This window comes from Perca flavescens, chromosome 11 (genome assembly GCF_004354835.1).
Source record: "Perca flavescens isolate YP-PL-M2 chromosome 11, PFLA_1.0, whole genome shotgun sequence".
NCBI lineage: Eukaryota > Metazoa > Chordata > Actinopteri > Perciformes > Percidae > Perca > Perca flavescens.
Window position 1 is genome coordinate 6,393,892 of NC_041341.1, and position 126,537 is coordinate 6,520,428.

Consider the following 126,537-nt stretch of genomic DNA (forward strand, 5'->3'; position numbering starts at 1 on the left):
CGGGTGAAACGTGACCCGTTTGTATATCAGAAATCTGGGTTTCTTTCCATGTAATTTTCCAAAAATAACGATATAAGACAGCATCATTTATACTTTCTGCTTTACAAACAGGCAAACAAGAGCAGGACAACATGTGAGTACATAGGAGTGTCAAAGAAAGCCTCCAAAGCGTTAAAAACCGTCCAAAAAAAGGTCCCAAAAAACCCCCCAAATTCTCAAAGAAAAGCATCAAAAGAAACCCGTTCTCACTCCGAACTGGTAAAGTACGGACTAAAATACAGACGTTTGGACAGTGGCTGTCAGCGTCTGAAGGCCTTCAGCGTGTTTGTAGAATGTACCGGGAAGAGCAGCAGCTACACGGGGTTTAGCGATTAGTATGTAAGGGGGAAATTCTGTGTAGGGAGGTTGGTCGGAGGGGTGGATGGGTCAAACACAGGACTTACACCCAGGAGACCGGGGATCGTGTCCCGCGTGTGTCTTTAACCGTCCCGTTATTGCCGCGTGTCACGGAAACGTAAGCCCACTCACAACCTTTTAGGAGACTTTTAGCTTCAACAACAACCACAAAGGCACCTGGCCAAGCGTCAGTATGCTACGAGATGGGAGCGAGAACCTGTTGAGAAAGCATTAAAACTGTCCCCCAAAAAAAGAAAAAATAGACAAAATAGCGTAAATAAAATATCGATAATTGTCAAAATATGGCCGACGGAAAGACAATACGAGGGTTAATTAAAATTCATCATCATCATCATCATCATCATCAAGAGGATGAATTTTGGGGGACACAATGCAGCACAAGAGAGCCAGACTATGTCATGGAGCTGTCTATGGACGTAACATGATGCCTGTGACTCTTGTCAGCGTGAAACACAGACACCGCCGACGGCGACTTTTTTTCAACTCACTGGGTCGGTTCCTTGCTACGCTGTTGCCATAGCAACGGGCAGTGCCGAGATGACAAGGGGCTTGCTCTGTTTTTCTTCTTCTTCTTTCCGTTGGGGAAGCCTTTCAGTTATTTTGGAGCCGGAATGCTGTCTTTAAAATTCTTTTAAAAAAAACGAAAAAAAGCATGAAACATGTAGCGAGATGCTTGTGTTGTCCTCCCGGCTAAAGAAATGTCAGCACTTTATTCAAAAAACACATTTATTTTTTCCGCTTTCAACTTTTTGTTTAATTTTTTTTTTTTTTTTCTCGCTTTTTTCAAAAAGATTTTGTTTGTGTCTATACCATAACTTTTCATTTTTTTCCCACTACTACCAACTTATACTACGAGTTTTACACTTCATCTTGGAATTCACAGTCTATCAACCTAATTTTTGAGTTTAAAAAGCCGAAATACGCTATAAAATTGAATAAAACGCCCAGAATTCAATGAAAGTAGCGAACTGATCCTTCATTTTACTTGAGAAGAGCTTTCTATAGTACCATCCATGTTCATTTTAGGCAGTCTGGTTGAAAGAAACCCACATTTCTTATATAGACAACAGGAGGGTTAATGGGAGAGGAAGAAAGGAAGACTAAGTTCACATGTATCTTTTTTTTTTATTTATTTTTCTCCAATCCTTGTTTTTTCTTTGTTAAATATTGGATAATTGTCACATACACGGGCCTCAAACTTTTATTGAAACTAAATATGTAAAGTTCAACAACTCAGAGGAGGATTATTATATTAGCCCTTATTTCATCTGTGATTTTATGTGTTTTTATTTTGATTCTTCATCTGAAAAGTAACTACAGCTGTAACCTAAATGTAGTGGATGTAGAATGATTGATGTAGCATGAAAATAGGAAATACTTAAGTATATTGTGAGGTACTTCAACAGGACTTGGTTTAATGTACTTAGCCTGGAAGAAACAGTGTATATACACTACTGGTCAAAAGTTTGGGGTCACTTAGAAATTTCCATTCCACTCCATTATAGACCGAATACAGGTGAGATCAGTTGCATTGTTTTTTTTTGATCAGAGCAGCATTTTTCAGATTACATTATATGCTTAAATAATTGCCAAAGCTTTCTCCAATAATAATAATGGGCAAAATAATAAAGATCAGCCACTTCTTTCTACAACAGTCGAGAACCCCAGTCCAGTATTCTAAGGAGGTCGACCTTTCTGTTAAAGAGTAAGATCCTTTTTTTTTTAAAAACACATTAAAACACACCAGACTCCATGTAAATAAACAGTAATTTTAGCATCGTAAAACACACTTCATTCAAAGTCGACAGAAACAAAATAAAACTATGAAAAGCAGTTTTTGGGTCGTCTTTCCACTTTTCCAACCTTCACAACTCTAGTTTTGGTTGAAATAAACACATAGTTTACCGATTTCCATGTGAAAATATGTTGGCTCTATGCACGCTAAAAGTATTGCTTTTTTAAATGCAGTCTGGTGGGTTTAGTGCAAGCAACTTCAGAGCTGTTTCTGGTTAAACAGAAAGGTCTCAAAGAGGTTTTAAAGGTCTAACTCTGAAGGGATCCTTTCCATAATGTTGTCAGACACTTATAATATTAATCTGAATCTGTCAGTGGCAAAACGAGAACTTTTGTGAAGGTAAATACAAGCTGGACAATCGTCCTATTAACTTAGATTGTAGCTTGTTTCTTGGCTGCCGACTGCAGCGATCTTGCTTAACCCACCTGTTGTCCTTTTTTTATATCAGAAATATGGGTTTCTTAACAACCAAATTGCCCCAAAATAACATGGATGCATGCATGTAGGCTACGTTGTATGGAACCCATACAACATATACCTCCATTCGCAGGTAACATTATTGATTACTTCCATTGAATTTTGGTTGTTTTATTTAATTTCATGGCTGTTTCAAAACAGCAACCTGACCAAACATTGACATAGACCAGTTTATGATTCACTCAACATAATCTGATCTCAACTATTCTATTAGACAAAATAATTCATAGTATCAGCTTTTTTTCAAATTCAAAAATTAGGTATAATGTCATTTTATTAGGTTTATTGACCATGGATTGAAAAAAAAATGTTGAAAAGAGGGACAAAAATGTTTTAAAAAGCACCAAAAGCATAAAAAAAGCGTAAAAAAAAAAAGTCTGAAAAAGTTCCAAACAAAGAGCATTTTTCAATTTTCAAGTTCATGGACGATGGTGGAGACAACACAAAGGTTAATACTGGACCAATGTCAAAGATTGTTGTTCCCATCAGTCACTTAGACACAAAAACACAGGAAAATAGGGTTACCCTTTAACTTCTGTTATGATTTGACACTTGTTAACGACATGTAAATAAAGACCAAAATCATGGATTTTTTTTTTTTTAAATCTTTTAATATTCAAAAAATACTTCAATTTTGGCTTCTTAGTACATAAAGCACCTGGATCTTCTCTTCTATTAATACAGTGTACTTCTCTACTGGTTGTTAGGAAATAAAAAGTGCAAAGTAGTGGACAGTCTGTCCAGTCAGTCCAGCACACAGAGGAAAGGCTACCGACTGAGACTACACATTTGTCTGTTGAGCCGGGGGTGCGCCAGGGACCCGAGGCCACGTGCAAAATCAAAACGTGTGTTTACACAGCAGAAACCCGTGGGTGGAAATGAAAACTATTACGCTGTAAAAAAGTCTTCTTCAGAGTCCAAACGGTGTCCAAAGTCCTGGATGAAGCAGCAGATAAACAGGCCCGCCTGTTTCCATGTTCTCTTTCCCTCCGTGCTGCAGAGTCCTTTCAAGTTCCTTAATTTGTCACTTTTTTGGTTATAAATGTATTTTTTTATCTTGCAGTCACTGAGGCAGCTTCCTGTGCGCGAGGAGCGTCATCCAGCAGAGCTTCACAGCGTCACCGTACGGGAGACGATTAGGGCCACATGTGGAAAAATGTCGTTTTTGGAGTTTAAAGTTTAAAGACAGAATTATGACTTTAAACAATAGGCGTAATTTACAGAAGTGTTTGTGTCGCTTTTATTTTTTCAAACTTTTCTGTAGCTTTTTTTCAGATCTTTTTTCGCCTTTTTCAAAGTTCTTTTTGACAGTGTTTTTACACTTTTTTTAAAAGTTTTTGGTGCTTTTTCTAAAGTTTTTATTCCTTTTTTTAAATATTTAGTTTTTTTTTGCTTTTTTAGATTTTATTTTTTGACAATTTGGTTACAACCTGGGCTTCTTTTAAAGTTTTTGTTGATTTTTCAGACATTTTTGTTGCTTTTTTCAACGTTTCTGTAGCTTTTTTCAGATCTTTTTTTGCCTTTTTCAAAGTTCTTTTTGACAGTTTTTTTGTCAATATTTGTCGCTGTTTGACATTTTTGTCGTTTTTTTAGATTTTATATTTTGACAATTTCGGGACCTCCCGAGATAGTACGAGAGTTTGAATCCCCCCCCCCCCAAAGTTGAACACAAACATCAAGTCAAAATTCCGAGAATGAAGTCAGAATTCCTACTTTAAAGTTTAGAGTCAGATGAATCGATTAGTTGTCAACTGTTTAATTAATCTCCAACTATTTTGATAATCGATTAATCGTTTTGAGTCATTTTTTATGAAAAAAAGAGTCAAACTTCTCTGATTCCAGCTTGTTAAATGTGAATAATGTTCTAGTTTCTTCTCTCCTCTGTGACAGGGAACTGAATATCTTTTGAGTTTTGGACAAAATGAGACATTTGAGGATGTCATCTCGGGCTTTTTTGGGAAACACTGACTTTTTTTCACCATTTTCTGACCAACTTTGAAGTCAGAATTCTCAGAAGTTTAAAGACAGAAATCAGATTCTGACTTGAAACTCAGAAGTCAAATACATTTTCACACGTGGCGCTAATCATCTTCCGTATCGAACAATGTTAATCCAAACCAGAGGATCATTTTTCTTTTCTTTTTAAAATCACTGCAAAGTAAAGCTGTGCAGGGCAACACTGGCAGAACCCGGAGAATTCCTTAAAAAATAAAATAAAAATAAAACCACTGTCCACAGAATCCAGCAGCCGTTACCGCTTCTTCTTCTGCTTCAGGGACTTTCTCCTCTTCAGGATCATCTCGTACAGTTTGTCCATGCCCTCGTGAAGCCCCTCGCCTATGATGGCGCACGCCGGCTGGATGTGGTACGCGGTGGCGGGGGCGAGCTCGTGCAGAGCCAGCTGCTTCTCGATGTCCGCCACCGCCAGCGACTTGGGCAGGTCCTGCTTGTTGGCGATGACCAGCAGCGGCGTGCCCTGGTTCTCCGCGAACTTGGTGACTTTGTGCAGCTCCGTCTTGGCCTCCTCCAGCCTGTCCACGTCCACGGAGTCCACCACGTAGATGATGCCGTCGGTGCACCGGCTGTAGGACTTCCACAGGGGCCGCAGCTTCTCCTGGCCCCCAACGTCCCAGAAGTGACAGCTGATGCCCTTCGCCGTGCCGTTGCTCAGCTTGATCTTCTCCGTGTTGAATCCGATCGTGGGAACCGTGTTCACAAACTCGTTGAATTTGAGCCGGTACAGGACCGTGGTCTTCCCCGCGGAGTCCAGGCCCAGCATGACGATGTGAAGAGACTGGAAGGCAGCGATGTTGGAGAAGCTGTTGCCCATGTTGGCCTTTCTTTTTTTTGGGGGAGGGTTTTTTTTTTATCCAGGAAGTGAAAAAAAGCAACACTGGCGCTCAGATCCCACTCATTTAGTCTCTGTGTGGAGGCTGGTTTGGTGCTAAAGGTTTTTTGGGGGGCGCAGGCCCCTGTGATCTCTGTGAGACTGATCGGCTCTGCTGTGACCCTCAGCAGCAGCAGCAGCAGCAGGGGACGCGGTGCGCCTCGGCAGGACGCAGCGCGCCGTTCGTTAGTATTCCCCGCACGCACTCGCATCCATTTGGCCGCGAAGAAGCTCCACGGTTACAATTCCTCTGCAGGACAACGCCGGGAAGGGACAGCGATGATCACAAACCAACCCCCCCCCCCCCACCCTCCCGTCCCCTTCAACCTGAAGGACTCCCCGTCTCGTGTCCTCTGATTTAGTCCTCTGCAGGATATCAAACACTTCTCCTCTGGAAGCTGCGCACAAAAATATTCCCCTCTCAAGCGTTCGACTGAGCCCCGCTCCTCTGCTCGATCCGGGGTGGTGGTGGTGGTGGTGGTGGTGGTGGTGGTGGTGGTGGGGGGGGAATCTGGGAATAACATCCACGGATTCGTTCACCGGTTGGTGTCGTCGGGCTGCAGCTCTCCTGTCCGTCGCTGCAGCTGCTCTCCCTTTTTCTCTCTCTCTCTCTCTCTCTCTCTCTCTCTCTCTATCTCTCTGTCTGTCTATCTGTTGTGAGGCCGACAAAACAAGACCGCAAAGCGAGAGGCGGCCCCGCTACGCTCCACCCCGCAGGGACATGTGCCAAATGTGCGCAGCAGCGCCGCGCGCATCCTGCTGCTGTGGTGATCCCGTTCCTCTGGATCATAGGCGTAGATTTCGGGGTGCGGGGAGATGCAGGGGACCTGCAAGACCCCCCACCCAATATTTAGAAGAGGTAGGTTTAAAAAATATGAAAGACAACCCCCCAAAAGAAGTAAACAAACTAACAGTTTGGAAGGCTCAAAACATGCAGCCTATATACAGTGTATATCCTTCTGACCTGTACATGTTTCCCAACGATTTCAGACCCCCCCCCCTATAGTGGACCATACCACCTTAACCTTGCAGCGCACGCCTCCCTGTGATGTTTTAATATGCAGAAAGTTTTGACCAGTTTGAATACAGGAGCATTATTTATAAATAATAATAATTCAAGACATTGTTGCAAAAAACATGCACCGGAATGCTTAAAGTTTTTCTGGGGGAATACACCCCACAACCCCAAGTTAAAATGAATAAAATGATAAAATTTCATTTTCTCTCCATCACAAAAATAATACAAAAGAGAGAAAATGTATGGACATGGGATGTAACGTGAAGGAGTTACACCCTGTGTGTTCATGGTGATGGTCGAGGGTAAAATCCCAGGCTGCTGCGCCACCTTCTGGTCCAAACCGGACAGGACCGAACACTCTGGCTCTGGAAACACAACTGCTGACAATGACTTCAAAGAGAAAAACTTGTTTAAAATGTGTGCTGAGACGCATTTTGGAAACAACCTTTAAAACGAAAAAAGTTGTTCGGAGTGAGAACGGGGTGGGGCGGGTTGATTAAAGGCGGATATGCCCAAAAAAGTTATCTTTAAAGAAAGAAGACGAGATCGGACAAAGGCAGTCGACATATGGAGAGTATTCTCTCCTATTGTATTGTATGCTGATATGGACATTCAAAAATCACCCATAGGAATAAATCGGGGAAGAATGTTAAAACCTGTGGAAAAAACTCATTGTTAAGCAACAGGTAGACCTGTACCAAGTATATCTATATCTGTATCTGACCAGATTGGCACAGAAAGCAGACGAGGTCTGCATGGGTACAACCCACCCACTTTTCAGTGGAGTTCAAGCCACTCCCTTGTAGATATAGATACAAGCAAAAACCTCATTCATTCCCATGGCAATAACCCAATTAAATAAGATGTGGGGAGGGGGTATGACTGGAGGAGGAATATATGTGAAGTATACTGTGCAGTGGTTTAATTTATTTATGACATTAGGCCTTTTAGGGAAGTGCATCATACTCCTTTTTACTGTAGTCTATTTATTGAGGTGTGTATGTTATGTGTTAGATATAATAGCGCTGTAGATGTCTGCTTCAGTGTTTGTGTCGTGGATTATGTGTCAGTATGCCTGGACTGTACAACAAATTGCCTCTCGGGGGGGGACAAGTCGAAGTCTAAGAGCCGACGAGCCATAAAATCAAACTAAAGACAGCTAAACTAGAACCACCTCCCGCTGTAGTAGCAGCCACGATCAGCTGTGGCTCCCTCTGTGTTGTTGTTGGAAACGTCTTTATGGGATGTTTTTATCGGGAAGTGCCAAATGTACTTTCATCAGCACATGAGCTGTATCAGATCTCAGGCTTTCGCCAACGCCGTAAACATGGAACCTATGCGCCACCTTGTGAGCAACATGAGATCACGCGCTGGATCAGATCCGACACCCAGGGCCCTATTTTAACGCATGGCGTGAAGCGCCCGGTGCAGGTGTGTTTAGGGCGTGTACGAATCCACTTTTGCTAGTTTGATGGTGGGAAAAAAGGGGCTGTGCGTTTAGGGCGCCTGGTCCTAAAGGGTTGTACTTAGTGTCTTCATTAATCAGAGGTGTGTTTTGGGCGTAACATGCAATCAACCAATCAGAGATCATCTCCCATTCCCTTTAAAAGCCAGGCGCGTTTGGACCTTGGAGCATTGCTGTTATGATGGAGGATTTACACCGTAATATTTTTATTTGTAATCTTCTGCATGTGTCACCCATAGGTGTGTGCTAGCCTAGGAGCATTTCACTAACGCTCTGTTAAAATAACAATGAAATGCTGCGTTACTGACTTTAGACCAGGTTTTTGTTGGTCAATGGAGCGATCACTTCCCCGCTGCCTCAAGATAGCAATACGCCCAGAATGCACCTGAACACACCTCCCTGTAAGACCAGCACGCCCAGAATGCACCTGAACACACCTCCCTGTAAGACCAGCACGCCCAGAATGCACCTGAACACACCTCCCTGTAAGACCAGCATGCCCAGAATGCACCTGAACACACCTCCATGTAAGACCAGCACGCCCAGAATGCACCTGAACACACCTCCCTGTAAGACCAGCACGCCAAGAATGCACCTGAACACACCTCCCTGTAAGACCAGCACGCCAAGAATGCACCTGAACACACCTCCCTGTAAGACCAGCACGCCAAGAATGCACCTGAACACACCTGAAGGCCCCTCTGTGTTCTACAGGAGAGCTCCATGAATTTAGGTTGTAAAGTTTACACAACACCATTTAAAAACCCTGCACAGCCACTGGTGATCCTCCAGACTTTTCCTCCAGCGCCATCATGGCGGTCACATTTGTGGTTTGGAGTGAAATGTCCCGACGGGATCATCCTTATGTTCCCGGGCCATGTGCTGTGTGTCTCTTGATACAAATGCATATTGTAAGTGATTGGAAAGCATATGTTCGCAATTGCAAAAGAAAGGAAAGGTGGGATAAAAAAAAAACATGACGCACTCTTCAGAAGAGGTTATTATCAGAAAAATCCCAAGGGCTTCGAGAAAAGACGTGGAAAGGGAAGGCAACAGTGGTTCCAGTAATAATTGGAGCGCTCGGGGGACAGTGGCTCCGGCAAATTCCTGGAACTAAATTGGAGATCTCTGTCCGGAAGAGACGTCCTGGCAACGGCTGAGATACTCCCAGAATCCTCAGGGTGCCAGGCCGCTGGGAGAGCACGCAGGCTTGAAGGAAGAAAAAGTACCATCCTGTATGGGGGGGGATTATCCACGTATGTTTTTTAATATATATCTTTGTGAAGGTGAGGTTAAATGTTTGTCTGGTATGGAAAATGCACCCACACACTCACACACACACACACACACACACACACACACACACACACACACACACACACACACACACACACACACACAGTAAAATGGGCCCTCCTCTGACTGCATCCATTCCCTGAAGCCTGATTTCTTTGGGGGTGTCATTACCAGAGGCCTGTACTACGAAGCCAGATTTGGGGATACCGAGGTAACTTCAGGTTTTGTGTATCACGTCGGTGGATCACTTGTTACCGGGTTCAATCGCCGTGGTAACTTATGCTGAACACCTAACCTGGTCGGGGAGCAGGTTATGTTGGAGATTAGAGATCAACCGGTATAAAAGCACCGCCTACTGACCAATCAATACTCGGTTGATAACGGTGAGAGAGAGATATATATATATATATATATATATAAATAATATTCTTTTCAATAAAATGGATATCTATGTGAAGGTGAGGCTAAATGTTTGTCCGGTCTGGAAAATAAACTTTCTGCCTGTAAAATATCTTTAAAAAATGTCTTCATCAAAAGAAAAAGCATCAGTAAAATATCCAACAACAAAATAAAATAAATTGTCCATAAAAAAATATCAGGAAAAGCTCGTCCAGTGAGAGCGTGCGCCCCACGTGGGCTGAGGCCTCTGCAGCGGCGCGGGTCCGATTCCCACCTGCTGCCCTTTGTCATCCCCCATCTCTTTCTCTCTCTCTCTCTTTCCTGTCTTTCCACTGTCACTATTTAATAAAGGGGAAAATAAGCCCCCCCAAAAAAATCTTTAAAAAAATAATCTCCAGCAAAACCAAGTCTGACTGATTTATAATGCTGAAATAGTCATTAGATAGTTGCATGCCTGTTGGAAAGCTACTCAAGATGGTCTTCTCTCATTGGTCAATCCGTGGTTGATCACATGATGAATAAGTGTGGCCCTGATCCCATCAGAGATGGCTCTCCTTCTTCCTCTTCTTCCCTCCTCCTCCTCCTCCTCCTCCTCTTCCTCCTCCTCCCCTTGCTCTCTGTCTATTGTCTACGACAGGTGATCTGACCTTTGACCTACGTATAGGCCTACACTAAAGCAGTGATTGGTTAGTGTTCAGCATAAGCATAATGTGGTTGCACATGTGAGGAGTGTGTGTGTGTGTGTGTGTGTGTGTGTGTGTGTGTGTGTGTGTGTGTGTGTGTGTGTGTGTGTGTGTGTGTGTGTGTGTGTGTGTGTGCCCTGGTAAATAAGTATAGCATTTTGATTGGTTGTGTTCGGAAAAGGAAATCAAGTCACTTCCTGATAGATTTTTTTTTTTTTTGTCTTAGGTACAGACTTGTGTGTAGGGTTATGAAAAAAAAAAAGTGTTGTATGCATTTAAAAACTGAGTGAAAGGCTGAGAAATAGCTCATGGTTTTGGAGATTTGGTGTGTAGTTTTGCACTTTGAGTGAGAAGTTTATAAAAATGATGTGACACGAACAAAGTCCCGATGTCGAGGTACTTTACTTGAGTCTTTTCTTTTTCATGCCACTCTCTACTTCTACTCCGCTACATTTCAGAGAGAAATATTGGACTTTTTACTCCACTACATTCATCTGTTCCAGCTTTAGTTACTAGTTACTTTAGTTACTCCGCTACATTCATCTGTTCCAGCTTTAGTTACTAGTTACTTTAGTTACTCCGCTACATTCATCTGTTCCAGCTTTAGTTACTAGTTACTTTAGTTACTCCTCTACATTCATCTGTTCCAGCTTTAGTTACTAGTTACTTTAGTTACTCCGCTACATTCATCTGTTCCAGCTTTAGTTACTAGTTACTTTAGTTACTCAGCTATATTCATCTGTTCCAGCTTTAGTTACTAGTTACTTTAGTTACTCCGCTACATTCATCTGTTCCAGCTTTAGTTACTAGTTACTTTAGTTACTCCACTACATTCTTCTGTTCCAGCTTTAGTTACTAGTTACTTTAGTTACTCCGCTACATTCATCTGTTCCAGCTTTAGTTACTAGTTACTTTAGGTACTCCGCTACATTCATCTGTTCCAGCTTTAGTTACTAGTTACTTTAGTTACTCCGCTAAATTCATCTGTTCCAGCTTTAGTTACTAGTTACTTTAGTTACTCCACTACATTCATCTGTTCCAGCTTTAGTTACTAGTTACTTTAGTTACTCGGCTACATTCATCTGTTCCAGCTTTAGTTACTAGTTACTTTAGTTACTCGGCTACATTCATCTGTTCCAGCTTTAGTTACTAGTTACTTTAGTTACTCCGCTACATTCGTCTGTTCCAGCTTTGGTTACTAGTTACTTTAGTTACTCCGCTACATTCATCTGTTCCAGCTTTAGTTACTTTAGTTACTCCGCTACATTCATCTGTTCCAGCTTTAGTTACTTTAGTTATCTTACTACATTCATCTGTTCCAGCTTTAGTTACTAGTTAATTTAGTTACTCTGCTACATTCATCTGTTCCAGCTTTAGTTACTAGTTACTTTAGTTACTCCGCTACATTCGTCTGTTCCAGCTTTAGTTACTAGTTACTTTAGTTACTCCACTACATTCGTCTGTTCCAGCTTTAGTTACTAGTTACTTTAGTTACTCCGCTACATTCATCTGTTCCAGCTTTAATTACTAGTTAATTCAGTTACTCTGCTACATTCATCTGTTCTAGCTTTAGTTACTAGTTACTTTAGTTACTCCACTACATTCATCTGTTCCAGCTTTAGTTACTAGTTACTTTAGTTACTCCGCTACATTCATCTGTTCCAGCTTTAGTTACTAGTTACTTTAGTTACTCCGCTACATTCATCTGTTACAGCTTTAGTTACTAGTTACTTTAGTTACTCCTCTACATTCATCTGTTACAGCTTTAGTTACTAGTTACTTTAGTCACTCCGCTACATTAATCTGTTCCAGCTGTAGTTACTAGTTACTTTAGTTACACTGTTACATTCATCTGTTCCAGCTTTAGTTACTAGTTACTTTAGTTACTCCGCTACATTCATCTGTTCCAGCTTTAGTTACTAGTTACTTTAGTTACTCCACTACATTCATCTGTTCCAGCTTTAGTTACTAGTTACTTTAGTTACTAGCTACATTAATCTGTTCCAGCTGTAGTTACTAGTTACTTTAGTTACACTGTTACATTCATCTGTTCCAGCTTTAGTTACTAGTTACTTTAGTTACTCCGCTACATTCATCTGTTCCAGCTTTAGTTACTAGTTACTTTAGTTACTAGCTACATTAATCTGTTCCAGCTGTAGTTACTAGTTACTTTAGTTACACTGTTACATTCATCTGTTCCAGCTTTAGTTACTAGTTACTTTAGTTACTCCGCTACATTCATCTGTTCCAGCTTTAGTTACTAGTTACTTTAGTTACTCCACTACATTCATCTGTTCCAGCTTTAGTTACTAGTTACTTTAGTTACTCCGCTACATTCATCTGTTCCAGCTTTAGTTACTAGTTACTTTAGTTACTCCACTACATTCATCTGTTCCAGCTTTAGTTACTAGTTACTTTAGTTACTAGCTACATGTAGTTTATCAAATCTGATGTTTTATCATAAAGGAAACTAGTCAACAATATAACAGACTACAAGTCCAGCTGAGATGATGAGACCATTAAACACACAACTGGTTGGATCCTTTACACTTTTTAAAATGGGAGGATTTTCCTGCATGGAGTACTTTTACTTTTAATACTTTAAGCATTATTTATATTTTTTTAATTTTATAATTTTCCTGATGATACTTACAGACTTTTACTTAACCCTTGTGTTGTCTTCACCGTCGCCCATGAACTCGTCATTCCGGGTTTTTGATAACTCTGCAAACCCTTGGTGTTCTCTCAATGAGCTTCATGAGGTAGTCACCTGAAATGGTTTTACCTTCACAGGTGTGCCTTGTCAGGGTTAATTAGTGAAATTATTTCCCTTATTAATAAAAAAGCAAAGGGTGGCTACTTTGAAGAATCTAAAATATAAGACATGTTTTCAGTTATTTCACACTTTTTTGTTAAGTACATAATTCCATATGTGTTCATTCATAGTTTTGATGCCTTCAGTGAGAATCTACAATGTAAATAGTCATGAAAATAAAAAGGAAACACATTGAATGAGAAGGTGTGTCCAAACTTTTGGCCTGTACTGTATGTCACATGATGCAGTTTAAGGCGCTGACATGCTGTTCTCACTTTCCTCCACTAGATGGCAAACTGTGCTTTCGTCCCACATTCAGCTCTCAGATGCTTTCACTTCATCGCAACAGTGTGACGTGACACGAATATATGAGCCCTGACATGAAATGTGATTTTTTTAATCTTCAAAATTCTGCACGTTTGCTCCTCCATATAAACCAAAACAAAGCCGGAGCAGAGAGCAGGGAGTGCAGAGCCGTGAGGAAGGTGTGGTGATGAATAATGAAGAGAGCGGTCTGAACATGCTCGTAACACACACACACGCACGCACGCACGCACACACACGCGCACACACACACGCAGGGCTCCAAGAAAAGCTGTTCCGTGTTATAACAAACAGCCGGTGAACATGTGCACACACGTCTTCAGCCTCTTCAGTTCCTCCTTCATCACTATTCCTGAGAGGATACCTGCACTTCACCCACCTCCTCTTCCCTCGCAATAAATGCGCGCGTGCACACACACACACACACACACACACACACACAAAACACAAGCACACACACTGTCACACGCACATAAATCTCTTTCTTCCGCACGCATGCATGCACACACACACACACACACACACACAAACACACTCTCTCTCTCTCTCTCACACACACACACACACACACACACACACACACACACACACAAACACACTCTCACACACCCAAACACAGCCTCTCTCTCTCTCTTTCTCTCTCTCACACACACACACACACACACACACACACACACACACATACATACATACACACACACACACACACACACACACACACACACACACACTCTCTCACTCTCACACACACACACACACACACACATACAAACACACACACACACACATACTCTCACACACACACACACAAGCACACACACACATATATACACACACACAAGCACACACACACACACACACACACACACACACACACACACACACACATACAAACACACACACACACACACACACACACATACTCTCACACACACACACACACACACAAGCACACACATACACACACACACAAACACTCTCTCACACACACACACACACACACACAAACACACACATACTCTCACACAAGCACACACACATACACACACACACACACACACACACACAGTAAAATGGGCCCTCCTCTGACTGCATATCCATTCCCTGGAGCCTGATTTCTTTGGGGATGTCATTACCAGGGGTGTACTGGAGGGGAAACATAAATAAACTCCTTTTACCCTCATCTCAAGAGCTGAAATAGCATTCAGGATTTCTCTTCTCCTGTATTGTTATCTTCAGGAGAGCACAGAGGAGCCATTAGCCCTCCGCCCACACCAGAGAGGTGGAGAACAGACAGATTACCTCTATAAATAATATTCTTTTCAATAAAATACTTTGGAGGTAAATGCATATCTATGTGAAAGTGAGGCCAAATGTTTGTCTGGTCTGGAAAATGAACTTTCTGCCTGTAAAATATCTTTGAAAAATGTCTTCATCAACAGAAAAACATCAGTAAAATATCCAACAACAAAAAATAATAAAATATGCCCCCCAAAAAAAATTATAAATTGTCCTTAACAAATATCAGTCAAATGTCCTAAAAATACTTGCAAAATCTCCAACAAATCATGTGTTTAATATCCGATAATATATTTTTGAAAACATCGGACAAAATGTGAATATCCTAAAGCAAAACATCAGGAAAACATTCCCTCTGTCCCTCTGTACCTTCAAACCTTTGTTTTGTCTGCAACCAGACTGCCGGGGTCAGCCCTATGGTCCCACAGCCCAATGGTCCCACAGCCCAATGGTCCCACAGCCCAATGTTCCCACAGCCCAATGTTCCCACAGCCCTATGTTCCAACAGCCCTATGTTCCCACAGCCCTATGGTCCCACAGCCCTATGTTCCCACAGCCCTATGATCCCACAGCCCTATGTTCCCACAGCCCTATGATCCCACAGCCCTATGTTCCCACAGCCCTATGATCCCACAGCCCAATGGTCCCACAGCCCTATGATCCCACAGCCCTATGTTCCCACAACCCTATGTTCCCACAGCCCAATGGTCCCACAGCCCTATGATCCCACAGCCCTATGTTCCCACAACCCTATGTTCCCACAGCCCTATGGTCCCACAGCCCTATGTTCCCACAACCCTATGTTCCCACAGCCCTATGATCCCACAGCCCTATGTTCCCACAGCCCTATGATCCCACAGCCCAATGGTCCCACAGCCCTATGTTCCCACAGCCCTATGTTCCCACAGCCCAATGGTCCCACAGCACTATGTTCCCACAGCCCTATGATCCCACAGCCCAATGGTCCCACAGCCCTATGATCCCACAGCCCTATGTTCCCACAACCCTATGGTCCCACAGCCCTATGTTCCCACAGCCCAATGGTCCCACAGCCCAATGTTCCCACAGCCCAATGTTCCCACAGCCCTATGTTCCAACAGCCCTATGTTCCCACAGCCCTATGGTCCCACAGCCCTATGTTCCCACAGCCCTATGATCCCACAGCCCTATGTTCCCACAGCCCTATGATCCCACAGCCCTATGTTCCCACAGCCCTATGATCCCACAGCCCAATGGTCCCACAGCCCTATGGTCCCACAGCCCTATGTTCCCACAGCCCAATGGTCCCACAGCCCAATGTTCCCACAGCCCAATGTTCCCACAGCCCTATGTTCCAACAGCCCTATGTTCCCACAGCCCTATGGTCCCACAGCCCTATGTTCCCACAGCCCTATGATCCCACAGCCCTATGATCCCACAGCCCTATGATCCCACAGCCCAATGGTCCCACAGCCCTATGATCCCACAGCCCTATGGTCCCACAGCCCTATGGTCCCACAGCCCTATGATCCCACAGCCCTATGGTCCCACAGCCCTATGTTCCCACAGCCCTATGATCCCACAGCCCTATGATCCCACAGCCCTATGTTCCCACAACCCTATGTTCCCACAGCCCTATGGTCCCACAGCCCTATGTTCCCACAACCCTATGTTCCCACAGCCCTATGATCCCACAGCCCTATGTTCCCACAGCCCTATGATCCCACAGCCCAATGGTCCCACAGCCCTATGTTCCCACAGCCCTATGTTCCCACAGCCCAATGGTCCCACAGCACTATGTTCCCACAGCCCTATGTTCCCACAGCCCTATGATCCCACAGCCCAATGGTCCCACAGCCCTATGATCCCACAGCCCTATGTTCCCACAACCCTATGGTCCCACAGCCCTATGTTCCCACAGCCCAATGGTCCCACAGCCCAATGTTCCCACAGCCCAATGTTCCCACAGCCCTATGTTCCAACAGCCCTATGTTCCCACAGCCCTATGGTCCCACAGCCCTATGTTCCCACAGCCCTATGATCCCACAGCCCTATGTTCCCACAGCCCTATGATCCCACAGCCCTATGTTCCCACAGCCCTATGATCCCACAGCCCAATGGTCCCACAGCCCTATGGTCCCACAGCCCTATGTTCCCACAGCCCAATGGTCCCACAGCCCAATGTTCCCACAGCCCAATGTTCCCACAGCCCTATGTTCCAACAGCCCTATGTTCCCACAGCCCTATGGTCCCACAGCCCTATGTTCCCACAGCCCTATGATCCCACAGCCCTATGTTCCCACAGCCCTATGATCCCACAGCCCAATGGTCCCACAGCCCTATGATCCCACAGCCCTATGGTCCCACAGCCCTATGGTCCCACAGCCCTATGATCCCACAGCCCTATGGTCCCACAGCCCTATGTTCCCACAGCCCTATGATCCCACAGCCCTATGTTCCCACAGCCCTATAGTCAGGGGTGCACATAACTTTTTCAGTGAGTTACTCAGGTGAGTACCAGCAGATGGTGTCTGGTACTCACCCCATATGTAGCGTGGTCTTAATAAGTGCAGTCGTCCTCACTGTCCTCCTCAGTGTCGCCCCCACAGTCCTCTGCGTCAGCTTCCTGCATGGTAGATGATGAAGATGCACCTCTCTGTCCTTGATTGAGCCTTCGATTGGCTGTCTCCATCCACATGTCAACAGCAGGCTTTGGGTCAAATGTCTCTGTGGTCTGCTTTGACAGGTGAATGTGCATCAGGGCTGAGAGACGAGCATGTGACAGACGAGATCTGTACTTGGTTTTTATTATGTTGAGATGTGAGAATCCCCTCTCACAAGCTGCACTGCTTAAAGGCAGTGTAAGAGACAGCTTAACCACTGTTGATGTTGGAGTAAGCATCTGGGTTACTGGTATTTACTATTTGGACCAAGTCATACACAGAAGAGGCTCCCAGGCGTTTTCCTGCCTGCTTTAAGCGCATCCATTCTGTCACAGTTGTATCTTTGTCAAGTTGCAGGGTGGCCTCATATTTCTTCAAAATGCTGCAAACTGTTGTGTTTCCAAAACTGTGGAGGTCTTGCATTTCCTGAGGCCATGTTGAAGGATCAAATACTAAGAAATGATCACATGACTTGAGGGAGTCATATCTGATTTCAAACTCTTCAATTAACCCCCTGAGTAAGTGTGTCTTGTCCAACCCGGTCTCACGCCAGGTCGTTATATAGTCACGTTATTGTAATCTATTAAGTCGTGGACAGGTTACGTAAATGCCGTTTTTTTCGTGTATATGCAACGACTTTTGAACGTGTACAGGTCACGCTTTTCGAACCTGCTGCTCTGGGGGACGCAACAACGGGGAAATGAGGCGCCACACGCCGACCAAAACAACGGGACGGGCCGCCACTCGCGACCCACGCAGGGGCACACAACAACGGGGAAATGAAAAACCACAATGGGGAAATGGAACGCCACAATAACAAGACGGTTGGGGTTAGGAAAAAAAAAGGAATTGCTCTAAGCTGGTTTAAGTCCTATTTCTCTGATCGATCTCAATTTGTTAATGTTAATGATAAATCCTCCAAGTACGCTAAAGTTAGCCATGGGGTTCCTCAAGGCTCAGTGCTTGGACCAATTCTATTCTCCTTATATATGCTTCCTCTAGGCAATATTATTAGGAAACACTCAATTAACTTTCACTGTTATGCGGATGACACCCAATTATACTTGTCAATCAAACCAGACGAAACCAGTCAGCTAGCTAAATTTCAAACGTGCATTAAAGATATAAAATCCTGGATGACCTATAATTTTCTGATGTTAAACCCTAACAAAACTGACGTTATTGTACTGGGACCTAAACACCTCAGAACCTCAATATCTAAAGACATAGCTACTCTAGATGGTATTGCCCTGGCCCCCAGCACTACTGTCAGAAATCTAGGAGTTATTTTTGATCAGGATATATCCTTTAATGCCAATCTAAAACAAACCTAAAACCTAAAACAGCTTTTTTTCATCTTCGTAACATTGCCAAAATTAGGAATATCCTGTCTCAAAACGATGCTGAAAAACTAGTCCATGCATTTGTTACATCCAGGCTGGACTATTGTAATTCCCTACTGTCAGGTTGCTCAAATAAGTCCCTTAAGACTCTCCAGCTGATCCAGAATGCTGCAGCACGTGTTCTCACAAGAACTAAGAAAAGAGATCATATTTCTCCTGTATTAGCTTCTCTGCACTGGCTTCCTGTTGAATCCAGGATTGAGTTTAAAATCCTTCTCTTGACCTACATAGCTCTAAATGGTCTAGCACCATCATATCTAGAAGAGCTCCTAATACCCTATTGTCCCACTAGAGCACTGCGCTCCCAGAATGCAGAGTTACTGGTGGTACCTAGAGTCTCTAAAAGTAGAATGGGAGCAAGAGCCTTCAGTTATCAAGCTCCTCTCCTATGGAACCAGCTCCCGATCTGGGTTCGGGGGGCAGACACGCTGTTATAGTTACGCTGTTATAGTTCTAGACTGCCGGGGGACTTCCTTCTTTCCTTTGACACACTGAGCTGCTCTCTCCTCTCCCTTTCTATTACTATTACTATTACTATTTGTGTGTATCCCGTCCCAGAAATGCTTGTTACTAATCCTAACTTCTGGGGAGTTTACTCCCCGGAGTCCTTATGTTTTTTCCCCCAGCGTATTTCCTTGGAGAACGTTGGCACCAAGATCCTGGTTCCAGCTGTCGCCGTGGTCCTGCTGCACTCCCTGCTGAGCTCAGCGGTGCCCTGCAATGTCATGCTGCTTCCTGCTGAACCCTGCAGCTTCCCGCTACATCCAGTCACTGTTCCATTATTAATTTGACTATTATCGCCACTGTTCATCACACCCCCAACCGGCCCGTCAGGTACCGCCTACCAAGAGCCTGGGTCTGTCCGAGGTTTCTTCCCAAGAGGGAGTTTTTCCTCGCCACTGTCACACTGCTTGCTCTTGAGGGAATTACTGTAAATGTTGGAATTGTTGGGGCTTTGTAAATTATAGAGTGTGGTCTAGACCTACTCTATCTGTAAAGTGTCTCGAGATAACCTATGTTATGATTTGATACTATAAATAAAATTGAATTGAAATGAGATGTCTCTTACATCCTAAAACCAGCCTCTGGAGACTCCACCAGCTGACTTCTCTATTGGCTGTTGTAACAGGAGACGTCTCTTACGTTCTAAAACCACCATCAGCTGGTTTGAGTCGAGCTGATACGGACCAGACGGGTTCAACTCCGCTTCCTGGCTTGTAACAGGCATTTTCCATTGGGCTGCACTCTGCTGCGTTCCGGAGGCGCCGCGGGCCCCGCGAGCAATCACGACCATTCAAGTTTCTTGATGTTCCACCAGCAGCGCAACGGCACGTCCCAGAAGCACGCATGAAACGGCTTTCCTCTCCGTTAAAAGGCAGGAAGTGAAACAACAAGAGCATCCAGTCAGTTTACCAAAACACAACCCCAAGTATCGTACACGTCTCCTCTACAACACCATGGACAACGAGCAGTGGCGGCGCCAGAGATGTTCTTTTGCTGGTGCTTTGGGGTTGCTGGACGTTTCAGTGAGGGTGCTCTGAAATTTTGAGTTTCCCTTTGACACAAATAGCTAACGTTACACACACTCGCGCAGATGCCCCCCCACCTCTGCCGCGGTTTACTAAACTACCAAACAAGAGAGATTGATTTAAAGTTGCCAATACAACAGCACCATAGAACTCTGATTAGCCCACCAAACATATTTCAAATACCAGCCAACAAGCCGGGTTCAAACAATCATTACTGCAGCTCTCATACAGTGGCTCAGAAGAGTAACGCAGCAGGCGCATGTATCCTCACACAGTTTTCACACTTGCACGTATGGTCAAAATACTGTAGTCATATCTTAATAGATCTAAATAAGCCACGGAGGGCGAACACGTTTTCTGGGCTAAAAATAAACCGATGTCCAGTGCGCTGTATAACTTTAGATTCGGTGATCCATTTATTAACATTTCTGTAAAACACATGTTTATTACTGTAATGTTCTTCTACGAGACAGAGATAAGAGTCAAGTTCTTATATGGACCCCTAACAGCTGACTCACCCACTGTGGCCTGGCTGTGCGATCCCCTGGTCTGATGTCATGTACAGCAGGGTGATGTTAAGCATCCTCAGCAGTAGCCTAATCACGGCCGCGGTCAGCTCATCTTCCTCGGGCCGCTTTTCTTTGTCCCGGTTGGTGACAGGCTCACCATATCTCTCAGTCTCATTTACAGGTTTTGATAAAGTCTCCACACCTTGACGTTGAGGGAGTAAAAATGTATCCATTGCTAGCGTTAGACTCACTTCTCTAATCCTAACGGCTCCAAATATTGAGCTCTTCTTCTTCTGTGTGAAAACGTTACTGCGGAAGTAAGTTCAAAAGTTCAGTGTGCTGCGGTGCTGCACCCTTTGGCCGAATACGATCACCTCTGTTTTTTTAGCCTAAAAATAATCGGTTTGTTTTATTAATGTATTTATTCATTTTTCAAATATAAATTATACTATTTATACATTAAGATTTTTTTTGTATTTATAAATCAACCACAGCAATTTTTTGGGGGTGCTAAGGGGGTGCTATGGCAATCCTAGGGGTAGCTACAGCAACCCCTAGCCCCTCCCTGGCGCCGCCGCTGACAACGAGAGATTCATCTTGGAGGTGGAAAACATAATACAACATCAAATATCCTTTTTTATCAGGGTTAGGGTCCTAATGACTCGGACGTGTTTTCTGAAGATTGTTCTCTCTAATTTTGACAGAGAGGCCATAGGAAATTGGACTGCAGCAGCAAAGTGATGCAACTGGGGTCTTTGCCTATGAAATCCTGTTCAATTCCTGCCGGGCCTGTGGTTCTCAGGGCAGAGCTCACACTTCAAACAGGTAGTCAGATTTCATTCAAAACTCTGCCAAGGAAAAGTAAAGGAAAATGTCGTTGTCCCTAACCCCTATCCATTTCCCCCCAGAACAGTCAGGGGATGGGAGCCTATCCCAGCATGCACTGGGGGACAGCAAAGCAAGGCCACAGGCACGTTACCTGTCTATGTCCAACAAGTTCTCACTCCCAACTTGTACTGCAGCTAGGTCAATTCAATTAAATTCAATTTTCTTTATTCAGATCATAACAGACGCAATCTCATGACACTTTACGGATAGAGTAGGTCTAGACCAGTGTTTTTCAAATGGGGGTACCCCTAGGGTTTTTTTGGAGTACTGTAGGGGGTAAAAACTTCCTTAACAGGCAGAAACCTCGGACAGAACCTGACTCTTGGTGGGCAGCCATCTGACGTGGCCGGTTGGGGGAGAGAGGGAGAGAGAGGGAGAGAGAGAGAGATCACAGAACCACTGCAGCAGCTGCAACCCTGATCCAGGTGCCACCACAATCCAAGGAATCTGCCAGGTGAGAAAGCTGAAGGAAGAAGTTAAATTAGTATTACATTACATGTCATTTTTTTTTAGTAACATGCATTAATGGGACATTAATGAACACAGGAGGTGTAGAGCCCCTGGTGATACTTGGAGCAAAGTTTCATGTTGTGTCGAGCCTTCTTAGTGTTTTAAAAATAACTATTTTGATGACATCATGGTAGTGCCCCTAGCACTCCCATTCAAAAGGCCATTTGACCGAAAACGAAAATACGGTCAATCTTAAAGGTGCCCTGCCATACACAACCATTTATACTTGTATGTTTTTAAATCTGTCAGGTCCATATGTGTTTGTGTTATGTTGTGAATGTGAAAATGAACTGCTACCTCCTCTGTCAGTTCTAGTCCCTGAAAATAAATAAGCTGTTCAGTCTGACATCATACTGCCTGAGCTCATTACTATTCATGAGCTCCCCCAGTTGGGCTGGGTAAACGATTCTGACAGCCAGGCTCTCATTGGCTTGCTGTTAGCCAGTTATCAGTTTCAAACAGCTTACCTTGTTGAATATTAATGAGAACTGGCACAAATCGAGCTGAGTCTTCCTGCAGGCTTTCTATACCACGCTAGAATGGCTTGAAACAAGGTAACCAAGGCATTTTTTCCGCAAAAAATGTTACAGAGTCCATGGTAGAACTTCAGACATTACCACAAAGTCATGAAATACGTATGGCAGGGCACCTTTAAAAGTGGTGCTTCCATCCTAATTATGCTTTTTAACGGAAGTTTGACTAGGGTACATTCACAAAAAGACCCTAGGTTGCATTTTGGCGAGAGTTCCGCTTTAATTTAATTTCCACAGTAATTCCATAAATTACTAGAGACAAAATACTATATTGAAGCACAATGCTGATTTTCATTCCTTCTTGTTTATCTTACATAAAAATTGGAATATTACATAAAATCTATATCTTTTCTTTAAAGGAACTATTGAGTAGTGTGAAGTCACTGCACTTGTGCATAGTATTTGGCTGCACTGAGCCTGTTTTGAAACGTGTGTTAAGAGTTGTGTTGCTGTGAATGGGTTTTGCAGGTGATGTGAACTGTGTAGCTCAGGGGACTGTTGGTAGTGCAGACTGTGGTTTGAGAATGTGGCTCCAGTTGTGCCCACTGCTGTTTAGCAATCGAACAAAACTAACTTCATTTAAAAGGTGCAGTAGGTAAGCCTTCTCAAACTAACTTTCTGTCATATTTCCTGAAACTGAGTTGTCGATGTCAAATTTTTTGGCTAAGTCCTGGATCTTCACAATCCTACCTACCGCAACTTTAATATTGGATGTGGTGGTTTTTTTTGCGAGGTGCAAATGTTCCACCATTTCGTCCGGAGCTTAGCAAAATGCAAGAAATGCAACCAACCCAGAGTTTTTTTTTCTTCTTTATCCCAGAATGCATCTGTGGTGTAGCCAGACCTTACTCCACAACGCTGTGGAGATAGAGCTGGCGATGCGAGACTACATCCAATCTGATAGAGCACTGAGCTCCGTCTTAATGGCTCCTTCAGCCTGCTTTTGGGTGATAATAAAAGCACTGTGTGTGTGTGTGTGTGTGTGTGTGTGTGTGTGTGTGTGTGTGTGTGTGTGTGTGTGTTTTGAGGTATAATGGAAGCTGCCAGGACTGGTTCACCTCCCTGTAGAAAGCATCTGGCCTCAGAAGCCCTTCAGATAGATAGAGATAGATAGATAGAGAGAGAGAGAGAGATGTGGCAGTATCAAAGAGATGACCAGAATTCTGCTTTCATGCCTCACATCTCAGCTCGAGTGCCTTTGATGGAAGTGGAGTGTTACTTTTATGTTTCCAGGTGGCCAAACCTAAACAAGCAACCTGTCATACAATGTTTAATGTATCACTCCGTGATCAGAGATAAATCGAGACTCCTGGGAACTCGTTTTGAGCTTTCTTAGATTCGGTCGATTGGAGTACTTTTTGAAACTCAAGAGGCAAAAGGATCTACTATTTCATAACAACCACATAATGTGAGTGCCAATGTGGCAGGACCTGGAGCTCACCGCCCGCTTCCTGGGAGCCGACACCACGCTGGTGAAAGGCCGACAACCAGAACCAGGACTGAGCGGGGCAGACTGTCAGACCCTGCTGCAGTAAAATGAGGTTTTCTAAAGGGAGTCTGGATCAACAGAACTACATTTCCAGGATAACAACCTTTAAGCTAGCTGTCACGCACGCAAGGAGCAGGAGTCAGATTTCCTCTCTAACTGGGATGTTTTGGAACTGATTGGTGGGATTGCTGTGGACCAAGTACACACGGAGATACACTGGTAAGAGCTAATGAGGTTTAACCATGTATCAGCTCATTTAAATAGCATTTTTTCAAATACGCCGCACTTTCGCCGCATAAATTGCAGATTTCCGCGCAAAATATGCGAGGCTTGCATGATTTCATAATCCCCGCATTTTCGTTGCAAAAAAATCCCATAATATAACTTGAAAAATGTTGCGTTTACTTCACACAAGAACAGCCATTTTCCCCTGTTGCCATGGGAACGTTATGAAGTGATGTAATTGCGCGACGTGAACATTTTCGTCAAACCACAGTTTTTGCAAGTTCCCGCAATTTCATCGCATAAAATAACATAAATATCCCGCCTATTCCATCACATTCTTTTAAGAAAATGTACCGCATAATCAAGGATTTTTCTCCGCAACAATCCCCAAAAAAACACTGCATCTTTCGGGAAGGATGGTGTGTTGTGTCAACAGTTCACTTCTTTTAATATTGGCTGTGGCTGTAGCGGGACTCGCTGCCACCGTGGGTACAAATCACCGCCAAGTCAGACAATATCCAAGCAACAGTATTTATTTTGACTGTTCACTAGGGTTGGGTACCGAAACTCGGTGCCAATAGGGAACCGGTGCCGACGTAAACGGTAGTAACGAGACCGAATAAGAACGAAAGTTTCGGTGCCTCATTTCGGTGCTCGACTTTACACTACACCTGACAGCATGTAACGTTAGCCTACCTTTAGCTAGCAGCTGGATTAATCACGGTTAAAATGCTGACAGCTAACGTTAAACAGTGTAAAGTCTGACTGTATTTCACTGTGGAGGACTTCAACAGCGGGATGTAACCGTCTGCTCTGCAGCGCAGCAGCTGCCGTTGTCGCAATTCATAGATATACAGTATGTTTATATGGTCGGAATTAAACAACACAGACGGTGCGTTCACTCGCAGCTGCCGTTGTCGGAATTAAACAACACAGACGGTGCGTTCACTTGCAGCTGCCATTGTCGGAATTAAACAACACAGACGGTGCGTTCACTTGCAGCTGCCATTGTCGGAATTAAACAACACAGATTCACTTAAAACAGGTAGCCTTGTGGTGCATTCACAGTAATTGTAAAATACCCTTTTCCCATCTGGGGTTCAACAGCAATTTACTGGTGAAATAAGTTATTGTTATTGTTATAATTATTACGTTATTATTAAATCTTTAATTTTGACCATGGCCTTAGCAATAAACAAGTCACTGACGGTTGTTTACTACCCTTATTTTTTAATTTTTTTTTAATTTTTTTAACTTGAAAAGTACCGGTTCAGGCACCGTTTAGGCACCGGCACCGTTTTAAAAGTATCGATTTAGCACCGGAATTGAAAAAAAACCAAACGCTACCCAACCCTACTGTTCACACACTTTTAACGTAACTTTCCAACCACAAACCGTGCGCCTCTGTCTGCCCCGGCTACCGTTATACCCCGTTTACATGTACATGGTTATTTTGAAAAACATGGCGCTTCCCAGAAAGCGTGCGCCAGGTCTGTTTTTCGCGCGAGTCTCGAGGAGGACATGAAGGCCTTTTTTTTTTTTTTAAAAGAGGGAGCCGTTTAGTTATGGTTGTTTCCCTCAGCTCTCACATTCTCCATCTCCATGAAGAGCGATCTGACCGACTCTGAACGTATTCTCTGTCTGCTGCACTTCTCACAGCCATTTGTCTTGGATGTCTTTCAATCATTACCTTTCTTTTCTCCCCCTTACTGTCTCTCGCACATACAAAGGTTGCTATGGAGATTTGCACGCTGCGCTCTGGAAGTTGCCATGGCACCAGTGTTTTTTTTTTTTTAAACTCAGAGCAGAGGGTTTTGTTGTCGCCGGTGGTCGCTCTGCATCCTGCAGATGCTCAAATGAAAAAGAGAAGAGTGGCTTGTTGAACGCAACTGGATGTTTACTGAGTCCCGAAAAAACGGGATCGTTAACGACTGAGACGGAGGTCGGGGAGGACGTGGGCGCGACGGAGAGCGATGATCTATGATCTGATGATTGAAAAACAACCCTGAAGAGGCTGCGAGAGCCGAGCGCCAGAGAGAAAACGAGGCGTGCTGACTTAACGGCCTCAGCTACAGCTGCAAACAGGAAGAAAAATACCACTTATTATAATTCAGTCATGCTGTTTTTACCGTAAACTTTTTCCAATCCGTCTCCAGCTGTCCATGCATTAAACATGTAAAACCTCCCTCTGTGTGTGTGTGTTGGGTGTGCATTAAAAGAGAGTCAGGGGAGCCCGCAGAGGAGACACAGCAACAGATTAATCGTCTGAATCCTGTGAAATGTAGCACCCAGGCGAGACATTCCTCCATATTTTTTTAGATAAGAGCAGGAAGGAGTGATATTTTATTCTGTTTGTTACTTAGTTCAGCACGGAGTGAGCCTCGCCGCTGCTCATTCTGAAGGAAAAGATACTAAAAATACACTTCAGTCAGTTCCTACGTAGAGCAAACAGCATTTGGATTTCTAAATTCTAATAAAATAAGACTGCGGGGGGAGAGAAAAAGTAGGATATAAGAAAAGCAAGAACCAAGCTTGATGATGAAATGTGTGAGTTCTGTTGGTGATAAAAGGTGGTTTTCTTAAGCTGGTCTCCGGTGTAACGCTGATGAAATCTTCTTATCTCCGGCGAACCTGTCCTCCTTAGAAACCGAGAAGGTTTCCTAGGAGACAAACGTCTGTTGTCGACAACAGAGAAATAAGGCGGGAAAAGAACCAAAAAAAAAAAAGAGTAGAATATCTTTAATGTCATTGTAAATATATATAATGTAGCAGTATAGAAATAAGGTTGTCTTGTTGCAGTTAATTGCGCCTGCTGACCACTAGGGCGGCAGTATATGAGTGCAGCCTTCCTTCTCGCGCGCCCACTGCTGCATCATTTCCGGGTCAGGTGTCTGTCTGTGCAGGTAATGCTCCGCGCCACCGCTGCGGCTATTGCTTTGTTTCGGCCTATTTTTGTATTTATGTTTCGGACTATCATTATGTCCTCATGCTTAAAGCCTGCGTGTTTTCACTGCAGAGCAGCGACTGAGTGCGGCGTGCTCCGTTTTTATTTCCTGGTTCTCTCGAGCGGTGGTAAGTGTTCAATCTCTCTTTCTGTGTTAAACCGAGTGCTATCCTGTAGCTAACACTAGCGTGTTCACCGGTAGGTGTCTGCTGTCGTGTGGGTCTTTCTCTCCCTCCCTCTCGCGGTGCAGGTTTGACTATGAAAACAGGTATGCTGCCTTAAATCTAGCCCCCAAAAAACCTTTATTAATGTAGCGTAGCCATGCTAATTTTATGTTTATTGACCGGGAATGCTCATCAGCCGGCCGAAGTCTACAGGTGGGGATTGATGTGACTCTACCACCAGCTGATTGGGGCCGCTGCTGTTTTGTCTCCACTGCTGAATGCTGCTAATGGTGCAGCTTTCTCTGCTGCTAACTACAGTCTACTCTCTGCTGCTGGATGTACAGCTTTGCTAACAAAGCCTGGTTTTATTATTGTTTTGGTTTACTTGATTTTCTGAATTATTTCCTGTTTTGTTGTACATTTTTGAGATTCATTTTGTTGTAACCTCCATTTTGTTGGTCCTTCCCAGTGGCTGCAGGCTGGTGGTGGTGCTGGTGAAGTGGGTGGTGGTGGTCTTCCTACTTGTGTGCCGTGTTTCCTTGGATTTGGTGATCTCACTGTGTCTGGGTGAACCCTTTTTCTTTTATTTAGTTTTATTAGTTCTCCTTCCCCTTCACCTGCCCTTACCACCAGTAGGCCTCAGCCCCTGATTAGGTTCCCTTTTTTTTCTTATTTGTGACAAATGCTACATTTTATATCTATATATATTTTATTGAATGAAATATTTTTGTAAACTGGGAACCACGTGTTTTGGCCTATTGAGTGGAACGAACCTGTGTGCTTTAAAGGTCTTGGGCCTATCCCAAGTGGCGTCAATCCCATTCGCATTGCCAAAATAATATATAATATGAATATTGATTCAATCTCTTTATCAAGGCTATAGGTGACGGATAATGTGGTTTATATCCACGACCTTCCATTTCTGGGATTAATCCGTTGCCAACGGAAAATTCGCGGGATTTCACTCACCTTCCTCTTTCTTTGTGTTGGAGTTCTAACCTCTGATGGATTTATGAGCACCATGGTTAAAGGTCCCATGACATGGTGTTTGTTGGATGCTTTTATATAGACCTTAGTGGTCCCCTAATACTGTATCTGAAGTCTCTTTTATATAGACCTTAATGGTCCCCTAATACTGTATCTGAAGTCTTTTTTATATAGACCTTAGTGGTCCCCTAATACTGTATCTGAAGTCTCTTTTATATAGACCTTAGTGGTCCCCTAATACTGTATCTGAAGTCTCTTTTATATAGACCTTAGTGGTCCCCTAATACTGTGTCTGAAGTCTCTTTTATATAGACCTTAGTGGTCCCCTAATACTGTATCTGAAGTCTCTTTTATATAGACCTTAGTGGTCCCCTAATACTGTATCTGAAGTCTCTTTTATATACACCTTAGTGGTCCCCTAACACTGTATCTGAAGTCTCTTTTATATAGACCTTAGTGGTCCCCTAATACTGTATCTGAAGTCTCTTTTATATAGACCTTAGTGGTCCCCTAATACTGTATCTGAAGTCTCTTTTATATAGACCTTAGTGGTCCCCTAATACTGTATCTGAAGTTTATTTTATATAGACCTTAGTGGTCCCCTAATACTGTGTCTGAAGTCTCTTTTATATAGACCTTAGTGGTCCCCTAATACTGTATCTGAAGTCTCTTTTATATACACCTTAGTGGTCCCCTAACACTGTATCTGAAGTCTCTTTTATATAGACCTTAGTGGTCCCCTAATACTGTATCTGAAGTCTCTTTTATATACACCTTAGTGGTCCCCTAACACTGTATCTGAAGTCTCTTTTATATAGACCTTAGTGGTCCCCTAATACTGTATCTGAAGTCTCTTTTATATAGACCTTAGTGGTCCCCTAATACTGTATCTGAAGTCTCTTTTATATAGACCTTAGTGGTCCCCTAATACTGTGTCTGAAGTCTCTTTTATATAGACCTTAGTGGTCCCCTAATACTGTATCTGAAGTCTCTTTCCCGAAATTCAGCCTTGGTGCAGAATTGGTGCAGAGAAAGGGGAGGTAACCTTCCTCCTTATGACCTCATAAGGAGAAGATTCCTGATTGGTCCATCTGATCTTTCATTTTCTCAAAGGCAGAGCAGGATACCCAGGGCTCGGTTTACACCTATCACCATTTCTAGCCACTGGGGGACCATAGGCAGGCTGGGGGGACGCATATTAATGTTAAAAAACCTCATAAAGTGAAATTTTCATGTCATGGGACCTTTTAAGTGCTTTAAATCCAGACAGCTAGCTAGACTATCTGTCCAATCGGAGTTTTCTGTCGCACAACTAAAACTACTTTTAAACGTTCACACGTTCCACCAAAACAAGTTTCTTTTCCGAGGCTATTTAGCAGAGGCACCGTGGCTCCGTCGGGCGCTTAGCGCCACCCAAGACAAATGTGATTGGTTTAAAGAAATGCCAATAAACCAGCTACACGCTGAAAATGTCAAGTTTTGAAGTAAACGTGGATGTTTCAACAAGCCAGGTCTGCTTGGTTCTTTCGGGGGAATGATTGTTAAGATTTACAAAGAATATGTTTAGGGCCTTTACACTCTAACTGGGACGTTTTTGGGACAGACAAATAATGTATATTGCCTGTAGTGTCTATTCTTAATAAAACCTAATTGGGAAAAAAAAAGATAATCCACGTTGAGTTCAGAGACAAATCAGCCATTTGTGTTTCACCTGTGTGTCAGGTAAACACGGAGCCTCCTGTGGCCTCCTGCCTCCATCCATCCATCAGTGTCTCCTCTCTGGCTCCTGTTTGCTATCGCCCAACAGACCCTTGTACCCGAATGTGTTCACCGCACACACACACACGTACACAAAGGGTTAAGCAGGTGGGCTGTGGTTACACACACACACACACACACACACACACACACACACACACACACACACACACACACACACACACACACACACACACACACGCATATACCGTACACAAAGGGTTAGGCAGGTGGGCTGGTGTTACACACAAACACACACACAGACAGTTTGGTTTGGGGGCTGACGGTGCTGAGTACACAGAGAGAGTCAGCTTCTCTGCCAGGTTTCGATCGCGCTCACCTTTCTCGTCAACAGGGTGCAGCTCGGAGAACAAACACACTCCTGTTCTGCTCATGTCAGCAGACACACACACACACACACACACACGCTGCAGGATGAATATTACACCCTATTCACCTGCTTTTTATTATACGTATATCACGTATATATCCCTCAAATCAGCCAGAAAAGAAAGGCCAGTTAATGCAAATTACATTTCCGCTTACATGTAAATAATGCACCGATAAATGAATGTAACGAACTGACTTTTATGCTCAGATATTTCCAAGGAGTAGAGAAGGGTTGAAACTGTTTTTTTTTTATTGATTTGATGGTGGTAAAATGGATTTTCAGCTGGATTTGAGACACCAGAGAGTTTCAGTGAGTTTGCTGACTGCGTTATCCTCTGGTGGGGAAGACAGATCAGAGTCTTCTTTGACTGATAGGAAGTTAAAAAATTAAAAATAAAAAAATGAAAGAAACATGGAGCGAAAACATCAAAGAGCTGCAGAGTGTCTCCCAAGTTATCATAAAGCAAACGCTGAAATGTTTGGACTTGGAATCCTGTTTCTAAAAAAATCTTGGTTTTTCCATCTCACAACCTTTTAAAATAACCAAAGTTAAGTTACATTTTAAATCCCTGATTGGATTATTCCTGAAGGTGCCCTGCCACACGTATTTCATGACTTTGTGGTAATGTCTGAAGTTCTACCATGGACTCTGTAACATTTTTTGTGGAAAACATGCCTTGGTTACCTTGTTTCAAGCCATTCTAGCGTGGTATAGAAAGCCTGCAGGAAGACTCCGCTCGATTTGTGCCAGTTCTCATTAATATTCAATGAGCTAAGCTGTTTGACTCTGATTGGCTAACAGCTAGCCAATGAGAGCCTGGCTGTCAGAATCCTTTACGCAGCCCAACTGGGCGAGCTCATGAATAGTAATGAGCTCAGGCAGTATGATGTCAGACTGACCAGCTGTTGTGATTGGCCTGATTTCTCAGCTTATTTCTGTTCAGTGTCTAGAGCTGACAGAGGAGGTAGAAGTTTATTTTCACATTCACCACATAACACAAACACAATATGGACCTGACATATTTCAAAAAATACAAGTGAAAACGGTTTTGTGTGGCACCTTTTAAAGTGAAAAGAAGAACTTCTTGCAGGGGCTAAAAATCAGTCAGAAAAAGGTTTATCCTCTGAGGAGCAACAATATGCTCCGTCAACATAACCAAAATCTTTTTAGAATTTCATATTTCTTGTGCACAAATGGACATTTGTTTTACCCCGATGGCAGTCTCGCTTTGCCAGACAATCCTACTTTTGCAGAGGCACCGTGGCTCTTTGCGGCTCTTAGCACCGTCCCAGAATGCTGTGTGGACTCGCCAGACCTTCCTCCGCGGCGCTGCGGAGGAAGGTCTTGGCAAAGCGAGACTAAACTACACAGCTCCAGCTGATAACCGATTCCATTTTAAATGACAGCTTGAACATTAATCAAAGTGACATTACCAGAAGTTGTCTTGGTCATGACAACTTGACATAACTTTTCTTTGGAGTTTCCTTATTAAGACAACTTGACATTAACCAGGATGACATTACCAGAGGATGTCTTTGTCAGGACAACTTGACATAACGTCATCCTGTTTAATGTCAAGTTGTCTTAATAAGGACACTCCAAAGAAATATAATGTCAAGTTGTCATGACAAAGACATCTTCTGGTAATGTCATCCTGGTTAATGTCAACTTGTCATTACAAAGACGTCCCAAACTAATTTAATGTCAACTTTTCATGACCAAGACAACTTCTGGTAATGTCACTTATGTCAAGTTGTCATAATCAAGACAACCCAAACAATGTCAACATGTCATGACAAAAAACCAAATGACACGTTCATGATAGTGTCATGTCATAGTTATGACAGTGTCATACAGTGTTACCAAATAAAGTAACCTGAACCTATAGATCGTCATCACCTGGAGATCTCAGGGTCAAATTATTGAAACATCCATATGCGTGATTTACCGGGGAGACCTTTTTTTGTAGTTTTTTTCAAGGTTTTTTTGGACATTGTTTTTGTTTCTTCTTTCTGAGTTTTTCTCGCCTTTGTTTTTTTCGCCTTTACGTTTTTTGGCACTTTTTTTCCTACAATTTTTCCGATGTTTCTGGCGCTTTTCTCAGTACACGCAGACATATCCCAGGACCTTCCTACATTATTTGAGATCTCAAACCCCTCCCCCCCAGTGTTGAACCCAAAGTTACACCCTTGGAACATCAATATGAAAATGGAAATCCATCCTTAGCGCGGCTACACGCTGCCTGCGTGGCGTGGGCGTGGCGTTTTTCCGTTGCGTGGCGTTTTCTATGTCTTTCCCATAAACATAAGTACAGTATATACTGATTTGATTACAGCAAAGACAACGTCGGCTCCAGAATATTTGGTTCTGTATTGACAGGTGCAATATTAGAAAATGGATTTTTCTTTTTTAATTACATTTATATCAAAACCTCGAGACTTTCAAACATACAAATGTCATTTATTAAAATGTATTTGTGTCAAAATGACATATTAACATCTTTTCCTATTCTATTTTGCTTGGAAACGCTTCCAACATGCTTGCGTGTCACATGAAAAATAGGCGTCGGTCCCTATTTCTAGCGTGCACGCGTTTCCGGCGCGACCTGAGACGTGCGTGTCACACAGGCAGTGTGCAAGCTCTAACATGGGAGCCGAAAAACAGCCCGGTGTGTAGCCGGCCTTAAAGGTGCTCTAAGTGATGTGACGCGTTTTTTAGGCTACAACATTTTTTTCTCTGATGACAGCTAAGGCTCCACAAATGGCAACAAAAACAAACTGCGCCAACCTGCACCACGAACCATAACAAACAGTGTTCCAGCCAATAACCGACAAGAAGGAGCTGGTTGAGTCATGAATACGCATTGTGGAAGTAGCCTACGTGCTAACGCTGCTGCAGTGATGACTCAACCAGCTCCTTCTTGTCTTGATTAAGATAACTTACGCCTTGAGCCAAATGAGCCCAAGAGATAAATCTGAATGGAAGAAACAGCCCGGACATGTCGGACACGACGGGGGGAAAGTCAACGTGTGGAATGAGCCGCCCCGGAGTCCCCGTCTTTGTTCAGATTATCTCTACGTTTTGAAGCCGAGAACAGAGAACTGGCGTGCTGTTCTGTGAGCCGCGGCGCCCTCGGGGAGCTCATTACCGGCACTCCAGGCTGGGATTTGAAGCATGGCAGGCTCTACTCGGCTGTGTTTAATTCCACTCCTTTTGGCTCGTTTTTTTTTTTTTTTTTAAAACAGAAATTCTCCTCACACAGCAGACGGCAGCCAGACGCAGGAACAACCTGACAAATGCTGTGTACAAATATTTACATTTTTTTTTTATTTAAATGTCTTTTCCACAAAAAAAGTATGCAGTCACAAAAAAAAAAAAAAAGATGGTTTTCAAACTCGGCAACGTGATAAAGTATATGCAGCCGTGAGACCAAACCTAACCAGACGCTTTGACAGACTGTCGTCACGACAGTAGAGATGGGTTCAGTTGGGTTTTTTTGGCAAGCTTTGGTATGAAAGAAATAGAGGCGAGAGACAGCCAAGAGTTGAGAAATGAGTGGTGAGCTGGAGGGTGAGGCTGGACGTGGTTAACCCTCGTGCTGTCTTCCCGGGGACCATGAACTCGTCGTCCATCCAGGTCAAAAGTCAGTTAGAATTTTTGGTGCTTTTTCCAGCGTTTTTGGCTTTTTTTTCTTCTTTTTTTAATGCTTTTGACACTTTTTAAAACATTTTTGTCACTTTTTTCAACGTTTTATTTTTAAATTCATGGTTGATAAACCTAATTTATATGACATTATACTGGATTTTTCAGTCAAAAAAGCAGAAATTATGAATTATTTTGACTATTAGTTAAGGCGCTGACACACCAACCTGATTCTCGGCCGTCGGACAGTCTGGCGAGGTCGGTGACTCGAGTTCGGTGTGTCCCGTGCCGTCGTCGGTTGTTCATTTTGGCCTGTTGAAGTGGCCAGTCGGACTCCATGGCCAATCTGATTGGTGGAGTGCTAGCTCTTGACTAGCAAATCAGTGCACTTATGTAAAAACACTTGTCGGAAATGATGAGCGGGAATCGAAAATCTTTCAAATTGACCTTTGTCGATCTGAAATGAAGACAGATTCAGCAACTGCACGGCCCATTTCTCATTTAAATTGTTTCCAGAGACACGTTTTGGCGAACTATTTCGTAAAATACGAGATCGTATTGCGAACGAGCTGCCATTATGGTAGGTTTTAAAATTCGGGAGAAGAGAGACCCATTTCCGGTTTTCATTTTCTGTGCAACAATACAGATTAGCGTCGCCTGCTGTTATGCAGAACGTACGCTCAAGTCGGCGTCTCTTCGGTATGTTCCGAGGCACATTTTGGACCTCGGGGAGCCGACTGATTGGTCCGACGGTCGGCCGTCAGGTTGGTGTGTCCGAGCCTCTAAGATCAGAGCAGTAAATCACAGACTGGTTCATGTCAAAGTTTAGTCCCAAGACCATCTAGACATGTTTATAAAATTGAATAAAACACCCAAAATTCAATAAAAGTAATCATTCAGTTTACGTGCAAAGATCGTTGAATGGGTTCCATACAATGTACATCCATGCATCCAGGTTATTTGGGGTCATTTTGGTTGAAAGAAACCCATATTTCTGATATTAAAAACTTTGAAGACGGGACGACACAAGGGTTAATCCATTATTTGAAAAGGTAATAATCATTAGATTGATCCCAACTCACAGTCTACTCACTCACTTGTTCTGGTCGGCCACAAGGCCTTTTTTTTTAGGGTTAGGGGTGGGAAGGAAAATCAAAAGTCGGACGTATCGTGATTTTTAAAATCGTTTCTTTTCCCCAGAATTGATTTTTTATTTATTTGTTTACCAATGACCGACCTAAATGTTTCCTGTTTATACGGTACCGCCGACGGCGACTACATCTTATCTGTTTCCAGGGAAACAGAGCGGGAAAAAAAAGCTGAAGATCCATCTTATGTTCTTCTTTACAGACAAAATGAATGTCAGACTGACTGACTGACAGTTCTTAGAAAACAATCAGTGTTTTTAGAACTGTCTACCGATGTTTTGTCTCTAGAAGTGTATTATTCAACTTTTGTTGTTAAGGAAAAGAATACTCCAAAACTCAATTTGATCGTATCACAAAACATAAAAATCCCAACGTTTAACCCAGGACTAGGTGAAGGGACCTCCAGCTGGGAGGAGGTCTCGGGGGAAGACCCAGGACTAGGTGAAGGGACCTCCAGCTGGGAGGAGGCCTAGGGGAAGACCCAGGACTAGGTGAAGGGACCTCCAGCTGGGAGGAGGCCTAGGGGAAGACCCAGGACTAGGTGAAGGGACCTCCAGCTGGGAGGAGGCCTAGGGGAAGACCCAGGACTAGGTGAAGGGACCTCCAGCTGGGAGGAGGCCTCGGGGAAGACCCAGGACTAGGTGAAGGGACCTCCAGCTGGGAGGAGGCCTCGGGGAAGACCCAGGACTAGGTGAAGGGACCTCCAGCTGGGAGGAGGCCTAGGGGAAGACCCAGGACTAGGTGGAGGGATTATATCTCCAACCTGGCCTGGGAATGCCTCGGTATCCCCCAGTCAGAGCTGGTTAACGTGACTCGGGAAAGGGAAGTTTGGGGTCCCCTGCTGGAGCTGCTGCCCCCGGGACCCGACACCGGATAAATTGGCGAAGATGGATGGACATAACAGAAAACAGCTTCTGAACATTTTCACCCTGGAAGGAGTTTTCCAAAAGATCGGTTTTCAGTGACCTAAAACCCAGTTTTGTGCGGACGAAAGGCCAACGCAGAGAAAAAGCTTCTTTTATAAAAAAATACTGAGCGCGTGTGGCCTCAGTTTCCTCCGCTGACTGAGCATCTCCAGGACTTCTCATCCACCCATTCGACTTAAGCTGACAACCACAGAGAGAGAGTGAACCTCTACAGCATCCGATGAAGACCCTGACGAACAAGTAAGTGAGTGGACTTTGAGCCGAGGTTGTTTTCGTCCACGGATGTTTACACACATGATGCAATAATAGTTCAGTCAGAAAAAACGGTGAACAACGTCCACCGTCATTTTCAAATGCCTTGTTGTTGTCCGGCCGACAGTTCAAACATTCAATTAACAAGAAAATAAAAGCAGCGAAAAAAAAAAGAAAAAAAAAAAAAACAGACAGTGTTTGAAATTCAATCAATTTAGACCACGTCACCTGCTGTGACTCATTTCCTGTAAAATGATGACTCAATTATGTGACTAAACGTTTTGGCACCGGTGGAGAGCTTGATTCAAAGTCGGGGTACAAGATTAATAAATTATTCTGCCGGGTGTTAAAGAAAAAAAAAAAAAAAAAAAAAGAGTCCAGACTGAATATCTGGACGTGTGAGATGAGCAGGACACACAGGGAGAGAGAACCTGAACATGTGACTCGTCACGTTGACGTACAAATAAATAGAAGAGATTCGACACGCGTGACAAAAGGCTACGACATCTAAAAGTGTCTTTTCTTGGCGATCAATCCACAGTTTGTTTTTTTTTATCCAAAGGGTTCAAAGTGTAGCTTTAAAAAAACGCTGTGCCATAACAAGAGTACAAAAATACATAACTATGCAAGACGGGGAACTATTAAAAGAGTCTCTGTGAATACTGTCGGGAGAGAATACGTCGGGAGACGTGGCGGCGGTCCAGAGATGTCCGCGGGGACAAAGCGACAGAAGACAGCAGCGGTGGCGTTCGGGGTGAGGAGTTAGGATTGGGCATCGTGGAAATGTTTAAAAAAACAATTCCAATGGAATCGTTTTCCTTCTTTTATTGGAGTTGTTAACAATCTAATCATCGGTTCCACATTTAAAGGTGCAGTAGGTAAGACTTATAAAACTAAACTTTCTGTCATATTTGCTGAAACTGACCCTATGTTCCAGTAGAACTACATCAAGTAGGTCATTAAAATAAAAAATCCAGCTCCTCTGGCTCCACCTACAGCCTGTAGTGAAATTTGCAAAAATCCACCGCTCCCAGTTCAGATGCACCAATCAGGGCCGGGGGTGTCTAACTGACAAAACTGTAAGTCACGATTGACCATTCAATACTTTTTAAGGCGCTGACCGAACTGCCTCTAAAGTGTTAAGTGTCAAAAAAAAGGCCTCGTCATTCAATACCCAATTTCAATCCCTAAGGGGTAAATCTCATCAGCATCAGAGAGCCAATCAGCACGCAGCATGCTTCTACCTAGATCTAATAATGTCTGTAATTGGCTGTTTAGCGTTACACGCCGTAGAGACACGCATGAAAAACTCACGTAGTAGGAGCTGGAACAGGAATTAAAAGAGCTGTCCTGTAATGTGTAATGTTATTTCTTTTGGTTTTATAAAATTGGTTCAGAATAGTTTAGGAACCGATATGTAAGTCACGGTATTGGTGTCGAAAAACGTTGGACTGATGCCCAGCCCTGGTGAAATAAGCACGTGACCCGTTTCAACTCCACCCCTCAAAGAATCGACAATCGATTAGAAACCGGCCTTGAAAGGAAGAATCGGAATTGGAATAAGAAATGTCAAAACGATGCCCAACCCTAGTAAGCCGATGTGCAGCATTTCAAACTGTGAAACTTTTTCGAATGCTCCGGCGGAGCGAAGTGGTGCGCCGGCTGTGCGAGCAGCGCTGGCGAGGAGTGAGTTCAGATGGCGTAGTCGTCCTGAGCGGCGGGGCTGAAGGCGGAGCTCCGCAGGGCGTCCAGGCAGTTGACCAGGATGAGCGTGCCCGTCAGGTGCTTCCAGCGCTTGGTGATGGGGCTCTTCATCTTGTCCAGGCCCATGTGCAACTCCTGGATCACGTCTCGGTAGCTGTCGCCGATCTGAGCCGCCCACGTGACCAGGAAGTCATACGCCGGCTTCCACATGGCCTGCAGACGGAGGGGGAGAGAGAGAGAGAGAGAGAGAGAGAGAGAGAGAGAGAGAGAGAGAGAGAGAGAGAGAGAACAAGCATCCCATCATCTGCTGATACACTGACACGTGTCAACACTCGTGCCGACAGAGCCAATTGGTTCTTGAGTGCAGGATAAAGTGCCGTCAACGCCAACAACTATGATGATAACTTTAAATTAGGCCTGTCAATCGATTGAAAACTTTAATCGTGATTATTCCGATGAGTGTCGTCGTTAACTCGCGATTAATCGCAAATTAATCGCATATTTTTTTATCTGTTCTAAATATACTATAGGGATACTTTCCAATTTGTTTTAATGCTCAAGTTGTATATGAGACTGGATTTACTCTGGTGATAACTTTAGTCTATAGGAGAGAACCGTCTGGAAGGCCTTTGAAACTCAACTTGCAGTTCGAAAGAGCCTTTTCTTTATCAATTTCTGCTCAAGGAGCTTTGGTTCTGCTAGCCATCTACTATTGTCATGGATATATTTTAAGACTCGTCCTGCGCAAGAAGACAGAGGGAGAGAGAAGCACTGTTTAGTATTTTACAATAGAAGTACCGTATTTTCCGGACTATAAGTTGCTCCGGAGTATGAGTCGCATCAGTCAAAAAATGCGTCATGAAGAGGAAAAAAACATAAGTCGCACCGGACTATAAGTCGCATTTATTTAGAATTATTATTTTTTTTCCATCTGTCAAATACACAATAGCACAATATCCCGACTCGTTCCTCCAGCTCTGGCCATCTAGCTTTCAGCCCGCGATTAGCCGATTAGCTTTCTTTGATTTCTTCATTGCAGTAAGAGTCACCTTTTCGCCAGTCTCTCACAAGTTTCTCTCATTTCAAACTTATATTATTATATTATATTACTTATATATTTTGATATATAAGTCGCACCTGACTATAAGTCGCAGGACCAGCCAAAGTAGGAAAAAAAGTGCGACTTGTAGTCCGGAAAATACAGTAATATATTAATAAGGCGCTGCTAGGGTTAGGATTATTGTTAGTGGCTAAATCTAGCTAGAAAGTTGCCAACTTGGCAACACTGAAAACGATGAAAACGCTCACATCTCCGACAACCTCCTGTTAAACAGACGTACCTCGCTGTCTACCACCCCGTTCTTGTCGCGATGCGGCGCCTCGTACGCGTCCATCTGCTGGCGGGAGACCTTGATGAGCTTCTCGGCCAGCTCCCTCCAGCGCCCGGCCACCTCCACGGCCGTCGTCAGCAGCACAAAGTCCATGACCAGTCTGGCCACGAGACCCTGACAGTCCATCTTCAACAGAGCCTGCACAGAGAGGACACAGCAGGACTTTAGGGGAATATCAGGGGTTTCCCTACCATTAAAAAGCTTGAAGCAACACCAAAGACTCTTTTGTACCTTAAAATAATTTTTCCAGAATATCGTTTCAGTGGTTCATCAACTCGTAACAGGGTGAACGGTATTTCTGCATTCGCTTTGCGGCCCTCTATCAGCTATAACCGCACAATGCAAGTTTGCCAGATCAGGTAGCGGATCTGTAGTTCGAATGAGACATAATGGACACAATTCCGCTTCCCAACCTGTAGGTGGACCGAAGAGGAAAAGTGCTTTGGTGTTGCTTTAAGAGCCGGCGAGTTGGGCCATTTTCATTACTCAATGCCAGACCCTTAATCTTTCAGATTTGGGTCTGGATTTCCAGGCCAGGAAAACCCTGCATTAATTAAAAATTAGAGAAAAGTATACGTTGAAATGGCGGAAGTGGATTGTAGAGACGTGTGGTGGCTAAATTGTAAAATAAATAAAAATAAATATGTATGAGATGTAGTTCTGACTGGGAATCAATGGAACAGAGAAGACAACAGTGAATTGTTGAAGATGGGAAGATAGAAACTGAGCAGAAGTCAGTGAAGTTTGTCCACGTAGGGACTTATTATGAATGTACATCTACAGGTTTCATTCCACTAACTTGGCCCTCTGTTATTTTCCACAGCCTGCCTTCCTAAATCCCCCGGAAAATCTCAGCTTTGTGCATTTTTCAGATGCTTTCTGGTGGAAATAGAAACAAGAGCCTCACGTTGCTTCAACAGCAACACTCAGGATTTATTTCACATCTGCAGGGAGGGGAGGAAAACCACCCCGGTAACCAATACTGACACCGACACAACAAGTACTGCATTCAACAAGATTAAAGTCTGCTTCAGGCTACATACTGATGTTTTAGCTACAGTGGCATTAGAGAAACGTCGGGGTCAGTAATGAACAATAATCACAGAGCTTTCGTTGCTCTGCAGCAAAGTTTAGACAGTTCAACAACATCTCCATGCCCAGCTTGCGCCGCAAAACAAATGAGGACCCGATGGGGCTCTAAGGCTGTGTTCAGACTGGGAAACGGCGATCCACCGATTCTCCGCAGGGTGTGGGAGTGTTACTGAAACGGCTCATCTGTGTGACGTCCTGTTGTGTTCTTTAACCCCCCCCCCCCAATGTAACACAAGTATACTTTATATTTCACAGTTACTGTTTTACGTCAGATTGTTTATAGAGCTTAGGGCTGGGCGATATGGAGAAAAATCAAATATCATGATATTTTTGACCAAATACCTCGATATCGATACCGCAACGACATTGTAGTGTTGACTAAGTGTTGACACAATGAGATTTTAGATAAATAATCATCAGTAATGTGGATATAATGACTAAGTGGGTAAAGGCAAATAATAGAACAGTTACAACAGTCTGGTAAGTTCATAAAATGACATCACTTTACTGTAATGCAGCCTTTAAAACCAGGAAAAGACACCACTTATGCCATATCACGATATCCAAAATCTGTGACGATATCTAGTCTCATATCACGATATCGATATAATATCAATATATTGCCCAGCTCTAACAGAGCTCGACATTTCCAAGCACACTTGAACGCAGCTTCATTTCACATTGAAGGGGTGAACGGGGCTGAGGAAACAGTCAGCTGCTCCACAAATTCCCGGGCAGTTCAGCACTTGTGTTTGGTGTACCAAAAACTTTCTTGTGGCAGCGATAGAGGCAGTCTCTGGAGGCAACCGGAACGACCTGGATTCGAGCCCAGAACCTTCTTGCTGTGAGGGCAATTCAGTTTACAGCCAGCAGTAGGCTACATAGACGGCAAGCACACCAAAAAAACACCACAAAATAAATTACAAGAGTTACATTTCAAGAAAGCCATTCACAACGCTGATGGCAGCAGGAATAAATGACTTTTTGAACCTATTCGTTCTGCATCGCGGAACAACGTATCTGTGCCCTGATGGTAGTAGGGCTGTCAAAATTGCTCAAAAATGACGTTCGAATATTCCCTCTAAAATAACACTGAATAGTGAATGAATGAGTTCGCCGACAACCGGATGTCAGGACTCCCAGAGTGACTGCAGGTCTCTCTGGTAAACTCACCGGGTTAAGATGAGTTCTTTTATGGTGAATGAAAGGCTCGATCCGACGAAGTAGGTCAGTGAATCAAATCGAAGCATTGACGGCAACGCTGCTGCCAGTTCTGCCGTTGTTTACCTTTTCCTTCTTCTTCTAGTCCGTATAAAGGGCAGCGTCGGTAGCATCTGCTCATTAGCGCCACCGCTGTTCAGGAGAAGACTGCAGCTAGTGTCGCGACCACCAGCGCAGGTATAAATAGTCACGGCGATGTCATGATGTCATGCGCCAGCTGGGCTGAATCCAGTATGTAAGGGGCTTTCAGGCGCGCCAGCAGAGCAGAACGCCAGACCGCAAGGTTTTTTTTTTCTTTTTATTCGAATATTAATTTTCACCTTCGAAATTCGTTTTTTAAAAACTATTCGAATATCTATTCGAATTTAGAATATTCGTTGACAGCCCTAGATGGTAGCAACATAAATTCGCACTCCAGGGGATGGCTCGGATCGGCCAAGATCGACTTGGCTTTCCTCAAGGACCTGTCCTGATCCAGGTTGTTCACCGGTGTTCCAGCTGTTTTGCTGCACACCTTGACAATGCCTTGCAGGCGATTTTTCTGTTTGACAGAAAGTGACCCGTGCTAGCAAATAAAAGAAAAGGTAAGAACAGATCCGATAAAACAGGAATGAAGCATTTTCATGAAAGTGGTGTCGACATCAAAACTGCGTAGCTTACGATAATACTGCATACGCTGATGTGCTTTTTTGCACACAGCATCAACATGAGGCTCAAAGCACAATTTATTATCTAGGACCCCTCCTAAGATACTTTTGTAAAAATCTAAATAACTTTAGAGATCTTCATTGTAAAGGGTTTAAACTATGTTGTCTGTGCTTGTTCAATGAACCATAAACAATGAATGACCATGCACCTGTTGAACAGTCGGAAAGACGAGAACAGCAATTAAGGTCACAGTTAAAAGAAAATTAGGAAAGTAAAGAGACCTTGGTCAGTGTAACGCTTATCAGTTCAATTTTCTAAGCACAAACAATCCAATTTTTCATTTTTTTACCACCTTGACAAATTAAAAAATTGGATCTTTAACCTGTTTTTCCAATTTTCAGTTTTTTATTAAGAGGATCAGAAATTTTGAAGATTACAAAATTGTGTCTGGGCTCCAATTATTCAATACTCCAATGATATTCCACAAAGTAGAGGGAGAGAATATCTCCCTCTACTTTGTGGAATATGCAGGTCATTAACTGCATATGAACCAAAAAAAAATAAAAACTGATAAACTTTGGGGTCAGTGGTGCAACTGATGGTTTCGAGTGGGGGGGGGTGGCGGGGCGTAGATGGAGAGAACACCATGGCAGTATTGAATAATTGGAGCCCGGACGCTATTTTGTAATTTTCAAAATTTTCTGATCTCTGTATAAAAAACAGAAAATTGGAAAAACAGGTTAAAGATCCAATTTTTTAATTAAACATTTTTAAGGTGGAAAAAAAACGGAAAAATCGGATATTGGAATCCAATTTTCTTTTCTTAGTTTTTCCAAATGTCCGTTTGTGCTTAGAAAATTGAACTGATGAGCGTTACACTGACCGACCTTTCTACTGACTCTGAAAAACACCAAAAGAAAGACCCTCAGGGTCCCTGCTAATCTGCGTCAACGTTCCTTAAGGCATGGTGAAGGGAGGCATGAGGGCAGCAGACTAGGACAGGACAATGCATTGCAACGTCCCTACTGTGAGACGCCTAAGACAGTGCTTACAGGGAGACGGGAAGCACAGCTGATCGTCCTCGCACTGGCAGACCACGTGTAATAACACCTGCATAGGATCGCTACATCCGAATATCACACCTGCGGGGACAGGTACAGGACGGCAACAACAACCGCAAGAAAAACTGGAAATGTGGCTTGAATGGGCTCTTGGCCAGACTGACTTGCAGAGTACATCTCAAATTTACCGGAAGTTCGTCAGGGTTTTCCCCAGGCTATAGGGCTGCAGGACACGGGTAAAATATGATACGACGTTTTTGAATATCACGACAACGATATTACTTATAAACAGATATTAAAGTGAACTTAGTTCTGCTGCTTTCGGTGTTCTGCTCAAATACAACAAATTGCTTGTTGATTTAAAAACTAACCTCATTCCCATCATTTTTTTATCTAACAAACTGAACTTTGCGTTGAACATGAAAGGCAGCATTAAAAAAAGAAAAGAACAACAGTTACATTTAAAGGGTAGTTTTCTGATGATATTTTAGTTCAACTAACCCCCAAAAAATCTCTGTCTTGTGTTTCTCGATGTGTTCATTGTTGCAGTTGATATCGCGATGACAATAAAAACAACCCGATATATTGTCAAATTGTCAACACTCTTCACATTTCTCCAGGTCAAAAACTCAAATTGGTTCTCACAAAGACAGAGGAGAACACACACACACACACACACACACACACAGGGACTCAGCCTTTGACTTGCAGACTCAACAGAGCGGAGGTGAATTTAAAGCTCCAGTTTTGGGCTTCAGTTCTGTGTGCAGGAATGTGAGGAACGACAGGATATGAAGGGGGGAGGATGGAGGGAGGCAGGGAGGGAGGGAGGGAGGGGGAGGGGGTGAGGAATGCAGATGCCGTGCTCCGGCAGGCTCTCTCACTCTCAGGCCGGACCAGAGGACGAGATAGCGGCGCCCAATCAGACCCCACCAAAACCCGTTCATCCAATGACGTTCACAGACACTTGTTTTGGGACCAACGAGTTGTGTTTTTGACGTGAAAAGTGAGCAACTGCTTGTTCCTGGGTCTGTGTGGCTGCGGAGGGGGAACAGGCCGTCAGGGAGATAAACCATTCGACAAGCACCGGGTTTTTTTTCCTTGCTGGATAAGGACGACAGGAAATCCCCGCCACAATAAGAGGGGAGGGAGGGTCACTTCCTGTGTCTTACTACAGGTTTAAGACCACCACTTGCACAGGAGTGCTGCTTGGTAACGACTGACAAACAGCTGGATTGATCAAGTCGAGAAAACGTTTTAATACCGTCTATAGTTAGTCCTTGACTAAAGAAATTCTTAGTCAACTAACACTTATAGGATTTAGGCGACTATTCGATTAGTTGATTTAATTGACAGAGCTGTGAGCTTTGAGAGGTGGTTAAGACCAGAAAAGCACAATATAAATGTAGTTAATTAACCATCTGTAAAACTGAGTTTCTCCACAATTAATCCTGCAAAAGAAGCTTACCAGAAATGTGCTCAGAAGTTTCTTGGAAATAAGTAATTAAGCGTGAATAAGCATAAAAAATGACTAATCGACTAAAGAAATCTTAGTCGACTAAGACCAAAACGACCGATTAGTTGATTAATCGACTAAGAGGTGGCAGCCCTAATAGTTACATCTAGTTTTTATATTCTGAAAGCAGTCACTGAATAAAAAACCTTTTTAAACAACATGAGCTCAGTCCCGGCCAGGGTTGGCTTCAACCAATCCATTCTCCCATTAAAATGGATCTTTGTTTGAGTGATCTGATGTCAGTTAATAAAATACCGAGACCTGGGGCGCCCTGGCAGCTCACCTGGTTGAGCGTGTGCCCCACGTACCAAGGCTCAGTCCTAACTGCATCGGCCCGGGTTTGATTCCGACCCATGGCCTCCTTTGCTGCATGTCTTCCCCTTTCTCTCTCTCTCTCTCTTTCTCCCAATTTGCATAAATCATCTGCTTGTCAAAAAATGAGAAAAAAACATTCCCGCAGACATATTTGCCAGAGATAACGTTGATGTGGAAACGAAGTGGGCGCTTCAATCATGTTTGTTGCTGCAAACTAAAACACACACACACGCACCCACCCACACAAACACACACATACATACAAACACACACGCACACAAACACACACACAAACACACACACCCACGCAAACACACACGCACACACACCCACGCAAACACACACATACATACAAACACACACGCACACACACACCCACCCACGCAAACACACACGCACACACCCACCCACCCACACCCACATACATACACACACACCCACACACAGAGACAAAAAACACACACACACAGAGATAGAGACGCTCAGACACAGACACACACACACACACACACACACACACACAGATAGAGACACACAGACACACACACACACACACACACACAGATAGAGATGCACAGACACAGACGCACACAGATAGAGACACACACACACACCCACACCCACATACATACACACACACCCACACACAGAGACAAAAAACACACACACACACACACCCACATACATACACACACACCCACACACAGAGACAAAAAACACACACACACACACACACACACACACACACACACACGGTCCGTCCCTGCCCTGACATTCAAAGAAAATGGATCAACTAAGCCCTCGGTGTAACCAACAGCGACCTTTTTGATGAATGACTTGTTTCTTCCGTCATCCTGTTTCAGTTTGTTTTTTTTCTCCTCTTGGCTACACAACTGACACTCAATCCCTCCGCTTCAATCTCCTGTTTATTATTTTTCTATCCCATCTTCATTTTCCATCTGACTTCCTCCACCCGTTCCCATTTGCAGCCTCTTCACTCCATCTCAGCCCCGCCTCGGCTTTGCAATTTATTTATTTCTTTTTTTTTTCTTCCAGTTTTGCTCCATACCTGCTTTCTCGTCCCTTTGCTCTACCTTTTCTCAGACCTCTGAACCCAAAACCTGGGGGACGCGGTTACGTAACTTAACCGAGAAGAAAAAAGCGACACCATTTCAGCAATACCCTCCATTTCTGAAAGCCTCCTTGACTGTATCTTGCTTCCTTCTTGTTCTAAACGTCTCACAGAAGTTAAACTCCCTTTTTATTCTTCATGAACTGGTTTGGAAAGAACTCGCACATTCCCAGACAAGGCCCAAAATCTCCAGAGAGTGAGCGAGCGATCTGCTATGAAGTCAATTATTCCAAAAGCAGCAGCTTTTGCCACACCCAGCCAGTGGAGGAAGGAAGGGAGAAGAGGAAGCGAAGAGAAGAGAGGAAAAAAATAAACAAAATAAACAGACCTCAAACCAGATTTGTGTACAAGAAGCAGAGCAAGAGCGCTAATCGCACATAACCGGGGACGGCCTGGAAGCTGCTCCAGTTTTTCAGAGTGTTCCTCCAGAAATAGGATGTTTTTTTTATTATTGTTCTCAGGCTCGACCTGCCACGCTGAACTCACCGCAAATAATTCACGAGGGTCAGACGCTCGGCTCGGAGCGGAGAGCAAGAGAGAGCTTTGAAATGAAAAATCCCAATTTAGCAGCAGTCAACAACACAAGGTTCCACCTCTGTGGCGAAGAAGGTCTGGAAGCTCAATCGGAGGAAGAGCAGCATGAAAGACAAGGATCCTCACCTTGTCCCTCTCTTTCTTCTCTTATAGAAGCGTTGCTGTCCTCATGTGCATTTGTGCATCTCAAATTAAATTTGTATTTCATGGTCTTTGGAACAAATGAACTAAACTAAGTCAAACATAAAGACAAAAAGTACTGAATAAGTCAAACCTGTGGACATTGGTTTCAAGCCGTATGAACGTAACTAAAATACTTATCTCAGATCTAATGATTGTAGTCGGACTTCTTTAGCTTTAACTTTTGTCTTTAAAGGGATATACGCCACCGTTTGTTGAACTAGGGCTCATCACAGTCCTACCCTAGCTGTAGATAGGTGGGGTCTCCTCTAGCTGTAGATAGGTGGGGTCTCCCCTAGCTGTAGATAGGTGGGGTCTCCCCTAGCTGTAGATAGGTGGGGTCTCCTCTAGCTGTAGATAGGTGGGGTCTCCCCTAGCTGTAGATAGGTGGGGTCTCCTCTAGCTGTAGATAGGTGGGGTCTCCTCTAGCTGTAGATAGGTGGGGTCTCCTCTAGCTGTAGATAGGTGGGGTCTCCTCTAGCTGTAGATAGGTGGGCCAACACATTTTTTGTGTATGCATCGTTTTAATCCGGTGCAACACCGGCAGCGCCGCCGCTAGTTAGCTTAGCGTAGTGAATGGAATCCTATGTTGCCGGTTAGCATGTTATGAGTAACAGTGAGCCAACAAAAGACAAAAAACAACCCAATTACTTGACAAAAACATGCGTTGGCCCACCTATCTACAGCCAGGGGAGACCGTGATGAGAACTATTTCAACAATTATCTGCTCTGGTTTTTTCAAGCGTTTTAAGCCTCTGACACACCAGCCCGACGGCCGACCGTCGGACTGATCAGTCGGCTCCCCGAGGTCCAAAAACTGCCTCGGGACACACTGAAGAGACGCCGACTTGAGAGTGTAATACGTCTCCATTCCAGCAGGCGGCGTTAATCTGTATTGTCGCCCAAAAAAAATGAAAACTGGCAGCTGATTGGACGAACGGGTCACGCGTTGGGGTCTGGCTGCTCCCGGATTTTTCAACGGGGCATAATGGTGGCTTCGTTCGGAATACGATCTTGTATTTTACGCAGATAGTTCACCGAATCGTGTTTCTGTCTTCATTTCAGATCGACAAAGGTCAGTGTAAAAGATTTTCCTCAGATTTTGAGAGACTCTAGTCATCCTCATCCCGCTCGTCATTTCCGGGTTAGTTCTCCACCAATCAGATTGGTCATTGAGTCTGACTGCCCGCCCCTCCGACGCAACAAGTCAGGTCGGCCAAAATGAAGGCCGACGGCTCCTCGGACGGACGACAGCACAGAACACACCAGACTGACTCGAGTCACCAACCTCGCCAGACTGTCCGACGGTCGATTAATAATTGATACTGTTTATTGATCCCCAAATTACAATTTACACTCTATTAGAAATCATTACACACAGGCCTGAAATACACACACATGCTCAGGACCTATTCACAAATGGAGAGATGTCAGAGTGAGTGGGCTGCCAGTGCTGGACCAGCACCCTGAGCGGTTGGGGGGGTACAGTGCCTTGCTCAAGAGCACTGCCCAGGAGGTGAACTGGCAACTCTCCAGCTACCAATCCACATTCTGTACTTTGGTCCGTACTGGGACTTGAACTAGAGACCCTCTGGTTCCCAACCCAGGACTGAGCTACTGCCATCCCTTGGCTTGGTGTGTAAGGGCCTTTAGACCCAGATATGGTGATAATACCAGAACAAAATGATGTGAAAAAGAGACGCAAAACTACCACAAAGGGACACAAACCGGACACAAAGAGACACAGAATGTATGGGAGAAATTGCTTCTTTTAAAAAAAAAATTGACTAATTACATTTTCTTGAGGAAGGATGCCTAAACCCTGCGCCAAATACACACACCTAGGTCTTCCATAAAGCCAGGGAAAACACTGTAGCCTATTGCATTATTATATGCTACAAAAACACAAATGCCATTATTCAGGGTTCATGCGCATTTTAATAATTATAATACTTTTCCATGACTTTTTTGGCAAATTTCCATGACTATGTATTCCTGAAAATGTCAGTCGACATTATACAATAAGAATACAAATCTGTGTTAAAGTTTACGGATTATAGTGGGATTTGTAATATCGCTCCCCGAATACAACGTTGAGGTTAAGACGACGTGAAAATACGTTTATTAATGACATTTTATTATGCTGTGTTAAAATAAATTCCATGACTTTTCCAAAACTTTCTGGGTCTTTTCTGGGTTTTCCAAAAACTGGAATTAGCATTTTTCAAATTCCATAACTTTTCCAGGTTTTTTTCAAAATGTATGAACCCTGATTATGACATGCCATAAATAAACAGTGGATAACATTTCTGATACAATCATGTACAATATTTTTATCCTAAAAAACAACCAAAGCTGTCTAAAACCTCAAAATCTAAATAATGCAGAGCGCAGGCCTGTCGGCCACGCGACCTGATTGGTCGATCCAACATCCTGTCGGGAAAAGTTCGATCTATTTTTCGGCGATCCTTTGTATATTTCAGTTTACTGCCACAGTAAGTCATCATCTAGCACAGTGGTTCCCAACCTAGGGTCCGGGGACGCCTCAGGGGGGCGGCAAAGAACACAGGGGGGGGCGCAAGTCTTTATCTGGTTTGAGGTTGAGCTAAAAAAAAAATATTTGCACATGTTAAACAAATTATGATAATACACTAGAATATATAATGTGTACAAAAGTCTGTATAAAAACTATATATTTTGTTCTCGCTTAAAATTGTAGGCAGGCTACTTAGTAGGCCAAACCTCCGGGACCTCTTAACCTGGGACCCTTGCTGTCATCAGGTCAGCTGCTAGCTGCTAGCTGCTAGCATCCTCATTTTTCCTGCCACCACGGCATCACTATTTTATGAACGAACATGGCGGAGAAAGGTCAAAGTGCTGATAACTCCTCTGTATCAAAAAAGGAAGTAAGGCTCTATCTCGAGAGTTACTTCAACTTTGGTTTCGGGGGGCTCAGCTTTTCTTAGACATGAGTAGGGGGTGCGCCAAGGAAAAAAGGTTGGGAACCACTGATCTAGCAGAGCATCTTTGATATCGCCCGCTCGTCTTGTCATTGTCCCATCTGTTATGTTGCCGAATCCAAACTCCTTCACGTCTCCCAATCGCGCATTATTATGGAACCCACGCAACTTCTATGCAAGACCCGCCCTTCAATAGCATTCACACGCTGCTATTGGCCAGGCGTCCATGCTTACGCAAGGTAACGGAACCCGATTTGTACAGGTCCTATCCCCCGACCAATTGGCTTTCCTTATTTATTTTTTTAACAATATTTTTTGGGGCATTTTTGGCCTTTATTTTGACAGGACAGATGGAGACATGAAAGGGGAGACATGCAGCAAAGAGCCGCAGGTCGGAGTTGAACCCGGGCCCGCTGCGTTGAGGAGTAACCCTCTATATGTGGCGTTATTATGGATCCCACGTAACTACTAGACAAGTCCCACCCGATAGGTTGGGGTTAGGCATTGACCTCGAGTGGTTAAGGTTAGGATAACCGATTGGCGGGCGCCCGGATAGCTCAGTTGGTAGGGCGGGCTCCCCGCCAATCGGTTATCCTAACCTTAACCACTCGAGGTCAATGCCTCGAGTGGCCATTCGTAGGGCGGGACTTGTCTAGAAGTTGCGTGGGATCCATAATAACGCCGCATTCACGGATGTAGAGGTTTGTTTCCACAGCCACCAGTCTTTTTCATTACACTGTGGTTTGATAAACATCCAAGCGGACACGGACATTATTCTCCCTTTGCGTTTGAAAGAAAAACACACAAGAACACATGGGAACAACATCGGTGTACGTGCACTTAAAAACAGCAGCCTGGAGAAGCAGAATTGCAGCTCTGCGGAGGAGAAAGCAAACCTTTCTGCAGCAGTGATATGAATTCACAGGGAGAGAGAGAGAGAGAGAGAGAGAGAGAGAGAGAGAGAGAGAGAGAGAGAGAGAGAGAGAGAGAGGGAGAGAGAGAGAGAGAGAGAGAGAGAGAGAGAGAGAGAGCATGTGTAGCATGTTTTTGAAGCTTTTGCAATCAACAGCCGTGTTCTCACATCGTGGCAGATATCCCGCTCGGATGTTTAAATGTGGAAAAGCAACAGATCAACAACGACGGTGAAACGGACCTGGAATATTAATCTCTCATTAACCCTTGTGTTGTCATCCCGTCCGCCATGTTGTCCTTCTGGGTCAAATATGACCCTGACCAATCGGCTATCTATGTATTATAAATTCATGGTCAATAGACCTAATGTTTATGACATAAACCTCATTTTTTGAGTTAAAAAAAAAATTTGACTACTAGTTGAGATCAGACGATGTTGAATAGATCGCAGACTGGTTTATGTTTTTAAGCCATTTAAACACGTTTTTTCAAATGCTATAAAATTGAAGAAAACACCCAAAGTTCAATGAAAGTATTCATTATATTACCTGTTATATTACCCATTTTGGGGGCAATTTGCATGAAATAAACCCATATTTCTGATTTATAAAAAAACTTAGACATTTGACCCGAGGACAACACAAGGGTTAAATATAATGAGTATGCAATCAATCAAATGCACTGTAGAGCAGCCGTATGCTGACATTAAACAGGAATCATTATCTGTTATGTAACTGTCGGTTAGCTGGGAATGATCACATGCAGGGTTCAAAATTAGCATCATCCAGGCCTACTACCCAAATGCTGGTAAAACATGCAAGTGGCTGGTAGATTTGTATTATGCTGGTCAAAATTTGAACCCTTCACCTGCCGTTTGGCTGGTGGAAAGGGGGGGGGGGGGGGGGGTCCGGGTCAAGGAGTATTATAGGGAGTGGAAGCTGCAGGCGCCTGCGGGTCCACAACTGTAGCTTCTGTTTAGTTTGTGAACAATGAGGCAGGAAGCATCTGCCCGGGTCGAGCTGGATCCCTTCCATCCCCCGCTGACAACAACAACACAGCCTCCAAACAACACGGACATCACCAGGACTCCACACTGATTCTTGTATGATCACCTAGGGACATCCACGATGTACGCTGAATAAACGCTGACGACCTGTTGCGTTGCTAATGAGCTTGATAACTAATAAGCACTTAGCAAACTCATTAGCTTGGAAGGTCCCCCCCTCCCTCCTTCTGGTCTTTATCCGCGACGTTTCATTTCCGGGATTGTTCAGGTGCCGCCGGAAATTCGGCCGGATGTCCGTCCCCGTCCTCTTTCTTTTGTGTTGGCGTTCAAACCTCCGGTGGATCTGTGAGGACTATGGTTAACTGCTCCTCAGATCTCTGCAAGGTAAATCCAGACAGCTAGCAAGACTATCTGTCCAATCGGAGTTTTAAACTACTAAAACTACTTTTGAACGTTCCACCAAAACAAGTTCCTTCCCGAGGCTATTTTGCAGAGATGCCGTCATTGTGTCAAGACGATTGTGATTGGTTTAAAGGTCCTATGGCATGCTGCTCTTTGGATGCTTTTATATAGACCTTAGTGGTCCCCTAATACTGTATCTGAAGTCTCTTTTATGTAGACCTTAATGGTCCCCCAATACTGTATCTGAAGTCTCTTTTATATAGACCTTAGTGGTCCCCTAATACTGTATCTGAAGTCTCTTTTATGTAGACCTTAATGGTCCCCCAATACTGTATCTGAAGTCTCTTTTATATAGACCTTAGTGGTCCCCTAATACTGTATCTGAAGTCTCTTTTATATAGGCCTTAGTGGTCCCCTAATACTGTATCTGAAGTCTCTTTTATATAGACCTTAGTGGTCCCCTAATACTGTATCTGAAGTCTCTTTTATATAGACCTTAGTGGTCCCCTAATACTGTATCTGAAGTCTCTTTTATATAGACCTTAGTGGTCCCCTAATACTGTATCTGAAGTTTCTTTTATATAGACCTTAGTGGTCCAGACCTTCCTCCACAGCGATGTGGAGGAAGGTACATTTTTCACGTATCTGTACTTTACTTAAGTAGACTCAATAGTGCATAGCCTACTTTTGACTTTTACTTTGTTACATTTTGCAGCAATTATCTATACTTTCTACTCCACTACATTTCTACAATGTTCCGTTACATTTTCTGATCAGTTTCCCCCCCGCCAAAACGTCTTCCTTACCGTCACACGTTTGTCTCACCAGTGAAGTTTGGTTGCCGTAGATACTGCAGGGCTCGACATTAAGGCTTGTCCGCTTGTCCGGGACAAGTGGATTTTTTGTAGGGCAATTGGAAGAGAAATTTACTTGTCCCACTGGACAAGTTAAAACTCAAACAAACTAAAATGCCATGTTAGTTCACGTCATGTGCCACTCATTACGTCTATGTTACCGATTTGAAACGGTTCTAGTAACGTTAGACCCAGCCCGCTGTTCAACTCGTTCTCTGTAAGCAATGCAGCATGAAAGCACGGTGAACCTGCTGGTGTTAGTTAGCTAACGTTAGCTTGCTAACTAACTCCGCCTTAACTAGGGTGACCAGATTTACCGGAGCTAAAACCGGGACACTTTGACCGTAGTGCTCGTGCACGCACACGCTTTTTAACGTGAACATGTGCCAGCCCAGGTCAGACATATCCACAGACAGTAACTTCATTATTTTGATCGTAGGCTCCTCATCTAATAATAGTGTTTTTTCCTGTAAAATTAACAAAAATGCAGCAACAGCCTTTTTCAGTTTAGTGTGAGATTTATGTTGAGATTTTTTCTAAAAAAAAGATTCTTTGAAGTGTTATTTATTCCAATAACACCAAAAGAATTAAAATTATTTATTGAAAATTTTGAGCATAACCACTTCATTTCCTGCATTCTGGTGAGTTTTTATGCATACATTTCTACCTTTTTCTGAATCAATGTATACTGCAACCTGCAAATATCTGTAGCCTAGGTTTCATTTAGGCTCCTCCTCCTTCCTGTGTGGCGTCTTTTGGTGAGGAAGTAACCTCCTTAAATGTGCATATGACAATTAGGCTACGTTGAGACTGCAGGCCAAAGTGGCCCAAATCCAAAAAATTTTGGGGTCAAGTGACCAGGTCAGGCTTCTTCAGAAGTAGTGTGGACACTCAAATCTAGCCCTGATCTGATTTTTTCAGATCAGATTCAGGCCACTTCCACATGTGGTCCAGAATCCGACCCAGATCCGATTTTTTTCAATGCAACCAATCAGTCTTCTCCTCCTCAGCACCTGCGCATTAACATTATGGCTGCCATTACACAAACATTTTAATACAAAATAAAAAAAATAAAAGCGAAAATGCTGACTTCCTCCATGTCCTCCCTAACTTTAGCGCAACAGCGTGCCGCGTCTGATGTCATCGTTATTGTTCTTTTGCGCATGCGGGTCATTTCACAACCGCAAACAGTTCACACTGGGATCTGATACAGGCCACATTTTAAAAGGTCATGTGACAGCCAAACAAAAAATCGGAGCTGAGCAAAAAAATCTGAATCAGGCATTAAGACTTGCGGTGTGAACGTAGCCTTATTCACCTCAATGATACATTAATTCGTTTTAATTTATAATAGACCCCTCAGATGTGTTTGAGCAAGATTTCAGCTCATGTCCAAAACTTTGTGCACATTCAAAATACAGTATATGTGTTCTCTGTGATTTGGAGGAGACGATGAGTCGTGACATTTTGAGAAAAATAAAGTTAGGTTAGTAAGCTATTAAAAGAAGTCACTATATTTCAGAAACTAATCTATACCTGCACCATATATTCTGCTGTGCATTACGTGATGCAGCAGATCTCAGACCTCCTGACAGACACAGAGTCCCGTTTGGGTCTCTGGTCTCTGAATGAGACAAATAGTTTAGCTAGAGAAGTAACTGAACGCTGCTCTACGTCGGAGGTGGAAAACGGAAACTACAGAAATACACGGAGCACAAACATCTGCCGCAGCATGGCCACAGCTGAGCGCGTCCATGAACCTGAAGCTGCGCTGCATTTTACAGAAAGAGTGGACACGAGCAGGTCTGCTTCAGAGCTCCGTGTGTCTGAGTCTGAACCATAGACTTGAAACATCATGTCACGGGAACTTCAAACTAAATCATTAGCATTGCGCTCCTAAACTTTGTGTTGATGGCATCAATGCATTACACTGATTTGGCTACGATTCCTCCCGAAAACTTCACCCGGCTTTCCTCACGGAGAGACGGTTGCTAGGTGATATCAACAAATACAGCATGGTCGGACCCCGCACGTAGCTGCCCGTTCTATTCGCCTCGGAAAAATAAACTGGACAAAGTTACATTCGGGGCTACACTCAAAACATTCGGGGCTGAAGACACGGCAAAATCGTCTGACGCCGCTCCTGGAGTAAACCGGGACATTTTAGCGTCCCGACAGGCTTTTGTCGGGACTCGGGACAAACAATTAAAAATCGGGACTGTCCCGGTCAAATCGGGACTGTCCCGGTCAAACCGGGACGTCTGGTCACCCTACGTTAGAGGCAACCTAAACATCGCCGCATGTTACGCTAGTTGACACTACACTCAACAGCAAGTAACGTTAGCCTATCGTTAGCTAGCAGCTGGAGTAAACCATTACAATGCTGAAAGCTAAACGGTGTAAAGTGTGTCTGTATTTCACTGGAGAGGAACGTATGACAGTGTGCTGCTGCTGTTGTCGGAAAAACACAGATGTTGCGTTCACTTGAAATTCGCCCCGCCAGCGTCGTGCTGCATTCAAAGTTGTTGTAAAATACCCTTTTTCCTATCCGGTGGTTGTTTTTGTCGTTTAACAGGAACTTACTGGTGAAATAAGTTATTTTTATAAGTTATTGTTGTTACATTTTTAATAAATAATTTAATTATTAATTATTATTATTATAAATAAATTTTTCCTTAGCAATAAACAAGCCGTTCTATAATGTCGTTTTTTTTTGCTCCTTTTTGAACAAAAATAATAAAAAAAATATGCAGATTAAATATCAGGTAATAATCAACTGTAAAGTAGCTACACCTTTTTAAAAGGATCCTTTCGGTAAATCAGCCTCTGCCAGGTAGAAATTTGTGAAATTGTATAAAAAAAGTTAACACAAACATTTAGTTCAAGTCACCACTACCTCTGGTCAAAATATTGACTTAATATCTCAGAATATGAACTAAGAATCTCAAAGTAATGAGAAAATGTCAAATATTGACTTAGAATCTCAATATATTAATTCATCTCAAAATATTGACTTAGTATCTCAATATTGACTTAATATCTCACTATATTGTTCAGTATCTCAATATATTGATTTATCTCAAAATATTGACTTAGTATCTAAATATATTGACTTATCTCAAAATATTGACTTAGTATCTCAATATATTGACTTAATATCTCACTATATTGATTTAACTCAAAGTATTGACTTAGTAACTCAGAATATTGACAAAGAATCTCAAATCAATGAGAACATTTAAAATATTGACTTACAATCTCAATATATTGACTCAATATCTCAAAGTATCGACTTAGTATCTCAATATATTGACTAAGTAACTTAGAATATTGACTAGGAATCTGAAAGTAATGACAAACTTTAAAATATTGAATTAGAATCTCAATATATTAACTTCTGCACACCGGCGTGCAACATATTACTTTGTATTATGGAGTCTGGAGATCCTTTTTTCTTGTTGAAGGGGAAATCTATTGTTGGGGCACGTTTGTTTCTACTGTTTCAACAGAATTGTATTAATGTTGATAGTGTTTGGATGCTTTCAACGGTTTGTTCAAATTCTACATTAGCAAAACACAATTTTTTTTATAAAATGATGAATCTTCACCCGGACAAGTGACTTTTATGCATGGACAAGTGAAACGTAAATGTACTTGTCCGAAGGACAAGTGCCTCAAAAAGTTAATGTCAAGCCCTGGACTGTATTTATGGGGCACCGCTGATCCAAGCCGGCTCCGGTGCTGCAGAGCCCCGGCGCAGCGCCGCTGACCCTCGGTAATACAGCCTCCGGTAAAAGTGAAAATGAAAAGGTTTGTTTTTATTATTCCCGTTTTTAAATCAAAATATCTATTTCTCTCCACAGCGTAGTTTACTCCTCCGCCAGGCTGCGTAAGACGCGTTCATATCTTATTTATTTGGCTGGACCTCTTCACATCTCCCCATTTGCGCTGCTTCACACACTTTATTTGCTTACTTGCATGGTTAAAGAAAATAAAACTTAGTCTTAAAGTCTTAAAATACATCCATGAATAAAACCAACCGCATTCCGATTCTAACAACACATTTCCGTTTTATGCCGGTTAGGATAGGACATTTTTTTTAAAAAGCCAGGCTTTGTTTGTGGTAGTGGACATCTTCTACTTTTACTAAAGTAAATATGTCTCTTGTTATTTGTACTTTTATTTAAGTACTGAGATAAAGTACTTCCTCCACCGCGGCTCCGACAATCTCCGAAAACCTGTCTCCCAGGAGGTGCACAGGAAGTGTCATGTCCTTATATGGGAATTTGCGGGGCGTTTTCTTATGCTAATTAGGAACAACTGACACGCGCTTTCAGTTACGAAGACGTGGGATTCATCAATCCTAAGAACACAGGTGCGAACAAATCTGCTGTTTAAGAACACGTCATTAATCCGATGTAGACTTTTCTTAGGAACCTTCTGAAGAACATATTTAAGAGACAACTTAGGAAGATATTGGTGAATGAGGCCCATTGTGACTAACTAGTGCTAACACGTTCGGTAGGTCACCACGTACGAGTAAACTCTACCTTCCCAAGCATCTAGAACCAAATAGTCCACAAAGAGGAATATGTTGCGGCAGTAAGAGAGTTCCCTGAGCAACAATGTTGGGCTGCAGTGTGTGGTCACTTTGAGAACTCCACTTTCCAAACAGCAGTGAGTGATCGTTAAGCCCACAGTGAACTTCTGGTGTAACGGTTAACTCTCTCACTGACAGACACTCGCAGCAGAGCTACAAGTCAACGTGTTTATAACCGCACCTTCCTTCCAGACTAAATGTGACGTAACACATTAGAGGTGAGAGAAACAACACTCTGTTGCTACGTGAGAGACTACAGTGAACCATCTACAATAACAGGATCTGCTGAAGTTCGTACCCCTCTGCCAACACACATTACACTGACACAAACACACTCAGTCACATACAGCAAGCCTAGGGCCTAACTAACATTTCTTCTCCTTGTTGATTCATTGTTTGCCCCATAAAACGTCAGAAAACGGTGAATAAATGTCCATCCCAGTATCTCAAAGTCCAAGTTGATGTCTTAACATGTCTTGTTTTGTCCAAAACCCCAAATATATTCAGTTAAAAATGATATTAAAAAAGAGGAAAAGCAGGAAATCTACATGTGTAAGAGGCTGTTAACAGCATTTTCTGCCATTTTGCATGGAAAATTACTTTTAAGGATTAATCGGTTAAAAAATAGAATAGAATAGAATACATGAAGGGAAATATTGTACAGAGAAGAGTACATCTTAAAAAGTGACTGTAATAATGAAAATGCGAAGTGCAAAAAGTTGTGCCAAGATTTGCTGTTGGAGTTCAGCAGCTTGATAGAATGAAATTTCACATCATTTTTAACCATTCATTGTTACCATATCTGTCTAAAATATATATATATATATATATAGAAAGCAAGAGCAGATAATACATAAATGATCAAAAGTTTTGATGCTCACATTCATTCAGCTTAGGTGGTGCCCAAAACGGCTTGGGGGCTGCACCCATGCCTTCTGGTAAAGAAATCCCTGCCCAACCCTAATGTTATTCCTGTGTGAACAAGTAGTTTTCATTTCCCAAACATAATTATTGAATCGCCTGAAGCCAAAAGCACAACCTATGAGTCAAAATATAACATCCAAAGCTGCTAAAGAAACAAAAAACACAGCTCCCCTCACATCCGCAGCCGCGATTTACATATTCAACGGGCTAATATCTATCGTTTGGCCGTTGTGATATTCTGTACATGTTATGAGACCAGTGCACAGGCGACGCTGAGCAGCGTGTGAAGCAAAAATACAGAGCCCATGGAAATGAAAAGTCTATATTTGTAATAGATGTATGTAATCTGTAATTTAATAGATAGTATAAGTGCACAGGCGCTGCCCCTTTCGCCACCAACAATCCAAGCACGCCACAATGGATTCAGACATTCGAAGCCCGGTGCTTTTGATTTGGTTCTCTTTCTTCTAAAAATAGACTCCCGTCCACGTCAAATGACACACCGGAAAATCAGAGGTGATCTTTCTGCTGGGACGAAGACATTTTTTGCAGGAGGAGAGGAAGATGAGGATTTCATCTGACAGTCTTTAGGCTCACTCGGCTTTACTCTTGAGGCCCACACGCACGCACGCATGCGACAAAATCCACTTTCCAAAATGTTTGCACATGGAACAAACAGCACATTTGCGCCGGTTAAACAAAGAGTCTTCGTGATTTAAAATTAGCTGGACGGCTGCGTGCTTTGTCCCCCCGCGGGAACCAGTAGTTGAGGTGTAATCCAGACAGAAGAAACAGAAAAACAGACCTATATTCAGACACGAATGCACAGGACTTCCCTCAAAGACCATATTTTTCAGTCACCACCTTTTATTATGTTCTTTTCCGTACTGCAGTTTCTCTGTCTATAAATGGCTCTAACTAGTGTTTACAACCTCGCGTTAATTACAGTGCTTCTGCTCCGTGTTACTTCAGCTGTAGTTCGTCCCTGACCTCTGACAGAGACTCTCGGCCGCATTATATGCTGACTGGGAAGCTGAGTCTAGGAACGGCAGTATAAAGGCAGCAGGGAAGCTGATCCCCCCCTCCTCTCTGAAGATATTGTAGGCACAGACACATCAAATAAAAATGCAACCGATTTATGAAGCATTAACTCAGACTGGATATAATGAGGCCGTTCGTTGTGTTTAGACATCTCAGGGTGATAATCGCTACCCGCACTGCCTGAGGCGACTATGGAAATGCATATTTCAGTGACAGAAAATGCACAACCATAGTGCCGGAGAGAGTTGCGTTGCACACTTGCAGCTAACACAGCTCAGCACTTTGTCCTCTTTGAAGAAAAAGCTGAATATACTGGAAAAAAGAAACGCACGAGGCACGAAGAGGCACGAAGAGGCACGAGTTAAAATCCCAACCAACGTCTGACTGGGCTGAAGAGTAACTTTCTGGTATTCAAATTAAAGCAGAACACTTTTTGGAAAAGACAATTCTAACTAGAGGCGCAAAGACAACTATTTCGGTTTGAGTCATTTCTCATGAGTAAAGATTCTCTGGTTGCTGCTTGTTAATTGTTAAATATGTGCTGGTTCTGGGACAGTACACTGAATATATTTTGAGTTGTGGCCACAGCAAGACGTTTGATGACGTCACCTCGGCCTTTGGGAAACACTGATCCCCATTTTTTCACCATTTTTATAGACCAAACCAATCAATTAACCGAGGAAATAATCAACAGACTTTTCAACAGTGAACGTAATCGTTACTTGCAGCTCTAATTCCATCATTAACTGTACGAGAAGACGGCTTCTGCTGGGTTTGCTCTGCTTTTAAGATACTCAGTAAAAAGTATATACTTTTGGTGCATTACATTTGCCTGTGGTCCCATTTCTAAAATGACTTTACAAGTGTAAGAGTCTGTTCCGCTGTTATCGCCCTCCGAGGGCTTTGATTCATATGTACATAAAGATAGAAAATGAAAGTAGCCTGAACGATCAATTGGATTTATAGGATCAGCATACTGTACACACACACACACACACACACACACACACACACACACACACACTGCACACTAACAGTGTGTCTGTTGCTTGAGTTACAAAGTATTCTTTTGCCCTCCACAGCTCCTCAGGTCCCGATTAGACCTCGGTGCCTACACAGCACTTATCGACTGCCCTCCCAGCAGAATTAACCGACTGGACCACAGGCGAAAGCCAAAAAGCCTAAAGCAGCTGTGGGCAGATAACGGGAGAGAGGAAGGAATTGTGCTCCAAGAAAGAAATATCTGACCAGGAAGGATACAAACAGAAACTTCATTTGACACATGAAGGACAAAAGACATTACTCAAGAATAGACTACTTGTTCATGTTTAAAAATGACAGACAGGATTGTAAAATGTGACATTGGGACCAGGGATATCTCAGACTACTCACCAATTTATCAGAGCCTGCACTTAGATAGTAGAACAAAAAAAAACAATATGGGGACTCAACACTAGTTTACCTACCAACAAAACACTTATACAACAACATATATCGCATATTATACTAAATAATCCTAAATTAAGACCTTCCCTGATCATAATGACAACAGGGGAGCGAACCCGCATATACTGTGGGACACATTAAAGGCAGTAAAGTCAGAGGTTAATTGATATCCCTTAGCACGGCAATGAAGAAAGCAAAAGGGTGAACTTGGCAATGATCTACAAGAATTCGAAAGGTAACACAGCAAGAAACAGAACCTCCAAATTATGATTCAAATTTAAGAAATTACAAATAAAAATCCTGGACATTTATAAAAGCATTTTCTCCGAGTCATTCATTTGAGAAAATGCTTAGGTCACTGCAACAGAGGAGGAAGCCAGAGGTTGTGACTTACCGTCAGGAGTTCTTTCTGGAAGGACTTCCGCTCTTTGCTCTCTGCGTTGTTGCAATCCTCCTTCAGCGTCTCCAGCACCGACGCGACCCTCTCCGGTTCGCTGTCCAGCTCTTGGCGACAGAAATGGGTTAACGGCAGGTTGGCGTATCCGAGGGCGTCCGCGAACGCTCGCCAGTTGCCGATGTTCTCCATCAGTATAGTTCTTACGGAGGCGTAGATGTACGTGAGGAATTTGCAGGGCTTCAGTATCTGCTCCAGTAACAACGAGGTGGTAAGGTCGGGCCCGCTGAAGTAAATGGGCTTAACTTTGCCGACCACTAGCACGTTCTTTGCGTGAACAAATCCCATTTTGCCCTGATAATACCCAATGTACCACTCTTTTGTCCACAACTGACCCTTCAGCTTGATCTTCTCCTCACTCAACAGAGCTACGAAGTCCCCTTTCTTGTACTCCAGCAAGTACTGGTTTTTCGTTTGTCGGATGACAGTTTTGATTAATTTTCCAAACTTCAGGTTATTTATCCTGCGGTCCTGAAAAACGGGGTACTTGGTGGCGATGGCGAGAGGAGACAGAACTATCTTGCCCACTTCTTTCTTCTTCAGGAAACGCCGTTGCACCGATGTCTTTGGGCCTGCTTTGGGCGGCGGGGTCGGAGTCTGGACGCAAAACTGACCCAGTATACAATCGTTGTCGTCTTTGACCTGTATCCTTAAGGTGAAATCGGAAACGTCGTCGGTGTCGCGCGAGGCAATCATGTAGACGAGCCTGCTGACTTTGCCGAGTTTAACCTGAAAGCCCCGGACCACTCTGGCCTGCTCGCCGGCCTTTACCTCATAGTTGGCCATGTTGGAGTAAACCCCAACGCGGAGGTCCTGGGGTTTGGACAGGACGAACTGGTGTTTGCCCCAGAGCTGCAGCACTACTGAAGGAGCAGACTGCGACTGTTTGCCCACCTCACTCACCAATAACGTCTTTGGGGCACAGTCGTGGCCGAACATAGCCACGACTGTCTTGAAGGACGGGTGAATGTGTTTGGGACCATATACTCCTAAGGTGATCTTTTTAACCACATGCTCCCAGACTGTGGAGTCTGGAGGGAGGGACTGGGACTGAGCCACGACACACACGTACATGCACGGCTCCAGGTTATCCAGGCACACCTGGACCACGTCGCCATACATGTACGCCTGAGGAATGGGGCTGTAAGGTCCCTCTTTACAATCGCTCCTGACGCACAACACTTCTGTCGTCTCCCTGCGCTCCATTTTCACCACGACGGACACTTTCATCTCCAGGGTGATGGTGGTTTTGGTCTCCATGTTGCTGAGTTTGATCTCCACCACGGGGCTGACGGTGGTGCGGCGGTCGTTGTTAAGCTCTAGCGGGGGGTCGAGCAGAGCTTTGATCGAGATCTGCTGGGTGTCCCCCGGCACCACGTGGCCCTCGGGTATATGGATGCTGATGTTGCTGTCCGGAAGCTGGACAGCGCCTCCTGAGCTGTCCAGCCGACAGACGATGTTGGTCTCCACTGGCTGCGTCTGGCCCCAGCCCGGGTTCTGACCCAGCGAGTCCAAGTCGTGGCAGGACCTGGCTAGCTTGCGGTGGGTGAGCCACGCTGTCCGGAAGTCCTCCCTGCTCTGGAACTGCTCTGGCGCCGGCGCTTTCAGACCCCCGAAGAAACCAGAGGCCTGAGGGGCATCGGACTGAGCCTGCAGGATGGACAGCTCAGACAAACTGTAGGAGCGCTTGCTTCTAAAAAACGGGTTGTCCCTGCGCAACGTTTGCCCCGCACCTACGGCGGGACTAAGAGGGTTAAAAACACTACTGCCAAAACCATTGATTGCAGCGCTGCTGGTGGAGTTTGGCACTGATGGAGCGAGCGTATCGAACAGAAGGAGGTCAACTGACTTCTCATTGCTGTTCTGATCGAGCGAGCTCTGAGGACCCCCGTTTAGGAAAGGGTTCGTAGAGGTATGGGTTGTTGCAAAAGGATTTCCGTTTTGGAAGGTGGTCGGTTTCAGAATCACACCCGCCCACTCCCCTAGAAGGTCCATTTCTTTGGCCGCCTCCTCGTTACAGTCTCCCACCGTGTCGATCATCCCGCTGTCGTTGAAGGACGAGTCTCTGTAGTTGATGGGCTCCACGTAGGCTGCAGGGATGTAACCCATCTCGGTGTTGTTGTGGGCGTACCACCACTCTCCCCCTGACGAGTCCAGAACGTAGAGGCGGTCCCCTTTCGAGAACTTCAGGGTGGTGAAGCTGGACGGGCAGTAGTCCTTAATGGCGACGACTTCCCTGGCGGCGCCGAAGGAGGCAGTCGCGTCCAGTCGTAAGGCACTGGGAGAAGGCACTAAAAACAAACAAAACCATGTCAGGTGGAGGTGGATGTTGTATGGGATAATTGCATCTTTCACGTGTATCTGATGGAATAAAATAGGTGCAGTGTATGAGTTGGTTTTAGTCTATTAATTGCATTGTTACTGGATTAGATCCATGGGGTGAGGGGGTGTATCGGCATACTGAGCTGTCTACCACAGTGTCTTGTAATGCTACCTCTGTGACGTTACCTTGCACGGCAGCTGGATTCTTGCGATATCACAAGATAACACGAGAATTGCGGGAAAGTCCATCTTGACAGGTCCTCTGAATTCAACGACAAAATACGCAATTTGTCCATGCCTTCGGGAACGACACATCGCATATTAAAAAATAATCTGATTTTACACAGCAGAGTTTTGGGTTCATGTTAGGTTAGGTTTATGGAAAGGATCCCGATTTGGGTTAAAATAACTACTTTGTTAAGGCTGAGGGACCTTTATCGTCAATGTTACACTAATAATACCATGCGCGGCAGCCGGATTCTCGCAATATCACAAGAACACAAGAGAGAATATGCGGGATCACATATCACACGAAATCCCTCTGGACAGCAGCAGGCTGAACCAATCAGCGTCCTGTGAGGAGCTACTAGGACGTGATAGACAGATGCTTCATCCAATCACCTGCCAGGTATTTTATTTTGAAAGGGTCCTTCCTTTACCAACCAGTTTCCAGTGACGGGGCACAGAGAGTCTGCTCAGTAATTCACATTTCCTGCTGATTGTGTTTCTTGAAGTGACAGTGTACAATCTTCAGTTTAACCATGGTAAGAGAGGTATATCCATATTTATGCTGTTTTTCTTATTATATATTCTGTTAATACACTGCATATATCTACATCTATATTATTCTTACTACTAGTGTAATGTCACTGCTGCTACATTGCACATATCTGTACATGTTGTTCATACATTGTTCATATTACAAAGCCATATTTATTCTTGTCTTATTTCTTGTCCTGCCTCTGCACCATTTCTCTATACTTTTTTTGCACTTCTGGTTGGATGTAAACTGAATTCCGCTGTCTTTGTACTTGTACACTGTACAATGGCAATAAAGTTGAATCTAATCTAATCTAATCTAAAACTGAAACACAAACAAATCTGTGTGCAGAGTTTTATTTCAGTCTCTATCTGCACTTACTACAGTCCAGTAAACTGAGGCAGACTACATCACTATTTTGACTGTCATTTTTGTAAACATTGGAGTAACTTCACTTCCAAGTTCTAGACATTTTACACATCATACATACTAGGGCTGCTCAATTATTGAAAAACTCCTTATCACAAAATCAATATTGGTCAATATTGTAATCATGATTATTTAACATGATGGCTCATTGACTTTTGGAAAGATGTTGCATTTATTGAAGTTAAAAAAACGGTTAACAGTTAAACAAATCAACAGTGAGTGAAAACACCTTGAACTGTGAAATATACCTTTCATGCTTTTCCCGTTTTGAACTTTTTGAATTCCCCTTCAGAACACGAGACAAAATAAGAGTTTACTTTCAAGACGTAATGTGCAAAATAAATCGTTTTCCTCGACTGCGTTGTTTTTGTGATCGTTGGCAGCCGAAATCCAAATCGCGATCAACATTCGACTGATTGCGGAGCCCTAATACCAACGCAAACGCAGTTTGAACTACAAAGGCAACTATTCACATTATTAGCATTTTTTTTAATTTATTTTTAAAGCAACACTAGGTAACTTTTTTCCGCTTCGGTCCCCCTACAGGTTGGAAGCGGAATTGTCCATTACATTGTCCAGTTCATTCAAACTACAGAGCCGCTACCCGATCGCACAGTGTAATGTAATGGACAATTCCGCTACCAACCTGTAGGGGGACCGTAGCGGGAAAAGTTCTCTAGTGTTGCTTTAGGTTTTGAGCAGCTGACCTTTGACATCGTTCAGACTGGCTTCTGACAATCCTTCGCTGAGATCGATGAGCGTCCCCTCGGACTTGCAGCGCGGGAGAGAAGTGTTGTTGCTGGTGGCGGCTCTGATTCGATGGGCGGCCATGGTCGGACCTGTCACTGTGCACCAGCTGCTGCGTTCAGGCGACTCTAATGAGCTTCCTCTAGCTAGTGGCCGAGTCGGATGTTAACAGCCTCCCATGATCTCTGTAAGACAAAAACAATATATTGGATTATATAACATATCTAATCAGTCCCTCCAGAAAAACACAATTATGCGATCGCATAATTCAACGCATAATCAGCCAAAGTCCAAATGTCAAAAGTCACACATATATCTCAGCAGAAAGTTGAAAAATGTTGGGTTTACTTCACACAAGAGCAGCCATTTTCCCCTGTTTCCATGGGAATGTTATGAAGTGATGTAATTACGCAACGTGAACATCATTGAAAAGCAGGGTGTTGGGGGGGATCACTTTTTTTTCTCTTTTTCATCAAACCGCAATTTTTGCCAGTTCCTGCAATTTCACTGCATAAAATTGCATAAATATTGCGCTTATTCCATCGCATTTTTTAAGAAAACGTGCCACATAATAAAAATAGTAGCACATACGAGCACATCTCTGGTAAACACAAGAATTAAAGTGGCGCTTTTGAATGACTCTTTGCGGAGAAACTCAGATTTACAGATCTGTCGATCAAATCAACTAATCGATTAGTCGATACGATTGAATGAGTGTTAGTCGACTAAGAATTCCTTGAGTCGAGCACAGCCCTACTGTATACCAGGCTGCGGGGCAGGACAAGTAAAAAAAAAATATATATATATATATAAAATATATATATTTTATTTCCATGACTATTTACATGGTAGATTCTCACTGAAGGCATCAAAACTATGAATGAACACATATGGAATTATGTACTTAACAAAAAAGTGTGAAATAACTTAAACATGTCTTATGTTTTAGATTCTTCAAAGTAGCCACCCTTTGCTTTTTTATTAATAAGGGAAATAATTCCACTAATGAACCCTGACAAAGCACACCTGTGAAGGTAAAACCATTTCAGGTGACTACCTCATGAAGCTCATTGAGAGAACACCAAGGGTTTGCAGAGCTATCAAAAAAAGCAAAGGGTGGCTACTTTGAAGAATCTAAAATATAAGACATGTTTTTGCATGTAAACTAAAAGAAAAATAAATCAACAACAAAAATGTATACTGCGTTTTTGAGAATCAATACAATATTGCAAAACTAAAATATCGCGATGTTCAAGTGTAGTGATTTGTTCTAACACCCTCTACTCTTGTGTAATATTGCTTAAGGAAACTAAGAGCTAAAAAAAAGTGCAAACTGCAGATGTGGGTCAGTGGAACACAGCGGTGCTGGGGACACCAGGCTTTTTACCACGATGCATTACTCACAGCGGTGTCAGCTCGGGACGCCACGCTGCACAGACAGGAAGAGGCAGACGAGAGTTTACTACAGCTGGCGCACCTCTGCCCAACTCTGCCAGCAAAGGCCACAACTGCTCCACTCTGTTAATGAGATTTTATATTTTTTTTATACGACACACTTGGTGTTAACGCTCTGTAAAACCTGCAGTGAAATCTGTGCAGCGACGTTATCGGACATGCACCTTTCAGGGGAATGTTTCAGGAATCTCTGTGTGGGTGTCAAACTCAACTCCACTCAGGGCCAGACTGGGAAATAAGAACCACAGCAAGGGCCGGACAGGTTTTAGTGTATTCACACTCTTATTTCAATTGAAAAGTCAAGCATCTTCTACTGTATTATTGCAACGTGACATCATGACTCTGCGTAAACATACACGGCACTTTCCTAAAGCCAAGTGGCGTGTTATCTGTACGTATTTTGAGCTATCCACGTGTATGTCTACGCTGTATACAGCGGACGTAAACATACACACATGGGATACCTAGGTACTGTCAGGGCACGCCCTCATACTCTGCTTCTGACTGGCTAGTAGTCCTTACCTAGGTACTGTCAGGGCACGCCCTCATACTCTGCTTCTGACTGGCTAGTAGTCCTTACCTAGGTACTGTCAGGGCACGCCCTCATACTCTGCTTCTGACTGGCTAGTAGTCCTTACCTAGGTACTGTCAGGGCACGCCCTCATACTCTGCTTCTGACTGGCTAGTAGTCCTTACCTAGGTACTGTCAGGGCACGCCCTCATACTCTGCTTCTGACTGGCTAGTAGTCCTTACCTAGGTACTGAGTTTGTGCGACTCCCAACAAAGATGGAACAGAAGTGAGATGTCTCACTCTGTAGCTAAAACAGGGAGCTCAACACACAGGGTGAAAAGAGGAGCTGCAGCAATGTGCAGTACAACACAAAGATGGTGTTTTCTGAAAATTAAACCACATAAACCTAATCTGGTACAACCTCTAAATACAATTATGAACCTGCAAATGAGCATAATATGAGCACTTTGAAGTGATAATCCACTTTGGATGGATGTGTTTTGCCAGGCTAATGTCATTTGTTTTGGTTATCATTTACTACCCTGCTACCGAGGCCTTTATCAGAGACAACACTTGACACTGACTCGTCATATGAGGGAAAGCAGAGGCGTGACAGCTCATCACTTTAACAATGGCTCTCTTCTATTCAAATGAGTTCGCAAAGGTAGCTGTGTGATGTAAATACTGCAGGAACGGGCCGCAGCAGATGGGCTTATACAGCAGCCCTTCTCTAAGTCCAAACACCAAACAGAAATTCGATCCGGCTCCATCCCATAAACCTCGTGTAATGCATACAATATGTTCTGAAGTGTAAGGTTGTTCTTGAAATATGGGTTTCTTACCACCAAAATGCCCCAAAATAACTTGGATGCATGCGTGTACGTTGGATGGAAGCCAGACATGTCTTTCTCCGTAAAATGAATACTTCCATTTCATAGCATTCGAAAAAAAAAAAAAAAAAAGGGTTTCAAAACAGTATCCTAATTAAACTTTGACATAAACCAGTCTGTGAGCCACTCAATATCCTCTGGTCTTAACTAGTAGTCCAAATAATTCATAATTGTTGCTTTTTTTAACCTAAACAATTAGTTATGATGTCATTTAAATTAGGTTTATTGACCATGAATTAAACGTAGGCTAACAAAAAAGCAGCGTTGAAAAAAAGTGACAAAAACATTTAGAAAAATCGTCAAAAGCAGTAAAAGAAACCCCACAAGGGTTAAATATATTTTCTATTGAACAATACATTGTTGGCGATGTTGAATATACATGATTTTTTTTTTTTTTACAAAAATGACGAAAGAGCCCCCAGGTCAGGTCAGGTCAGATGTAAAGTCTGGGTGGTCTGCAGCAGCTATCCAAACCTCAGCCCGTTTCAACTCCCACCACAGAACAATGGTGGGCGGGGGCAGCTGGAATGTAAATCTGAGAAAAACCAAGACAACTCGCCACATGTTTCCTGCTCATCCAGTTTCCTGCCTCCTGTCTACACCGACACGCTACATGCCCAGTGTGTGCGTGTGAACGGTCATGTGATTAATACCAGGACCTCTCCTAAGTGGAATGCAGCCATCATTAATGGTTTAATACCAGGGTCTCTCCTAAGTGGAATGCAGCCATCATTAATGGTTTAATACCAGGGTCTCTCCTAAGTGGAATGCAGCCATCATTAATGGTTTAATACCAGGGTCTCTCCTAAGTGGAATGCAGCCATCATTAATGGTTTAATACCAGGGTCTCTCCTAAGTGGAATGCAGCCATCAGTAATGGTTTAATACCAGGGTCTCTCCTAAGTGGAATGCAGCCATCATTAATGGTTTAATACCAGGGTCTCTCCTAAGTGGAATGCAGCCATTTGAGCTGGATATTTTGGAATTATTTAGGTTTTTTTAACCATGAAGCAAATATATCAACTCTTCATATTTCTATGACTATACCTTTTAATTATACGGTCCAAAAGATGACTAGTTTAACCCCAACTCTTTAACCACTGTTTGCAATCTGACTTCAAACTAGAGGTGTTGAGATGAATCAAATAATCGATGCATGGAATCGTGGACATGGACGATGCTGCATCGACAATCGGCCGGCTAATAATCGATTATTTCTGTTTACAATTTAATGTAGGCCTAACAACATTCTGTTTACATATTCTGGTATGTTTTTGCACATTCAGGAAGTGCCATGTGCTCAGTGCTGTATAGTTGTATGCATCCAATGTATTTAGTATTAGAGCACTGCAGAATGTTTGGTTTTTGAAGCTTATAAAGTTTAAATAGGACAAGTATTGAGGCAGATTTTTCCACTGTTTTATAAGTTCAATAATTGCAACATCTTTCCAGAAGTCAACGAGTAATCGTCTTAAATTATCGTGATTTCAATATTGACCGAAATAATCGTGATTATATTTTTTTCCATAATCAAGCAGCCCTAATCGAATCGGGAGATCAGTGAGGATTCACACCTCTACTTTAAACCCAACAAAGGCTTCTTGACAGTTCGAGAAAGAAGCGATTAAAAGCCTAAATTCTTCACACAGAACATCTAACTAGTCACGCGGTGCAGTGCTCAGGTTCTGCAGGCTGTGAGAAGATCATTTGGTCCTATCTTTGGTCTGCTGCCCTTGCTCTTCGGAGAGGCTCTGTTGTGTTAGCTGTGGCCTCGCACTGATAGGACTCTGCCGACGCAAACCAAAAGCTATGAATATTAAGTTATAACCACAGCTACCCTCGGCCAACCGCTGCTCTCATTTCCTGTCTGGGTAGTGCTGTGGTCAGTGGGAGAGGAGGCGCGTTGACCCTGCTGAGGCACCGTGAGACGATTCTTCACGCTTGGATTCGCTGCAGCGGCCGTGGGAGAGCAGCCCGTCTTCAGAAAAAGGACAGAATAAAAAAGAATATGTACAGTACAGGCCAAAAGTTTGGACACACTTTCTCATTCAATGCGTTTCCTTTTTATTTTCATGACTATTTACTAGGGCTGTCCTCGACTAAAGAAATCCTTAGTCGACTAACACTTATAGGATTTTGTCGACTAATCGATTAGTTGATTTTATTGACAGAGCTGTGCTCTTTGAGAGGTGGTTAAGACTAGAAAAGCACAATATAAATGTAGTTAATTAACCATCTTTAAAACTGAGTTTCTCCACAATTAATCCTGCAAAAGAAATATATATTATATAATAACATAAGCACAAGTAGTTTCATCCCACCAACCCTCCATCGATTTATACATTTATATATTTACATATTTACATATAACAATAAAAACAAGAAGACTCAATCAGTGCTGACTTACTTTTTTTTTAATCACTGCTGATAAAGGATATCCCCTCTTTGGGGGTAAAGGGTGGGGTTAAAAATATTTGCCAAGTCGGGGTGCCTGGATAGGTCACCTGGTAGAGCGTGCGGCCCACGTACAAAGGCTCAGTCCTTCTCGCAGTCAACTCCAACCTGCGGCCTTTGCTGCATGTCATTCCCCCTCTGTCTCTCTCTCTCTCTCTCTCTCTCTCTCTCTCTCTCTCTCTCTCTCTCTCTCTCTCCCCTTTCACATCTCCAGCTGTCCTATATAAAAAAGGCCTAAAATGCCCCAAAAAATAATCTTAAAAGTGCCCCCGTAAAATATTACGGGGGCACTGCAGCTCAGGCTGGAAACCTGTACGTTTATCTATCCTGCTTCCGTTACAAATGTGCGGGGACCAATCACAAACTGGCTTATCCACCTGGCGCGCTATTGGCGGGTTCAACACGATGACCATAGAGAAGCGACTTCTTGTTTACGTTCAACATGGCGGCCACTGAAAGCGCAGCTGTCGCTGCTACGTCACCCTGATCGCTGCTCTGATTGGTTGAAGGGCTGTCCAATTGCGTACAGAGTCATGTGAACTACGCCCGTTGATCCCGCCTCTTGTGCAGTAGAGAATACAGAGCAGACTCCCCCAGACTAATGTTCAATCTTACAAGATGGAGCTTGGTCTGCTGATAGCCACACTAATCTTATGCAGTTTTTACGCTTTAAATATGTCGGTAAGATGGAAACGGACGCAACAACTTGTTTTGTTCCAACGTGCTGTGAACTGTTTTCAGTCCTGAAAGTCAGACAGAAGCTGGTCTGAATCCTGGGTTTCCTCTGTGTTGATTTTATAGTGGCGGCCCACCATGGCAAAATTTCTGCCACCACGGTATCAAAAATAGGGCTGTACAAAAAAAATGTAGTCGCGATTGCCTTTGAAATTATCCTGCCGACATAATGCACCCCCCACATTGCAATTTAACAACCAGTAGAACTATTCAGAGGTTATTGGGCCCGTCCAGTTTAACAACCAGTAGAACTATTCAGAGGTTATTGGGCCCGTCCAGTTTAACAAGTAGAACTATTCAGAGGTTATTGGGCCCGTCCAGTTTAACAACAAGTAGAACTATTCAGAGGTTATTGGGCCCGTCCAGTTTAACAACAAGTAGAACTATTCAGAGGTTATTGGGCCCGTCCAGTTTAACAACAAGTAGAACTATTCAGAGGTTATTGGGCCCGTCCAGTTTAACAACAAGTAGAACTATTCAGAGGTTAATGGACCCGTCCAGTTTAACAACCAGTAGAACTATTCAGAGGTTATTGGGCCCGTCCAGTTTAACAACAAGTAGAACTATTCAGAGGTTATTGGGCCCGTCCAGTTTAACAACAAGTAGAACTATTCAGAGGTTATTGGGCCCGTCCAGTTTAACAACAAGTAGAACTATTCAGAGGTTATTGGACCCGTCCAGTTTAACAACAAGTAGAACTATTCAGAGGTTATTGGGCCCGTCCACTTTAACAAGTAGAACTATTCAGATGTTATTGGACCCGTCCAGTTTAACAAGTAGAACTATTCAGAGGTTAATGGACCCGTCGAGTTTAACAAGTAGAACTATTCAGAGGTTATTGGACCCGTCCAGTTTAACAACCAGTAGAACTATTCAGAGGTTACTGGACCCGTCCAATTTAACAACAAGTAGAACTATTCAGAGGTTATTGGACCCGTCCAGTTTAACAACCAGTAGAACTATTCAGAGGTTACTGGACCCGTCCAATTTAACAACAAGTAGAACTATTCAGAGGTTATTGGGCCCGTCCACTTTAACAAGTAGAACTATTCAGAGGTTATTGGACCCGTCCAGTTTAACAAGTAGAACTATTCAGAGGTTATTGGGCCCGTCCAGTTTAACAAGTAGAACTATTCAGAGGTTATTGGACCCGTCCAGTTTAACAAGTAGAACTATTCAGAGGTTATTGGGCCCGTCCAGTTTAACAAGTAGAACTATTCAGAGGTTATTGGACCCGTCCAGTTTAACAAGTAGAACTATTCAGAGGTTACTGGACCCGTCCAGTTTAACAACAAGTAGAACTATTCAGAGGTTATTGGACCCGTCCAGTTGAACAAGTAGAACTATTCAGAGGTTATTGGGCCCGTCCAGTTTAACAAGTAGAACTATTCAGAGGTTTTTGGGCCCGTCCAGTTTAACAAGTAGAACTATTCAGATGTTATTGGGCCCGTCCAGTTTAACAACCAGTAGAACTATTCAGAGGTTATTGGGCCCGTCCAGTTTAACAACAAGTAGAACTATTCAGAGGTTATTGGACCCGTCCAGTTTAACAACAAGTAGAACTATTCAGAGGTTATTGGGCCCGTCCAGTTTAACAACAAGTAGAACTATTCAGAGGTTATTGGACCCGTCCAGTTTAACAACAAGTAGAACTATTCAGAGGTTATTGGACCCGTCCAGTTTAACAAGTAGAACTATTCAGAGGTTATTGGACCCATCCAGTTTAACAACCAGTAGAACTATTCAGAGGTTACTGGACCCGTCCAATTTAACAACAAGTAGAACTATTCAGAGGTTATTGGGCCCGTCCAGTTTAACAACCAGTAGAACTATTCAGAGGTTACTGGACCCGTCCAATTTAACAACAAGTAGAACTATTCAGAGGTTATTGGACCCGTCCAGTTTAACAACCAGTAGAACTATTCAGAGGTTATTGGGCCCGTCCAGTTTAACAACAAGTAGAACTATTCAGAGGTTATTGGACCCGTCCAGTTTAACAACCAGTAGAACTATTCAGAGGTTACTGGACCCGTCCAATTTAACAACAAGTAGAACTATTCAGAGGTTATTGGGCCCGTCCAGTTTAACAACAAGTAGAACTATTCAGAGGTTATTGGACCCGTCCAGTTTAACAAGTAGAACTATTCAGAGGTTATTGGACCCGTCCAGTTTAACAACCAGTAGAACTATTCAGAGGTTACTGGACCCGTCCAATTTAACAACAAGTAGAACTATTCAGAGGTTATTGGGCCCGTCCAGTTTAACAACCAGTAGAACTATTCAGAGGTTATTGGGCCCGTCTAGTTTAACTCCACATACTGTTGATGGAGGTTATTGCCAAAAAATCCTAAAGGAAACACTGCTGGATCAATGTGGCTCACTTGCTGGATGTCTCAAAATCCCTTCGCTACGGGAAACAACAACCTTTCGAGCTAGCGAGCTAAACGCTGAAAATGGCAACTTTTGAAGAAAAATTGGGTTGGAGCGACAAGGCAGGCCAGCCTGGTTCTTTCGGGGGAACGATTGTAAAGCAGCCCTCCTGCTTACTCATCATGTTCAGTGTTTGCAGTCGCTTCTTTTTTTTTTAGATAGCTTGAGCACTGTTTTGAAAACAAGGAACCGGTTTTTCAAAACCCTACACCCAATTAGCAGGAGACCTCAGACCCTTTGCAAAAAACTATACACTAATTTATGAAAACCATATTTTGTCACCATATCAAACACGTTCCATATGGCTTGATTCTGTGTAAACCACTTACACACTGCTGTTGCTAACCTAAAACACTTTTAGCAATTCTACTTATCAGTGATTAGAGTAATGTGAATGTACAGCACACAGAGATATACAATATACAATACGTTCACCAAACTCTACACAAGACCAATGCTGCAGACTGAGGAAAATATTATGGATTTCTCTCCATAATACCCAAAATCTGTCAACATGTCAACATGGAGAATCCCAACAACATGTCCCAGTTGTCATGCTACTACAGTAGCATAACACGGTTTGCTCAGCAAACAACAGACAAAATACTGTGTCCAGTACAAGTTACAATTACAGTAAAAAAAAAATACAGTACAGAAAATACTAGACTAACCTGCTGCATTTGATATAGTGCTTAAACCTGATTGGTGTGTCTACAATTAAGCACGTGATTGTGCACCTGGTGGCTGTGTTTCACAGGTCGGCTCCTAGGTGTGGTCATTTGACATTTGTCAGTGCTTTGGAATTGCAAGGAAGTGACATCATCATATACTACTTCTGTGTCTAATGTATACAAGGGTGTTTAGTGTTTTGCAAATCACTGTGTGTGTTGTTTTCCAAAAAGTGTGAGGCTGACATTGTGCTTATAGTGGTGCACATCTGGGCCAACATTTTGCTCCTTGAGTGTAAGGTTCTGATAATTGTGTAATACAGCGATAGACCGATTTAATCTATTATGCACTGCCCCCCCCCCGCCCTCCCCTCCACTGGCACCGCAGCAGTCTTAAATTACAAATCAAGCACTTTATTTCAATGGCTACTTTTCAGGTTTATTGTTTTCTTACATTATTTAAATGTGTTGACAAAGGACATTTTGTGATGACCTGATTATATCTGCCTTATAATATGTCTGCAAGCAATGCATCATCAAGGCTGTGTTGTAGATGTTGATGAGGCACAGTTAACCATGGGCCTGTTTCACAAAAGCAGAATATATAAAGCGAGGCTTGACCTAGTCTAATCTGTGCATCCTGGCTTGGTGCGTTTCACGAAGGCCAAGCCAGGCTGAGGAGGAGCGACTAGGTCGAGTCAGGCTGAACTAATTCAGATAGATGAGCGTCCACGGATTTCCTCAAAAGACCGCGAGGTCGAGCACAGATTTACTGATGCCAAAATGGAGAATACGCATTGTACATAGGCTACTTTATACAGCTTATTGTGTAAGTATGATGACGTGAAACACATTATTTGAATAAAAAGAAAATAACACGGCCGCTGTACTGAAACAGCGAGAGAAAGCTCAGCAGACGATCGCAGACCGACTGAATGCGTAAGCAGCCTAAACATATACATTAACTGACCACTGAATGGAAACCGTCATAATCCTACCATTCAATGATGAGGCTACTAATCATTTGCACAAATTAACAATTGTACGCTTTGCCTTAAAAGTAAGCAGAAGATAATGTTACTCAGGAAATTTACCATGAAGATCCATTTTCTATAACGCAAGAATATGAAGCGTAAATATCTCTTTCACTCTGTTCCTCCCTCTCTCTCATTGGCTAAAAAATTAATTTCCTAAGTCATATTAACTTCCACTACTCGCTTTTAATGCAAAGTGTACAGGTGTTCGTTTTTGCAAATGACAAGTGACACATTGAATGGTTTCATTTAAGAGCAGTAGTTCATAAATGTATATTTTTAGACTATCATTTAGTCTGTCCGCTATTATCTGTCACGCTTTTTCTCGCGTTTTTTATTTTTTATAGAGGACGAGTTTCCTTCTCTACATATTATATGCCTTGCTCCCTGGTATATATGGACATAGAAAATAAAGACACTGAAGAAATTGCACTGTAAAATCTAGAAACTATAAAGATAATAAAGTGATAAATTCCATGCACACTATTAACATGAATGGAACAGAGTATATTCATCAGTTATTTCCCCCCAGGCAAAATATAAGGTCAAAAACCATTGAGGTGTCCTCTCCCTGTTGTTACATTAATGTACAGTAGCCTACATCACTAGATAGTTACTGGTCCAGTGAACTAAGTCTATAACTTGGGAGGATTGTACAGTTAGGATATGTTCTTAAAATTGTACAATCCTCCCAAATTATAGTCCCAGTTTACTGGACAACACAAATTGTGTGCTAAGAATGCCAAATACAATGCACATGGAAGCAGAACAAACATGATCCTTATTGTTAAAGAAAAAAAAAGAAATTATAAACTAAAATAATTTAAGGTGCATTGGGGAACTATAGAAATGTACAGCATTGTATGTATTGCCCTAGTAACAGACTTCATTTAAATCTCATTTGAAATTTTATCAGCCTTTTCTAATTATCTCAACAACTGCCATAATATATTCATCAAACTTCTTACAACAATATGAACAGCAGTCTTCATACAGCAATATAACAGTAACAATGACAAATTTATAATTATAAAAAAAGAATAATGGTCACAACTTTAAATAATAACAGTACTTAAATGAACAGCAATATGCACCTGTTGTATTTTAATCCAGGCTGATAAGAAAAGGGTAAAACCACTGCTGAGTGAACAGAAAAGGCTCCAGGATTAAATAAATCCTGGCTGTTAGCCTGGTCAGGACCAGGCTAGCTGCACAGAATAAATCTCCATGGTGATTTATGTGCCTCTGCTTTTGTGAAACCGAGTCAAGGCTAAATTCATCCAGGATAACCAGGAAATCACGGCTTAATCCCTTATCTTGGTTTTGTGAAACAGGCCCCATATGCAGTGCACCCGTCCATATGATGCACATTGCACACATAATGTGGGTCATATGAATGGAAGATGATTGCAGAAGTGACACTGATCTGTGTTTTTGTTTGTTCTTTTTAAAGAAATGGCAGAGCAGATTCTGAAAACAAACCCAGTGTGGCAGGGTTGACATTTTTAAGATGTAAATTGAGGGCGCAAAAGCAGTATTGGCTCCAAATATCGGCTCAAGAAAATCGGTAGCCCCAGGGCTTGACATTAACTTAAGTACATTTACGTTTCACTTGTCCATGCATAAAAGTCACTTGTCCGGGTAAAGATTCATCATTTTATAAAAAAAATTGTGTTTTGCTAATGTAGAATTTGAACAAACCGTTGAAAGCATCCAAACACTATCAACATTAATACAATTCTGTTGAAACAGTAGAAACAAACGTGCCCCAACAATAGATTTCCCCTTCAACAAGAAAAAAGGATCTCCAGACTCCATAATACAAAGTAATATGTTGCACGCCGGTGTGCAGAAGTTAATATATTGAGATTCTAATTCAATATTTTAAAGTTTGTCATTACTTTCAGATTCCTAGTCAATATTCTAAGTTACTTAGTCAATATATTGAGATACTAAGTCGATACTTTGAGATATTGAGTCAATATATTGAGATACTAAGTCAATATATTGAGATACTATGTCAATATTTTGAGTTAAATCAATATAGTGAGATATTAAGTCAATATATTGAGATACTAAGTCAATATTTTGAGTTAAATCAATATAGTGAGATATTAAGTCAATATATTGAGATACTAAGTCAATATTTTGAGATAAGTCAATATATTTAGATACTAAGTCAATATTTTGAGATAAATCAGTATATTGAGATACTGAACAATATAGTGAGATATTAAGTCAATATTGAGATACTAAGTCAATATTTTGAGATAAATTAATATATTGAGATACTAAGCCAATATATTGAGATTCTAAGTCAATATTTGAGATTCTTAGTTTATATTCTGAGATACTAAATCAATATTTTGACCAGAGGTAGTGGTGACTTGAACTTCTACTATATCTAAAATAATTTTGTAGACATAACAATGGATTTTGCCACTAAATGTTGGTGTTTTTTATACAATTTCACAAATTTCTACCCGGCAGAGGCTGATTTACCAAAAGGATCCTTTTAAAAAGGTGTAGCTACTTTACAGTTGATTATTACCTGATATTTAATCTGCATATTTTTTTTATTATTTTTGTTCAAAAAGGAGCAAAAAAAACGACATTATAGAACGGCTTGTTTATTGCTAAGGAAAAATTAATTTATAATAATAATAATTAATAATTAAATGATTTATTAAAAATGTATTTTTTAAAAACTTATTTTTAGTGTTTACAAAAACAACCACTGGATAGGAAAAAGGGTATTTTACAACAACTTTGAATGCAGCACGACGCTGGCGGGGCGAATTTCAAGTGAACGCAACATCTGTGTTTTTCCGACAACAGCAGCGGCACACTGTCATATGTTCCTCTCCAGTGAAATACAGACACACTTTTACACCGTTTAGCTGTCAGCATTTTAACTGTTTACTCCAGCTGCTAGCTAACGATAGGCTAACGTTACTTGCTGTTGAGTGTAGTGTTAACTAGCGTAACATGCAGCGATGTTTAGGTTGCCTCTAACGTCCGTTTTCGGAGCATCCGAAAGAAGCGCAGGCATTTCAGTGGCACCGCGTTGCAATTCGGTCCGGTAGATAGCGGTGGTTAAGGCACCGGTGCCGTATTAGCACCAGGTCTCTCCTTTTCTGTCAACAATGTGACGAGGAGGTAACGTTAAGGCGGAGTTAGTTAGCAAGCTAACATTAGCTAACTAACACCGGCAGGTTCGCCGTGCTTTCATGCTGCATTGCTTACAGAGAACGAGCTGAGCAGCGGGCTGGGTCTAACGTTAGCCGGCTGGGTCTAACGTTAGCCGGCTGGGTCTAACGTTAGCCGGCTGGGTCTAACGTTAGTGGTCCGCTGACCGGGATTGCGGGGGAAAGAAATTATCGTTTCAAATCGGTAACATAGACGTAATGAGTGGCACATGACGTGAACTAACATGGCATTTTAGTTTGTTTGAGTTTTAACTTGTCCAGTGGGACAAGTAAATTTCTCTTCCACTTGCCCTACAAAAAATCCACTTGTCCCGGACAAGCGGACAAGCGTTAATGTCGAGCCCTGAGCCCATATCGGTCATCGGCACTAAAAAATCCATATCGGTCGATCTCTATTGTAATTTTACAGTTTTGATTTCAGTGTGTAAGCAGTCGGTGAAAACTGTAAGAGGACAATATGTTCTGTGTGTATCTGTGTGGAGGTAAACGGCTACAGAGGAACCATGAATGAGGCCCGAGCTATAAAACTAACCACTGTGCAAGGTCAAAGATACAACCACGTTCACCCCCCCAGCAGTGAAAGCATCCTGACACCCAAACGGCTGGCTCCGTATCAGCTCTCAGAGCAGGGCCGAGGCCCCCGCTGAGTTTAAGGACGACCGCCTCCGAGCAGGAAGTGGCTGAAGAGGAAATGCCTTTGTGATGACAGGCGGCCAGATCCCTGCTTGCCGCGCATTTCCTTTAAAGCACCGCCTTCTGAAACATTTGTTCTCATCCGCTCGCTCCCAGTGCAGAAGGAGGCTTAAAGCTTACACACACACAAAAAACAAAAACTGGCAGGACATCATCTCCACACAGGAAGGGATGAAAGGGCTCCAAAAAAAAAACAGACGACATGAAACGACCTGATGTCCTGAATGTTGCCGAAGCACTTCAGACGGAGTTCAGAACATGTCTTTGGGTTTTTTTTCTCCCCCTGCTCCCTATTATCTCCTTCACGAGGGTTCCACGCAGCGAAACACGCAAGAACGCAACATTTTTTTAAATGTCCCGCACTGTCGGAAGACAGGGCGGTAAAAATGCACAGCAGCAAACCATCGGTAAAATGTTAGCTCATAAATGCTCTGGTAACCTGGCTATTTAGCCTAGCTGCCTCGCTATGTTTACAATGAAATGCAATGTCCGAACATGCTAGCGGGTGACCTGTCGGCAAGCTGAATCATTTTGAGTGTTTAAACTATCTACAGTGGTCTATTTGGTGGTGTGTGTTTGCCCTGTTTAAGTTTGTCTGACATATAAACAACAATCCGTGTTGCTACAAGCGTCAGTGTTCGCCAACAAAACATGTAATCAAACAAATGCACAAGTAGCCTAGCTAGCTATAGCTGCCTGGCTAGGCTACAATGAAATCCAATGTCCGAACATGCTAGTGATTAGCCTGTCGGCTAGCTGAAAACTTCAAGTGTTTGAACTAACATATTCAGTGATCTATTTAGTGGTGTATGTGCCCTAACTAAGTTTGTGTGTCATATAAAACCCAATTCGTGTTGATAGAAGTACCGATGTTCGTGTAGAAACATTTTAATCACATCAAAACGTTCATGATACGGCGCTGATAACCTCCGCCATCTTGGTCAGACTTTTTTTGTAACTCCCGCCTCCAAACACAAACACGCACACCTGATTGGTTCTCTAGTGGTCCTCATTTGAATAAAGTTAAACTTTCGTCAACTTTATTTCGCTCCCCTCGGCGATTCGCTCTCATCTCGCTCAGTCAGGGCGAATTTCGTCTCCATTCAACCTCAATGAGAGCAAAGCGTAATTTCGCTGTGTGGAAACCTACCATTAGAGCACACGTGTCAAACTCGAGGCCCGAGGGCAAAATGCGGCCCCTCGTAGGTTTTCATCCGGCCCGCATTTCAATATAAGTTCACAATAAATTCAGGCCCACCTAGTTTTTGTCGCTTTGTCCAAAGTTTTTGGTGCTTTTTTCGACATTTTTGCATTCAATGCTATAGGCATTTTGTTTTAACGTTTTTGACGCTTTGCTCAATGTTTTGCCACTTTTTCGGAAGTTTTTGGCACTTTCAGACAATTATGACACTTATTTTTTTCAAACTTTTTTGGCACTTTTTTCAACGTATTTGTCGCTGGCTGAGGAACTTTTTTGCTGAACTTTTTGGAGGCTTTCATGAGGCCCAGAATGTAAGTGAGAAGACTACAGTATATGAGACATGCAATGATAAAGCCAAAATAGTTGATTTTTACAGTACCTCCTTAAATAAAAGCATGTCAATAAACTCATAACATAATAAACATGTCTGGCCCTTGATGTGATTCTTATTTTCCAGTGTGGCCCTCTGGGAAACTGAGTTTGACACCACTGCCTTAGAGAATAAATCAAACACGTGTGTGTTCAAGGTAGGGCTGCTCTCTCTTAGTCGATTAGTCGACTAATCAGTCGTTTTGGTCTTAGTCAGCTTAGATTTCTTTAGTCGATTAGTCAAGTGTCTCGAGATAACTCTTGTTATGATTTGATACTATAAATAAAATTGAATTGAATTGAATTTTATGCTTTTTTTCATGCTGAATGACTTATTTCCAAGAAACGTACGAGCACATCTCTGGTAAACACAAGAATCAAAGTGGTGCTTTTGCACGACTCTGATTTTTGCGGAGAAACTCAGATTTACAGATCTGCCGATTAAATCAACTAATCGATTAGGCGATACAATTGAATGAGTGTTAGTCGACAAAGAATTTCTTCAATCGAGCACAGCCCTAGTTCAAGGGTGAGTAAGTGACCTTTCAACAGGGCGCGATGATTATTACCGACTATTTTAAACAGTTGAAGACAGACTGTGTCACCTTTTAAAGGGGAAATAACACATTCTTCCTCTTACTAACAAAAGGTTAGTCTGCTCAGTTCCACACAATTGTATGTCTTGCTGCTACTGCTATGACCAGTAGTTCACTGACTTAAAAGGGGAACTATGCTGGGTTATATTTTTTTATAGCTCAATTTACCATAACTGAACAGCTTCGGAGTCACCAGAATGGTTCTGATCGTTCCGTTTTGTTGTCTCGGTCTATTTCTTCACTTACACCGTCACTCTGTCGATACTCTGTCGAAATATGCACACACGTGGTATCGCGATAACAATATTGAGTCGATACATCATGCACCGCCAGATAGTGTTTAAAAACTGTAATTAATGGGTGACATCAGACGCAGAACCGTGAATCAAAACCTACGACACCTGTATCTACGGTGGGATTTCTGTTCACCCAAGAGGTCAAAAGGGAGAGTTCAACCTAAACTCAAAAAGCCAGCACCACATGCCCAGTATTTCTGATTTTGGGATGAGCTGTCCCTTTAAGTATGCATCCAACTCAATATGCACTGAAACAGGTTTCAGAATATAACCAAACAAAGTACACGTGTAATGTATTCTGGTGGGAAACGGTGAGTATGAACAGATCTGTCTCCACAGGGCATCTTTAAACAGCACTTACTACACAATGCTGTGACAACAACACCAACCACAGCGGCAGAATACACACACAACATTACACAACTACACACAGTGTAGAGCATGGCAGCAAAAGGGAGAGAGAGGGAGAGAGAGACGGAGAGGGAGGGGACATGCACAGGATCTGTTTAGTATCTGAACTTATATCAAAATGATCCTGGTCACTTGTATAATTATATCAGATGTATTTACTCCTTGTTGTTAATTATATTTATGTTTGTTCTTATGCTTTGGCAACACAGATGTATTTTTGTAATGCCAATAAAACAACTTGAAATTGAAATTGACAGAGAGAGAGGGAGAGAGAGAAAGAGGGAGAGAGAGGGAGAGTGAGACAGAGAGAGAGAGACACAGAGAGAGAGAGAGAGAGAGACAGAGACACAGAGAGAGAGACAGAGAGAGAGGGAGAGACAGAGAGAGAGAGAGACAGACAGAGAGAGAGGGAGAGACAGAGAGAGAGAGAGAGAGAGAGTGAGACAGAGAGAGAGAGATAGTGAGACAGAGAGAGAGAGCGAAGACAAAAGCATTTAACAAAGAAAGGGCCAGTTCTTAAGGTGACCTGCTGCAACCTTTAGAGTTTGATATCTGGTTGTTTTCTTGTTAATCTTCTTAAGATTTAGAGACCAAAACCAGCAAACTCTCACTATGTATTTCTAACCACATAAGGACTGAACAGAAATTCAACTGATTCCAGCGCTGCCTCACATTTAGAGCCACAAACGCGCAGCGAGGGAAGGATTTATTTATCAGCTCGCCGAGCCTGAATTAGCCCGCGCACCGATCAGATAAAGAGAGAAAGCCAGATGCCGTGTTCTCAGGCAGCAGCCGCCTCGGCGAGACTCTCGTACTGAGTCAACACCCTAAGTGTGAGGAAACAAAGCTCCGGTTTGTCCTGAGCCGGAGCCAGGCGGAGGCTACGCTCACAATCAATAGAAAGTTGCTGCAACTGCAACTGCATAGCAGGCGGCGATGGGTGCCACTACGACGAGGGGTGTAACAATACATCCATCTAGATCGCTATATATCGATTCAGGGAGTTATCGATGCAGAGTGAAAAATGTTCACAGCGAGGCCTGTAACAATTGCCATCGTGAGTTTTAGGCGCGGCGCCCGAGCCGGTTTTTAGGCAGCGATGAAGCGAAACGAAGGAACTTTTTCTCAGATCGAATGATTGTGGTCAGACTTCTTTAGCAAGTTTGGTCTTTAAAATCTACCACAAAGACAGCCCCACCCCTAGCCTCGTGAGAGCGTCCTGATCTGGCGAGCTCCAGTTCTCCTCCCAGATCAGTCTGGCATCTTGAGGCAGAGAAAATTTGGAGCCGTTAGCCAAACGACCGACCAATCAGCGTTGGTTTTGAGGTGGGTTAGGTGGTGATAGACAGATGGTTTATCCAATCAGCTAACCAGTATTTTCAGACAGCGGTAGCCCTAATTCTGTTAGCCACTCGCTAATGCTTTTTTTCTCTTGGATCCTTCTTGTGGAATATGGTCCGTGAACCTGAAATGGTTCCTTTTATTCCTAAATTCTTGTTACACAAACGGCAAATCTCCTTTACCGACATGTTGCTTGCATGCAGAGCTAACGAGCTATGCTTTGCCTGCAGCAGCAGGGGCGGGCTTGTGGTTTTATTTTCATACGCTTCGTGGATCTGATTGGTTGATTTGGCCCGTCTATCACCAACATAGGTGATAGACTGATGGTTCATCCAATCAGCTCACCAGTATTTTCGCCCCTTCCCAAAAGTTCTCCAACGGAAAGTTCCGAGATGGATATGTCGAGCAAATGAGTCAGGTTAACAAAATCCCACAAAGAGAAACAAGCTGTACAGGTGAATTACATCACATCATCATTACTTACGCAGAGATCGTATATATAACGGCGAGGTGAAAGCTGTCACGATATGGGCTTACTGTCCTCTGCACAGGCAGGCACCACTGTGCCCTATTGCCTGACTGACAGGCTGAGGTTGTCAATGCCCCCCCCCCCCCCCTGTGTTACAGGCAGGCACCACTGTGTTCACTGCCTAATGTTTTTTTTTTACATAATTGCCGTTTCTTCATTTAACCGCAATTAATTGCTAACGTTAGCTACGGTCCCAAGACGTATTAATGGGAATTGTTGATTTTGTTTAGATACGCCATATTGTAATGATATATGTTGTAATTGGTCGTACTATATATTTTTATTATTGTATCAGTTGTTACTTGTTGGCACTTAAGACGTTCATAGCAACAACAAAGACTATACAGTTTGAAAAAAAAAATTTACGATAATAAAGAGGCGTTGTTTACATAATAAGCTGTGTATTTGTGTTTTTAATATTGTCTGGGTCACATGACAGTGATATACTGTATAACCAAAAGATGTATCCTGGGGCAACGGTAACTAACTAACAACATGACGACTGCGTTGTTGTGGTTTCCCTCAGGACATTTTGAATCCATCATCGGTCTAATTTGCCTACGGGTCTTCAGATATGCTGGAAATGGAAACAGCCGTGATCTATGGGACTTTGAGTTCCCCTGTGGAGTTTCCGTAGGGCAATAGTTCCTGGAACTTTTTGGTTAATTGTATTAAGCGTGAAAAAGCAGCAAAGACAACACTTGCTAAAGAAGTCTAGGTTAAATCTCAGAAAAGCCATTCAGTTAGTGGGTGCACGTTGAAACATTCGGGCTGCCATCGGTCAGAGGGAACATTTGATCCAGGACATATTTGCAGATGTTTATGCTCGATGTTCTGCAGTTGTAGCCTGGTCCTACCAGACTCTGGTCCACTAGCCGGGTCCTACCAGACTCTGGTACACTAGCCTGGTCCTACCAGACTCTGGTCCACTAGCCGGGTCCTACCAGACTCTGGTACACTAGCCTGGTCCTACCAGACTCTGATACACTAGCCTGGTCCTACCAGACTCTGGTCCATTTCATTTGTCCAGAGAGTCTGGCCTCTCTCCATTGACAAGTGTTAACTTCCTTGAAGGCGGCTACTCTGTTGAAGTTTAAAACTATTGGATCTGCCCAGAGCCACTCTGGATCTGCCAGAACCAATCGCTAACGTTGTCTAATTTGACCGATAACCAATGAAGTTAATGAGTTATAAAGTTTGCTACTTTGGCTCCGCTACGACTCTGTGAGCAGTCAGCAACAACGGTCAGCTAAATCTAATTTGCATAAAGTTGACTGAATTCAACTTAATGCAAATATGCAATGTGGGAAATCCGTGGCGATACCCAGCCCTAGTGTGTGAATGTCTCGGTGCTGCAGCAGCTGCAGCCATCGTTCGCTCCTTTACTTGACAATATAAACATACCAAGGTGGATTAAGGGAGCGGGAATGTGAGGAATGCCGAGCTCCAAGTGAAACCATGCATTATTCAAGCGGAGGAGGAGCAAAGAAGGAAAAGTTGTCATTCTTCTGAGGACAATGAAGTGGTCGGAGATCATGTTGAACTGTCATTCCTGGATTTTATTAGGACATTCATTGGGCTGCTCTGGTTGTTGCCAGTCGTGTCACGAACCTGACAACAATGGCGTTACACTCACAACCCTATCCCCCTATCCCCCTATCCCAGCACACACACACACTTCCCTCCCTTTGCTTTCTTTGATGAGTCTTCGAGTCTACAGCCTGCAAGTCACACCAGACAACACAACCGATGGAGGAGTATCCAGGATGACGTTCAGCCTGGTTCCAGACCTCTGAATCACCACCCACACCTCCCTTTAGTTCAGTGATTTATATGTAGGGCTGGGTACCAAATAGGGCTGCACGACGTGAGGATCTTATTGCGATTTTTTTTGGACTGATATCGCGATTTTTTTCTTTATTTTCTGGGGGATACAATTTCTTGGCCGGGACGTCTCTGCAGCACCACAATACTTAATTCAGAACGTTTTGACACATATTTTGCGTTTATATTGTATATTGCGCCCCCATGCGATTTGGATATTGCACTATAGTCCATATTGCAATTTCGATGAAATTGTGATTAATTGTGCAGCCCTGGTGCCAAATTCAATACTTTCGAGTATCGAATAAATGCCTCGTCATTCAATACCCAATTTCAATATCTAAGAAGTCAAGCTCATCAGCGTCAGTGAGCCAATCAGCATGCAGCATGCTTCTACCAAGATCCAATAATGTTTGTGATTGTCTGTTTAACGTTACACGTCAAGAGGTACGCAGAGAGACGGGGCTCACGTAGCAGGAGCCGAGAATCGCCACTCAGAGCTTCCTACGTAGCTACCTAGCTATTTGAATTTGTTTATTTTGCACAATAAAATCAACAACATTCACACAAGAATATGAACTAATGAAAAATAAAGATTGTGCAGGTGAAATTAAGGAAACCTCTAGGGGCTTATAGAAGGGATCTCACCTAAGGAAGAGAGGAAGAATTTGGATAGTGAACAATTACAAGTGTCCTAAACAACACATTGAACACAAGAAAGCACTGATCTAGAAAACAATCTGCAGATTATTCGACTGAGTGTGTGTGTGTGTGTGTGTGTGTGTGTGTGTATCACTGAGTGTGTCTGTCTGTCTGTCTCTGTGTCACTTAGTGTGTGTGTCTGTGTCACTGAGTGTGTGTCTGTCTGTCTATCTGTGTCACTTAGTGTGTGTGTGTGTGTGTGTGTGTGTGTGTGTGTGTGTCTGTATCACTGAGTGTGTGTCTGTCTGTTTGTCTCTAGTCGTTAGTTGCATATAACATATAACATATAACATATAACACGGATCTTCTGCTTTCACTCTGTTCTGCTGGAAACAGGAATGATGGAGCCCCCGTCCACGGTACTACTACTACTACTACTACTGTATATTATTCATAGATTACGCTACTTTTGTGAACCCAAGACTTTTGGAAGTGTAGGTCTGTTTTCTCAAGAGATTGGAGAAATTTCAAAAAAGCCTGCTTCAACATTTCATCTTTAGCGCCGAATTAGCCCACCTCTTTCCAATTTGCTCTGGAACAAACACGGGCCTCACCCTATACAGAAAGCTGAGTTTGTTCTGAACATGTTGATATGGAACACACAGGGATCGGTTATATGCAAATACCCTTAAAAGGTGAATTTAAAAACAAAATGTCAGAGGGTTAAAAATAGTCACACAAAAAAATTCCCTACATACATGATTCCATTTTTTCTTGTCTTTCCAGACCCTAAATAACTGGCTCCAGTCCCTGATGAGTGGAAGTTGCCAGCGGTGGCCCGGGCCGCAGGCTAGAGCGAGGCGAGGCACAAGGGGGGGGTGGGTGGGGTACCCGTCTGACACCAACTACAGCCGTGCCCTCCCTGTCATAACTCGTTCCGTAATCAGCTGGAACTGAGTGGCAGAGACACCAGAAGACGCACGTTCACCCCTGGAGAGGGGGAGGAGGAGGGGGGGGGGGAGGGGGTGCTTATCTGAAATCACATGCATTCATTCAAACAATGACGTCTATTCATGTGCTGCTGTGACCCAACATCGGGTCCTCGGGCCGTGCAGGGATGTAGAAAGTAGAGGTTTAGCTCAGAAAGTGATAAAAAACATCTTATTTTTGTTTATTAAATACATCGATATCGATATTGCGGCGATATTGTAGGGCTGACTTTAGGTGCTTTCACAAAATATTCACACAATGAGAGTTTTGATAAATAATCATCAGTAATGTGGATAAAACTGTTACAACAGTCTGGTAAGGTCAGAAAATGACATCACTTTACTGTAATGCAGCCTTTACAACCAGGAAAAGACACTTATGTCATATCACGGTATTATGTTATCCAGAATTTAAGATGATATCCAGTAGGGCTGCCACCTCTTAGTCGACTAATCGGTCGTTTTGGTCTTAGTCGACTAAGATTTCTTTAGTCGATTAGTCATTTTTTATGCTTATTCATGCTTAATTACTCATTTCCAAGAAACTTCTGAGCACATTTCTGGTAAACACAAGATTTAAAGTGGTGCTTTTGCAGGATTAATTGTGGAGAAACTCAGTTTTACAGATGGTTAATTAACTACATTTATATTGTGCTTTTCTAGTCTTAACCACCTCTCAAAGAGCACAGCTCTGTCAATTAAATCAACTAATCGATTAGTCGACTAAATCCTAGAAGTGTTAGTCGACTAAGAATTTCTTTAGTGGAGGGCAGCCCTAATATCCAGCCTCATATATCGATGTAATATTGATATATTGTCCAGCCCTACTGCAGGGTTCTCCGTGCCATTATAAGGTTTAGGTGCAGTACCCGAGACGTTTTGCCAAATGAATGTAACTAAAGAACTTTTCTCATATCTTATGACTGTAGTTGGACTTCTTTAGCTTGAAGTTTTGTCTATAAGCTTTTTGAGCATTACGTATTTAATTATCTTCTCCAACGTTTTAGACCCAGATATGGTGAAAAAGCGAGGCAAACCTACAACAAAGGGACACAAACCGACTACAAAAAGACGCCAAATGACCACAGAGACCCCAAAACAACCACAATGGAAACACACATGACCAAAGAGATGGAAAAAAACCCACAAAGAGACACAAAAATTGCATTTTTCTAAATTGAAAAACAATTTCTTGAGTAAGCCGGCGCTCAGCAAACTGGTTCATCCCAGTGAGAGACTCAAACAGTCCGAATACGGACGTTGCAGCTGGTGTTTAGATTGCTCAACGTTAAGTCAAATTCTGGGTATTTTCCCACCGACCTGCAGTTACAGACGCAACATTAACATCATTAGAGCTGCAAAGATTATGAAGAAATAGTGAAACATGTGTGGTGTCACCTTGTTAAATGTGAATATTGTTGTAGTTTCTTCTCTCCTCCATGACAGTGAGCTGAATAGCTTTGAGTTGTGGACAAAAGTCCATCTTTGTTGGGAGTCGCACAAACTCAGTACCTAGGTAAGGACTACTAGCCAGTCAGAAGCAGAGTATGAGGGCGTGCCCTGACAGTACCTAGGTAAGGACTACTAGCCAGTCAGAAGCAGAGTATGAGGGTGAAGTAAAGGCTGGACTACAGTAGAGCTGTTTGGAGCAGTTTGTGAACAGTGTTTTCTGTTGGAGATGGTGAGTCCCTTTGGGGGGGACTTTGGGCTTTTTCACTTTGTAAACCTATAACCTGCACAAAAAAAGATATATAACACAATAAAGGAAAGGGGAAAAGCCCAAAAAGCATAATATGAGCACTTTAAATCTACATTGCAGTGAACCATGATGCTGTAGTTGGTGTATTGAGCGAGTGGTTGTTAGAAACGTCTGATAAATGCCTGAGAGAAGGGAGTGAATCTGGAGCGAGAAAGACAACAATCTGCCAAAGGAGAACTAAATATGATCTCACAGTATCATCCAGTGTGAAGCAACGAAAAATGCAAGATGGACGAGATAAGATCTTTACATAACTCTTCATCAAAAGGCCTTGTCGGTTTCTCTGCCCTGATGGCTGACTGACAGGCTGAGGTTGCAAAGCAAGGCACTTTTAATAATGTTTTTTTACATTTTGATAACAGTTTTGATTCACAATTAAGGTGGAAAATAAAAGCTTTGTGTTTAAGGTATTTTTGTTGATGCTGAAATGGATTTTAAAACATATGGTATCGAAAAAAAATCATCGTTAGGAACCGGCATCGAAACTGAGGTATGGAAATTGGCACCGGATCGAACGATATTGAACGATACCCAGCATTAACTTTCGATGCTTTCAACGGTTGAAATTTTTTCGACATTTTTGGACGTTTTTGTTTACATTTTTGACGCTTTTTCTAAATGTTTTTTCTTTTTTTCAATATTTTTTGACGTTGTTTTCCAAGGCTTTTTCCCTGTTTCTTTTTGTACAGCGGCCAGTAAAACTTGACTTTGGGCAAGTATAAAAAAAAAAAACCTTAATCGAGAAAGTTACTGTCAAAGGCTTTCTTTATTTTTTGTTGCTAAGAACGTTTTGTTTACGCGACAGCCAATCACAGACAGTATTAGATCTCGGTAGAAGCATGCTGCTTGCTGATTGGCTGTGCCTAAAAAGTATTGAATTCGGTACCCAGTCCTATCTACCGCTGCCTCCATCGGTGAGTCAGTGTTATTGTGTGACTTTGGTGTTTTAAAGGGCCAGGAACTAGCGAAACTAACCAACCGTCTGTGGCCACTCATCTAATGTATAATAAATAAGACAGCAGCTTTTAATCAATCTAGGCCATCACAAAGCCTCTTTTAGTCTTTGGTGCCATTCATTATTTCAAGCTACATTATCTAATTTAATATATGAAAGAAGAGGGCCATGGATATGTAGTCACTGCTCGTGTGAAATATAAATGAATCATTAGGCCTAGATATAACAACCCCGAACACCTAAGATGAATCTCTTTTTGTCTTATTATTATATATCCACCACTCCTCTATGCATCAGTTAACTTTAGGCTATGATTCTACTTCAGTATAATACTATATTGTAGTACATTCAGCGTTGTTGTCATATCTCTTCAATAACCTCATTTGAGAGACATTTAACAAAAAACATGGATTGTGTTTTACCGTCTTGAAATCCTGTATCGGTTCAGAGATATGAGCCAAAATTATGAGCTCAGCAACTTGTTACTATTTTAGTTATGCCTGCAGCAAATTATTGCTTTCATTATCCATTCATGTACAGGTTATTTTCTAAAAATTTTTTTCAATCAAACGGTCCTTAAAATGAAATGAAAAATGTCCAGTAAAGTTTCCAGGATGACACCTTCAATTGTTTAAAACCTAAAAAGGTATTCATGTCAGAAACATAGAAGAGTAATAAAATCCGCAAATATTCACATTGGAGAAGCTAGGACAAGAGATGGGTTTTGTTTTTTTGCTTTAAAAAATAAATAAAATCGACTATCAAAACTCTTTACAAAACAATCAATTTTTTCTGTTAATCGATTTTCTGTTCAATATCAGCTCTAATTTGCATCATTCCTCATTTTCCGGTATGTGTTTATTTTTGGCTGATGGCTCCCACAGTTCGGGGCGATTTTGGACCCCTTTTAAATTTCATCTCAGCCCCCATAAAAATGTAGCCTCGTGAGAGCTTCCTGATCTGGCGAGCTCCAGTTTTCCACTCCCAGATCAGCCTGGCATCTTGAGATAGACAAGATTTGGAGCCGTTCGCCAAACGACCGACCAATCAGCGTTGGTTTTGAGGCGGGTTTAGGTGTCACAGCTTCCACGGATGAGAGGAGCGTAGCTATCGCAGCAAGTTTTATCCGAATTAGAAAGTATTCCTTCATTGAAAGAAGAGCAAAAAAGCGGCACTGGAGGCTTTTCTCGGAGGAGAAGATGTTTCTGCTCTTCTCCCGACTGGTTTCGGCAAGAGTTTGATCTGATTGGTTGATTTGGCCCGTCTATCACCAACTATAGGTGGTGATAGACAGATGGTTTATCCAATCAGCTAACCAGGATTTTTGGCCCCTTCCCAAAAGTTCTCCAATGGAAAGTTCCCAGATGGGTAGGCCGAGCAAATGCAAAGCGATCCATCTGGCGGAGTCAGGTTACTAAAAATTCTAATAATTTGATATAAAAAATTTTTTAAATCAAATTTAGTGCTTTAAGTTAGAGTTTGCAAACGTGTCTGTTAGTGACAGAGGACAAACAATCACAGATTCAAAGGGCTTGAAACATATCCTGGGTTGCTCTCGCCGCTGCTATGCACATGTAACCCCATCCAGGAAATGGTTAAGAGAAACTGTCGGCCAATCAGAGGAGGTTGTGCCAGACTCCCGCCTTTGGCTGAGTCTCTATCTGATCTGTCAGAGGGAGAGCAGGAGTGCGGTTGTGAAGTTTAACGTTGGTAGTCCCCAAAGAAGCTGGTCATTTCGTGGCTCAGATTAGAACCCAAATTGAAATGTAGGCAACTAAACTTGCTGAATGTTAGAACATTGTGTCATGGTTAGTCGTTATCACTGTGATTTATAAAGTGTCAGCTTTATTTCCATCATAGTGTCAAAAAACATTAGCTGTTCCAGGCAAACTCACCACAAACCTTTCTAGCTAGCGTTAGCTAGCGGCTACCTAACGTTGACATTAGCTGTCTAGGTTACTTTACGTTGCCTATTTATGTCCATTTATTTCTACTTATCGCTGTTAATAAACGGCGTCTGTACAGCATCAACGGGGGTCGCCATTGTTGTTTATGTGTGTGTGTGTGTGACGTCAAAAACTGTAACTGGGAGTACAACCATCCGGTACGAGTTCACGAGTAGTAAGTTACCGGTTTGATTGTCGTTCCGGGGCACTTTCACGGGCAGAAGGTGGTGAAAACACGAGTTACGGGTTGTCTGGAACGCACCATAATGTATGGTAGTGGGTATACTGTAGGCCTACTGTATATAAATATATTGGTATATATATATGGGCCAGAATCTGCCTTTGGGGGGGGGTCCTCTGTTGGTCCTCCCCCAGGGTTATTTTCAGCATCACAGACTTAATTTCCTGCATTCGGATACACTTTTATGCACCCATTTAGCCTATGCGAAGAAGAAAAACACAGATGACAATTCAAAATATAGCAAAAATATAATGGAAAGTATGTTGTTGCGTGTCATAGAGCATTTTTAAGTGGGTATATGGAAATCCTGGAGCTTCCATAGTGGGTATACTGCGTATACCTGCGTATCACGTAGACTACCACCGCCGATAAAGAGGATGACGTCAAACCCCCTCGCTAGAAATCAGCGGAGTTCTTTAATGCCATGGCAACCGGTGTGCGGTGTAGTCCACAGCCCCACTCAGCTACAGGCAGAGCCCCGTGTTCATTATGTAGCATTTACGGAGAGACTTTAAAAATTACCAGGTTACAAAAGAGCTACGGCTGAACATCTGACATGTATCCCAGCGTTGACTCTTTAGTTTCCATTCGGCTTGGTTTTAAACTCGAAACAACGGATTAAAAAAGACTTTTTTGAACAACATTGACGTAGCAAAAAGGAGCTGCAACAGCCGCTAACGTTACTGTAGTTTTAGAGAATGTAACGTTACGATGCAGTTGAGGCTTAACCGTCATCAGGTTATAACACAGCTACAGCTGAATATATCTGGATTATTTATCACAGCTTTCACTGGTTATAACACAGCTACAGCTGAACATATGACATGTATCACAGCTTTGACTCTTCAGATTCCTTTCGGCTTGGTTTTAAAAACTTGAAATGACGGATTTGAAAAGACTTTTTAGCAACATTGATGTAGCAAAAAGCCACTGCAAACAACCGTTACTGTAGTTTTAACAGCAGGTACGATGTCAGTTACAACCATTGGTTACAACCACAGAAAGGATTCAAACAGCGAGACAGAAAGAAGAAGAAAAAAGACATGGAGCTTATAACCGTTAAAGTCCGGGTATTTTCAGGACTTGGAAAGACTCTCGAAAATCCACAGCAGACCAGTTTGTTGTCGATTAACCGTCGTTTTCCTCGCCTAAATACAGTACACGTCCCATGACTTTACATGGATTTCCCACAGTGAAAAGTTGCAGCTCACTCAGGATGAAAACCGTCGCTCCCAGGTGGAGCGGCTCAAACATTTTCCCACAACACTTCTTCCAAGTTGCGAACGCAAAAAAAAGACGGGTTTTCTTTAAAAACACCGAGCAAAATGAAGACGAGGTGAAATTGCAGCCTTACCTGGCAGAGAAGAAGGCTTGTTTCGACCCATGAAGACAGCGATAATAGCCGAGCAGGCGCCGTTTTCCGTCGAGCTCTCCCGGTGGCGGTGGTGGTGCTGCTGCTGGATGTGTGTGTGTGTGTGTGTGTGTGCGGATTCACCGTGTTCTCCTGGAGGAAAGCAGCCGAGCTCCAGCTGATGTCACCGGGACAGGGAGGGGCCTCGCCGGGGCACATTTCCATAAGGACATGATGTCACTTGACTGGTTCAAATGATAACATAACACAACCACAAATAGATAATTTCATTAATGAAGTTTGCAAGTCTGTCACTTCTTTACTTATGTATCTTTTCATTTGTTTCTGTTTAAAATATTACTTTCATTTTTATTTGTGTCTGTTTAAAATATTACTTTCATTTTTATTTGTTTCTGTTTAATATACTTTCATATTATATTATTTGCACTTATTTGTGTTTAATTTTTGTAAACTGAATTCTAAATTTAAAAATAAATAAATAAAAAGCAGATATGATAATTCAGGTGCTCTTGAATATTTTATTAATTTCAGTATTCTAAATGCCAAATTTTACATTCACAAGAGTACGTAAATTCTCTAACTCACTTTCTAATTGTTCACCTTTTCTCATAGAACTAAAATCTCTCCTCAAGTCACTTAGACTGTTAAACAACAACAACAACAACAACAAGTAAACTTGTGTAAACTGTAGAGCAGTGTTTCTCAACGGGGCGGTACCGGCCCCCAGGGGGCGTTCAGAAGATGATGGGGGGCGTTGGAGCAATATTTTGGAAAGGGGGGCGTTGAGGTGCCCTTGGGGGGGCGTTTGTTTTGGCGCTTTTCCATTACATGGTACCTACTCGCCTCGCCTCGACTCTACTCGCCTTTTTTGGTTTTCCATTACGAAAAAAAGTACCTGGTACCTGCTAACAGGTACTTTTTTTAGTACCTGCTCAGTCTCTAGACTCTTCTAACCTAGACTATTCTAACCTAGACTGTTCTAACCTAGACTATTCTAACCTAGACTGTTCTAACCTAGACTATTCTAACCTAGACTATTCTAACCTAGACTGTTCTAACCTAGACTATTCTAACCTAGACTGTTCTAACCTAGACTATTCTAACCTAGACTATTCTAACCTAGACTGTTCTAACCTAGACTATTCTAACCTAGACTCTTCTAACCTAGACTCTTCTAACCTAGACTCTTCTAACCTAAACTCTTCTAACCTAGACTCTTCTAACCTAGACTGTTCTAACCTAGACTATTCTAACCTAGACTCTTCTAACCTAGACTCTTCTAACCTAGACTCTTCTAACCTAGACTATTCTAACCTAGACTCTTCTAACCTAGACTATTCTAACCTAGACTCTTCTAACCTAGACTATTCTAACCTAGACTATTCAAAGCATCAAAAAAGGGCTCTCACTAACTTTCAAATGTTGTACACTTATTTCCATTCTGCAGTAGGTGTCGTTCTTCAAGTCGTTTGTCATCACCAAAATACTTTTCTCTGTGTGTGTGTGTGTGTGTGTGTGTGTGTGTGTGTGTGTGTGTGTGTGTGTGTATAACTAAATGTGATTTTATGTTTAATTGTACCTCTTTTTCTTTATATGTGTGTATGTTATTTAATATTTTTTGTAAGAATTAGTCTTGATGTTTATGTGCTATTCTTGTTTACTTGATTCTTTGTATGATGTATTTTGGTCTCATCTCCTTTATCACAACTCCAAAAACTCTACTTCGTGGTGTCAGAGGACAGATCTCCAGTCACAATGAGTATATTTGCATTTGAATGCAGCACTGTATTCAACAGGCTTTGAAAACACACCAGGTTTAATTTAGACATTACCATGGGGTCATTGAAGGCCCTGACACACCAACCCGACAGCCAACCGTCGGCAGAAAAGCCAGAAATGAGTGGGTCTGGCTTCTCCAGCTGACTGATAATGGCGGCTTATTCGAAATACAACCTCGTAATTTACGAAAATAGTTCACTGAAACGTGTTTCTGAAAACATTTTAAGCGAGAAGTAAGGGCCTTAAGCATTTACATCCAGAGCGACTTTGTGAGGCTGTAGGCCTACCATAGACTGTAATAATAATGGACCCATTGGGTTGTGGACTGCTGTTTTGAAGCCTCAAGTTTGGCAATTTGGACATCGCCAGTTTTGTGATGTAAGCGAAACGCTAAAGAGGGAAAGTTGCAGATTTTCAACCCTTCTGAAGCGAGTCATCCAACGGAGATTTACCGTCGGGTAAGCTGGGTACTGCCGCCATTCATCTGCACGAACGAGAGAACAGAAAATCTGCAAACTTTCCCTTAAGTTACTGTAGCTAACACTAGCTTGGCTGGCAGAACGCTGAACAAGACATTTCTAGGCGACATAAATGTTCCATTTAACGTCGATGAAGTGAAAACACACAGCGGGAGGGTCAAAGTTTTAAGACGAAAACACGGACAACCTCCGAGAACATGTTGAGGCATATGCGCGGGAAGTGGGGGTGCTGCAGCACGAAGCTATAAAACTGGCGAAGCTTTAAAACTGCAATGACAATAACATTATAGCTTATAAATTCAATTTTCAATTCAATTTTATTTATAGTATCAAATCATAACAAGAGTTATCTCGAGACACTTTACAGATAAAGTAGGTCTAGACCACACTCTATAATTTACAAAGACCCCACAATTCCAGCAAATCCCCCCCAAGAGCAAGCATTTAGTGCGACAGTGTTGTTTTTTTCCACGACATTTTGCATGTCATGTTTGGGGTGTGGGATGAAGAGAGGGATCACTTTAGTAATTTTAAACTAGAGACTTTCACTCATTGCACTGCTTAAGGTCCACAAAGACATTTTGGATGATCTGGATAGTCAGGGTCTCATGGCATGAGTTTATCAGCCGAACTCCGGAGCGCAAATCTACGCCTGGTGTACCGAAATCACCGTAAGGTAGAGACACGGTGTCTTACACCTCTGCATCTTTTTCCTGCCGCTGTGCAGACCCAGCTGGCAGCCTATATTTAGCCTAGTATGATTGTGATGCATGTAGGCCTATTATAAAGAAACATATAGTCAGTGACTTTTCAGAATTTGTCACATGCTGTTGGAAAAGAAAGATTTTGCATAGTCTGTTACTTTGTGGCACTTAGGCTTTTTTTTTGTCCGTTATGCGGTTTATGAACACTTAATCTACTTGTGGTTGTTTTAAAATAAACATACATTGTCATCTAGAAAACAGATCTTGGTGCGTCAAGCTCCTTGTTTTAACAGACATTTTGATTATACGTGTATTTATAATAATGTATAATTTACATTGGTTGCAGGGCTGTGTTCGATTGAAGAAATTCTGAGTCGACTAACACTCATTCAATTGTATCGACTAATCGATTAGTTGATTTAATCGACAGATCTGTAAATCTGAATTTCTCCGCAAAGAGTCATGCAAAAGAATGCATATATTGAATAAGATAATGCCTCCTTTGCATATTTAAACACAACGTTTCAGAAAACGTGTAATACAACAAATAATTGCCTTGATGAAAGTAATCAAAGTAGGTTTCACGGTGATATCTATTAGGCAAAATGTCAACCCTTAATTCTCGTGTTTACCAAAGATGTGCTCGTACTTTTCTTGGAAATAAGTCATTCAGCATGAAAAAGCATAAAACATGACTAATCGACTAAAGAAATCTAAGTTGACTAAGACTAAGTTGACTAATCAACTAAGAGGGAGCAGCCCTAATTGGTTGCACTATATAAATAACATTAGTTTATATGCACGCATTCACACAGATATTTAGATAGACCTACTTCTTTCATCGCCGGTTTTTGGAGTTGGCTGTATAGTAGGCCCGATGTTGGGATATAGTTTGTACGCACCGTCAGCTCAGCTGTACTTCATGGAGGGGGGGGCGAGTGAGTTTTTAAAAGGAGACGGAGCAGAATACAGAGCCTGTGTAACATAGTTTTGGCGTTTTTCCATTACATGGTACCTGCTCGACTCGACGCACTGTGCGTCCGTTTTCCGTTGCACATTTTAGTACCGCGTGGCTGGTTGTCAGGTCGGCGCCGCAGTAAACACACATACACACAACGTGGAAGGTGTGTTGTTGTCACAGCCAGAAGACATATCTAGTTTCAAATGAATCTGGAGGCAGCAACAACAAAAAAACACAGCTAGCCAAACTATTTAAAAACGGTGGGTTTTTAAAGTTTTTAAGAGCGCCATTTCTAAAAGCCAACATGGGCTTAGCGGATAACGGTGGTACTGCACCCCATGGCCCAGAAAGACTTTTTACATAGACATTGAAAGAAACGTCTATATTTCAGCTGATAATTTGTTTCGGGGTATATCAACCTACCAGCCCGAACACTGGAAGGGTCCTTGTTTAAAACGTCACGTTTTTAACATTTTAACATTCACTTGAAGCGAATCCAGAATTATTAAATTGGGAATGATGAACGCGCATAATGGACGCGAGCAATGACTGTTCTCCCGAGCTCATGTAGCTAGCTGTAATAATGGTTTTAGATAATGGTTGTAATTCACCACGTGTTCTAATACGTCCATGGTATTATCTTATGAAGTTATGATACATCCGAGGGATGTATGTATGTTGTAAAGCCTGTTACGTGGATGTAACGTCATTAGCGTTTACCAAACTGGCGGGGCTATCGGCTAGCTAGCTAGTTGCTAACATCAGGGTTAGCTAGCATGGCCGTATTAAGATTATGCCTACAGACTTACTACAGACATAGTGATGACATCGGGAACAACGAAAACACAATGCTAAGACAACACAAACAAATTGTTGCTAGTGCGCGTGTCCATCGTGACGTCATGGGCCAAGAACGCGGAAGAGCCGAGCTCCGTGTTTGCTTTATGCACTTTTGAGCATTCTCATTGGAACGTACGGGGCTTCACCTGAACACCGGATCCAGTTCTCTTAATACATCCATGAGGACACCCCCGTCCGTCGCTTTCCCGTCACCTTTTGGTATCGCCTCAGCTCACTCGGAAGCTCGACTGAAGTGGTACTAAAAAAAAGTACAAGGTACTTTTTTTCGTAACGGAAAACCAAAAAAGGCGAGTAGAGTCGAGGCGAGTCGAGCAGGTACCATGTAATGGAAAAGATCCATTAGACTCTACGTGCACCGTAGAGTCTAATGAAATCAAGAGAGAAGTAGGCTCATTTTCTCACAGACTTCTATTTGGAGCCGGTGGAGTCGCCCCCTGCTGGAAGTTAGAGAGAACGCAGCTTTAAGGAGCTTCAGCATCGGCTTCACTTTAGCTTGGCTTTGTGTTGATTTGGGTGAAGGACTGATGGATTGGGCGCATGCATCTTTTTTCATGTGCTGCTGTTTACTGTCTGGAACGGAACGAAATATATAACTCATCCAATATTTGTTGAGGTATTTCAATCAAAGTGATGGACACACCCCGACATTGTCTAAAAAACAAAAGGCGACACGAGTAGAATGTGAATATTTGATTTTGCTTATGTATCGCCATTATCAAGGCTTTCAATCAGTGTGATGAATGACAAGGAGGAGAGAGTAGGAATTGATCGACTCCGAGGCTCCTGTCCTGAAATACATCGACTGACTGTCTGCGATAAATCAGTGAAGCCGGGTTCCCATTTGACAGATAAGCAGGCAGCCACAGCACGTCCATTCCACTCGCGCTACAGGGCAGGCAGACAGCTAATATGCACTGTAAAATAACTCTAAAACACCCAACAAATTGTTTTGTGGTTCATAGCCTTAAAAAGGGAGCACGCTTTCATCCCCACAAACCCAGATGAGAACACAAGTACATACAGTGGACTGCCTGGATCAAAATGTTTTTATTTATATTCAATGTAACACATGGGCTTGTTAAAATGCATAGGGTTTTCTTTATATACAAAAATATGTGGTGTGATATTACGGCTTGCAGGCAGACTGGAGAATACATCATAAAGGTTTTATAATGCGTTTGCACATGGAACAAATGGAGCCATTGTTGCAGAATATTCCAGCACGTATTGTAGATCCTGCAAAACTCCGTCTTTAGACAAATGCGCTGATGGCTTTTGGGTAGACTGAGCGGCTGTGTGAATGATAGGCTGACGAAAACTTATGAGGCATGACTGGAGTGTAGATTTTCTTCATTTTGAGATTTATTTTGAACTTTGCAGCTAAAGTATGTAAGTGCATATAGTCAAATGTATGTGAACACCTGTGTATTCCAGCCAAATGTGATAGATGAAAGCTAAAATGTAGGACATAACATGCAGTTCGTGTAAATGTGATGTTTTTGTAATCTATTGATACGTGTTCATGGAGACCTCTTTGTCGGTTTTTACGTGGCGGACAACACGAAAATGTTAAGTAATGTATTTCAATGGGAAGCATATTTTGTGGCCACAGCACAGAAATGGTAGGGAGTAATATAAAAAGCCGAAAATCCGCGTAGGGAGGTTGGTCGGGGTGGTGGATGGGTCAAACACAGGACTGTGCTTTGTTCTTGTTACTGTGGCGCGTCTCCCGGCATTTAAGGCGCCCTTTCCCCGTAAGGTTTTTCCTAAACCCAACCTCCGCCATCCCGTTTTTGAAGCGCATCCCCAGCGGGCCGCCTCCCGGGCGCCTCCCGACTTATGGAGCGTCCTTTACGGCCGCCTCTCAGTGTCCTTTCCCCGAGAACATAACGTGACATTTACACGTAAAAAACGAGAAAAATAACGTGACATTTACACGTAAAAAATGAGAAAAACGTCTCCGTGAACACGTATCAATAGATTAAGAATAACGTTGACATTTACACGAACTGCCGTGTGTTGGACATAACCATAGACCACCCGTGTCAAACTCAAGTCTGGCCTCTCGCTGATATCGATCCAGCCCGCATATCAATTTAGGTTCATAATAAAGATTGGCCCACCTAGTTTTTGTCTCTTCGTTTTGTTGGTTTTTCGGGAAGTTTTCCGCACTTTTGCCGATGTTTTTGGCTGTTTTTTTCTTCAATGTTTTTGCCACTTTTTCACAAATTTTTGGGCGCTTTTTCAGACGTTTTTTTTTTTTTTGCCGATGTTTTTGTCACTTTTTTGGCGCTTTTTTTCTTTGATGGCTAAGTTAGTGTTTTGGGGCTTTATGTTGACCAAGCTGTAAATGAGAAGAGTATATGAGACATGCAATAATACAGTAGAAGATGCTTGAGATATGAATAAAATGAACGTGTCTGGCTCTTGATGGGATTCTTATTTTCCAGTGTGGCCCTGAGTCAAGTTGAGTTTGATACCCGTGCCCTAGACTGTAAAGATACTGTCATGAACGTGTCATAAACATTATAAACAAGTCATAAATGTTAACGCTTCTATCATTAAGTGCCATTCAGTTTTTTTCATGACAAGTTAGGGTTAGGGTTCATGTGTCATGACAGTGTCATGTGTTCATGACAGTGTCATGTCACTCTTATGTAGATACCTTCAAACATGTTCATTTAGGAAAGCTTTTGGTTGATGGGTTTTCACTAGTGTCACTTTAATTTTACATATGTATATACATTTTTATATTGTTTGTTTTTACCTATTCTTTGTACAGCACTTGAAAAGCGCTTTATAAATAAATTGTACTTTACTTCAAGTAAAGTGCAACCAAATGTATTACTATATTGTACATTTACTTATCTTTTTTAATTGTAGATATTACTTATCTTTCTTCATCTTATTTGTACATATTACTTCTCTTTTTTTATCTTTATTCTGTATTCATTTCTTATCTTTGATATTATACTTGTTTGTGTCTTTATTGCACCGTGGAACGGCGAGAAACATATTTTCAATTGCTCTGCAGGTTTGGCACATATTGCAGAATTGACAATAAAGTTGACTTGACGTGACTACCTGGAAGTGATTTTAGTTAGTTTTTTCTGCGCACAAGGTCACAGTGATTAAGTCTATAGCCAGCGGAGATGGCGTTGCAAAGTGCTCTTTCTCACGACTGGTTAACTACATAGCTCCTTCTCAAAGTAACTTGTAATTCTCATTTTCTCATTTTCTGAGCAGCTTTTGGTCACACTTCCTCTGTCGTCTCCCCTGCAACTGTCCCCTCCAGAACCACAGGCTGCAGCTTCACCTCGTCTTACCATTGGCTGGTTTGGTTGTCCACTTTGTAATAACTTTGTCCGTGCAAATTGTGAAAATAGTAGCACTCTGATCAGACACATTTATTTATTTATGAACCTCCGATCGAACAGCGCTGAAATGAACTCAACTGTGGTACAATTTAAATCTTTTCAGAACCCTAAATACCAGATCAATAATCTGAAACAGGATTGTGTGTAAACACATTATCCTTACATGAACTACACAAGGTGGTGGCTACACTTGTTAGCAGGACTTTTCCAGTGTTATACCTTTAAAAGAAAATGAGCTGAACGGCAAATGTGGCGAGTCAGAGAGAACATTCTGTAATCCACCGCGTGTCCGACCGTACATAAAACATTGCTCACTATGAGCAAATGAAGCAGCGGTTTAGCCCAGATAAGCACAATAAAGCATGACTCAGCTCCCAGTGTGCAGGAGGTTTCAGTTCCAGCTGTTCCTCTGAAAGAAAAGCTGGAAGTAGCCACACAAAGGGCGGGAACACCGACCTCTGAGCAGCTGTTGACACTTTGCTTTTCCTCCACTTCCCACCATAGTTTTGGGAAACCATTCTACATTTTCTCAGCGGGAGTTGACTTGAGTCCACCTTGACATGTGTACAAAATGTTTTCTTTCAAATCACAAACTATTGTGCATCATCAATTGACAGGAACCGTGAGGTGTGTCAGTGTTTAGCCAGGAAGTAATGATTGTGGTGATGGATGGATGTGGAAGTCTTGAGGTCTTGGCATCCCACATGCACGTCCTATCTCATTATAGTGTTGACACTTTATAATGTTAGCATAACTACTATCTTACATTTAACTTACGGAAATAGCTTCAGCTGCCTAAACAATAAGTACTACAGAGGCAGAGCGTATTTACTATAAGTTCTGCGCACACCGGATGGGTAAACGATTCATTGCTCTCTATTGACTGTGTATTGCGTGAAAGGGCGTCCTCGTCAATTCCGTCTGCTCGTAAACAACAAGAAAAATGCCTAAAAGCTGTTGTGTGGTGGGATGCACTGCCAACAATATAAAGAACCCAGAACTGAGTTTGTATAAGCTGTCGGGCCGAGGGATAAAAAAAAAAAGACAAGACGAGATAAGATAAGAAAAGCCTTTATTGTATATTCTTCTTGGGCATTCGAGAGAAACAAAATGGCGACACATTGCACATAAACACGCAATAAACATACAGTTAACCTACATAGAAACATAATCATACATTATCTCATCCAATGCTTCAATGAACGTCTAATAAACCTCACACAATTAACCCCCCCACCTTTCCTCACAATCACAAAAGAACAGAAGAGAACCCACAACACATCCTCCTCCTCGTATTGCACTCTATTTTGATAATGATTGTACATTTCCTGTTAACTCACGCTGTGGTAAATAACTTCTGTATTGCACAATGCCCAATTGCATAATACCATATCAAATATAACATAGCATAATATATGTATGTATATATAGAAATATTGCACCAGCACCCTATCAGGTATTACACATCCTATAATCTTAATGGTAAGTACTAGAGATGGTCCGATACCATTTTTTGCTTCCCGATACCGATTCCGATACCTGAACATGCGTATCAGCCGATACCGAGTACCGATCCGATACCAGTGTGTCATATATTTTATTATGTTTTAACAGCTGTATACTACTATCCCTGTATGGATGTGATATGATGTATAACAGCTGTATACTACTATCCCTGTATGGATGTGATATGATTTATATCTTTGTTGCCGGTCTGGCTCAGGTTAAACTCTTTGTGAAACATGAACAAACACAGAACTTTCTTTTATTTTCCAGTTTGACAGTCAGTTATAACGAACATAAGAACATAAATAAACTACTTTAACGTAGATTTTCTTTAGGGCTTTATTACGTGGTATCGGATCGGTGCATTAACTCCAGTACTTCCCGATACCGATACCAGCGTTTAAGGCAGTATCGGAGCCGATAGTAAGTACCACAAATATTATTTAGTAGTATTAGTCACACATACATCACTGCAGCCAATACACATATCTCTTCCCTTATTGGGCTTTAATTTGATTGAAAGCAGCACAAATGAGAATTCAGAGACAATAAGACGTGACGCATCAGCAGGAAGAGATCCTGACGCTCAGTATGGACCCTTGTCATCACATGACTATACTATACATAACTATATTTCTGTAAGTTAAGCTAAAACGTTTTTTCATTATAACCTGTGTCATAGTAAAAATGTGGAGGAACCAGAAAGCTATGCAGTATTATGTTTTTTACATGTCTTAGCTTTCTAACATATAGCTAACATCACACTTAAACTGATATAGATGTGTTTAGGTGTCTTGAATGCGTTTAGCCCCCGTCCACAGCAGGACATTGCTTAGCTTCCGTGTCGGTACTACTAACTACAAACTACTACTACTAACACACTGACTATGGAGAAATACCTCACTGAACAAACATGTAAACTATCTCTTAAAATTCAACCAGTCCTCCAAACCAAAAGATACTGTATCTGTGGTTAGTTCCTCCCCTCTAATACGACCCACAGGAGCATTTTCTGTCCTCATATCTAAATTTACTAGTTAAATTTACTATTAGTAGTCTGCTTTTACTTTAAAATGGGACTCAAACACCGGTCTCCTGGGTGAAAGTCCTGTGTTTGTTTTTACCATAGAAATAAAATGGATAGAAAGGCCATTGGACTGTTTGCTGTGGTCATTTGATGGGTACACAACAAAATGGCAATTGGTGTTACTTGACAATACGCGTCAGGGCCGTAAACTGTGTCGCAGCACTCTGGCAGGAGAGCAGGAGGTGTTCTCGGAGTTGCAGGGAGTGAAGAGGGACAGTTAGACCCAGTAGCAGTGGGTCAGCAGACCACTAACGTTAGACCCAGCAGCAGTGGGTCAGCAGACCACTAACGTTAGACCCAGCAGCAGTGGGTCAGCGGCATGCTAACGTTAGACCCAGCAGCAGTGGGTCAGAGGACCACTAACGTTATAACCAGCAGCAGTGGGTCAGAGGACCACTAACGTTAGACCCAGCAGCAGTGGGTCAGCGGACCACTAACGTTAGACCCAGCAGCAGTGGGTCAGAGGACCACTAACGTTAGACCCAGCAGCAGTGGGTCAGAGGACCACTAACGTTAGACCCAGCAGCAGTGGGTCAGCGGACCACTAACGTTATAACCAGCAGCAGTGGGTCAGAGGACCACTAACGTTAGACCCAGCAGCAGTGGGTCAGAGGACCACTAACGTTAGACCCAGCAGCAGTGGGTCAGAGGACCACTAAAGTTAGACCCAGCAGCAGTGGGTCAGCGGACCACTAACGTTAGACCCAGCAGCAGTGGGTCAGAGGACCACTAACGTTAGACCCAGCAGCAGTGGGTCAGAGGACCACTAACGTTAGACCCAGCAGCAGTGGGTCAGCGGACCACTAACGTTATAACCAGCAGCAGTGGGTCAGAGGACCACTAACGTTAGACCCAGCAGCAGTGGGTCAGAGGACCACTAACGTTAGACCCAGCAGCAGTGGGTCAGAGGACCACTAACGTTAGACCCAGCAGCAGTGGGTCAGCGGACCACTAACGTTGTAACCAGCAGCAGTGGGTCAGAGAACCACTAACGTTAGACCCAGCAGCAGTGGGTCAGAGGACCACTAACGTTAGACCCAGCAGCAGTGGGTCAGAGGACCACTAACGTTAGACCTAGCAGCAGTGGGTCAGAGGACCACTAACGTTAGACCCAGCAGCAGTGGGTCAGAGGACCACTAACGTTAGACCCAGCAGCAGTGGGTCAGCGGACCACTAACGTTATAACCAGCAGCAGTGGGTCAGAGGACCACTAACGTTAGACCCAGCAGCAGTGGGTCAGAGGACCACTAACGTTAGACCCAGCAGCAGTGGGTCAGCAGACCACTAACGTTAGACCCAGCAGCAGTGGGTCAGCAGACCACTAACGTTAGACCCAGCAGCAGTGGGTCAGAGGACCTCTAACGTTAGACCCAGCAGCAGTGGGTCAGAGGACCACTAATGTTAGACCCAGCAGCAGTGGGTCAGAGGACCACTAACGTTAGACCCAGCAGCAGTGGGTCAGAGGACCACTAACGTTAGACCCAGCAGCAGTGGTTCAGATCTCTAACGTTAGACCCAGCAGTAGTGGGTCAGAGGACCACTAACATTAGACCCAGCAGCAGTGGGTCAGAGGAGCACTAACGTTAGACCCAGCAGCAGTGGGTCTGACCACTAACGTTAGACCCAGCAGCAGTGGGTCAGAGGACCACTAACGTTAGACCCAGCAGCAGTGGGTCAGAGGACCACTAACGTTAGACCCAGCAGCAGTTGGTCAGCAGACCACTAACGTTAGACCCAGCAGCAGTGGGTCAGAGGACCACTAACGTTAGACCCAGCAGCAGTGGGTCAGAGGACCACTAACGTTAGACCCAGCAGCAGTGGGTCAGAGGACCACTAACGTTAGACCCAGCAGCAGTGGGTCAGACCACTAACGTTAGACCCAGCAGCAGTGGGTCAGAGGACCACCAACGTTAGACCCAGCAGCAGTGGGTCAGCAGACCACTAACGTTAGACCCAGCAGCAGTGGTTCAGACCACTAACGTTATAACCAGCAGCAGTGGGTCAGAGGACCACTAACGTTAGACCCAGCAGCAGTGGGTCAGAGGACCACTAACGTTAGACCCAGCAGCAGTGGGTCAGAGGACCACTAACGTTAGACCCAGCGGCTGTTCAGCTAATTTTCTGTAACTGATGCAGCATGACAGCACGGCGGAACCAGACAGCCGGTGAACAACTTGCTAGTTGGCTAACGTTAGCTTGCTTCCACATCGTTCACAGAAAACACGCCTCTCGTGGCGATAGCAGCGTGCTTTCTGTGGATGAAGCATGAAGTTAATCTGACTTCTTTAGCGGCTGGCTTTCTGCCTCGTAACGTTACTACTCCACGGCTCGTTTGTCCGTTACTGCAAAACCTCATGTTGGCGACGCGCCGGAAGTCGGCTTATACGTTACCATGCCAGCGGCACACATAAAAATGGCTGCCGCTCTGACCTTTCTGCTACGTTGATTTGAATGGAAATGGCCTTTCTATCCATTTTATTTCTCTGGTTTTTATTCTATCATCTTTCTTCCTGTTTTGCTCCCGTCATAACTGCTGTAGCCACTAGAGGGCGCCGCTACTATAAGCATGAATATGAGACCTAAGTGCTGCTTGAACAAACAACAATGTGGGTGATTTTCGGAGGACAGTCTCTTTATTAGTATGATAACATTTAAAAGCTTGGGTTCAAACTCAAAAGGGAAACATACCACAACTGCAGGACAGACAGACAGACAGACAGAGTGTAAATATTGCGGATCAAAGTGAGGACTTGAGTGTGGAAAAATGTTGACAGTATCGCCCTGTGGTTGGGACGCTGTGTAAAAACTTTAATTGACACAGGACTCTGGCGAACTTCATGAGGGCAGCGAGTGCAGTCGGGGGCGCCTGCATGAAAGGAACTCTGCTGAAAAACAACTTTAAATATTTAACGAGCAACCCAACTCGGCATCTGTCGCGCTGTTGTTTGGATAAAAGGGAAATGTAACAACACTTGGGAGTATCCTGATCCTTCACAGCTCACTTCACAGCAGGGAAACAATTTGGTTTCAGATCAGCCAGACACGAATATTTTGAATTTAGCTCATTAAAGGCTTGATCGAGCTCAACACAGCCTCCTCACAGACAGCATTATGACTCGTCAAACACACGTATGCTGCCATAAGGGTTAGTGACGCCTGTGACGAGTCAAAATGTCTGCTGCAGGAAATGTCTATGATCTGTGCTGTTTGCAATGAAACGGAAATGATTTGGCCAGGTGAGAATTTCGAAAATCTGAACAGGGCACTAACGGATAAACTTTCCCAAAGCTCTTTCACATTTCAAACCCACATTTGTCAAACACAGGTGTAACTGATAACAATAATCTGTCCCTGCCAGGATTTTTTGTAATTATTGATGTATAAAGTGCAATTCAGCTGGAAAACAAAGTGCAGCTATTATCATGTACCTTGCATGGCAGCTGGATTTTGACGTAATTGGGCGAGAAGCGTAGCCTGGCTGACACCAGACCCTTCTCAGCTGTTACTGAGAGTGGGTCTGGGCAAGCTTCATTCACAGCCCAAAGGGCGTCACTAATGGACGCCTCTCAAATGCCTCTGGGCGCAATTGGATAGACCTTCAACCAATCAGACCAACAATCCGGGTGACGTAGCAGCGACAGCGGCATTAACGGGTTGCTGCGCTTCGGTGGCCGCCATGTTGAATGTAAACAAAAAGCTGCTCGCCGTGCGCTGCTGTCATCATGTAAAGCCCGCCTCAGCGGTTGTGATTGGTGTAAAGCCCTCCTCAACTTCTGTGATTGGTGTAAAGCCCTCCTCAACGGTTGTGATTGGTGTAGAGCCCGCCTCAGCGGTTGTGATTGGTGTAAAGCCCGCCTCAACTTTTGTGATTGGTGTAAAGCCCACCTCAACGGTTGTGATTGGTGTAAAGCCCGCCTCAATGGTTGTGATTGGTGTAAAGCCCTCCTCAGCGGTTGTGATTGGTGTAGAGCCCTCCTCAACTTTTGTGATTGGTGTAAAGCCCGCCTCAACGGTTGTGATTGGTGTAAAGCCCGCCTCAACGGTTGTGATTGGTGTAGAGCCCGCCTCAACGGTTGTGATTGGTGTAAAGCCCTCCTCAACTTTTGTGATTGGTGTAAAGCCCTCCTCAACGGTTGTGATTGGTGTAGAGCCCGCCTCAGCGGTTGTGATTGGTGTAAAGCCCGCCTCAGCGGTTGTGATTGGTGTAAAGCCCGCCTCAGCGGTTGTGATTGGTGTAAAGCCCGCCTCAATGGTTGTGATTGGTGTAAAGCCCTCCTCAACGGTTGTGATTGGTGTAAAGCCCTCCTCAACGGTTGTGATTGGTGTAGAGCCCTCCTCAACTTTTGTGATTGGTGTAAAGCCCACCTCAACGGTTGTGATTGGTGTAAAGCCCACCTCAACTCTTGTGATTGGTGTAAAGCCCGCCTCAACGGTTGTGATTGGTGTAAAGCCCTCCTCAACGGTTGTGATTGGTGTAAAGCCCTCCTCAACGGTTGTGACTGGTGCCTCGATTTGGAAAAATTGGAAATGGGCTTTAATGGGCTCTTGGCCAGACTGACTTGCAGAGCAAATCTCAAATTTGCCGAAAGTTCATCAGGGTTTACCCCAAGGCTATGAGAAGCGATCTGATCTTGTCAGACTTTAAGTTTAGAAGTTTGTCTTCGAACAGCAGCGGAGCGAACCAATCAGCGTCCGGCTACTGCTGTGGTTTAGGTGTGTGTAGTCTTGCATTGCCAGACAGCGCTGCGCAGGAAGGTCTGGCTTGTTGGCAGCATTCCGGGATGGGAGAAAAACGTGCTCTGGTTTATTAGCATTTCTTTAAACCAATCACAATCGTCTTGGGTGGCGCTAAGCGCCGGACGGAGCCACGGTGCCTCTGCTAAATAGTCTCAGGAAGGAACTTGTTTTGGTGGAACGTGTGTACGTTCAAAAGTAGTTTTTAGTCGTGTGACAGAAAACTCAGATTGGACAGATAGTCTAGCTAGCTGTCTGGATTTACCCTGCAGAGATCTGAGGAGCAGTTAACCATAGTCCTCACAAATCCACCGGTGGTTAGAACGTCAACACAAGAATTCGCAGCGACACCATCAGCCGGTTTTGAGTCGTGCTGAGACGGGCCGGTTCACACCTTTGCAACTTTTCCCTGCGGCGCTCTGAAACAGTTTCTCCTCATCACAGATGTTTGGTCTGAACTGGGCTTTAAGGAGACGCCAGCCGCCCTCTTGAGAAAGCCATTTCTGCCGTTCGTACCCATGATCCAGTTCTTTCCGTCATGTCCCTGGCACCTGAGTGAAATGCAGACATTATTAATGATTTTTGTAACACCTGTGTGTGTGAAATGTCCAAATGTCTGCTGAGTGGCAGCAATTTCAATATATAGAATCATTGAGTTTCCTTCCGTCATGACTGATCACGAGTCTCTGGATCGTCTTTGTGTGCTCTTCTAAACCATGTTGTACAAAATGATGAGATGAGAAGCACGAGAAGGCTGGTGTGCACAAGAGATCACGCAACATTATCTCTCCTCCCAGAGTTCATCACCCGGTTGGAAAATTACAACCTCCCATTACTATGATAATTGTGATTGTGCGGTTTACAAAGGTCCGGCTGTGTCGTCGTCTCAGTACAGCTTTGTTGTAATGCATAAATCGATGTCAGCATTAACTCAAGGTTCTGTAGCTTTAAAAAATGCTTTCAGCACTACTGTAACGTACCAGAAATACTAATTATGAACGCATAATGCGGCTGCCAAGTGGTTGTGAAAGTCAGAGATAAGGGCGAGGGCTTAGTCTTTTAAAAACACACTGATAACGGCTCGTAAATCATTCCGACTTGGAGGCAAATCAGTCCGAACCTTCAGTTGAAGTTCAAGAGGGATAAAGACAAATTTTAAATATTCATTACTTATTTTTAAGGGGCTGATGCTGCTCAAAAAAAATGTATCTTAAAGTTCAACACTGAGCACAAGATACCTGATATCTCTGGGCTTATTAGGCCTCGTGCAACAACCACTCGAGACACACTGATTTAAGTCATTGTGTCTCGAGCGGTTGCATGAGGCCAATTTTCTCATAACCTAACATTTAACATTAACCAATAACATTTACAAAGTCAACTTTTTATAGACTTGAAGCTTTGCAGGGAGTTCTTCTTTTTAGTCTTTGGTCTGGCACCATAAGGGTTTTAGAGGGCGTGGATTTTTGCTAATTATCAAATCTCAGCAACACATGCCTCTACATGAACAGGTGGAACAGGTGGCATTCATCAGGCAGAAATGAGCAATTTAACACAGGCTTGTGCAATTAAGAGTTTGGCGAATCACAGAAAAACTGACAGACATGTTCTTTCAACTGGCCATAATATGCTCATTTTCAGGTTCATAACTGTAATTTGAGATTGTATCAGGTCAGTGTAACGCTTATCAGTTCAGTTTTCTAAGCACAAACCGAAACAGAAACTGAAAAATGGGTTAAAATATCCAATTTTTCATTTTTTTTCCACCTTGACAAATTCCAAAAATGGATCTTTAACCTATTTTTCCAATTTTCTGTTTTTCATTCAGAGGATCAGAAATTGAGAAAATTACAAAATTGCGTCTGAGCTCCAATTATTCAATACTGTAATGGTTTTCTCTTTCTCTACTTTGCGGAATATGCAAGTCATTAACTATATACTATATATCACGAGACATTTCTAAAAACATATTGTTTTCTAAGAAGAATGAACATCACATGTCAGTCAGTCAGCCTGACATTTATTCCATCTGTAAAGAAGAACATAACGTGGAATTTCAGCTTTTTTTGATTTCGCTCCGTTTTGCTGGAAAGAGTTAAGATGTAGTCATCATGAGACTTATTTTTTCAGATTATTTTTTGGCCATTTTTAGGCCTTTATTGACAGGACAGCTGAAGAAATGAAAGCGGAGAGAGAGAGGGGGAACGACATGCAGCAAAGGGCCGCAGGTCAGAGTCTAACCCGGGCCCACTGCGTCAAGGAGTAAACCTCTGTATATACGTACGTGCGCCCGCTCTACCAACTGAGCTATCCGGGCGCCCATCATGAGACATTTCTACAAAGTAATTATTTTTAAAGAAAGAATGCACATCACATGTCAGTCTGACATTCATTTCATCTGTAACAAAGTACACAACATGTATTTTCTACAGTATAAACTGAAAATATTTAGGTCAATCACTGGTAAAGAAATAAATGAATAAATATTGAATAGAGATTTAAAAAATGGTCGGAAAATCCCCCCCCCCACACACACACACACACACACCTAGTAGCTCATACACTGACTGTGGAGAAGTAGCTCATACAACCGCACTTCCAAACATCCGACCTATCCCTTTAAAGCTTAAGTACGAGAACGGGGAACGTATAAAATGATAAATCACATTCATGGTTGGCAGGTGTGAAAGCAGCCGACTCAGAGACGGCATTTCTCACCGCAGTATCAAAACAAGGCGTCTGTTTTATGATTTCCTCCGCAGAAGGAAACAAACAGATCATCTGCGTGATAGATGGAGTTTGCACTCTGGGGAGCGCACTCCCGTTTTCATTACATTTACGCGGTCCGACTTACTGCACAGGCTTATCGAATCTACACGAGATGAAACCAAATTACAAATTCAATCAGCTTTGCATTTCACTCTATTTCTCTCCGTCTCATGTGGGACTTCAGCACATCAGAGAAAGATAATAAATATTTAATGAAAGAGGATATAATTGAGAAAATCCAGAGTATCCTTGAGGGTATAAAACATGATTTAGTTGCATTTTAATGTCACAGAGACTGTCCTCTGTCACGGAGGCGTGCTGTCATCTTTCCCCATTTACAGTGTAAAACCTCCAATCTGTTTTGAAATGAAGTGCTTCTACGTATCTTCTGTACGATCACGTCCTCGTTACAGCCCGCTATACTCCCAGAGAGGCGCCTCATTCTCTCCTCACAAGCCCCGCTGAATGGTGATATGACACGCGTCTGGGAGCTCGGGCCGCGGCGCATTGAAATTCAGCTCACAGGTGAAGCTGAAGAACGGCAGAAAGTCTCAGAGGAAGGTGCGATTCAGGTGTTTTCACTGGCGAGAGAGAGAGAGAGAGATAGAGAGCTTCTTCTCTGCACTCCTCCAAACACAACATATATGTTCAACGAAGTCATTCACGCAAACACATTGCTCTAGCCAAGAAATCGAGACGCACCCTAGAGACAGCAAATCTAATTTGCAGCCAGGGTCAGTCTAGCAACTCTCCGATGGCTTGCGAGCTGGAAAAACCAAATTGTGGTCAGGCCAATCACATCGTGTATGGAGTTGGTGGGCGGGGCTTCACATAAGGAGGGCAGAGTTGCGATGGTTCTTCGTGAATTCCCCGCTACTTGAAAACAAAGAAGATGGCTGCTGCTGCTGGCGACCAGCGGTCTTTCAAATCGGCTTTGGCAGCGACTCTGGAAGACTCGGAGTTAAGCACTGAAGTCATTCTTACAAAAGGAAGGTATGTTTGGAGTTTTGCCGACCGGATATTATTTAAAGCTAATGTATTTGCACTTACTACTTGTTGTCTCGAGTTTGTACCTTCAAAGTTGAAAGCACTTAATTGTAAGTCGCTTTGGATAAAAGCATCAGCTAAATTACATGTAATGCAATGTAATGGATACGGCAAAAGTTTAATCTATCAACTAGCGTTGCTCTGGTTGGCTATGAGTGCAGGGGGAATTTGAAAGAACCGTTTGTCCCGCCCCTCGGATTGAGCCCTGCCAATGGTGAGTTCCCAGACCCAACATCTGGATGTGGGTCTGGCTTGTCAAGCTAACACTTAGATGATTCAAATTTTTTTAAGGTCACGTTTCGATTCAATCTGATTCAAAAATGTGGTTTGTTGAGCCACGTGGACGGGTAGTTTACAACAATAGTTTTAAGTTTCTTAGAGTTTTACAAGGTGCATGTGAATGCACCCCGAGTTTAACGATGTGCACGTGAACGCACCTTGAGTGCTCATTGACACATGCGTGGCATTCTCATAAACGTATTCAGTCAGTAACAAACACGGCATCATATCCTCACGGGAATGTTTTTACATTAACAGAAGACGACTGAAGCTCAGCAGCTGCAAGGAATAGTTTGACATTCAGGGAAAAACACTCCCTGATTAACACATTATTATTACACATTGTATTTGTGTAAATGCAACCTGGACAATTGCCCTATTAACTTACATTGTAACTTGTTTCTCCACTGCCGACTGCAGCGATCTCGCTTAACACTGGACCAATGTCAAAGATTGTTGTTCCCATTAGTCACTTAGACACTAAAACATAGGAAAATAGGATCCAGGTTGAAAAGAAATGGTAGTTACCCTTTAAGTCTTGAGACTTGCACATGTGTGACTTACTCCCATCTCTGCTTACTATACCTTTAAAGGTCCCATGGCATGAAAATTTCACTTTATGAGGTTTTTTAACATTAATATGAGTTCCCCCAGCCTGCCTATGGTCCCCCAGTGGCTAGAAATGGTGATAGGTGTAAACCGAGCCCTGGGTATCCTGCTCTGCCTTTGAGAAAATGAAAGCTCAGATGGGCCAATCAGGAATATTCTCCTTATGAGGTCATATGGAGCAAGGTTACCTCCCCTTTCTTTGCTTTGCCCGCCCAGAGAATTTGGCCCACCCATGAGAGAGAGAGACATCATGGCTTTCAAACGAGCAAAGTGGTGGTTGGTCAAGGCCACACCCCCACCCTCCACCTTGCCCCCCCTCTCTCCTCCTCAATAGCTACAGACACAGAAATGGCACATCCTAAGGAAAGCTCATTGTGGGACTGGCTCTAGTGGCTGTAATTCTGCACCAAGGCTGAATTTGGGGAAAGAGACTTCAGATACAGTATTAGGGGACCACTTAGGTCTATATAAAAGATACTTCAGATACAGTATTAGGGGACCACTAAGGTCTATATAAAAGAGACTTCAGATACAGTATTAGGGGACCACTAAGGTCTATATAAAAGAGACTTCAGATACAGTATTAGGGGACCACTAAGGTCTATATAAAAGAGACTTCAGATACAGTATTAGGGTACCACTAACGTTTATATAAAAGCATCCAAAGAGAACCATGTCATGGTTCTTTAAATAAATGAAAAGATAAACGTGGGTAAGTTAATTAGTTTCATTTGAATGGTGACAAAAACAATTGTTTCTACCCTGATGGGTGTAATCTCTGCAGCTGCACCTCTTGTTCATCCCCAACAGGGATTAAGTTTGGGTGATGAAACAAACACAGTTAATAATAACGCTTCCATTCAGCAGCAAACTAAATGACTGTGTTCACAATCCAATTATTATGATCCTGAGTGTGGCGCGACCCCTTCCTCCCTCTCAGTTTGATGCCATTTGTCACGCCATCAACCCGAATAAAGAGCCGACACACTGAGTGTCAGCGATGAGACAGACGCCTCATTCGCATCGGAACAGACGGACAAATGAGCGGCGGGCGGCCAGCTCCCTCCCAGAGTCTTTGATGATTTCCTGCAGGCCGGCCTCCCCCCTTCTCTTTACGAATCAGTCACCGGTTGTTTTCTACTCTGGCAGGTATTTTAAGTTTCCTCCAGCTTCAAATGAGCCCACACTCTCATTTCAGGATCCCCACCCGGCAGCAGCAGCACGGTAATAAAGAAGGTTAACAAATGGAGCGGAGAACCGCTGGCGTCATTTCAAGGGTGGAACAGTTGATTTATGACTGTGAGGGATCGGATTATTGTTTGGGAGAAGAGATGGCAAACACCTCTCGGTGTAACGCAGTCCAACACAGCAACACCTCAAACTAAAGCCGCAAAAGAATGAAATGCTTGCTGACAATCTCATCAGACTTATCCTGAAGGAAACATTTCATGGCAATCCATCCAATAGTTGTTCAGACATGTCACTGACAACCCAAAAACAATCAACCTAATGAAGTTATAGAGAGGCAAAGTCCCCTTTCCGGTGGACCTCGGCCCTATTTCGGGCATTGAACGAGGACAGACAAATCGTGTTTTGATCCCTAAAACAAGCTACACCATCCTGGACTCCCTATCGGTGGTTATTTCAAGAAGGGTAACAAATTACAGGCGTTTCTGACCTTGTAGTCATGTGTTACTTTCCAACACGGTCTCAAGGCAGTACGTGAAATGGTCACGTTATTTTTAATCTATTGATACGTGTTCATGGGGAAGTTTTTGTAGTTTTTTTTCGTGGTGGCCAGCACGAAATGGCCTATAGGGAGATGCATGACAATAACGGGACGGTTAACGGGGAAACAACACGCCACACGTGGGACGCGATCCCGGCCTGCCGGGTAAAAGTCCTGTGTTGTTTGAGTCAAGTCATGTGACACTTCAGCAATCTGTTAAGAAATCTCTAAAAGACGTGTTCGTTCTGATTTCTGGAGGAGGAAGGAGAGGCTGGGGGAATTGAAAGTTAACTAAAAGGTTTAATAAAACGACAGTCAAAACACAAATGTTACACTGCAGCTGACAGCGGACTGAACTCATGCTCTCCTTGCGGAGTCACATAAAAACAGTCATGTGACATGACAAACAAATACACTGTAAACAGCAGACTCCAACTGCTTCCCTTGCGGGGTCACAGATTGAAGTCCTGAGACATTCCCCGGATCACACATTTATTCCCCTACATCTGGGTGGTTCCTCAAATGAAATCTTCCCCTATTGGTCAGATGTCTCTCAAAAGAAAAGGTGGACATTCCCAATCAGTGTCGTGAGGCTACACCCGGTCACAGGATCTTACCGAGACGGTGTCAAATGTTTCCAAACTACAGCAATACTCGTTCTTTGTCTTGATCACGTCTGGCTCAACAGGGGATGGCTCCCCCAAAAAGAGACAACAGTTACCTTTTCTGTGGGGACAATGAGTACAGTAGACCTGATCAATTCTTTAGAAGCTAAAGTTTGGGTGAGGCAGTCAAATGCTGATTATTGTATTTGATTAGATCTAGCAAGTACATTGTTTTCAAAACAATAGCTGGGTTTTAACTTTTTAACTTCAACAAATCCCGGAAGTGGAACGTCATGGATATAGACTATCAAATAATAGACTTGGGATCCACCTAGAGATTAGTTCTGCTACTGGAGCTAAAACTCTTGTGTGGATGGAGATTGTGTTTGTCTCAAAACGCTGCTTAAAAACCAAAACGTAGCTCAGTGTAGATGTAGCCTGAAGGCCAGTCGCTCAGACTCATGAAGAGAAAATATCAAAATATGTCTTCCTGTTTTGTTGCACCTCATGTTGTCATTTAAAAAAAAAAAAAAAAAAAAAAAAATCACAGCGCTGCCTTTGTGCTCCCGCTACTTCACAGCTTTTAATCTGAATAAAAGGGATTCCCTGTTGACAAAAGGCTTTTTCTAACAGCGCTCCTCTCATCATATCATTGAATCCCAGAGTGGAGAGGGAAAGGCCCTTTTCAGAGGAAAGCTGTTTGCTCATCGGAGCTGAACGAGCTGCAACAACCTCTTTTCTCTCAACATGACTGTTCAGGCGTTACCTGAGTCGATATCCAGCCTGGTGGTCACTCGCTGTGGCTTTTTGGAGGCATTTCTCTTTGACCGTACGTTATAAATCTGACCTTTTCCAGTTTTCCATCTTGGTGGTAAAGAAGGAGTTATTTACAGCTTTCTAGTCTGTTGACCTGCTGGCCTTTCATTTCAGAGGGAAAAGATGTCAGCTGTGCCTCCTCAAACCGTCAGGCTTCAACACGATCAAACTGGAGAGGCGATCTCCAGGGTTAGCTGCTGGAAGAAAACATGAAAAACACTAAAGTGCTTCGAGAATCAAAGTAAAAAATCCAGCTCCAGGACTCTGTGATTAATGTTGTTCATTATATCTGTGCTGGGAGTCTAAACGTTTGCTGTGAGAAAGGTCTGTGAAGTTGCAGCGCTAGGAGCGCCAGTGGTTTCTGGTAGAAAAAAGTTAATGCATTTACAAAGACGATGTCACGTGACTCACAGTTGGAGCACTTATTCGGCTTGGATCAGCATTAAAAGACTGTGTATCATCTCCATAGAAACAACTCTTTGTATTTCCGTTCTAACTTCCGACTTCCAGTACCCTGGGTAAACCCTGACGAACTTCCGGCAAATTTGACATTTGCTCAGCAAGTCAGTCTGGCGAAGAGCCCATTCAAACCCATTACCAATGTTCACAAAATTGAGGCACCAATCACAACTGCTGAGGCGGGCTTTACACCAATCACAAGCGCTGAGGCGGGCTTTACACCAATCACAAGCGCTGAGGCGGGCTTTACGTGACGAGGATAGCGCAGCGACGGCGAGCAGCTTTTTGTTTACATTCAACATGACGCCTACCGAAGCCGTGCTTCACGTGCTCAGCGAACTGCAGGTCAGTGTGACATATGCCGATTTCATGCCGGTCAACTCTACAATTAACTGACAACATAAGTTATACGAGTTACAATTCTCAAAGACGCACGCGCACAGCACAGTCTCTTTTTCCTTTCTCTAAACTTTTCCGCCGTGTGTGGCGCGTACCCGTTCGCGGTGTGAAGCGCGTCTCCGCGCTATTCTCCCACATGTCGGGAACCTCGTGAATTAACCTGCAACACGTCAGCTGTTTGGGAATTATACAAGAAGATAACAAGTTTGCAATATGCAACACCTGCAAGGAGACAGTAGGGTTTGGAGGGACGACACCAAAAACTTTCCCGGACCCACTCTCAGTTACAGCTGAGAAGGGTCTGGTGTCAACCAGGCTAGACTTCCAGGCTTCTGGTAGCTAACGTATTAAATATGAGAAATATGTGGACAGATATCTAGTGATAAATCGGAGAAAACACGTTTAATTTCTCCGATTCACAGCTTTGACCTCGGCGCTCCCTCTCTTCAGTCCCTTTTTAGCTCGCTTCACTGTGCATGCTTGCGGGTGCACGTTGAGCCTCCGTTAAGAGTTTGTAACAGAAATCAAATGGATTATGGATCTTTTTATTGTAGCTGACTTTACAAGATAACTTCTCTTTTGGCTGTAGAAACAGGAGATGTCTCTTACATCTAAAACCAGCCTCTGGAGACTCCACCAGCTGACTTCTATTACGTTATAAAACCAGCCTCTGGAGACTCCACCAGCTGACTTCTATTACGTTATAAAACCAGCCTCTGGAGACTCCACCAGCTGACTTCTATTACGTTATAAAACCAGCCTCTGGAGACTCCACCAGCGGACTTCTCTATTGGCTGTAGAAACAGGAGTTGTCTCTTACGTTGTAAAACCAGCCTCTGGAGACTCCACCAGCTGACTTCTATTACGTTATAAAACCAGCCTCTGGAGACTCCACCAGCTGACTTCTATTACGTTATAAAACCAGCCTCTGGAGACTCCACCAGCTGACTTCTATTACGTTATAAAACCAGCCTCTGGAGACTCCACCAGCTGACTTCTATTACGTTATAAAACCAGCCTCTGGAGACTCCACCAGCTGACTTCTCTATTGGCTGTAGAAACAGGAGATTCACATTAATTTCTAAATCATGTGAAGTCCCCTCGTAATACTAGTCATGTGCTTTAGACTGCATTAGCTTTAGCTAAGTAAAGTCTGGTTGTAGAGTAAGGTCTGGCTACACCACCAATGTATTCCGGTATAAGAGACATGTTTGCATTTCTTTAAACCAATCACTATCGTCTCGCAAAAGAAAACACCACATAAAATATTAAATGAAGTTAACTGTTGACACAATACAGTAATGTGACGTGAGCTATTTAAATTAGCTGATACGTGGTTAAACCTCATTACTTCTTACCAGTATATCTCTGTGTACTTTGTCGTTTAAGAATGACAACACACACAGAGAGGAAGGTGAAGGACAAAGTCTGACATTTCCAGGCTTTATCCTGGAAATGTTCTTCCATTGATCCAGACTAAGCTGTACCTAACAAAGTGGCAACTGAACGTGTGCTTGTGTCTTTTTTTTTTTTTTGTGCTGCTGCAATAACCTAATTTCCACACTGCGATCAATAAAATCAATCAACATGTCAGATGCGTACAGTAAACAGAAGATATTTTTTTTTAAAAGCGATGTGGGGCTCAGCCTTCGATCCGGGCCATGCCACTTTGAAAGAATTAAGTTGGCAAAGGTGAAGCCTTCCCCAGCTGCTGACGCAGGCCTGCGTCTGCTGGCAAACACTGTCAATCACAATTATTGTCTTAATTCTTAATGAGTTTGGCCCGACTTCCTGCTGTCACACGTTGGTTCGACCATCTGAACTCAGAGAGGCAAACTCAATCAGTCACGGACGTTGGTTTGGCGTGTTCTGCTGAGTCTGGTGGACGTTTAATATTCTAAGAAATGAGCGACACCCTTCGCCAAGGAGCTTATGTATGTAACTCGGTTTTCCTGTTTGTTTGAACCCATTCAAGTTTGCCTATGATCGGAATACACTATTTATTTACTCTTGGCTACCTCATTTCTTTTCTTTCTTAATTCCTTGGTTGGTCATATATTCTCGTCTGTTGACTATGTGTTGAGGATGTCAGAAACGTTGATAAATGGGTTTGGTGATGTAATGTAATGGATGCTGATGTTGTTGTTGACGATGGTCAACTTTGGAGGCTGATATGCACGTTGTCCTACCCTTTGACGCTGCTATCCATGCACCTTGTACTGGTATTTATTTGTCCTCGTACTGTTACGGTTGTGTTCCAGTTGGACTGTGTGTAGAACTTGTGTGTATTCATGTGTCTTGTACGCAAATTTACAAATCCCACTATGGCCATGCCAAGACCCGCCCTACGAAGCAGCTCGATTGGTTGGGGTTAGGCATTTGACCTAGAGTGGTTAAGGTTATAGGATAGCTGATTGGTCAGGGGGTAGGACCTGAACAAATGGGGTTACGTTACCTTGCGAAAGCATGGACGCCTGGCCAATAAATGCTATTGAGGGGCGGCCATAGTGTGCCAAAGTGGGATTCGTAATATCGTGTCTTGTACGTGTTTATACTTGCTCCAAACCACAGGCATTAATAACGAGTGTCATGCTGTGACCTTTTCACAAGGTGGGGCTACAGCTCTAGAGGTAAGTCTGTGTTTTTTGCCCGTCTCCGTTATGCTAACGTTTGCCCCTGCAATGTTTTGATACTTTCATTTGTTTGTATGATTTTGATTTATTATCACTTTATATTCAAAATATTAGCGTTCAATAGGGTCACCCTCAAAACATTGAATAGTGGTCCTGTCTGCTAGTTCTTCTGGTAAATAGGAGTCACGATGACGCTAGCCTGTGACTGTTTGTGAGTATTTAGCTTCTTGCGGTGTTTTCTGGTTTTCCCAAATGTATGTTAAGTATTTTAAATATTTTAAATGCACAGCGGAGATGATAAGGCATCAGTTAAGCACCATATTCTAATAGTTTTGGGAAAATGTCCACACATACAGTATATAGTGGTTGCATTAGAGACTTGCATATTATAGGAGACTGGACTACTGCCCTTGGCGGAGGTCTGCACTCTCTCTGAGTGGCCTTCGTGTTGGAAAATAGATCATGTTTAAAGCTATAGTGTGTAGTTTCTGTCGCCCCTGTGAGGAATTCTAAGTAATGACAACAAAACTGTTGACGCGTCCACAATATACAAGCCTTCCGTGTTCACGCAACTCTCCCCCTCCCCCTTCCTCCACACAGCTGCTAGTAGCCAAGGAGGACACAGAGGATTAAAAACAACATGATGGACTCTTCAGAAGAGGTCATTATCTTCACTCCAGTTTCTGCGCTGGAAAGTCGCCGGACGCCACAATCTTCTGAACATAGTCATACTGAGAAATCCAGAGAGAGTTGTGTGGAGCAGATAGTCTTAATTAGCTTTGTAGCAACTCATTTGGCAACGGCTTGAATGTTACGGACGTTTTTGTGAGCTATAATATAAGCTCAGTGGTGTTTTAAGCCCCCAACGTCGACTTCAAGGCACCTAATCCTAACCATAACCATTTCCTAATCCTAGTGCCTTCCAGGCAGCGCTGCCTGGAACGTACTCCCCCTCCACCCACATATCTAATCATAACTTTACATAAATAAAGAAATTTGCACCATTACCTGATCCATTCACCAGAATGCAGGAAATGAAGTGTGTGATATGCTCAAAATTTCAGTTTGGCTCAGTGTGGCAAAGTGGAGATTGTGGGTGTTTCATTCAATTGTATAGCATCATCCTGACTAAACCTTGACATATCTGTGATTATCCATTACCCTCATTCCCCTGATCTTAACTTTCAGTCAAAATTATTCATAATTTCTGCTTTTTTTCTAACACAAAAAGTTGATAATTTCATATAAATGAGGTTTATTGACCAGGAATTGCAAAAGATAAGTGTAAAACTAGTGTTAATAAGTTTTGTTCTAGTGGTGAATATACTGTTGGTAATGGAAAAAAGTGCCAAAAATGTTGAAAAAGCAAGCAAAACGTGGGAAAAAGCGACAGATAAAAATGCAAAAAGTGTTAATTTTGACCCAGGAGGATAACACAAGGGTTAAAGTAATCCTTTGTAGTAAAAGCTTCTTCACAGGGGAAAAGAAGGAACGGCGTTGAGTGTTGTCTATCCGCGCGTTCATGGACATCGGAAAAACCTTTTTTCCAGTGAAAACGTCGTAATTCACGTCACTTCATCCGGGAATCAGAGGTGGGAAACTGGGGCTAGCTTTTGCTAACAGAGTTTCCCCGTTGGCGACGCGTTGTTGACAACGGACATACAGAAACATGGCCGACGATCATTCAAATGTGTTGAAGGGTGAGAAACGTTTCCTAAATATAGACAATTCACGCATGCATGTAATAGATTTTGCCAGCGTCCACAACGTGCTGTCGATTTAGGTTGTAGTCGTCCATTGGTTTCAACAGAGTAACTTAAATTAGTTACACAAGTTGTGTGCTACTGCCAGTAACAAGTAAACCAATTCAAGTCAAGTAGGCCCAACAGTTGCTGGCAGTCTTTCGGTAAAAGAGAAAAACTAAATGGTCTCCTATGTGCCTTCCCCTTCACACTGTGGGTACATTGTGGTAAAAAAGCTTCAACATTAGCATAAAAAACACCACAATACGTAAAAAATAAATGTCAAAAAAGTGTCAAATGAATAAGGAAAAAAAAGTGTAAAGTCGAGTGTTTTGAGGAAAGGCAGAAACCCATGTCGAATCCTGACGAGAGATGAGGAGTTTTGTTTTGAAACAAAATTTTGAACTGAGCCATGTTGGTTTTTGAAAAAGCGGACTTTTCAGGATGAAACGGATCACTTTTTTTTTTCTACCGTTCTTTTCTTGTGTTTCTGCTGCCGCTGTTAATCAGACACTGATTGAGAGTGATTAAGGACACCTGTAGTGTTTCTAAACGAGACCAATCAGTGGATGAACATCAGCTGCTGAAGAGACAAACCGCTTCGGAGACGACAGAATGACTGTTTAATAAGACCTAAAATAAGATATCACACAATATAAACCAACAACCTGTGATACAAATGTAGCTATAAAAATGTAGCCTTAGACACTACGTTATTTTTCGACGCTGCTTTCCACGGGTCATTCTATCCACAAACTAACAACAGACAACAAATAAATCAAAGTTATTCATTTTATGTTCATCTTCTAAAGGTGGGGTTGCATTTCCAATGTTTGTCAGCGAGCATATATTTGCAAATACTGATCATTTGAGACTTTTTTGGCGCCCATAGTTCACACCGTTTCATGTGATATATACATCTATATACTTTCATGGTTGGAAGTGACAGCAAATTGATTTAAAAATGAAAAATAATACTCGCTGTCTATCATGTGGAACTGCATGTTTGTGCCTGAAAGTACTTCTAGTGTCTGCTGCCCTCTGGAGGTGTGTATTTGCAGTGCAGCCGCAGAATGAGGAACTGTTTTTTTCTCACAATGACGTCTACTGTCGACTGGAATGCAGGGCATCAGATTGAAAGGTTGATTTACACTTTGAAGACAGTCAGTGTTGCCACAGTTACTTTGAAAAAGTAACTTAGTTACTTTACAGATTACTTGATTTTAAAAGTAACTTAGTTAGTAACTTAGTTACTTAGTTTATTATGGCACCAAAGAGGAGCGAGTCAACCGTGTTTAAGGGCAGCATTTCCTCTACAACATACTGACAGACCAACTTCTTCAACTCTCCCCCCAACTTACTGGTTTTGCACCGAAGTCCAGCTTTTGTTGTTTGGGTGGTGGGGGACCTCCTTCTCTCTGCTTCGCTCCACCTGCTGGGACTTGCTCTGTGAGTTTTACTGCAGTGCTGCGACTCCAAATAGTTCTTCAGATTTGACGTAGTGTTTTTGTAGCTAGATAGCACTTTGTCGCCACCAGCACAGTGTGTACAACCAACCTTAATATTGCCGTCTTTAGCTGACACAAACTCTAAATAGTGACTGTATTTACAGCTAGAAAACGCGCATCTCTCTCTTCCCTCCATTGTTGTTTACAGTTGTGTCGCTGCGTGGAACACGTGACCTGTCCTCATGCTGAAAACGTGACTTGTCGCATACGTGACTTCACTCCCCGAGATGCAAGAAGAAAGCAAATATATATTTTTACTAAGTAAAACGACAAAAATAGTAACGCACAGTGACTTGGATAAGTAACTTTAATCTGATTACTGGTTTGGAAATAGTTACGCATTAGATTACTTATTACTGAAAAAAGTGCTCAGATTAGAGTAACGCGCTACTAAGTAAGGCATCACTGAAGACAGCGAGCTGGTTGGTAGGGTTATGGCCTTTAAACCGTTTCTGGACAGGTCAAAGAACTGAAATGCAGAGATGCTCACAAGTCTCTGAGCTAGAATCAAAGTCAAGTCTCTATTCTCTGAGTTTAGAGTCCAAGTCAAGTTTCTGAGCTTAGAGTCAAAGTCAAGTCTCTATTCTCTGAGTTTAGAGTCCAAGTCAAGTCTCTGAGCTTAGAGTCAAAGTCAAGTCTCTATTCTCTTAGCTAGAGTCAAAGTCAAGTCTCTATTCTCTGAGCTAGAGTCCAAGTCAAGTCTCTAGTCTCTGAGTTTAGAGTCCAAGTCAAGTTGCTGATCTTAGAGTCCAAGTCAAGTCTCTATTCTCTGAGTTTAGAGTCCAAGTCAAGTCTCTAGTCTCTGAGTTTAGAGTCCAAGTCAAGTCTCAAGTCTCTGAGTTTAGAGTCCAAGTCAAGTCTCAAGTCTCTGAGTTTAGAGTCCAAGTCAAGTTGCTGATCTTAGAGTCCAAGTCAAGTCTCTATTCTCTGAGTTTAGAGTCCAAGTCAAGTCTCTAGTCTCTGAGTTTAGAGTCCAAGTCAAGTCTCAAGTCTCTGAGCAAGAGTCCCCATATTTTGCATTCAGTGCTTCTTTTGTTTGGGCCTTGTTGCTGTCTGAAGTTTTTAAAGCCAAAGCTTCTGATCAACAGCACAGAAGCTGCCCGTGCGATCGACATGTTTGTTGACCTCTCATGTGTACAGCAGGTACGCATTAAGTGTTACATAGATAAGTAGTAGTAAGTTTAGTAAGATTACAGTCAGCTCATCAGACGTTTCCTGAAAAACAAACGTTCACGAGTCCTGCATCTCGAGTCTGAAGTATTTTGAGGATGACTATTAAGTCAAGTCTAAGGGCCCTATCTTGCACCTGGCGCCCACGTCGTTTAAATAGCAAATGCACCTGCGCCCATGGGCGTGCTGTTCTTACAGGGAGGTGCGTTCAGGTGCATTCTTGGCGTAGTGCTATCTTGAGGCAGTGGAAAGTGATTGACCAACAAA

The 126,537-nt window shown here is 42.9% G+C and overlaps 2 protein-coding genes across 3 annotated transcripts; both read right to left on the bottom strand.

Annotated features, from left to right (window-relative positions):
- Positions 1-4,609: 4,609 nt before the first annotated feature.
- Positions 4,610-5,646, bottom strand: LOC114564143 (ADP-ribosylation factor-like protein 4C). The gene has a single exon (XM_028591346.1). The coding sequence runs from the start codon at positions 5,517-5,519 to the stop codon at positions 4,941-4,943; it is 579 nt and encodes a 192-aa protein (XP_028447147.1). The 5' UTR covers positions 5,520-5,646; the 3' UTR covers positions 4,610-4,940.
- A 32,740-nt stretch (positions 5,647-38,386) lies between these two features.
- Positions 38,387-95,196, bottom strand: LOC114564077 (SH3 domain-binding protein 4). 2 transcript variants are annotated; one of them, XM_028591234.1, is made up of 5 exons: positions 95,141-95,196; positions 66,427-66,651; positions 62,149-64,499; positions 39,860-40,048; positions 38,387-38,732 (listed from the first exon to the last, which is right to left on the bottom strand). In XM_028591234.1, exons 2-5 carry the CDS (start codon positions 66,548-66,550, stop codon positions 38,508-38,510), a joined length of 2,889 nt encoding a protein of 962 aa, XP_028447035.1. In that variant the 5' UTR covers positions 66,551-66,651; positions 95,141-95,196; the 3' UTR covers positions 38,387-38,507. The 2 variants fall into 2 exon arrangements, with proteins under 2 accessions (XP_028447035.1, XP_028447034.1); XM_028591233.1 differs by having other exon boundaries at positions 95,000-95,180.
- Between the last annotated feature and the right edge of the window lie 31,341 nt (positions 95,197-126,537).

Coding starts and splice junctions, on each gene's coding strand:
- LOC114564143 (XM_028591346.1), bottom strand. CDS start 5,519: ATGGGCAACAGCTTCTCCAACATCGCTGCCTTCCAGTCTCTTCACATC.
- LOC114564077 (XM_028591234.1), bottom strand. CDS start 66,550: ATGGCCGCCCATCGAATCAGAGCCGCCACCAGCAACAACACTTCTCTC. Junction 64,500..66,426: donor CAGTCTGAACGATGTCAAAG/GTCAGCTGCTCA, acceptor GTTTGTTTTTAG/TGCCTTCTCCCAGTGCCTTA. Junction 40,049..62,148: donor TCCAGAAAGAACTCCTGACG/GTAAGTCACAAC, acceptor CTCTCTGTGCAG/GCTCTGTTGAAGATGGACTG.